The sequence below is a fragment of the Amphibalanus amphitrite genome, unplaced genomic scaffold (genome assembly GCF_019059575.1).
Source record: "Amphibalanus amphitrite isolate SeventyFive unplaced genomic scaffold, NRLGWU_Aamphi_draft 000183F_arrow, whole genome shotgun sequence".
NCBI lineage: Eukaryota > Metazoa > Arthropoda > Thecostraca > Balanomorpha > Balanidae > Amphibalanus > Amphibalanus amphitrite.
The window spans coordinates 1,604-120,479 of NW_024881678.1; the positions used below are offsets into that span (position 1 = coordinate 1,604).

Genomic DNA, 118,876 nt, shown 5'->3' on the forward strand with positions numbered 1-118,876 from the left:
GATGTCAGATGTCCCGTCCTCGGCACAGATGTCTGTAGACACGTGTTCGTCTCAGATGAGCGCCTCGGACAGGTCTGATTTCACTCATTTTAGGCGTGTAATGTGACGATGACGACCTCGCAGTAGATTGCCTTTGGAACAGGATCGGTTCGCGGTCGCCCCCGGGCCCAGGCTGCCCGTCAGCTGACTCAGTCGGCGCGCCGAGCCGTCGTTGATGACGTCACTGAGCGTGATATCCGGCCCGGCAGTGGCGGCTTCCGGACGGCGCCCGAGCCTCAGGACAGTAAGCTCGGGGCCGTGGGCCTGTGACTCCCCCGATGAAACGGGGGCTGTAGTAATCAGTGCTTTAGGTGACGTCACAAACGGGGAATTATTCACCCAAACTGGATTTCCCGAAACTTGGCGGTCTTTGTCATGAACGAACCGCCAGTGCAAACGGAATCAGAATGACTTTCGGTGCGACGCTTTTGGTCTGTGACCTTGGTTTATGATTTCCAACCATGCTATGTACCTACATCATGATTATGTAATAATTTCAACAACATTTCGGAAAATTTGTATCACACCGAAATGACCCTACTTGATAACAATGAGCACGATTCATTCACGGTTTACGAGAGGATTGCTGACTTGTTCATACGATCTTCTCATACAATGAACAGCACATTCAAAGACAGAAAACAAATGGGAATAGATTACATATACATCCAAGTGCACGTCTGACGAAATGGTCGTTTGGTCTGCAGCCAAGGCCTTCACGGGAGAGGGGGTAGCGACGAGCACCGCCATCCCCACCCCGCGCCCATCGACACCTGCTGGGTCGATAGAGCGCACCGCTTTCCACTCAACAGCTCTCAGAAATTCGACAAACACGCTCTTCTACTCACCAAGAATGTTACGAAGCACCTGAGTGTTAGGAATCCGACCTGTTGCACGGGACAATCACACTCCCCACAACGGGGCCACTCCCGCGTACTCCGGTCGGGAGGGCGAAAACGGCGCAGCGCACCAGACACGAGCGGCTCGGCGACTGGCCGGGTTTGTGCGCCGCCTAGCGGCCAGCTTTGAAAGCATAGGCTGGTTCGATAGTGGCCGCGGACCGGCGCGATGAGGGACGTTTGCTATGTACGGTACTACTCAAGGTCGCCTGGGCAGACAGTGAAACCGGTGAAACCTCGCACGCCGACCCAATATCACAAATCGAGCACCCCGGCCAGGACAAGGACTCCGCGACAGGGAGGGAGGGGATGGGAGGCCACGTTCAATGGGCTTTGAGAGTGGGTGGTAATTTCCCTTCTCGGTGAACTACCTCTGCTATCAACTGAATTTGCTTGTGGTGTTGTCATCTTGGCTCTTCTTTATTGAAATAATCATTGGATAAAGTTCAAATGTCAGTTGTGCACATCTATCTTGTCTCCTGATCCCACCATGGAGCAAGAAGGAACTGAGTGAGAAACTCGGGTCAGGTCATGCTTTAGGACGGCCATGAGACCGGCAGCGCAGAGCGGCTATCGAAGCAGTCAGAGGTCCCGTTCAGCACAGCATAGCAGAACTACGTGGGTTACGGGCACATAATCGCGTGGAATTTCCGACCTTGTCACGTTGTGCGCGGTTCAAAACTGACCTTCATAATTTCGATGAAAAAATAGCAAGACGCCTACTGCATCGAACTTCGGAGCATTTAAAACAGAACTGCTGGGATGACAATGTATTGCGACACGGTTCCGCTTTGCATCAGATGGGAGGCACTGGTACACACCATTCACTGAGGCAGGCCGGGCGGAAGACAATGTCAGCCAAATCACTAACGATGCGTAGGAAACTCAGCAAAAGTCACGCCGAGCACGATCGTTAGTTATCTCCCATAAAATTATCCTCAAGTAAAGGAATCCAAAGACACAGGCGAGCATGATGGAAGACGACATAGCATAGACGTTCAAGACACACGCACGAAATGTAAAACGTGAATCTCTTAGTATACCTCAGTAGGTTTCATTTAACGGTTCGCTGCTGTCATCGGCTGCAGCACGCAAATGAGATCAGCGTTTAACTTCTGAAGTAATCCGCGAGCCGGCTGTCATCTGATTCAATTATAAACGTCACATTTCTCCATCTCGCTCACGCGCTCATGTGCGCACGACTGGGCAACATACACATGTCAAACACCATTCAACATACGCGTGAGGTCACACAGTGGGGCAGTGCCTTTCCATGATGGTCCGCGCGGCTCTGTTTGCATTATACAACACAGACCATCATATTGGCCGAGAGCTCGGCACGAAACAAACCCTATAACGCACTTGGCACGATCGATGAGCTGTAGCCCGCTCCCGAGCAATGACACGATGACACATGCCTTTTTCAGAAAGGAAGCACGTTGTAAGAAATATATCGTCATTTAACCAACGTGCTTCCGTTAATCTCACCAGCCAGTCAAAGAGCAATCAATAGCGCTGCTCTCGGCTGGAAACCAACCACTGAGCGAATGTCTTTAAAAGGTCGCTCCGGTGAGCATCACTGCCATTCCGAAACGATGGTCCTGCGCCGAAAGGCCGCACTCAGCAATAAAAAACATTTCCAAAGTTTGCAGTCACCAGCATTGGTTCCGGGCTTGTAAAATTGATACAGTTCATATTACCGTAAATGCGTAAACGTGCACGAAAATAAAAAAAATGTCGTTGCTGTCTAGGAAAACGGCACATTTGGACACACAATCAAATGATATTCACACGAAACAATCAAAGGCACCGTAATTACTGCTATCATTCACAGAACAAGAATAAAGCAGGCAGATAATGATAAAGGACATTCTGAGGTGAAGAAAGCAATAAGGCACACGGGATGTCTAGTGATCTTCGTCATTAAAGTCAGGAAAGTCAAATTAAAGTTTGAACGCACTGTTATCTTGAACACATCAAATAGACTTAGACTCAACTACAGTGGTGAAATAACATTTATGTATGGTATTTGGGTGAAAGCCCAAAGAAGTTAAGATGAAAGAGGCTAAATGATCGCTTTCCAGTGATTTTACACAAATTGTAGCTTGGTTGTTTGAAATGTTTTCAGCTAAGATTCCAGGGCGCCTAGATTCATTGTCATTCAATCTTCTAACTCACACCGCTAAAAAAGACTGATAAAAGAAAGCGTTAAATTTTACCAAGAGGGCAACTTCCACGGGGGGAGGCCGCTGAGACAGCGGACCAATCCGTTTTCTGTTCATATTTTGACCTGTCGCCGCAAAGTCACATTCGGCTTTAAAATTTCGTAAAATGTTTCTCAACACAAATGCTAGCAATACGCTACAACATTTTTGTACTTTGTCCTTCCTATGACGTTGTTAAAAAGGATAAATGATAGAGGTAGCCGGCCGCAATGTTTACGGCCAAACTAAGCCGCCATTCCATGACGACTGATGCGGACGGGAAAAGGGGACACCAGTTTCATAATACTAATGCAATGGCCACATTGCATATGTTGCTGCATGTGCATCCGTAGCAACATCATCGACATACACAAAAATACGTTCAACAAACACTGCAATAAAGTAACGCACACAATGTTGTAGTCTCACTCGCGGGGCGACACATCAATACGGCATTGAGTTGCTTCGATTAAACGTCATCATGTTTTGCAACTCCTCCTGGCCGAATTTGAAGGAGTCTGTGTGCGCTGCCGAGCCGTCTCCTTCCGAGACGGTCGTGCCATACCCGGGGAAGCCAGCCGGCGCCATCTGCTGCTGCGGGTGCCGCTGCTGCTGCATGGCGGCCATCATGGCCTGCTGCTGCTGCTGCTGCTGCTGGACGGGCACCATGCCCGGCGTCCGCTGGTGCATCATCATCATCTGCTGGCCGCCCATCTGAGGCCGGAGGCCGGGCCGCATCGGTCGGACGGGCCCGCCGGGCATCATCATACCCGGCTGCATCCCGGCCGTCATGGGCGAGGCCGAGCCGGTCATGAACCTGACGGAACCGTCGACAGAACGTCAGCAACTGTTCGGGGCAGCGGGGATAGGGACATATCGTTAGCAAATCACTCTGAGCAGCGGGAACAGGAAAATGTCAGCAATCACTCCCGGCAGCAGTTCGTAGCATGAAAGAGCAGCTGCTCTCATAGCAAAACACCGTATCGTATAAAAGATCAAACACCGATTATTATTACTTCATTATGGAAATCAATAATTGCGGATCGTATGTACAGTTTATCAACCCGCGCCCCAGTGTCAGTCTGGATTTTCCACGACCTGGTGTGTGTGTGTGGGGGGGGGGGGGTGTTTGAACACCCCCCCCCTTCTAACTCGGCTCCTGGGCAACGTAGCGACACGCGGTAAGCGGCAATCGAAAGACCGTCAAAAATAAGGACGAAAACACTTCAGTCATTTTTTGGGTCAGGTCAAAGGTCAAGTCACCATGACCAGAGGTCACCAAAGGTAAAATGTTGACTATTTCAACATTTTGGAAACTGCCAACGGCTATCTCGGGAACCGATAGAGTTACAGCGCCGTGGAAAAGCGCATTCGATAGCCCTTTTACAGACCTTTCTGGGTAATGTTCTCAGATTTGATCTCAGGTCAACGGTTTAGCCTCCAGAGGGCAAAAACTCCAAAAATAGCCGTTTTTACGAAAATTGGTTTTTCGGCGATAACTTTTGACTCAAAAGAGCCATGGCATTGCTTTCGCCAGCATCGTGTTCCTCTCGTCGAGACGCGTCGAATGAACTATAAGTTGACATTGAAAGGTCAAATTGAAAATTTGACCTCAGGTCAAGGCCATGACCTGACCGGAAAAGGTCATGTTGCATATCAGTCGATCCGCAACGTCGAGACGAACACATCTAAGGCGTTTTCAGCGCTCTAGCACGCCTCTATCAGAAGTTATTAGCGAAAAACTGTTAGATTCTGTTCGTGACCTGAGATGACCTCGGGGACATAACGAGGGGTCACAATTGCCATTTTCCGGTTCAGTGTGTCAATTTTACCTACATCTCGATGTTTGAGAGTGTCTAGAATAGCGTTCGTGCAAAACAGACGCTTTTCAATTTTCTCCCATTGACTTATAATGGAGAGGCCGCAAAATTGACCTGACCTTAGGTCACCGATATCAAAATTCCGAGATATACATTTTATAGATACTGTTACCCTCATCAATCGCTGAAAGTTTCAAAGTGATCGGTCACTCGGTGTAGCTATGGCAGACATTGAAACTTTTTATGAGGTGAGGTCACTTCAAGTGACCTGGTGACCTGACCTTGAATGACCTTGGTCTGAAATTTTCACAACATATGTAGAATTGATGTATGATAAGGTGTACCAAAAACGGTGGCGCGCGTTTTTGAGATATCTGCGAAAAACCGGACGGGGGGGGGGGGTGTTCAAACACCCCCCACACTTGGGCGCGGGTTAATGAGTTAACGGAAAATCGCTGCAAGCCAATTGACAGGATAGTTGGGTTACTGACCTAATGGGTTTACTCCTCAGCCAGTCGAAACTCGAAAGTGTTTGATTCGTTAAAATTAAAGGGCACAAATAGTATGAGGGCCACGTAACCGCATTCAGTCCACCAAAACAACTGAGACTGACGCCTTCCCGCATTCCGCTTCGAGCTTGGTATTGCGAGTTTCAGAATCAAGGTCAGAGTTACAAAGGTCCAATGTTATTATTATTCAGAAAATAAAACATCTCCATGAAAACAGGTTTAAAAAATAAGCACAAACACGACCCCACAACTCTCTGATCTGATACGGCGATCGGTGAGGGATCGGGTACGAGAGGGGCGCCGGTTAATCACAAAGGCCGATAAAAACAAAGGTCCAGAGTGCAGGTGTTCGGTGGGCGAGCACCTGATGCCAGATATGATAAAAGATGCGGCCAGCCATGTTAATGTGGAGATGCAAGATTCGAAATGAAAGCGTTGAAGGGGAAAACTGTGCGGAGGGTAATAAAAGTCATCATCACTAAAAAAGCTACATTGGGCAGTTAATTTAAATGTGGTTTAAATGCTCCATATTAGGAACGGAAAACATCAAAGAACCAGAATTAGCATTACCATCTCTAAAGGATGTTCTATGCTTTAGCTCCGAAATATGCTATGTTGTCGATGCTGAAACTCACCTCGGCGGTACGGGGGCTCCCGGGTACATGTTGGCAGGCATGCCGGTCATGTGCTGCGCGCTCATGGGGACCGGCACCCGCTGCATGTGCGGCCCGCCGACAGCCGCTTGGTGCTGTTGCTGCTGCTGCTGCTGCATTTGCTGCATGGCCAGCTGCTGCTGCTGCTGTTGGTGATGGAGGTGATGCTGTTGCTGCTGTTGCTGCTCCTGTGGTTGAAGCATCATGCCAGGCTGCTGCTGCTGCTGCTGAGGCATCATGGGCGCCTGCTGCGGTCGCTGCATGGGCATGGTCTGCGGGCCGCGCGCCATGAGCTGCTGCTGCGCCGAGTAGCGCTGCTGCATCATCCTCTGGTGGTGTAGCTGCTGCATCTGCTGCATCTGTTGCTGCTGCTGCATTTGCTGTTGTTGCTGCATGTGCTGCAGCTGCTGTTGTTGCATTTGCTGCTGCTGCTGTTGCTGTTGCTGTTGCTGTTGCTGCTGCTGTCGGGACGCTGACATGGCCATGGGGTTCGCTGTGGGCTCCTCTTTGACGGCCAGCGGCGAGGCTGAGGCGGCCGGGTACTGGGGGCTGGGCGTGCTGGGAGTCACCAGCATACCCGGGCCCTGCTGGTGCTGGTGCTGCTGGATGAACTGAGCGCCCATTATCTGTCCGAATAGAAAATACAACTCAGATTAGGATTTGTAAAGGAAGGTAGGTACGTTTTTCGGCTACTAGTCGTTTATTGTTTTCGTTTCGAATTTTTGTCTAATCGTAAAAGCTTGAAATCATATGTTGTAAAGGAACTTTGACAGATCGGATTAACTGTGGTTGTATGACGTACATTATCAGCATTAAAAACTTCTCTCATTAGATTTAGAATGAAACAAACAAAGACAAAATAAGCGTACACATACATAATTTTCCCCTGTGGCACGTTTATTGACTCCCCGTCGATTGGAGCGGTTTTGGAAGATCGTTACGCTAGTAAGGGTTTTGCAATCACCAATGCTTCTGCTCAGAATTCGAGAAGACACGCTTGAGGGAAATTATTGCACTTTTTCTGCCTTACAGCATCAGAGAGCCAGCTATCACAACTGCAGAGGAAAGAGGGCCAAACTGTGAAGCCACCCACCTGTCGTTTCATCATGATTCGCTGCTTTAAGGTGAGTTCCGACTGCGACATCGGAGGCATGGGGCCCTGCTGACCGGCACCGGAGGCGGTCGGCCCCACAACAGCGGCGCCCGTCGGACTGGCGTTATCCGCTCCTCCGGCACCGGTGGCCCCGAACGGCGGCGGCGGCTGGCCCTCTCCTCCGTGCGACATCTGCCGCTGTGGCGCCTCCGGGTGGTCGAACGGTCGGCCCGCCGCTGACCGCGCCGGTCCCGCCGAACCCATCGCCGCGCCGGCACCTCCCGACGTGTCCACATTACCGTAGTGTCCGGGCGGCGGCGCTACAGAGCCCATGGCGGCAGAGCCGGCGGCCTCGCTCGAGCCGCTGTGCCGCTCCGCCATGCTGCGCAGGAACGTTGAGGCCGGCCCGCCGCTGTCACCACCAGAGGCGGGGACCGTGAGCGGTCGGTCCGGCGTCGCCGTCGCGGTCGCCGCAGCCGCCGCTGCCGCCGCCGAGTCCAGCTCTAACCCAGACTCCTCCTCCGTTCCCTCGATGAACCGGCTGAGGTCGCCGATATCCGGAATCTCGCCGTTCTCGTCCTCCTTGAACATGTCGTAGCCGTTCTTCAGCATGTTCTCGTAGTCGATGTCATTGGTCTCGCCGAATAAGTCGTCCATCAGCGCTGCAGTTTCGGCATTGAAGGGCGCCTTGGGAGCCGGGGCGGAGACGGCGCTGGAGGCGGTGCTGGCCATACAGGGCAGCTGCGACTTATCGGCGTCCGCGCCTGCCGGCCCCGCGCCCGAGGGACAGGCGGTGCTGGGTGGCTCCAGCTTCGGTCTTTTCGAGACCTCGGCATCTGGCTCTGCTGCCCGTTTTGCTGCCTGTGAAACACAGTTGCGGTAGGGCATTATTACGTTGGCATGCAGGCATATAGGTAAGATAGGAATATAATGATCAGACTCTGAAACAATCAATGTACACAGCATTGAAACAAATACAAAAACCTTGCCCTTAGTTTCTGACAAGCAGCCATTTTATACTTCCCAGAACAATGCTATATATCATTTTGTTCAGGCTTGCACTTTGACACAGACAGCGACTAAAGGCAGCCGTCCACTGTGCGGAACGCGTGCGGTCCGTACGGAATTTAACACAGAACCCTATGGACGCATCCGGTCCGTACGGAAATCGTGTGCGCTCCGTCCGGACCGCATCCGAACGGCAATCAGCTGTTGATTTTCCGTCAGCTCTCCGCATGCGTTTCGGATGCGGTTGCTACGGAGACGGAAGAGTGATGTCCGACGCGTTGAACTTTTCTGCGGAAAACGCATCCGGAACGTCCGGAACAGACGTGGTTTGGGGCCTATCGGAGGCAAACATTGTGAATTGTACGAAGAATTGGAACTCGATCATCATGAAGTAAGAAAAAATTATTTCCTTAGAATGGCAAGAGTATTCGCTGCTGGTTACTTGCAATATTTTATTTGGTAATAAGTGATAGGAAACATTTATTAGCTCTCCGCATCCGGACCGCATCCGGACCGCATCCGGACCGGATGCGGCCAGCGTGCGGCGACATTCCGGACGGACTCCGGACGGAATTCCGTCGCAGTGGACGGCGGCCTTAAGAGGGCAAGTTACAATACTGGGAAAGAGCATTCAGTACCAAAAAGTATTTACCTGCATTTGTAGGAAACCATTGTTTTCTTTCCTCTGTTCAGGGCGTTTCTTCTTGCCTTTAACATTAGTGAGCTTCTCCCTGAGTTTGTTGGTTTCCTGCTGTGACTGGTCGGTGAGTGACGTCTCAACATTGTCATAGTGCGACTGGTTGGTCTCATGGTGCCTCCTGAGAAACAAAGGCGCCACATGATCATTGGGAAATGTCAATACATTGAAAGGGCAATGTGTGACACAAATATGTGAGCTAAAGGGCTGCGCAGTTGGAGTCTTGGTCAGTAGGAGTCAAAAGTTCTGCCAGGGGTCAGGGTCTACATTGCATGGGTTTAACTAGGTTTAAGTTGTATTCAATGACTGTTTGCTGGAAAATGGTATGCTACTTTACTTCACTTCACTTTCATATTGTGTAATTAAAGAGAGTCAGAACTGGAGTTAGAACTGGAGTTCTAGTACTTTTTGAAGCAAGAATCAGAGCCACCCAAAATCTGTCAATTCCAAAGCCATAGAGATACTTTGTAGGGCAGAGTGAATTGGAAATTTGTATGCTCAAATGGCAACTGACATCTTCAGTCTGACTCTGACAAACCTAAGAAAGAACGGATTTTCAGAGCAACTGCAGTTGATGCATGTGCCTTCATATTGCCTCAAATATTTCAGAGAACAATTTGCTCTAACAGCTTTTCACAAAACTTTTCTCCAGTGATCAAAGCTTGTACAGAGTGATTCAAGCCTTTTAAATCCATCCTTTCTTAGGTTTGCTAGACTATAGGCACTGACTAGATGGACCCCGCACAGTTCAGTTCTATCCTACTGGACATTGTTGGAACCCAACCAGGTAAGTGAACCAGGTAAGTAAATTGGTGGGGAGGGGGCCTCCCAGACCCACTTGTGCACCCTTTTGTTCATCAACAAATGAATCTTCACTCACAATCATAAGCTAAGCAGGCAACCATATTTAGTGGTTCACCAAACAATGTTCTATCTGATAACGCAGGCCACTGACCTGAGGAGACCCATACGCCTCTGCAGCCGGGACAGCTGGCTGCTAGCTGGCGGCTGCTGAGACATAACCTCTGTGCCAGACATGGTCGCTGGGCTCATGGGCGTCTCGCCAGAACCATGCGGCAAGTCCTGCATTCACCAGTGAGACATCACTGAAAGAGGGAGGAAAAGTGGTGAAATTGTGGAAACCATGCTGGGTACTTGTTTTATTATTCTGTCTCTGGCAAAAAAAAAATTCAAGGGGTATCTACCTGATAGATCTAAGGATAATGATTTCCTAGGTGTTTGTTAACAAGTTTAAATTAGGGGTTTTTAACAATTTTACACTTGTAGCAACCTCTTGAGGAGGATAACCAGACAGTGTGATATAAATGAATTCTAGTATTCAGCTTCAATTCAATAAAAATTCATTCAGAAGACCTCACGAACTTGAAATTATTACAAATAACCACTTCGTAAAATACCCTTTGCCCAGGCTTGCCTGAAGATTATGAACAATACAAAGATAGCAAAACTGAACTCATGCTTTCTAATGGTGGCATCTAGTACCACTTGAGAAACTTTATTAATTTGGTGGTAGCTTTAAAAATCATTTACACAGCAATTTGTTTTTTAGCTATTATCCTTGCCTTTTATGTTCGATGCGCCACATTTGCCTACAAGCTTTTAACGTTTAATTACTCCCAGTCCCCTACAATAAAAGCTGATTTCTACTTTCTACACGAAAGGTTTGCGTAAAAACTGATATATAAACGCATGAGAACACCACAACACACGGCCAAGTAGCAAAACTCACCTTATAACCACAAACAAAAGCGCCAACTACTCAACTAACAAGATAACGGAAATCACGTCCGTCAAATTCGTAGGGGTTACGAGTTGATGAGACACACTGGTGTTGGACGCAAGAGCCAAGCTGCTACGCGCCCAAACCATTGACCTCTATAGTAACCTAGACGGGCGACTGCCGCGCCGCGGCCGGCACGGAATCGTTCCCGCATGGGGGCGCAGTGGCGCCACCTGCAAGTGGTCAGAAGTTCCCGGTCCCTGTAGACGGTCCATGTTAAGTGGGTAACTTTTGAAGTTGATTTTTATGAAAGATACAGCCTGCGGATGGCTGAAAAGGATTGATATGTAACTGAACATGCTTTCTCAAGATGTGATGTGTTCGATTGCCAACAGGATGGCTCGAGCCATGCAATAAAGTGCATTATTTCAAATGACCCGGACGCTGGCATGGTGCAAAGCATATCAAAACGTGGAGAGGCTCCCTGCCGTAGGTAAGGCCATGCGGGACGAGGAACGTACCCGCTTCCTACTCAGGTGGCAAAAGATGATCAATTAGCAACCGAAAGGGGGGGGGGTCGAACGGACCCCCCGGCCCCCTCCTCTGCAGTTTTTCGCAACTAACTCGCGTAAAAAGCGACCGATCGCGACGAAACTTTCAGTAACCTCGCGTAAATCAGTTTTACACCCACCCAAAAAAATTAATGACCCTGACCTAAATGACCTTTGACCTGTAATCTTCTTTTCGAGACCATATGTTTGGCCGGCAGATCGCGATTTGGCAATGTCGGCTCGCATTAGCCGCGCGTTTGCAGTCTTTTCGTAGTTTCAAGCGTTCAAACATGTGATAAAATGCTGCTCCCGTGCATTAGGGTGGGTGTCAAGGTCACCTGAAGGTCAGGTCAGGTCATTGACCTTTGATGACCTCGGTTCACTTTTTCGAGTTTTACATGTTTGTAGGCTAGTTTTGGAGCTGATTTTCGAATTTAGCAACCATTTTAACGTTAACGAAGTAGTTTTGGTGCCTTTGTAACATGTTACGAAGCTGTCAGAGGCGGTTGACACCTATAACGAATACCCGGCAGGATCCCTACTGGTTGACCTGACCTGACCCGACCTGGCCTAAATGCATCCAGACATCATCTGTGATCAAAACGAACATGATATTCGTGATCAGCACCCCGAAAACCTCATAGAAGCGACACTTAACGACGTTCTAACAGGTCCCGATTTTCCCGACTCTTGGGTCATTGGCCTGCCCTGGAAGGTCAACCAATGACCTAGGACCTTAAAATTGGGTATTATCGGTTTCTTCTCGTCTACTTGCAATTCCATCCCTGATAGTCTGCCAGTGCTTATATAGATCACCATCGATCTGGAATGATCATCTTATCGGCTTCCTCTCGTCTACTTGCAATTCCATCCCTGATAGTCTGCTAGTGCTTATATAAATCATCGTCGAATCTTTTCACTTTTGCCACCTAAGTAGAAAGAGCAAGTACGTTCCTGGTACTGCATGGCCTTACCTACGGCAGGGAGCCTCTCTACGCTTCGATATGCTATGCACTGCCAGCGTCCGGGTCATCTGAAATAATGCACTTGATTACATGGCTCGAGCCATCCTGTTGGCAATCGAAGACATCCACGCCTAAAGAAAGCATGTTCAGTTATATAACAATCCCTTTCAGCCATCCGCATGCTGTATCTGACATAAAAATCGACTTCAAAAGTTACCCACGTAACATGGACCGTCTACGGGGACCGGGAACTTCTGACCACTTGCAGGTGGCGCCACTGCGCCCCCATGCGGGAACAACTGCAGCGCGGCAGTCGCCCGTCTAGGTTACTATAGAGGTCAATGGCCCAAACCCAGAACAACGAGACACACTGGTTTGCATGTTCAATCTGAGAATCGATGCAATATAAAATTCAACCGTCTATTAAATGCCAAAGTATGAAAATCAATTGATAATATGCAATGAAAAGTGTTATAGAAACATAAATAGAATGAAAGATTCATGAAAAGCACAGTTTACACTTTCAAGGTCATATGACGTCATCAAAGGTCGTAGGCAGTTTTCCTAATTCCACGGTGACTTATCCTGGCTTTTCTGCAATTTTCTGCACAACCATGTAAACGAAACTACCATGTAAACGAAGCTACCTGTGAGAATCTTGCACGAAACCAGCCCGAATGCGTCCATCGTCGCAATGAAGATCTATTGTAAAGCCGTAGGGCCAAAGGGAAAATAGATAGACCACCACTTCGGCAATTCGTCCGATCACTCATTTTCTTTAGCATCCATCAACCGTTCTCGCGTATCCTATCACCTTCGCATCAGTCTCCGTACCCACACCAATGAGAATCGCCTTTATGCATTAACGGGGCATCAACCACTGAAAGAATTCACTGAATCCATGTATTGACAATTGTAATGTTCTAATCAAACATGTCTCAACGACATTATCAAATACACGCAGTGTTGGCCGGAAATGTCGGATACAGAGCGTAGTTCAGAATGCCAGTGCAGCTAAGAGATACAGAACATATCGCACGCTTACTTGCGCGGCAGGTTGTATTTCACGTACGGCACGTCCAGGTCCTCCCCGTCAGTGTCGTTACACACCATCTCCAAGACAAGCGCGCGCACGTGAGGCTCAATCTCCTTTTTGGACACGGAGCGAACCACGTCCGACAGTTTCATCGCCATGCGTTCGGTGCGCTTAGCAGCCGGCATGAAGAACGAGTACAGCATGGACACATTCTGGCTTAGCATGGAAATCTCCAGCTTGTGCTTCTCCTGGAAGTAGTCGATGAACTCCTTGAGAGTCATCTCGCCGTCCACGTCGAAGCGGTCCCAGAGGGTCCACTCGTTCTCGTAGTACTTGTTCTTGGGGCACGGGATGGGTTCGCTGAAGGCGATGAACGGCAGGGCCAGGTTGGCGAACGCGTTCTTGTAGAGCTCCAGCTTGCTGTGGCCCTGCGCCAGTTTAATCAGCTCCAGACAGACGAGGCCGGACACGAGCGCCGTGGTGGTGGCGATCGCCGGAATGATGCTGCCCGCCACGCGCTTCGTCTCCTGCCGGTCCGCCGGGCTGATGCCGTAGTTTTCGGCGCGAAGGTTTGAACACGCCACGACGAAGTCGATGTGGAAGTTAGTGTCGTCATCCTTCTCGAACTCGGCGGGGGTGACGGTGAGCGGTCGCAGCGCGTCGGCCGGCGGCAGTTCGGCGCGCAGCTTCTGCAGCAGGTCGCCGTCCAGCTGGCCCGTCATCGCCTCGGCCTCGGCCTCCGTGGTGGCGATACGGACGCCCGACTGCGGCGTGAACTCGGGCACCTTCACCTGGCGCACCAGCGAGACAATCGCCGAGCGGTCGCGGCACTGCGGCAGGCCGTACACGGCCGCCTTCAGGTTGGCCGCCGCCACGATGTAGTCTACGTGCAGTGCGTTCTCTGCGTCGAACTCGATCGGGTGCGGGCAGCGCTTGGGAGGCGACCAGAACGGCGTGCCGCTGCTGGTCACCTGGTCGGCGGGGAAGTTGAACAGCAGCTGACGAATCTGGTTGCTGAACTGCTCCTGGAAGTGGCGACGCGCCCAGGCCACACAGTCATCAAATGACTGCGGCCTGTCGTCCACCAGGCATCGTTTCACGGCGTCCAGGGTCTCCAGCGGCTGCGATCCGGGCAGCTTCAGCGCCTTCTCCACGAACTTGGGGTCGGTCAGGTAGAGTGCGGCACTCTCGGCGCTGCCGCGGAACGAGCCTTCGAACATGTCGCGAGCCCATTGAATGGTGTGCTCAATAGCGTTCGGGAAGTTCTTGAGCGTGCAGATGGGGATGCTCTTCTCCTGCGGGTCCTGGGAGGACGAGTAGGACTCGGTCAGGTGCGGCAGCACCACCTGCACGTTGCCCTTGGTGCCCAGCGTGCCCGACTCGAGCAGCGGCTTGCGGTAGTAGACACAGCGACGGTCCATGTATATACGAGCCTGGACGTTGTCCAGGGCGTTAGCGACGCCATCGAGCGACTCGAAGAAGTCGTCATCGAACACAGCCTCGGTCTCTGGTCCCACGCGGTCCAGCTTGTGTATCACGTTTATCTGCGGAAGAGAAAGATAGATAATTGTTAGAACACTGCCTATTCACAAAAGCGCGACAGCGTGACACTAAACTAGGACAGAGTGTACAGTGTGCAAAATTAAAGTCTGGCAAATTAAGTCAAGATCCGAATCTATTGCAACAGGTGCAGCCATGGCAAACGACAAATGGCAAAGGTGACATAGGCGAGAGTGGACCCAGTGACAAACATTGAAAGTACAGACGCATGCATTTAACATGACGGTGATCGATGCATAAGTAAGACGTCTGCACCAACGACCACGCCAACACGTCCTGCTGAGGCGCCCTGCCCTCATGACCTATCGATTCCGAGTGCTGGACACAATACAACCGACAATAGAGGACGTGCGCAGCGACAAGCAGTGGCGGCCCTGGGACCCGCCTTCATCACCCTCTAGAGGCGATTGGCTACACCGTAGGCCGGAGGTAGAAGACAACAATAACCACGAGTCACCTCCGACACAAGAGCGGCCGGTGACCCTTCAGCGGATCCACAAAAGGCAATGGTACTCAGTGTCACCACTGTCTATCAGAGAGCGACCTATTTCGTCAGGAGCTGTGAGAGGAGAGCGACTCAACTGCTTGGATCCATCCCACCCGCAGATCAGCCACGGGTTAGTAGCAGCTGTAATTATTGAGTGGTTTCACCTTATCATTCGTAACATCGATTGACGACGGCTGAAGTCTGCTTAATTAAGGCTGAAAGAAGAAACTGCTCGGCCCAGAGATCGAGCAAGACCCATATAGTTATGTCGTCGTCATCAGCGCTGACTCATTCTGCACAGCGACCCGCTGCGACGCCGACGCCCCCTGCACATATGGATGACGTGGAAACTGATGAGAAGCATGAGGGGAAATACCACTGTATCTTGAACTGTTCCAATGTGTAAACGACTGTGGGGAGAGGAACGAGGTCTGGTGCACCGATGAGCGTTCCTCTTGGTAGCCGCTTTCAGGGTCTGCCAAAACCGCTGAAACTGCCCTGTGGGGCTCAGTAATGGTCAAATGATCCAGCAGCAGCAGCCAGCAACAACAATTAAGTCAAAAATGGCATGTTTTATGCTGTACGAAATAATTCGCTAGGTCATCAAATGTCAATTGATTTAAGTATGACACACATTTATTGTACACGTAATTTACAGGCTAGATGCATATCGAAGCACAGGACATGAGTCAGATAAATAACACAATGATAGACATCAGCGATGCATCAGTGGGATGCCATCAGCAAATCAACAGACAATTTTACCTTCGGGTTCATGACTTTGACGGCCTCGGCGGCGCAGGCCGATTTGGCCTTCCCCACGTGCTCCTTGTGGAACAAAAATTGCCGGTTCAGGTTGGACTTCTCGATCAGGTCCATGTCTGTGAGGATGACGTGGCCCGACCCTGCGAACGGAGGACGAAACAGGTCAGAATATGACCAGCTAACGACAGCATGCACACTGCAAGTCAACACTTGGCACACGTCAAGACTGGTCCGCCACTAGTGCAATCGGACAGTCCGCTATATATGAGCGTGTGCGGACCGCGTGAAAACGGAACCTCCCAGCCATTGATTCATCCCAGCAGTCGCGAATTTTACTTTTCAAAAGTGGTAAGCCAACCTTCTGGATAACATTGCCCCGGTTACAGTGGTGTTGAAACACGAGCCAGCAGCGGTCATTTCACTGTTTTGAGAGCAAAATTAACTACTCGTCATTTTAACGTGCCAGGACTTAGCTCGTATCGTACTTTATTAATTGCGTCAAAAAGGTGGTCATAACGATAATTCATACTTTAAGTACTACCTTTACTAATCAAATCAACAACGGACGTTGACTGATTCACGACTGAAATTAGGACAAATAGAGTTGATGCTAATCGTTTTGGCTGAAGTTGTACTTAATGAAAGAATCCTGGATTCATCAGCATAAACGCACACGCTGAGATCTCTCACCTGTGCCCACGCCGAGCATGGCCATGTTCTTGAGCAGCTCGCAGCCGATGGCTCCGGCGCCGACCACGAAGTACTTGAGGTCGGCCAGCCTCTGCTGGAGCCGGCGACCAAACACGGCGATCTGCCGGTCGTACCGGGAACCGGACGGAGCGCACTCGGCCTCCGTGAGCACACTGCGGTCCTCGGGCAGACACTCGACGGCGTCAAAGTACAGCCACTGGCGGATCGGCATGAACTTGCCCGAGCAGGCCTTCATCACCTCCTGGGCCACGATGCTGCCGATGACGCCCTGCACGGGACACACGTCACCGGAGCTCACGGCCGCGAACGTCTTCAGCAGCGGCTCGTCGAGCTCCTCGAGCCGCGCGCTGAGCGTGCCGTTCAGCTCCCCGGCCAGCTCCAGGAAGGCCTGCTGGTCGGCGGGGGCCCACGGCGCCGGCGCGCGGCTGTGCCGCTTCTGGAACTCGTGCAGAGTCTGGAAGGCCAGGTGGTACTGACCGCTGAGGTGCAGCTTACCGAAGTCGGTGGGGATAACCTCCGGGTCCTTGATCGACTCGGAGAGTGGCTTGAACTGCACGGTGACGGGCTGCTTGACCTGGGTGACCAAACCTCCTGAGACGTACTCGGAGTAGGCCTCCGTGGAGCCGATACTGAACGTGTACGGACCTGCGGCACAACGAAACGGTAGTAAGAAAATGGGTGGGAACTCGACGCTGACGAAGATAACGCGGTACACTCCATGCGAGTAGTCGACTGCTGAGCCCCAAGGTCACGTTGAGCTGCTTTAGTTAGAAGCGGCAATTTAAGTGTACGATATTTGCACATCCGTTTGCAAAAACCAAAGCACCAGGACCACGAAAGCATTCCATAAAAAGCGTTTACACCGAAGTAAAGACAAAGAAGCAAGGTCATATTCAAAACCACAAAAAAAAACAAAGAAATATCAAATATGATTGGAAAAGTACGGCCGTAGGAGATCGGGAGTTTAGTGCTTGATTTGAGAAGCTTAAGATACAAGCGCTGCATTCGTCATCTTCCTCCTGCAACGATAAACACCTACCTGTGACCTTGATCTTGATGGGCTTGGCGTCGTTCAGCTCGGTCATGCCCTTGACCTCGGAGAAGGTGACGAGGTCGCCGTCCTCCAGGCCGTGGCGCGTCTCGTCCAGGCAGGTGACGGTGCCGTCGCGGGTGATGCCGGCCACCATGGCCGTCTGAGCACTCTCACCGGTGGCGTCTCGGACCGTGAACTCGGCGCCAAAGTCGCAGAACACCTGGCCAAAGAGGCCGCGCGTGTCGGCCACGATCAGCGCGGCGCCGTGCGCGCGGCACGCCTCGCCGATACGCAGCTGCTCGTCCAACGACGCTCCGGCCAGCACCACCACGCCGAACTGGCCTATGGTGGCCGCGTCCAGCTCTCCGGAGTGTACTGACGTGCTCACGTACGGGTTCAGCTTTGCCAGCTTCTCGAGGCAGGCGTCGGCGCGCGGGCGGCCGATGTCGGCCTCCGTGAGGAAAAACTGCGAGCTGAGATCGGCCATCTCCACGGCGCCTGGGTCGTGCAGTGTGACACTCTTCACGCCCGAGAGGATCACATTTTTGGCGATCTCCACCCCGAGGCCGCGCAGGCCCGAGATGAGGATGTTGGAGGCGGCCATCCGCTGCATGGCCTCGCGCCCGAGCACGTACAGCTGGCGCGAGTAGAGTCCCTCGTCCAGCTGGGCGGCGTCACCGGCCATGTCGGCGCCGGCGCCGCCGCTGGCCGCCACCCGGCCGTTCCCGGAGCCGTTCTGAGCAGTCATTCCCTGCCAACACAGAGGAGCGTGCGTCAGAACTCAGGGCACAAGCATACAGGCAGGATAACGCGCCTGTACAAGCAGCGTAGCGTACAGACAGGGTAACGAGCGTCAGGACATGCGTTACGCTACAGTACCGACCGCACGAACACAATACCCGTGTGCGTAGACATTTTACGTTGCAGACAATGTTAGTTATTTCACATACAATGCAACTTAAGCGGAACCGAGGCTGCAGACAGCAGAAGCATTAGACGCTAACTGTCCAACGAGGCCAAATCAATTAACAGCGCAGCAGGTCCTTCTGCACGCAGCCTTCGAGGTCGTATGGCGCAGTCGGGCGCAGTGTGTTTGATGCGAGTGCTGCACAGTGGACAGTGAATACACAAGGTGGCGTGGCCATCACACAGCATAGCAGTAGCAAAACAGGGCACTACCAGAACGAAAAAGGACAGTGTGATATTCAAATACAACTGTAAATATAGACGCTATGTAATTAATACACAAGTAAAAAGGCCTGCCAACTGAATTTCTTGGATTGTGACTTCGGTTACCGGTGTTTTTAATGATTTATAGACCGCAAAAAAAAAATTAACAAGCCCAAACAAAGAACACATAAAAATGTTTTGGTTAAAAAGTCATCACAACACTTCAAATTGAAGATCACACAAAGCACCAGACACAAAAAGTTGAGGAGCGCCAGGGCACAAAAGAACTGGCACCCAATATTTACAGCCGATATTCACACATACAAAAACAGCACATCACTGGTATATTTCCATTTGTTTCAGCTAGATTAGTGAATGTGGGGGATTATTATTGGTTTCGGTGGCCAGAACTACGCTGACAAGCAACCCACCTTGGAACAGGTAACGTTAAAATCAATAACCCTACTTCATGCCTCGGCAGCAGTCCCAGCAGTATTATCCCAGCACACCTACGTGCAAAGCCCGCGCCGGCAATACTGGTGCGATTGCAGGGAGCAGCGTGACAAGGCACAAGGTCGACCGCGGAAGATACGCAGGAGGGGAAGATAAAGTTCGTCACGGGTGTGTCACGAGTGATAGGCTGATAGCCGGGGAACTGATAGTCGGCCAGTCACCGCGATATGGAGGACCGACTGACCAGACTGCGTGCAGTGGCAGTGGCTGTTTGGGAGCGGGCGCAGCCGCCGGGACAAGGGTCAGACGCACAGAGTGGCAGACACAGCGGTATTCAGTAGAGATGGAGTTACAAACATACTTGTGATAGATTAGATTAGAACACAGCGGCGATTAATGCAGAGTCGTGGAATGTTTTGAGCAGAATCCACCCCTTGCTCGAGTCGAGGTGCTATGAAGGGAGAAGGAATAATCAAGTTATTCTAGGAAAGAGACAACACATATCTTTGGGGTTCTTGGTATTCTTATCGGTATTTCATAAGGGCGTAAGACTGCGCAAATATCAAATCGAGTATTTGACACCGTTGAGCAGACAGCGGTTCCTGATAACCCCACTAGAAATCTGTCTTTGCTGTGATTGTGATAAATGACGTCAGTTGTCAAAGAAAGTACTGAATTGTATCTCTAATAAACACTTATCTAACCATTGTAATTTCCCAAAACGACAGATTTCTCTACAAAAGCAGAACATTTGAACTGCCAGATGATGTTAGGTGACGTAAGCGCTAAATTAGATGGAGTGTAACCCCCCCCCCCCCCTCCCAGTGTAACTGGCAGATCGTTGATGCTGATTACCGGCACGGCGTAAGGAGCGTGGTCCACAGTGGCGTATCCAGGGGGGAGGCCAAGAGGCCATGGCCTCCCCCTTTGGCATCAAACATGCAAGTGGGCCCTTTGGGTTACTTGAGTGCAGTGGCGTACCCAAGGGGGGCCATGGGGGCCCTGGGGGGCGCGCTGGTTACCTGAGGGTCCCCTGGTCACCTGAGGGGTCCCTGGTTATCTGAGGGGCCCCTGGTTACCTGAGGGGCCATGGTTATCTGAGGGGCCCCTGTTATCTGAGGAGCCCCTGGTTATCTGAGGGGCCCTGGTTACCTGATTGGTCCCTGGTTATCTGAAGGACTCCTGGTTACCTGAGGGGCCCCTGGCTTCGGGGCCCTAATCACCTTAGGGCCCTGGTTATCTGAGGGGCCCCTGGATTCCTGAGGGGCCCCTGCTTACCTGAGGGCCAGGGGCCCCTGATTGCATAAGGGGCCGTGATTGCCTGAGAGCCCCTGATTATCTGAGAGGCCCCTGGTTACCAGTGGGGCCTCTTGGTATATCAGGACCCCTGGTTATCTGAGGGGCCCCTGGTTACCTGAGGGGCCTTAGTTATCTAAGAGGCCCCTAGCTACCTGAAGGGCCCCTGATCCCCTGGGTGACCCCTGGCCAGTGATCTGAAGAAACCCTGGTCACCTGAACGGCCCATGTTTACCCGGGGAGTACCTGATTATATGAAGGGCCCCTGCAATCACATAAAGGCCCTTAGTTACCCGTAGAGCCCCTGGTATAACCGTCCCCTGGTCACCTGGTGGGCCCCTGGTCAATTGAAAGACCCCTGGTCAATTGAAAGGCCCCTGGTCACCTGAGAGGCCCCTGATTACCTGAACGGCCCGTGATCACTCGGATTCAATGGTAACGCCTAAGTGATGGCCCCCACCAGTCTCTAAGCCCTAAGGCCCTCACAACGGCGCCTGCGAGGACCCCACACCAGCGCATCTGACGGCCTTTCACCGACACCTCTGCGGGACTAAAACAGGTGACTCTGAGGCGCTCGCTCGCTTCACTTCCTCATAAAATACCGTGCATTTTATGCATCTGCCAATTTTGCACATTTTCTCAGGGCTTAGACAGACAGACAGACGGACAGAGAGGCCCGTCTTCAAGGGGGGACCGGACTCACTGTGCCCAATCCCCTCATCGAAAGGCGAAAGGCCTGCTTGAGTGTCCCAAGAGAAACGACCTTCAGGGCCTCATCCAAAGTACTGGCCCAAGCATAAATAAAGTCAAACTGCGTCAAACTATCTTAACCCGCGCCCTGGTGGGGTCTGTTTATAACGCGACCTGGTGGGGGGGGGGGCTATTTTTTGCCCCCCCTCGTATCTCCGAAACTACTGGACGGATCCGCAAAATTCAAACGGCGTTCGAAAGGCCTGTCAAATTTGTCGAAGGAAACCAAATTTCATTGACCTCGGGGTCACCGATGACGTCACAGGTCAGGTCAAAGATGAAATGTTTCACCGTTCACGGGTCTTCTAGGGAATGCGCTATAACACCGAGGAAAACGCATTTTGTCGAGAATCAGCGGTAGGGCGTCAGTTGCCTAGTAGATATGTTGCTATTAGAGGTCACTAGCAATACCAGGTCAGGTCACAGGTCAGGTCACCAAGGGTCACAGGTCAGGTCACATGAGCCCAACTTTACTAAGGTTGTGTGATACATGTTTTATGGCCAATTTTTCATTTCCAACTCAATGGTGTTGGTTATAAGACTATCAGGTACGGCTTAGGTCACTTTCTGGTGAAGTTCAGGTCAAGGTCAGGTCAAGGTCAGGCCAAAAAAGGTCAAATTTTAAAGTTGATATTTTTGCATAAATTGGGTATTGATTCGATGCAGCTCGTCACGGGGAGTCTAATGGTGGTCTTTGTTTTGCGCTACGGGGTCTAGAATTGCTAAAAATTGAGTTTGAAAATTTGACGTCATCAATTTTGAACAGTTTTTTCGCTATAACTTCGCCAAAAAAGGAGGTATCAATCTCAAATTTGGTATGTGGATGGAAGGCGGTAAGGACTATCACATATATTCCGGTTTTTGCGAAATTCAAAAAACTTTTTGGATTTTTCGATTAGTATATCCAAAAAATCTATTTTTTGATTTTTGGGGGTCAAAATCCAAAAATTTCAAAAATCCGAGATAGCAGTTTTGTAGCCCTGTCCAATCTACAGCTTTTATGTCTTTATCATTTTTCTGTATTTGCAAAGCTATAGGCCTGACAGCTCTTCCCGCGTAACCCTTTTTTGGGTCGAAAACGGCAGAACATGACATCACTCTGACGTCATTTCCGGCCAACCTATCATAGCCTTTAGAAAAATTTTTGGTCACAATGTGTAAAATTGATGTCCGGGAGGGTACTGAAAGTTTGGTGACGATCGGCGCAGCCGTTCTGGAGATATATCGAAAAGTCTGGAGGGGGGGCAAAAAATAGCCCCCCCCCACCAGGGCGCGGGTTAAAATGCCATTTGATGGCCCTCATAGGCCCTCAGAGGCCAAGGCCGAGCCCCCAGAGGCTAGCGTGGGCCCTCAGAGGTCGCTTTGGCGGCCATAAAGAAGCTTAGACTCGAGCGTGGGATCCTTTGACGCTGGTGTAGAGCCCTAAGGAGCCAGCGCTCAGCCCTCTAAGGCCAGCGTGGAGCCCTCTAAGGCCATTGTGGGGTCTTCTAAGGCCAGTGTGGGGACTTGCAAGGCCAGTGTGGGACCCTCTATGTCCAGGGGCCGTCTATGTCCAGCGTGGGGTCTTTTAAGCCCAGCGACATGGGGCCTTCTTAGGTCAGATTGAGGCCATTGGCCACCGAGACTAGCTTGGGGCCCTCTGAAGACAATGTGGAGCCCTTTAAGGCCAGTATGGGACACTCTGTGACCAGCGTGAACCCTCTGAGGCCAGCGTGGGGCCATCTGTCATCTGACTTCAGACTTCAGAGGCTGGCGCTGGGTCCTCAGAAGCCAGTGCGGGCCTTCATAGGCTGACGTCGGGCCATTAGAGGCCACCTCGATGGCCTCGGCAGCTACTTTTCAGATCTTATGCATGTTTGGGTTGGGCCCCCTGAGGTATGAGTGGCCCTTAAAGGCCGGCGTGGGACCCTCAGGGGGCATCATGGGCTTCTAGAGACCGCCGTGGGTTCGAGAGCGGCATAAGGTCGTCAGACTGACTCAAAGACTCCCAAGAGCCAGCGGGGGGGGGGAGGAGGCTATGAGGTCAGCTATAGCATGGGTCTCCTGAGACCATTATGGGGCCCGGAGGCCAGCGTGGTTCACTCTGTTGCCGGTGTGGGGCTTTCAGGGGCCAGAATGAGCCTTCAGAGGTCGGAGTGAGGCCAATGCGGGCGACATAGAGCCATCAGAGTCTAGATCAGAGCTCAACCCGTGTCGGGCCCTTCTAAAGTTAAGGGTATCAGCCATCAACCAGTGCAAGTCACTAAGAGATTAACATGTCAGTTGCCAGGAAAAATATCGTAAAAATCGTAAATCGTAATCGTAAAAAAAATTGCAAAACATTTTGCTTTTGATAATCTTTAGTGGCCCCGGCGACGACCAAAGCAAAAAAAAAAATGTATGCCTACTGCTGAAATAAATTGTACACTACACACAGAGCTATCGATGGCTTTTTCACGTTTTTCTTTTCTTTTTTAGATTGCCGAGTGTGCCTAAAAAGGCTCCCCACATGGTGAAAGTGGCAAAGAACCGCACCTGGGCGTGGGTTAAGTACGCCACTACTGGGGCCCCTAAGGTAAGGGTGGGGCGCCTTGAGCAGGTTCGGCCTCCCCCTTTTCAAGATCCTGGATACGCCACTGAGCGTGGAAAAGTACTCGAGTACCAATTTATTGACCCGATTTCCCGACACAGTATTCCGCAAAGGCCGACTTCAGTATACTATTGGTTGAGTTTCTCGTTTCCCTCTCTATTAAATTGCAAAGTTCGCCGTTTCAGAAGGATGCTGGAGAGGAACAAGATTCGCTGACAAAAACGGCACGGTGCTGGTAAACGTTCCGTGCTCATACACATGTTGCCGTGTGCCACACCAAACCAGGCCAGTGATCCACATTCCACAGTGCCATTGTTCGCGCGTGCCCGTGAAAAGTGGAAGTGCCGATTCCGTGCGGGCGCATTGGTGTCACATTTGATCTGGTGAACTATCCGTGTCTCACAGAGAAGGACAAAGAGTCGGCGGTGGCTGGGACGCCCGGTAACCTTCTGATGGGGCTAAACGGCGCCGATAACCAGCGTGTCACGCTGGGTCGCGGCCGAAACACCTCGACTGGCGCCTGAAAACAAACGCTCCTTCAGCTGGAGACGAGCCACGCTGCTAGAAGCACACGGATAATACTCTAGCCTCAATATTTAACACTGGGTAGCTGTAGCTGACAGAGCACGATACATTCAAGATGAGACCGACTGCTAATATTGTGAGCGGTAGCCTAGTGACGTGGTGACCGACCGCGAACATATCCGCATTCCGCAGTGTTCGCTGACACATCAGCGCGGGACAAGTGACGAAGTGTGCTTCTTACACGTCTTGTTACGGAGCGAGCGAAGCGAGCGTAGTCTTTCCTTAGATTAACGGAAATTTCTGAGTATGAGCGGCCGGCCGGCCGGCCGTGGTCACGCTTTTGCGAGGCTTACCTATATCTTAGCAACCACTTGACCGATTTACGCGCGGTAATTTTTGTAGGGTAGCTTCATTCCTTCTACCAAGTATTGGACTATTCCCGATGCATGTGGGTGACCCCTTATGCACGTGCCACGTGCAAAACGAAGAGGTGTCAGTTTTGTAATTGTTGCAATATCTCGGTAACTACTTGGCCGATTGCGCTGAAAGTTGGCATGTAGGTAGGCACCCACTAGGCACTGCATATCCATGTGCCAGAGTTGGGGTGCTGCTGCACGTGCGCACGTGCAGGGGTCGTTTCCAGATCTCGGGGACGGCTGGACCGATTGCGCTCAAATTTGGTACACGGATAGGGACCGGTTAGTAGGGTGCCGTGCACAAGTCAGTTGGGACCCATTTTGCACGTGCGCACGTGCAGGGTGCCGCTTCCAGATCTCGAGAACGGCTGGGCCGATTGTGCCCAAATTTGGCACATCGCTAGAGACCAGTTAGTAGGGTGCCGTGCACAAGTCAGTTGGAGGTACCCCCTCGCAATTTCGCACGTGCAAGGCCCACCCTGTCGCTCGCTCCGTTAGTCGCCCCAAAAGGCGTTATACTGGTTTTAAAATGTCCGTGCTTGGTTCTCAGCCGACATATCCTGACCACCAAAAGCGTATCTTACAAGCGATGATGCAGGGAAAACTACTTAACAAGAAGCGACAATGACGTGACCAGTGGCGTAGCCAGAAATCAGCGAAAGGGGGGGCCATGGTGCTCGAGGGGGCGACTTTTTCCCTTGAGAGGGGCGCCATAGTGAGCTAGTGACAGGGGGTCAGTCTAAAATGTAACGTCATATATTCATGCATGATTTACTAGGTGTTACTACGGAACCGGCACGAGTATCAGAACGGTTTCGCTGATTTTTCATAAAATCCAATTAATGCAATTTGCCGCTCAGTGTTTTTTTATCAAAAGCGATAAAAAATCTTTATGCATATTTAGCACGATATAGGAAACGAGCTCAGGCTACGGACATGTTATTCTCAAAATACACACCCATTCGAATTCGAAACGGTAAAATATGCGTTGATCGATTGGCACAATCTTTATTCTTTGCAAAAAAAAGCATACAGGTTCACTCACTGAACCAAAGTGACCTGTGGACTGCAGCCTCTGGTCGACCGGGGTGGCCGTGCTTAGAATCTCAGACACTCATGACTGCATGAGTGCCAGATGGGTGAGGCGTGAGACTGTCCCATATAGTGGCACGAAGGTTAAGAATGTCTTGGGCCGGCGTAGTATAGAAGACGACTTTTGATGATGTGAGTGTGCATGGTCGACTTTGAATAAGTGCCATAGAAATCTGCTGATCTCACCGAACATTCGCCTTGCGTAATCCCCAGACCAAATATCTTCATTGAGGGCCAGGTCAATTTTGCGACCTCTCTATAAGTACCTATAAGTTACCGATTACCTATAAGTTAACCCGCGCCGTGCTGGTGGCCTGTGCTTTCCGTGTCGTGCTTGGGGGAGGGGTGTTTTCACGTCCCCCCTCTAACTCGGCTCCTGGGCCACGTAGCGACACGCGGTAAGGGGAAATCGAAAGAGCGTCAAAAATAATGACGGAAAGACTTCGTTTCAATTTTTAGGTCAGGTCAAAGGTCAGGTCACCAGAGGTCATCAAAGGTAAAATTTAGTCCATTTCAACAATTTTGGAAACTGCCAACGGCTAACTCGGGAACCAATAGAGCTACAGCGCCGCGGAAAAGCGCATTCGATAGCCCTTTTACAGGCTTTTCTGAATATTGCTCTCGGATTTGATCTCAGGTCAATGGTTTAGCCTCCAGAGGGCAAAAATTCCAAAAATAACAGTTTTTATGAAAGCGTTTTTCTGCAATAACATTTGGTTCAAGACAGTGACGATATTTATTTTGCCTGCCTCGTGTTCCTCTCGTCGAGACGCGTCGAATGAACTATACGTTGACCTTGAAAGGTTATTTTAAAAATTTGACCGCAGGTCAAGGTCATGACCTGACCGGAAAGGGTCATTCTGCAGATCAGTCGATCCGTATCGTCGAGCTGACTACATCTGACGTGTTTTCACCGCTCTAGCACGTCTCTATCAAAAGTTGAAGCCAAAAAACCGTTCATGGGGATAAAATAGGTGACCGTTTATGACCTGAGATGACCTCAAGGGCACATAAAAGGACACATGTGCATTTTTACGATAGAGTGCGCTATGTTTACCTATGAACCGATGTTCAAGGGGGTTTTAAACGACATTCGTCCAAAAGAGGCGCATTTCACTTTTCTCCCACTGACTTGAGGTCCCAAAATTGACCTGACCTTAGGTCACAGAAATAAAAAGTCCGAGATGAACATTTTATGCATATTGTTAGTCTTATCAATCTCTAAAAGTTTCAAAAGTGATCGTTCAGTCGGTGTAGCTATAGCGGGTCTTTTAACTTTTTTTTAGGTAAGGTCACTTGACGTGCCCTAGTGACCTGACCTTGAACGACCCTCATCTGAAATTTAACAAGCTGTGTAGAAAAGATGTATAAACAGGTGTACCAAAGACAGCGCAGGCGCTGCGCGAAGCCGTTTTTGAGATGTTCGCGAGAAAAAAACCTAAGGGGGGCGTACCCCCCTCCCTCCAGCACGGCGCGGATTAATGGGAGACAATTGAAATGCTCTTCTTCTGAACGAAAACAACCTCAACCATCGGGATGCAGGTAAATATGACACATTTAATCGGTAAATGTCACTCGTGATGTGACCACTTTTATGTTACTGAGGTCATCTCAGGTCATGAAAGGTCTCCAGTAGATTTTGGACAATAACTTTTGATAGAGATATGGTAGAGCAATGAAACACCCTATATAATTATTTTCCTTCTCGAAAATATGGATCGACTAATATGCAATATGACCTTTACCGGTTAGGTTATGACCTTTACCTTGGGTCAAATTCTCAAATGCCCTTTTAATGTCAAATTCTAGCTCATTTGACTCGTCTGTCTCGAAAAATGGAACACGATGCTGGTTGAACTAATCTCATGCAGGTCTGAGCCAAAAGGTATTACAGATAAACGTCCTCCGCGAAAACGTATATTTTGAGGCTAAAACGTTTACCTTAGGTCAAATCTGAGATAATTAATAAGAGAGAGCATAAAAAAGAGCTATCGAATATGCGCTTTGCTGCGGCGCTGTAGTTCAATCTCTTTTTGAATCCTGACTTATGCGCCGCTTTGTCGAAAAAATGTCAACATCGGCGAAATTTGATTTTCGGTTGTCGCTGGTGACCTTCGACCAGTTCGACCTAACCTTAAAATGTTCTAAGTAGTTTTGTAATAGTTTTTGACGCTCTTTCGAACGCCGCCTATTGCGTGTCTCGACGTGGCCCACAAGCTGAGTTAGAAGTGGGTGTTCAAACACCCCCAGCAGGTTCAATAAAAAAACGCTTACGCTGGGGGCGGCAGCCTACTGCTAGGCGCTGTCGGCATCGCAATAATGGGCGGCACAGCGCTGAGGGGCGCCACTTGCATTGAGGGGTGGCATTGTACGGTGAAGGGGCAGCGTCGCGTTGAGGGGCGGTATCGCAACGAGGGTGGCACTTACAAGGCTGCCTAATAAGGAACGCTTGGCACATCCAAGCCCAGCTCGGCGCCGCCTAGCTGCTGCATCTTGAAAAGGGCCCTTGGTGTCGATGAGAAAGCCCCATTGTCAAAAAATTGCCTAGCGTCAGTGGTTTCGGGGGGGGGGCGACCGAAGTATCCAATTCAGTTTCGCGTCAGTGACTACTGGAGGGCGTCAACGAACTCAGATAGGGCGAATGTGATCTTCAGAAGGGCACCGGGTGCTCTAGAGGGGTGCAATGCTTGGATGGGGTCACTGCTGCCTTCAGTAGGGCGTCGGACGCTCTGGAGGGGCGCCATTGATCTCGGATGGTCCGACTGGGATTTTCAGAGGAGCATCAGTGGTTTCAGAGGGGCGCCATTGATCAAGGATGGGCCGACTGAAGCCCCGGTTCAGGTGGGCGCCAGTGGCTCTTGAGGGGCGCCAGCGACCTCGGATTGATGGGGCGACTGTGATCTTTAGAACGGTGTTGAGGGGCGCCATTGGGCATGGATGGGGCCACTGTTGCCTTCAGCAGGGCGCCGCAGGGAGGCTCTGGAGGGGCTTGAGCTTGGGTGGGCCGACTGTAGTCTCCAGGGGCGTTGTCTCGGATGGGGCGAATGTGATTTTCAGAGGGGTGCCGGGTAGTCTAGAAGGGCGCCATTGGTTTCAGAGGGCTGCCATCGATCTTAAGATGGGGCAGCTGTAACCTTCGTTTAGATGGGCGTGATCTTCAGAAGCGCGCCGGACGTTCTGGAGGGGCGTCATTGGGCTTGAATGGGGCGACTTTAGTCTCAAGCGGGACGACTTCAGTCTCAAGGGGTGGGGCGCTAGTGGCTCTTGAGGGCGCTATTGATCTCGGATAGGGCGACTGTGATCTTGAGAAGAATGCGGGTGCTTTAGAGGGGCGCCAGTGGTTTCAGGGATCGATCTTGGATGGGTCGATTGGGGCAGCTGTGAACTTCAGAGGGGCGCCGGGTGCTCTAGAGGGGCGCCATCAAGCTTTAATGGGGCGACTGTTCCGTTTAGGTGGGTGCCAGCGACTCTTCAGGGGCGCCATCGACCCTGGGGGTTCGGAATATTCTGGTTTCCGGAGGGGCGCCCTTCAACATTTGGGGGCTCAGGTCGTATTTGGGGGTGCCCTGGAGATTATTTAGGTGTCCAGGCACCCCCAAAGAGATATTGAGTTCGATCCCTGCCTGCACATCACTTTTTAATTCATGTTCTCTCTGTAAAACGGCATCAGCCTAGTCGGCGCTAATTGGGGCGCCATTTGGGCGGCTGGGCGGAAAGGGGGGGCCATGGCCCCCATGGCCCCCCCCTGTCTACGCCACTGGACGTGACAAAATAGGCGGGAGGGAAACGGGAACGCAGAAACCGATAAACGTGACCAATATCTTATTATTATTGTTATAATATATCCAGGAAGAGCGAATACCTGAATTTGGGGAGATAATTTCTTGTAAGAGAGATAATCCTAATTTCTTGTTAGGCCAAAAGTTCATAATTTACACCACATAGGTCATAAAAGACTAGGCAGGTTTATAATAGAAAGTGTTCGCTGATGTTTGACTTGGTGAGGTAGGAAGCGTTATTTTCATACCCTGGAGACAAGACCGCGTTGTGAGCGTAAGGACAATGTTGAGGTTGTGCCGTTGTGCCTATCATCCAGCAGTGCTTTCCCTCCCAGTTTTCTGGGAGGGGAGGGGTGCCCAGCCCACCACCCAGTGCAGTGGTACGGGGTTGCTAACCGCCCAGCGGTGCGTTGTGCCACGTGACGGACACCCGGCAGTGTGGGGCACGTGGTCAGCGTGCGTAAACACTCCACAGCCAAACTAGCCACAGCAACCTAGCGTAAGCAAAGCGCACACTGGCGTACATAGCGGCGCGGCGCCGGGCGCGTACTGCTGCACTCTGGCCCCGGGGCTGGCGGACATGCTGGCAGCGACGTGGGTTTACCTCTCCGTACGTCTCGGAGCCGTCCCTGGACATCTTCTGTCCCCCCGAGCAGGCACCGCCCATCTACAGCAGTGACACGGCGTCAGGATCGGTCAGGTCAGGAACGGGGAGGTCGGGGCGGCAGGGTCGCGGACTGGCGGCCTACCTCACAATCACACTCACAGGCAGAGCTATTGATATTCTTCACATTGCATAATGTTGAGAATAAACATGAGCATCTGACTAATATAAAAAATAAATACAACGTTATTACTGAAAATAGGGGACTGAAAGCGAAAAAAACAAGAGAGAGACACTGTGAATTGACTTATTGCCAGCACCGGGATCGGGCCAGCCTAGGCCCTGGCGCTGGTAATGTAAACTCAAAGATAATGACTTTATTACCATCCGATCGATTGACAGGTATTCACTGGCAAGTAACCTCATCCAATGTACCACCTATGCAATTAAAGTCAGTCCTAATGGCGGGTGTATGGTGCACGTGGCGCGTGGCGTGAGAGACGTTCGAAGGTTGTGTTGCAATAGCGCCCGTACGCTGCCGTGCTGTGAGTCTACAGCGCGGCAACGCCCGGTGAAAGCACACGGCCGATGCGGGAACGTGTTCGATCGAGCCACCAAGACCGCATTGTCCGTGAGGACACTGAGCGCGGAACGATTGTTACCATGAGAACCGCCCAGCAATAATGTGGGCCATCACTACCACCTGAGCTCGACTCGGCCAGTCCGCGCGGGCTCCAACGGAGCAACACGGTGGTACAACAACAGTTTCGTAGCACTTCAGAGTCGAAAAACACATTGAAAAGATTTTAATGAGAAACGGGTAACAATTTGATCGTTCCATGACCTTTTCAGATAAAACTGCAGGCCTCCTGTCAAGTCTATTGACAGTCACAAAAGATTTATAAGACAGCCATATTTGGGGGTCGATCTATCTATTTGAGTTCCCGAGCTATATAATCCTTAGAAACATTCCTAATTTTTTCTTTTAATAATTGTGGCATCTAACTTCACCTCAGGAGAATCTCGCTGCGTAACCTTAGGGCGAAGATTGGAAGTGTTTTAAAAATATCTACCCTGTATCAGAATAACGTGCAAACCGATTTATCGAGCACACCTTGTCTCGATTTAGGTCAACTTGTCTCCGTCGCGACATCCACAACGTCAGAGCGTCGAAAGGGCCCCAGTCTTTCCCCGCGCGGTTCGAGCTATTCTAGCACACAAGCAATGACGTCAATTGACAATGACGTCATTCGTCAGTGACGTCTCTAAAGCCAATCATTGGCTTTTGGCCTCATTAGTGGCATTGAATTATTTCCGTAGCATTTGCTTAGGAGCTTCGGAAGCCGCATCGGCACGCCACAATTCCCGCCATGAGATCAAGAAAGTTGGAGTTGACTTATACCTAAGGGGGAGGGGTGCCATCCTCTCCGCTTTATAAACAAAGCGTGGAAAACCAGAAACCCAGCAAGGCGCGCACTAATATGAGTGATTGTTTCTTGGAAGCAAGTAGGTACCTAGGCACTGTTTTGGTCAATTTTTTATTTTAACTGACCTTTTTGACAATTCACTAGGCTGACGTCACAAGGTGATTAATCGAGGGTCAGTAAAAGACCGGTCACATTGCACACCTTATAATGACCGATGGATTGACAACGCGTTCGTTGCTGAGTTTTCTTTGCGAACTTTTCGGGGAAACCCACCTAGTCAAGAGGGTGGCGGCGGAAACCAACGATGCGGGCTGCGGCGGCCCCAACAAGGAGCGACTGTAAACCACCAGAGCGGGTCGCACCACTGTATAGTCTGTCTGCACTGTCTCCCCAGCACCGAGCGGCGGCAGCAGTGGATGCGCGCACTAATCACGGACGGCAGCCGGTCGTCACGTTACGTCATGCACCAGCGCGGCAGGCAGCGGCACCATGTCCCTGGGCGGCGGCGCGGCGCGGCGCCGGCAGCTCCTCACTCGGCTCGGCCACAACCATCGATCGACTGGCCGAGGCGCCCGCTCGGCCCACGGCCAGATCTGGCATCGCGCTGCCAGACACGGCCGCCGGTTCCGGCCGCGCTGACGTGGCAGCCTATGATACGTCGAGCGCCCAGGAGCGGATCGAGGCTAGCCGAGACGGTGGGCTTCTCAAGCGTCGCCCATCAGCTGCTGCTCGTGTATCTTGTAACTGTTGACTAATACGGACGTTTCGCAATCGGGGACCCGTATAACCCAGGAAATGTGTAAGCAGCGCGGGAGCTGCGGGGACGGGGCCGGCGAGGCTGGGTACGCTGGGGAGACGGGCCGCCGGCCGGCCGGGGCTGTAAATAGGTGCAGCTGGCGCGGCGCGCCGGCCGCCGTGGTCCCCGCGCACCCCGGTCACGGGGTGCAGTGGACGACCCCGACCGTCCCGACACCAGCGACTGAGCTCAGTGTGTGTCCCCCTCCCCTCCCCCACCCGCAGCCTCCCGCCCACGACCGGCCAACCGGCGCCACTACAGCCTCGTACACAAAGAAGTTCAACAGACGCCGGATGAGTCACGGTGATGGTTCAGCAGAACCATACCGCGAAGGTGACCCAGAATCGCATTTGTTTTTCTCTTGACAAATCAGTGGCCTGAGAGGCTCTGGCTGCGCGTAGGCCAGATGCGCCGGCCGCCCGGGGCGCCCTACATCGGCTCACTGTGTGTGACGAGCGCCGGGTGGCTGGTCGGACAGGAACTCCGTTCGGCCGAGTGTGACAATCCCATGGAGCGAGTGGCCGTCCGGCGGACTGCCGTCAGGTGGCCGACCGCTGACGACAGCTGCGCTCACCCGGCCCTGCCGCCTGGCGGAGCTCCGCGCACGTCAACTACTCGGCGCCGACTGGCCCCCGGGGGACGCGGTTCACCGGGCAGCCACCAATGGAACGGTGGGTCAGCTGATTGTGATCGGTCCCGCGGCCCGCTCGTGTGTTCTACATACTTAGCAGTCACATACAAATATTGGAATGCTTAGAATGCAATGTTTGGTGTTAAAAGGCAAAGTTGTTATTTTTGGGTTATCTCATACCTGGACCACTCTAGTCAACGCATACATATCAACTAAGTAGCATTCACCCTGCTAGGGAAGAGTTATTGCTATTCTCCCCATTGCGTGAAGAGAAAACGGCGGCGCGTAGTGCCGCGAAATTTATAAAAGCTTATATTGCCACAATTCTTCATCCCATTTTAAAATTCTGACCCCAAGTCCCCGAAGATCAGATCATCTGAGGTCGGGTCACCAGATCAAGTTGAGCAAGGTCGCCTCAAATTGTTGACATTGTGTTTATCACGCAAATCATTTACTAGCAAAAGAACCAGTGACACTAATCAAATAAGTCGATTTTTATATGTGACCTGACATTAGGTCAGATTCATGATCTCACAATCACCAAGCAACGGAAGAAAAAGCAAATGCGTCCTGCTGTAAACAAACGTTAAAACCGAGGTAATTTTAGGATCACGGTATCTACTAAATCAACAATGCGCAGAATGCGGCTGCCAGCTAACGGTCATCTGGAAGGTCATCAGATGTCACCAGCAATATTTCGACAATACTTTTGATAAAGACATACTGAAGCAAGAAAACGGCATGAACGTTTTCAGTTGAACGATACAGATGCCCTGTTGGGCAAATGACCTTTTCCGGTCATGTGATAACATCAGCTACCATACGTCGCATTATCAAGGTCAAACGTCCAAGGAATCTCAAGGACCGCCAGACAGTCGCAGTCCGGAGGACGCCGACTCCTCCTCTATAAAGACGTGGCAAATTAGGAATGACTTGAAAAGGCGTTGCTTTTATCATCGTTTAGTAGTATCCTCCATTTTGATGAGGATCTAGGCCAGGGGTCGGCTACCTTTTTGGGGGTGCGGGCCGCATATGAGATTTGGAAGCAGCCGGCGGGCCGGAGCATAGTGTGGTTACAATTTGCTATAATCACATGCAAGATTTGAAAAATATGGCAGCGATAAAAATGGAGTTTTAGTTGTGACAGGCGACAGCTCACATGCTTTGCCCTGTGTCATATGATGAATCGCATCTTTTTAAGACACTCTGACAGAGGAAGAAGCGGTTTTGAAAATAGAAGGAATGTTTATGTCAACTTTCTTATCGGATCAGATACCGGCTTGCTTTTAATATCATTCTTTTCGGGGCGGGTGAAATGTCATGTGTGGGGAGAACTATTGTGGTAACGCACACTTTAGTCACTTTTGTATCGAAAATGTCAAGTTCTGAAGGAGCCGCGGGCCGGAACACAATGTTAGTTGCTGATACTAGCCACAGGCCGGACGTCAGGATGGTCGTACGCCGGATCCGGGCCGCGGGCCGTTAGGTTGCTGACCCCTGGTCTAGCTATGTAATTATTTCCACTGTTTTACGTGAAAACCCTTTGGAGGCTGCCGATGACTTGTAAAATCCCCATCTGATATATTGTATCCAACCCACGTTTTGCGATCAGAGCCAACAATTGTATTCGTGTGGTGAGGTCGGACTATACGGCGGCTTCAGCCTTTCTTGTTTATTCCACTGGTAACTCCAATTCTAGACTTTGCCATAAGTTCGAATAGATAGGACATTTGCGCGTCAATCTGGCAGTTTGATTGTTATCTATTCGTCCTCCTTCCAAACTCGGGTTTATCGTAGTATTGACTACGATTTACATAATTCTTGGCCCGTGCCCCCCACCCCCCCCCCCCCGCACACATCTTAAGGACATTAATATTCACATCAAAGGCAAATATGTGTGCCACTCTTCCTACCCCCTAGCCTATCTAGGTAACAGATACTGGCGAGCCCCCACAGCTGCTGCAGCGACTGACCGTTGAGTTGGCGGCGTGTCCCGTGCCGGCGTCCGCAGCGGAGTGCAGGCGTCGCTTCTTGGCCGCCGGGGGCGAGACGCTCGAGCTCGGGACGCTGCGTGTGGCCGCCTCGGAGCCCGATGCTGACATCTATACTCGCTGATGCCACACAGAACGCAGAGACTGTCCGCCCGCGCCAGATGAAAACCTGATGTACAAAACAACATCTATGGGTTAGCAATAACAACAGCTGAGGCCTGAGGGAAGCAGTCCATGACTGTTGTCACAATGCGCCACCTTCATCAATAAGCACCATTTTTGTTTACAAAAAGGTTTAAGAACTGCAACCCCTACTTATAACATGTTCAATAACATGCATTTATTTGAGAGTTGCAATGGTTTCAGAAGTCACATCATAGGTTAAAGGGACCCTCCCACCATCAAAAAAGTTAATGAATTGGCATGAAAGTGATGTCGCTCGGTTCAGAAAGAGCAAAAACGAATATCTACCAAATTTCATCGAAAAATATTCACCGGTTTTCAAGATATAAGACTTTTACTTTTGTTTACTTTTTGGAATCTCCGCTGTTCCTAGCGACTTTATTTGAAAGTGCGGCATTTGTTGCGCGCAAAGCAGCATATACCACCGCGTGCTACAAAACGTTTTAGTCAAACATTTAACGGACGTTCGAAAGCCTGATGACGTCATCAGATTCCCGTAATGGTTAAGAGATAGGGACCACGCTGGTCCCACCCTGCGAGTAAAGGGAAGAAATTTCTTGAACACCATAAAGCTGCGGGGGTTGCGACCAGGATAAATGGTGGTTTCTGAGCCTGGCCGCAAACTTGGCTATCTCAACTCAAAACTAATGTTAAGGTGGGAGGGTCCCTTTAATATAATCGCAATGCACCAAATTCTATTTAAGTGTCATTTTCTATTAAAATGCTCCCTAATGAAAGCAATCAAGCTTTGGTCTTAAGTGCTCCTTGGCAATTGTTGCAACTTGTGTAGCTGATGCCACTGTCACATCAACATAATTGTTGACAAATGCTGGCAGTTTAATGCAAACCCTATAGTTGACTGTCTTGAAATGTAACTGTAAATGGTTGAGGGAAAATGCAATGTAAAGTTTATGATGATGTATATTTTGAACAGAAGGTGATTGCTTGAAAAAAAAGAAATGGAGGCATAAGAGAAGGCAGGAGTATTCAATAACAACTTGCATTTTGTAATAAATCATTTGTTCAAAATTGTGTTGAAATTGATGACCTTTTCAATAGCTTTATGTTAACATTTAAATGGTGCAATTTCACCTTGAACTATGAGCTTGACTCCCAGTAACCAACAAACCTGCTATTTCTTTTCAACAATCGAACAATTATTGATAAAAATTAAAATACTTTTCCAAACATTTATGTAGATTTCAAATCCAGACTGCAGAAGCCAGAACATGACAATGTCAACCAGAGCTTTCAGCTTGTTAATACAAGTGCACTCAGTTGGTGTGCAATGCAGTGCAGATCTACTGTGAACTGGATTTTGTATGAAGCAGTGCAGGCTCTAAATCAGCATCGTGCTAAGTTGCAGTATAAGGGCAGTACCTACTGTAAAAAAATAGGATATTCATATGAAAAGCAATGGGTAAGCCAGGTAATAATTGGCATTTTACTGAAGTTTTTCATCAAAACTTATGAGCCTTAATGTTATTCTGTGTGGACTGCAGGCCCATGCAGATTTCCAGTTTGGTTGGTATGGTGTGTGCTGATGCTGACTTGCCATATATGTAGCTTGGTGACTCTGGTGCCATGATTTGCAGTATGGATCAGGATATCACAGGCTGGGCTATTTTTAATAAGTTAAAGTTAAATAAATCACAAAACTCAAAAGCATTTTAACTATAGATAACCCTGTAGGTACATCATATCTAACTAATCACCAAATGCATGAGGCATTTCAACTTATTAATGATTATATATTTAAGTTATTTTCATGTAATAATTAATCATGACTACCTGATAGTTATAATATAAATTAGTCAGAACTTGAACTGCTGCGGAATCCAGCCATTAATACTAGTCCTGCATCATTCCATTTATCGAAGTATGCAAAAATCATTTACTACATCAATTTATAGAACTGAATCAGATCTAAAAACAAATGAAAGTTAGCAACAATTTGAATGAGAAATGGTCGAAATATGAATATCAATAACGAGAAATACCTACCGTCTCACCAACCACTAAAGGTTCAGTGGAGTCATTAATGCAAGTAAGTGTTTTCTTCGAAGTAATCCTTAATCATTGAGACATACAGTAACAGTGTTTGTAACTTCTTCAAAGTAGACCATACAATAAAACGGACGAAATTTTCCAAAAGCGAGATCAACTCACCGCACACGCCGCGCCGCCGAATACAAGGATCAAGGAAAGCAAATTAGCTTGTCTGCAAATCGGAGACAAATATTAAAGGGACCCTCCCACCTTCAAAAAAGTTAATGAATTGGCATAAAAGTGATGTAGCGTGAATCACAAAGAGCGAAAATGAACATCTACCAAATTTTACCGGAAAATATTCAACCGTTTTCGAGATATAAGACTTTTATTTTTGTTTACTTTTTGGGAACTCCGCTGTTTCTATGACGTCACATAAAGGTTTTCTTTACGTCGGCATTTGGAAGCAATAATTTGGTATCAAAGTGCGACAAATATTGCGCGAATGATGCGTTTATCTTATCAAGGTCAATATATGATGGCCAACAAAGGATTCCAGGACAATTCTTCTTATGGCATTTTTTCGTATCGCAATTCTTCGTCTGCAAATCTTCGTCAGGGCATTTATTCGTATCGCATTACTTTGTCTCGCATCAGGGTATATGAAAATCGGCTCGCATTTCTTCTTCAACGCAAATGTATGCAAGAGTAAGCATTGATGGACAAATAAATGCACCGACGAAGATTTGTAGACGAAGAAATGCGGACGAAGAAATGTCATGCGAGGATTCGTTCGGGTACCATGACATTTATGTGATTTCAAAGTCAAGGTTCACAGCTGATCTGCTAAATCAAGCCAAGAATCCAAACTATCAAAAAACTATAAATATTTGTTTGTCTGTCACAGAGGTCTCAAGCAATATAAGGTTGACATATGTTGAATCAAAAATCTACTGCCACAACTCACATCTCCTGCCTTAGTTTATCATTGTTGTTTTAACTTGCTTTCAAGAGAAACAGAAGCCAGTATCTGATATCACTTCAGATGATGATGATTGTTTCAAGATCTGAGTTCAAATGGAATTAAAAGCCAGATCAAGATGAAACAGGGATTATTGCTGTTAAAGTAGTTTGGCCATGATACAACAGGCACATAAATCATCAGCCAAATCAAATACTGGTTGGTTTGTCAAGATGTTTGTTGTCTGTCGTCTGTCGAGCTGCTATGAACACTGAACGCTCTCACTCTTACTTTAAAGAGAGTAGTTTAAGTTGAATGGTAGTGAGCTGTAATTAGACAAAGCAGCTATTCAGTGCTCACATCAAGCCAGGCTAGGAAATGGCATCAACTGTGGTGGGAGGAAGCAGGTTCGGCAGGCCTATGTTGTAAACTTCTGTTGTGTCTTGTGTTTGATCAACTGATGTTTTCTGCTCTGTTTTGTGCAGTGATAGTAGCAGGTAACTGCATGCTTGTCAAATTATGTGAATAAACGAATTCATAACATTGCATTTTTCTCTCCATGCAAGGAACAAGTAAGATGTTGTAGAAAATGTAATAGAGGGCTGCATTGCTGATTTCATGCACTTTATCAGAGCTTTATTTAGAATTGCTTTCCTGAAAGCTACACACAGGCCACAGCACTGAAATTCACAATGTCATAGCTTTTGGCAGAAAAAAAAGAAAAGACTTGCCTAGGTAAAATTGGCTGAAAGTATGGCAGAGCAGGTCTTGATGCGTATGCCCATCCGTGTGCTTGCCGAAGCCGAACTGACTGCAACACATTAACTCTGACCCACCATGGTGGCTGGCATATCCTGAACTTTCACCACTCTAAACAAGACAACTTTCAGCCCTCAGCATTGTATTAAAACACTGTACATGGCAGTTGACACTCAAAATTTGTTTCAGTGCCATCCACGGACAACATCAGTCGCCATTCACCAGGCCAGTAAAAACAGAATAGATAATAGCTTCAAACCCATGTAGTCAGAGTTACTAGGTCTGCACCTCAAAACAAAATCCAGGTGACATTCACCACGCCAGTAAAAAAAAAAAAAAACAGGTAGGTACTTAGGTAACGTAACAGCTTCAAATCTGGTAACATGTTGGTCGGACTTAACACTACCATATGTACGTACATGGAATAATATGATACCAAACAACAGTGCAACCATTCTGGACAACAAAAGTGTATGATAAAATTAATTTAGAATACTTTGGCAGCATGATTTACGAGCACAGGCAGGTGTTACCTACCAGCCTTCTCAATGCTCGTAAAACCAACATTGTAGTTTTGATTTTACCTTACATGATAACACACTTGGCTGCAATGGCACATTTAATTTAACACTGTGAAAAGACCAGTTATAACCACTTCACAAGCACAATTGCACCTCATGCCGACATCCTTTTCCAAAGACAGTCAGCAGCGTCTTTCGTCAAAACTGGAAGATCAATCCCCTTTCAACTGTTAACATCAAAAATATTTCTTCATGGTGTGATCTCCTATGGAAACCTTGCGGGAAAAGAATTAATGTCAATTATCAGCTCTTCAAATTTCTTTGGACTTAAACTTGCAGTACCATATCCAGTTTGCTTTGATATTTTGTTTTTCATTCCATGTTGAAGTTGAACACCAAGCTCCAGATATAGCAGGCAGCTTGATCATCTTCGGCCTTGGTATAATATCAGTCCAAGTTCCAGTGGTGGGTATCTTCTAATATTCAAATTAAAATGAAAAGCAATAGGCTTTCTCAGCGCCGACGACGGATTTCACGTTGATAAAAAAGGGAGCTCAAGGTCAGCAAAACTCGGGTTTAAGGAATGGCGGGCGTCGAAATGACTGCTGACGTCATCAACAAACCGCTAATGGTTAAGAGATAGGGACTAAGCTGGTCCCACCCTGCAAGTAAAGGGAAGAAATTTCTTGAACACCATAAAGCTGCGGGGGTTGCGACCAGGATAAATGGTGGTTTCTGAGCCTGGCCGCAAACTTGGCTATCTCAACTCAAAACTAATGTTAAGGTGGGATGGTCCCTTTAATGCCCTGTAAAAATTGCAAAATCATACTGCCTCGCGCACCTCGGTGGCATCATCATGAAAACTGCCATCTAAGCATGAAACTGTGAGTGCGAATTGCAAAAACTATTTAAGTTAAAACATGTCAATTATTTTATTTCTAGCGCTTTCAAAAGCAAGTGAGGCTGCTTCAAACGCCTAGATACCTGCTTGTTATTTAGCTTCAGGAATAAAAATTTAGTCAACAAAATTTCCTTCATATGGCAGTGTACCGAATAAGGCGCAGTACAGACGGTTATTTGCAACAAGTTTTAAATTGTATATCTCAAATTGTTTCATTGGAATTCTGAGCTTTTATGACTGGTTTTTCGTGTATTTTAAGTATACGCGCCCTAATCCAACAAGAACAAGAAGTGTATTATAAGTTTGATCGGACAGTTTTCCACGTAGGCATTTCCAAAATGCTTAGGTAAGATTTCAAGTTCTAATTTCTGCTTGTTTCAGCATCAACAGTCAGCAGAACAAGAACCTTCACTGATTTTGATTTGCACAGCATGACAGCATGTGTATTTTGACATTGACCTGGCGCTGATTACCAGGAGGTTAGTGCCGACTTGAACTGTCAACTTTAAAGGGACTATCCCACCTTTAACATGGGGTTTGAGTTGAGATAGCCAAGTTTGCGGCGAAGTTCAGAAACCACTGTCTATCTAGGTTGCAACCCCCGCGGCCTCTTGGTGTTGAAGAAATTTGTTCCCTTCATTTGAAAATGAACTTTGTTGTGGTGCCTACAGAGTAAAAAGAATCAGCTTTATGACAGTAATGCGTAACCGGACAAATCTTCGTATGGCATTTCTTCGTCGCGCAATATTTCGTCCGCATTTCTTCGTCCGCAAATCTTCGTCGGCGCATTTATTCGTGTCGCATTACTTCGTCTCGCATTTCTTCGTAGGTGCAAAAATTCGTAGCGCATTTCTTCGTATCCGCATTTCTTCGTCGGCGCATTTCTTCGTCAAGCATTTTTTCGTCCACGCATTTCTTCGTCTACGCAAATCTTCGTCCGCATTTCTTCGTCCACGCAAATCTTCGTCTGCGCATATCTTCGTCCGCAAATCTTCGTCCCCGCAAATCTTCGTCCGCAAATCTTCGTCCGCATTTTTTCGTCCATGCATTTCTTCGTCTACGCAAATCTTCGTCCGCATTTCTTCGTCCACGCAAATCTTCGTCCCCGCAAATCTTCGTCCGCAAATCTTCGTCCGCAAATCTTCGTCCGCAAATCTTCGTCCGCAAATTTTCGTCCGCATTTTTCGTCCACGCATTTCTTCGTCCAATCAAATCTTCGTCCGCAAATCTTTGTCTGCGCTGTCTTCGTCTCCGCAAACATTCGTCCACAAATGTGGTTCAATAAAACCATGAAGAAATATCAGACAGTCAAGTGAATGACGAATTTAATGCATGGAATGGATGATCGAAACTTTTGAAGCCAGGTAGATGAGGTCAGTCAGGTGAAGCTATTGTATTTGGGAGCCGATAATCGATATCATTTGTGTCCCGGACATTCTTTTTTTTGCGGTCGTTGAATGACAATATAATCTCTTGTACCCTCGCCGGCATAGGCGGCGGAACGGGGAGGGCACCGGGGCACCGTTCCCCTCTTTAATTTTGGCCTTTTAACAGTAGCCCTATGGGCGTTGCATTGAATGGAAAGCATATTGGACCAAAAGTCGGCAGTGCCGTGCCCCCCTTAATTGAAGATGTTCCGCCGCTACTGCCCGCCGGACCTATTTGTTTTCTACGGTACACGCCGGCCGAGGGGGCGGGTACGACCCCCCCCCCCCCCCATCGCCGTTTCGCCACTGGTGGAGCTAGCGCGTCGCGGAAAAAAACGAGCGTGTGCGCCGTTACGAGCCGCAGAGATTAATACCCGACCCCTTCTAGGTCAGGGGTCGGCATACGGCCCGCGGGCCGGATCCGGCCAGGTGGGTGACGGTTGGATCCGGCCCGCGACCATCTGACGTCCGGCCCGCGGCTGGTATCAGCGACTTACATCGTGTTCCGGCCCGCGGTTCCCTCATAAATCGACTCCGATATAAAAGTGACTCAAATGTGCTTTGGCACAACAGTTCTTCCTTCGCACACTTCATGAGTTTATAAACACCATTTGCGGGTGTTTTTGTTTAATTCTACTTCTAGACAAAACTTGCAACGGTAAGATTTGGTCAGCAGCTTTTGCGCGCAGCATCAACGACTGCTGGCTGCGGCACTTGGCGGCTTCACGTGGTTTACTCGCTTAACTTTCCAGGCGGTGTGTGTGTGTGTGGGGGGGGGGGGGCGGGCCGGAACACGATGTAAGTCGCTGATACCAGCCGCGGGCCGGACGTCAGATGGTCGCGGGCCGGATCCAACCGTCACCCACCTGGCCGGATCCGGCCCGCGGGCCGTATGCCGACCCCTGACCTAGAAGGGGTCGGGTATTAATCTCTGCGGCTCGTAACGGCGCACACGCTCGTTTTTTTCCGCGACGCGCTAGCTCCACCAGTGGCGAAACGGCGATGGGGGGGGGGGGTCGTACCCGCCCCCTCGGCCGGCGTGTACCGTAGAAAACAAATAGGTCCGGCGGGCAGTAGCGGCGGAACATCTTCAATTAAGGGGGCACGGCACTGCCGACTTTTGGTCCAATATGCTTTCCATGCAATGCAACGCCCATAGGGCTACTGTTAAAAGGCCAAAATTAAAGAGGGGAACGGTGCCCCGGTGCCCTCCCCGTTCCGCCGCCTATGCCGGCGAGGGTACAAGAGATTATATTGTCATTCAACGACCGCAAAAAAAAGAATATGTCCAGGGCCCTGTTCGGTCGCTGTTTTTATATCAGCGTGCTGTCGGTTTTCCCCATATAAGGAAGTTATTGCTGGCGCGGCTTGGCCTCTCATTGGTCTAACGAATAAACCACTTGAATTCGACCAATGAGGAGCCAAGAAGCAGCAACATGGTCGCAGCCTGCTGATAAATAAACGGGGTGCGAACAGAGCTCTGGGCACAAATGATATCGGCTCCCAAATACAATAGCTTCACCTGACTGACCTCATCCACCTGACTTCAAAAGTTTCGATCATCCATTCCATGCATTAAATTCGTCATTCACTTGACTGTCTGATATTTCTTCATGGTTTTATTGAACAACATTTGTGGACGAATGTTTGCGGAGACGAAGATAGCGCAGACAAAGATTTGCGGACGAAGATTTGCGGACGAAGATTTGATTGGACGAAGAAATGCGTGGACGAAAAATGCGGACGAAAATTTGCGGACGAAGATTTGCGGACGAAGATTAGCGGACGAAGATTTGCGGACGAAGATTTGCGGACGAAGATTTGCGGGGACGAAGATTTGCGTGGACGAAGAAATGCGGACGAAGATTTGCGTAGACGAAGAAATGCGTGGACGAAAAAATGCGGACGAAGATTTGCGGACGAAGGTTTGCGGGGACGAAGATTTGCGGACGAAGATATGCGCAGACGAAGATTTGCGTGGACGAAGAAATGCGGACGAAGATTTGCGTAGACGAAGAAATGCGTGGACGAAAAAATGCTTGACGAAGAAATGCGCCGACGAAGAAATGCGGATACGAAGAAATGCGCTACGAATTTTTGCACCTACGAAGAAATGCGAGACGAAGTAATGCGACACGAATAAATGCGCCGACGAAGATTTGCGGACGAAGAAATGCGGACGAAGAATTGCGCGACGAAGAAATGCCATACGAAGATTTGTCCTGGAATCCAGTAATGTGGCCTGGGGAAGGAGGTAATTTTGGGCTGTGATGTCACATATTTGAAAGTTTGTGTTTGGAATATGGGAAGCCTAAGATGTTTAATGAAAAATAAATGCCAGAACCGTGTTCCTGGTCATCCAATATATAAAGTCGGGTGCAATTTAACTGGTTTTAACAACATTTTAGAAGGTGGGATAGTTCCTTTAATTTAGAAAGTGCCTTACATCCAGACTGCAAAGCATTTTGCATGGCGATATTGACAAGAATTTGTTGGTATGGAGGCAAGTGACTGCCAGATTGCTGTGCAAAGGCATTGTGATGTGGTGCTGATGTGGATTGTGGAGTGGGTATTAATTAATTGGGCCTATTCATTGGTACCGGGAGTTCCTAAATAAACAGTCGTATTTAAAAGCTGTATATTATCAGTGTCGCTATTCGTTACTGCCCTGTGACCTTTTTTTCTCTTCATGTTACCGTACCGTATTTGTTTTCCATCATTACTGTGTTGTATCCTACCTTTCCTTTACGCCTCGTCATTTTATTTTACCTATGGCAGCCCATTTGGTAACCCCTGCATCCTTCACGAATATTTTTCCTAACCGCGCCGATTTCGCTTTGTTGTATTATTTCGTTCGGAGTTCTGTCGCCACCGCCGCCGTGTGAGGTGACGGTCGTCTGGTGCCAGTGTGATATCTGCTGCCACCGCCGCCACCAATATAATTAAAGTGTTCATATATTCAAGTTTTTTAAGTCAAACCAGAGAGCCGGCCCTATTTATTTCATTTTTGATTTTCAACATAGTCCTCCGGGCCGGATGACTTTTTGATTTCTGTTAAATTTGCTTCTTTGATGATTTGCTGATTGATTTTGACTGATCAAGACTGAGATTGACTTGTGAATTGTGTATATCAAGATGGAGAGTGAGGCACAGCTTAAACAGAAAAGGACTGTGGCTCGAGGTAAGGCAACCAGACTGATGAAAGAGCTTGCCGAATGTGATAATTCTCAAGAGGACGACCTTGCCTTGGCAATACACCACCTTGAGCAGCACGTTGATCTGATGACCGAGATCCAGGTGAGCCTGACAAAGCTGTCTGTGCCTGATGATACCTCGCATGTTCAGGATATGCAGGATCAGATTTTCAAAGCTAAGCGTGTGCTTGCTCGTCTGGAAAGGAGCTCTGAGGTCTCTGTTGGAAGGGCTCAGTGTGTGCCGCCTTACCTGGGGGGAAAGCTGGACCTGAAGCTGCCCAAGTTCTGTGGGGATGTGGAAAAGTGGTCAGAGTTCTGGAGCCTGTTCTGTGTATCTGTCCATGACAACCCTGCTTATGCACCTGTCGAAAAGCTGGTGCACTTGAAGGCGCACCTCGTCGATCAGGCAGAGGTGGCTGTGCAGGGTCTTCCCATCACTGACCAGGGCTACTTGAAGGCTGTGGAGACCCTGAAGGAAAGGTTTGATCGCCCAGATTTGTGCATTAAGGTGCTGATGCAGAGATTGTTGTCCACCACCCCTGTGCACAGTGACAATGACTTGGTCCGCTTGCGCCGCATGATTGATGGGCTGGTTTCTGAGGTTAGGGCACTGGAGACGATGAACGTGTTGCCTGACTCATATGCTGTTCTGCTGATGCCTGTGCTATTGTCGTGCATCCCTGAGTCATGGAAGATTGAGTGGCTGAGATGCAGTGCTGACTCATCTGATGAACTCACAGTCTTCCTGAAGTTCCTGCAGAAGGAGATGAGCATCAGGGAGGAGGCAGCTGCTCGGAGGAAGAGGACCACCAGTGAGCAGCCACCTACCGCAGTACCTGGGAAGCCGACAGTCAGCATGCTGAACGTGAGGCAGAAGAAGGGACCTGACTGGGTATGTCTGGCCTGCGGAACGGGTAAGCATGGCCTGGCTGCGTGTTCGGCCTACCGCACCATGACTGTGCCTGTTCGCTGGGATGTTGTGCGCCAGGCTAAGCTCTGCTACCAGTGTCTTGGTCCCCATCTGCTGCGTGCTTGCCACAGCACCCGATGCCCATGGTGTGGTGGCCCGCATCACTCGTCATTGCACCCACCGCCCGGAGAGCATGCAGCCCTCATGCCTACTGAGAGATGTGTACCTGATCGCGGACAACTGTCACCCCCTGCCGCTGCTGCTGTGTCTGAGAGTCGCATGCCTGATCGCAGACCAGTGCCGCCCCCCGCTGCTGCTGGTACTTTTTCTGCCAACCAGGGACGGATGTGCATGGGCGTGCGGAGCCAGCAGCACTGCTACGTGCAGACAGCGCTCGTGGAGGTGGCTGGTCCTCGGGGCGTGCGTCTAGTACGCGCGCTGATTGACGGCGGGGCAGACGCCTCCTTCATCCGGGCTTCACTGGCTGACCAGCTGGGACTCGAGAAGGTCGGCCAGGGGACCTTCGCGTGCGTCGGATTCAAGGAGAGAGTTGAGGAGGCTCACCAGTACGACCAAGTAAGCGCGCGGCTCACTGGATACCAGAAAGGTGAGGCCGAGCTTGTGTTCTGGAGAACTGATAAGCTGTGTGCGCCCGTGGGAGCTCCACCACCCATTCAGTCTCTGCCCCCAAGTGTAGAGCTTGCTGATGACTTCCGTGACGGACCTGTTGATGTTCTAATTGGGTGTGATCAGCTGTACAAGGTGGTGTTGTGGAACCAGGTGGAGGTGAATCCTGGCCTCCGTCTGGTGGAGACTGTGTTTGGGTATGTGCTCCACGGACAGTCCCCAGGCCAGCAGACGACCCGGCAGCGGCACGCCTACCGCTGTCAGCTGGTTGACGTCGAGCGAATGTGGACGCTGGACGCTGTGGGAGTCGCCGCAGAGGAGACCGCCGAGAGAGACCCACCTGTACCGACTTGGAACGCCACCGAGAACAGGTATGAGATGGGGCTAGTATGGAAGTCCGACCAGCGCCCAGTGTCTAACCTGATGTTATCGAAGACCCGGACTCACCGTATGACAGAGAAGTTGAATGTTGAACAGTTCCAGGAGTACGATGACCACTTGCATCAGCTGCTGGAAGACGCTGTCATCGAGCCCGCGCTGCCGAGTCCGCCATCAGAGTTCATCTTACCGCACCGAGGACTGCACCGCAACGGCAAACTGCGAGTGGTGTTCGATGGATCAGCGCCAGACGGTGCAGGTATGAGCCTGAACTCCTACCTTGAGCCGGGAGAGAGCCTGCTGCATCGTTTACCAGCTGTGCTACTTAACTTCCGTTCAGGAGCCGTGGGTTGTCAGACGGACATTCGTGCAGCTTTCCATCAGATTGTACTCACTGAGGAGGACCGTCAGTTCGTGCAGCTGCTGTGGGCGGGCCAGCGGCTGAGGTTTCGCAGGGTCCCGTTTGGACTCACCTGTTCGCCCTACATGCTGCTGTGCACTATCGCTGAGCACGTCCGCCGGTGTCTGCGCGATGAACCTGTTCTGTTGCAGAAGGTTCAGGATTCCGTCTACATGGACGACATGTGCCCGTCCTTCAGTACGAGGGCGGAGGCAGAGGCCGGACTGACGAAGATGGGTGACGTCTTCAGCGAGGCCTCCATGGATCTTCACAAGACCAGGATGTCTGGTGACGACACTGAGGACGAGAAGGTGCTCGGCCTACTGTGGAGCACAAGATCGGATCGTCTGGCCGTGACCGTGCCACAGGTGACCTGCCCTGGCACCCGGACTGAGCTGCTATCTGCTGTGAGTAGACCGTTTGATCCGCTCGGCGTGGTGACGCCGTGGCTGATCTGGGGGAAGGCCCTGTTTCAGCGTACCTGGCTTGACGCTCAATGCACATGGGATAGTCCCCTGAGTGGGGAGCTGCAGACCGAGGTCCGAGCCTGGTGGAGAGACTCGCCGGGGAGGGTGATCTGGTTCCCTCGCCTAGCCGGAGCGCGTGACGATCAGTCCGGAGCGACTTTTCACGTGTTTTGTGACGCGTCTCGGACCGCCTACTGCGCGGTGGTGTATGTGGTCCAGGGTGGGGAGCCTGCCCTGGTGATGTCGAAGAGTAGGCTGGCCCCCCTGTCTCCACATCTAACGATCCCCAGGCTGGAGCTGATGGCCGCTGTTGTTGGAGCCAGGTTGATGGACTTCATCAAGAACGCGCTGCATCTGGAGAGCGCAACAGTCACCTACTGGTCTGACTCGACCGACGTGCTTCACTGGCTCAACCGGAGGCGGCCTCTCAAGATGTTCGTGGAGAACCGGGTGAAGACTGTGCTTCAGTTGACGACCGCCGATCAGTGGAGGCAGTGAACCGCACCGCGTGGATTCTTCGGTTCGCGCACAACGCCAGGCACCAGCGCACGGAGAGGAGGAGTGGAGCGCTGTCGCCCGACGAGCGCCGGGAGGCGCTGCGGTTCTGGATCCGGGTCTCACAGAGTGCCGCCTACGCGCCGGAGCTGGAGGCGCTGACGGCTGGCGAGCCGCTGCCACCCAACTCGCGACTCGAGAAGGTCAGACCTCGTCTAAACGCAGATGGTGTCCTGGAAGCTGTCACGCGAACTCACGAACCTGCTCTGATCATTCTGCCTGAGTTTGCCCATCTGACCACCTTGATAGTGGATGATGCACACCGTAAATCGTTTCACCAGGGTACCCGCACCACACTGGCACTGCTGTCTGGTGAATACTGTGTGAGGAGACGAACTGTTCATCGTGTAGTCAGTACATGCTTCAGGTGCCGGAGGTACCGGGGTGCGCCGTATCGGTCAGCTGATGGCGCGCTGCCCCTGTTCAGGACGGAGCCCAGTCGTCCGTTCAGCCGGGTCGGTGTGGACTTTTTCGGTCCGATGTACGTCAAGGGCGGCGACAAGGTATGGGTACTGCTGCTGACCTGTGCCTCGTCGCGAGCTGTACATCTCGAACTGTGTAAGACTCAGAATGTCGCTGACGTCAAGCTGGCTTTGCGCCGCTTCTTTGCGCTACCTGGCACCCCATCGCTAGTTGTGAGTGACAATGCCAGAACGTTTCATGCCCTGCTCGGGCACCTACCTGCAGCTGTGACCTGGCGCTTTGTACCCGAGGCGGCGCCCTGGTGGGGCGGCTTCTGGGAACGTTTGGTCGGGATAACCAAGAAGTCCCTGCGCATTACCCTGCACCAGTGTTACCTTACCCATGAGGAGTTGGCAGTCACCCTGTATGAGTTGGCGTTACAACTGAACTTTCGACCTCTCACCCCAGGTGACGACGACGTGCTGACGCCCGCGCACCTGTTGTTCGGGGTCACGTCCATCCGTGGCGTGCTCTCTCCGTCTGGCCACGAGCTGGACAGCCTGAGTCGGCGCTGGCGGCACCAGCGGCTGGTCAGCGAGCACCTGGTTCAGCGATGGACCAAAGAGTACCTGCAGACTCTACGCACGTGGAGCTTCTCTCGGCGCGGCCGTCCGGTTCGGCTGCCCGAGGTCGGAGAGATTGTGCTGGTGCACGCGGAAGGTCCGCGTGGTCGCTGGCCTCTGGCGCGCGTGGTGTCCCTCCTGTCTGGAGCGGACGGCCGCGCTCGCGCGGCGAGTATCGTGCTAAGAGGGCGACTTACCCGCCGCCCGATCAACAAACTGTTGAGACTAGAGGCGTCGGAGTGAAGTGAGCGTCGGCGAGGCGAGTGCCGAAAAAGTGACTGTGTGCCGAGTGAGGAGAGACTTTTCGAAGTGACGGCTCACTTCGAAAGTGGGGAGTATGTCGCTATTCGTTACTGCCCTGTGACCTTTTTTTCTCTTCATGTTACCGTACCGTATTTGTTTTCCATCATTACTGTGTTGTATCCTACCTTTCCTTTACGCCTCGTCATTTTATTTTACCTATGGCAGCCCATTTGGTAACCCCTGCATCCTTCACGAATATTTTTCCTAACCGCGCCGATTTCGCTTTGTTGTATTATTTCGTTCGGAGTTCTGTCGCCACCGCCGCCGTGTGAGGTGACGGTCGTCTGGTGCCAGTGTGATATCTGCTGCCACCGCCGCCACCAATATAATTAAAGTGTTCATATATTCAAGTTTTTTAAGTCAAACCAGAGAGCCGGCCCTATTTATTTCATTTTTGATTTTCAACAATCAGCATGGAAGGCATGACAAAGACGAATCACTTTCTAACATACACGATAGTCGATGCCATTTCACGTGATACCATCTTCTTTTTGCTGTCTTTTCATTTGCGGCCACAGAGGACGTGTTCCAGATGAGCCCCCTCTCGCTCCACACACAGCTCTGCGCGTCGCCGAGCGGACTCCACCGCAGCCCGGCAGATCTCCGGCCGCACTCGGCGCACCGCGGACGACACGGCCCTTTTGAGGTCATCTGTGGTTCTGGGATTGCTTTTGTAGACCTGTGACTTCAGGTGACCCCAGAGAAAGAAGTCAAGTGGGGTCAGATCCGGAGAGTGCGGGGGCCAGGTCAGCACCTCTCTGCGGGAAATAACCCGCGAACCGAATCGGTTCCGCAGCCATTTTCGAGTCGCAACGGCCGTGTGCGCCGAGGCTCCGTCTTGTTGGAACCATTGTTGGTCCATCAGCTGCCTGTCTCCACCCAGCCGCCTGTTCAACGCAGTCCAGAACTTGGCTAGGACTTGCCGGTAGCGCTGAGCGTTGACGGTGACAGACTCCCCAGCGTCGTTCTCAAACCAGAAAGGTCCGATGATGCCACTGCTGCTCATTGCACACCAGGCTGTGCACTTCACACTGTGCAGAGGGGCTTCCGCGACCAAATCGGGTGGCTCCGTCGACCAGAATCGAAAATTCTGGGAGTTCACGCGGCCATCCATATGAAAATGGGCCTCGTCGCTGAACCAGATTCGGTGAAGGAACTCATTGTCCTGCTCGCAATTTCTCAAAAACCAGCCGCTGTAAAGAAGCCGTGACTGTTTGTCGACTTTCGACAGTGCTTGGTGAACGGAGACCTTATACGGGAACAGCTGAACGTCGTTTCTGGCCAAACGGTGAGCGGTGGTTTTGCTACAGCCCAGTTCCTGGCCCAGCCGTCTGAGCGACTTTTGTGGGCTCCTCTGGAGGGCTTCTCGTGCCTTTTGGGCGTTTAGAGGCGTCCTCTTGGTTCTTTTTCGGCCACATTTACCCTTTTTTACGTTCTCCATACTACCTCTTGCCAAAAACTTCTCAACTATACTTAAAATGACGGTTCTTGATGGCACTTGGGTCCTTTTTAAGTGTCGGCGTAGCTTACGTTGTGTTGCAACGATTGACTTTGTCTCAAAATAGAAATGCACTATTTTTGTTTTTATGTCTGTACTATACGGCTGCATGATAGAAAGTGATTGATTTTGGTATGAAATAAAATGGCATTGCACGTGCTATCATCACGTGCAATTTGATTGTTGTGATTTTGTTAGTTGACGCCACTAGAGGCAAAAATAATTCGACTGTTTATTTAGGGAACTCCCGGTACCTATTGAACATGTTACCTATTGCAGATGCAGATGCAGATGGTTTGTTCGGGGTTTTGCCTTTACAATGGCACCCCTTATGGTTTGGTACTGGGTACAAGTACAAATGGGTTGCGGTTCAGGGAAAGGATCGTGCGTTCCACCTTTTTAGTACCTATGCCATCATTGTTCCTCATGACCCTCTCTTATTTTCCTGTTTCTCATTTTCCACATTTGCTATAGTGCTGGTATAAGTTGGAGATATTAACAGTAGATTTAATTGGAGAAATTGGCATTTTGCAGTAGGTATCTACCTATTTAGCATCAAAAGTGTAGTTATCAATCATCATGGCAAAAGTTCTACTCTCTATTTTTTTTTTTTTTTTTTTTTTGCTGGCTGGCACCAAGCAAATGTGTAGTTTTTTTTTTTTGTGGGCCAGTGTAGATTTGCCACTGTAGCAGCTAGCTGATGTTGTACCTGGAGGCTGTGGAAACTGGAACCCCATTTCAGCTTGGAACAGGCCAGTGCACAGGGGTGGGGTGACTTCCTTAGCATGGTCTGAGACATTCAATGAGCAATGCCCCATTATGGCGAACTATGAATCAGCATAGAAAGCCTGGTTTTGACATGCTCTCAACCCCCCCCCCCCCCCAAAAAAAAAAAAAACAAGGGAAAACTATAAGCCAGCTCCTTATTCCAGTTTCAACATTGGATTGACAAGAGTTACCCATTCCTACTACCTATACTGATAAATGATCTGGGATGAATCATGTGCCATACTCTGTATGCTTAAAGTGAAACCAATTTTTACCTTTTCATTTTTACATTTTTAAATTAATACATTTTTCAGGTGAATAAACAAATATGCCAGAACTCCACCTCGAGCCAACATACGAGAAGCAGCTGGCCGCGGAGGTCAGCAACCTGGTATGGTCGCCGAAAATGGACCTGGTGGCGTTCTCGCTGGCCACAGGTGAGTAGCAGCTGTCCGAATGGAGGCACTGGCCGTCCCGTAGTTCAGTTGGTAGATTGATGAACTCTTTTTTTTATAAATTTAGCTTGAATGTTTGAATGGACGGATTGACAGAGCCGGGGCCCACGCTAAGCAGAGCTTGTTGCGTAGACCCCGACCCCTACCGTCCGATCGCGCAATTCCGGGTAACGGGAGAATTTTGATGCCAAAGTTTAACGTGCCCTTCAAAGCCGGACACGGCCTGTCCCACTCAACTGACTTCAACTGGCTGCGGCTGCTCCCACCAACCGCAGACCATCCCCGTCAGGAGTCTCAAATATCGAGCGCCGGAGCGACTCGAACCCGGGCTCTCACCACCGGGAGTCCGGTGCTCTACCAACTGAGCTACGGGACAGGCTCAGTTGGCTCTTGGCGTTGAGGGCCCGGGTTTGAGTCGCTCCGGCGCTCGATATGACACTCCTGACGGGGATCGTGTGCGGTTGGTGGGAGCAGTCGCGGCCAGTTGAGTGGGACGGACCGTGTCCGGCTTTGATCGATACCTGCGCGAAACTTGTGCACCCTGATTCTCCCGATACCCGGCATTGGTATTGCCCGATCAAACGATGGGATCGGGGCCTGTGCAACGAACTGATTCGCATGGGCTCCGGCTCAATCCATCCATTCAAACATTCGAGCTTAATCTAGTTCTCCATTGAACTTGTTGCTTGCTGTTCACCCACTCATACTTTTATTGCATAAAGGTCACACAAAAAAATAATCTGCTTTGCTCTTGTAGTTCTACTTGGAGCCTTCGACTGCAGTTCTAAACACAAATCCTAAATTCTGCGGGCCTCTGTGCTTTTTAATTTTTGATCGCATTGTTTGCACATAAATGCTAAATTAGTGACTGTAAGGGTGCCTCTGTGTAAGCCGTGGGACTACTACAGCTCGCCTCCAACAGCTTCGAAGATGGGCTTTTATGGATGAATTGTGTTATAACCGGACAGCCTAGATGGATGTGGTGGGGTGCACTTGCGCCACCGCCGCCCTCGCCGCACTTTGCACCTCCTGCTGCCGTCCACCGCTCGAGTCCCCGTGACACGCGGCGGCCGACCCGACATAGGGTCGGTTAGACCCCGAGGCAACCAATGATCAGTCTGGAAACTACTGCACGCATTTTCCAACGGTGCCGGATGACCATCGACACCAGCGGTGAATACCTACATGAGGACGGGAGAGAGGGGATAGGTACGCAGTTTTAGTGCATTTACGCAAAGGTAACGCCAATATGTAGAGTTGTGTGAGCATTTGTATCACTCCCACGAGCAGGGCTGCGGAGTCGATGGATTTTAGGGTGACTCCGACTCCGACTCCGACTCCGGCTTGAAAAATCGACTCCGACTCCGACTCCGGATGGTTCTATTAAAATCCATATCATGATATTGAAGTTCATAACGGAGACGTTTTTATCTTGCCTGAAACAATCCCTTGCGCCTTCCAAGGCTTTGCGTTGCAAATATGCGTTACAGATAACATGCAGAATTAAAAAGCAGGTTCTGAGGAATTCACAGTCTTCTGCTTCTTTCGCTGAAAACGTTCGTCCAAAACAGCAACATGGTCTTTTTTCGACAAAATCTCATTTCGAGCGCAGTATCGTCAATTAGACAGGTGCAGTGCATGACGTTGAGACATGCAGCGTCAACTCCGACTCCGGAGTCGGAGTCGGTAAGATTTTGGCGACTCCGACTCCGACTCCGAGCAGAACTGTCGACTCCGACCGACTCCAACTCCGACTCCGACTCCGACTCCGCAGCCCTGCCTCGAGACGGCTTGTGTCTGTGAGGAGCTTCGCCTGTCCTACTGCCCACAGTTCGGCCTTGGCTCATGGCATTCAGGTATTCCACGGCTGACGTTTTGCAGCTAGAGCGCACTATTGCTTGCTGATATACTGGTATTATTTCAATGACTCCAGCCACATGCCTCCTTATTAGCACTACCGATTTTCACGCTCGCCGCTCTCCGAGTCCTGTTTCGTTTGTAGAGAGGAATATTTTCTTTACCTTCCTCTTCCTTTGACTTGGTGGCGGGTTTTCGATGCCTGATTTTCGCGAATAGCTCAAGATCAAATGTGAGATGGGATGATAAGGTAAGTTAAAACGACGGTATAATGTCGAATAATGAATATTACATATGTCACCGTTTTGACAAATATCAATATATTTTCTACCAGGATGAGCAAAGGTCAGATGCTGTCAGTCTGTGCGTTAGTACACGTTTTACTATCAGTACACTAGATTAGGTTCCATCCGATGCCACAACTCCAAAAAGTTTTATCGAGCGGGTTGGGCTTTGAGGTGGTGCGGCTTCATATACTTGTGTCATATGCAGATTTTAGCTGTCTGTCTTCCTTTCCTGAACGATGCCTTTGCACATTTGTCTCATAAATTTTATCAGAGTGATTTAGTGGATTTGTGGGACCCGAAAGCCCACTAAGCGAAACTTATTGTGTAGCGTCACGTTTCACCGTCACGTCACCGGGGACCACTCCTTGACCCATTGTTGCTTTCCTCTTGTCCATGAATTACATATCTACGTGTATTACATATACCAGTAAAACGCCTTTTGGGCGAAGAACGAGCGAGCGAGATAGTGAGCCCTGCACGTGCGGAAGGGCGAGAGGGTACTTCCAACGCGCTTGTGCAAAGCACCCTTCTAACCGGTCGCTAGCGGTGTGCCAAATTTGAACGCAATCGGCCCAGCCGTTCCTGAGATCTGGGAGCGGCATTCTGCACGTGCGCACGTGCAAACGGGGTCCAAACTGACTTTGGCACGGCACCCTACTAACTGATCCCCAACCGTGTACCAAATTTGAGCGCAATCGGCCCAGCCGTTCTCGAGATCTGGGAGCGCCCCCTGCACGTGCGCACGTGCAGCAGCACCCTAACCGCAACACATGGGAATGCATTGCCTGGTGGGTGCCTAACTGTATGCCAAGTTTCAGCGAAATCGCCCTAGTAATTACCGAGTTATTGAAATGGGAACAAATTTGGCACCTCTTCTTTTTGCATTTTGCACGTGCATTGGGGGCCACTCACATAGATCAAGAGTATCCGACCTTTGGTAGAAGGGATGCAGCTACCCTACAAAAATTACCGCAAAACAATCGCCCAAGCAGCTGCTGAGATATGGGCCTCTCAAAATCACTACTTTTGCAAAACAGCTTGAACACCCTTGACTTTTCGCGTGGCACGTGCCACGACGGTCACTGACATGTATCAAAAGTAGTCAATTACGGGGTAGAAGGGATGGGGCTACCCAGCAAAAAAGACCGCAGGCCAATCGGTCCAGTGGTTGCTGAGATATAAGCCGCTCAAAAGCGTTACAGGCCGGGCCGGGCCGGGCCGGGCCGCGCCGCTCATACTGAGATTTTTCCGTTATATTGAAAAGACTCGCTTCGCTCGCTGCGCTCGCTCGCTCGTAATTAGCTAAATGGCATATCATTACATTAATTAAGTATACATTCAGGCAGGTAGATGCTCACCCGGTCTTTTAAATTTTGCAAGCAATGTGATTTATCCTGTCCTCGAGCCCACTGTCACAAAGTCCGGACAGCAAAGACTTTGACCACGGGAAGGACATCAGTAGGACGTTTTTAACGTGTTGACGAGGAAAAAGTTTGAGTTTAAGGGTGCGATGTTAATGTTAAGTCAATGGGAGGTGAAAAACCGCAATATCTTGAAAACCGATAGAGATATTAGCCTCAAATTTGGCATGTACCTGCTCCATAGGTATACGAAGCCTACTCTGGACAAGTTGTTTGATTCCGTGCAATATTCACGTTGATATTGCACGATAAAGGTGGAAAAACTGAAAAGTTTGGGCCGAAATTCATTAAACGTCATTCAAACTAGGCGCAAAAAATGAGTGGCAACCGCATATCCTCAAAGTGGACAACAATTCTATGTACTCCGATTTTTCATTTTCTTTTTGCAATGTTGCAAAAAATGAAAGTAAAACTTTGCTCATCTTTTATTTTTTGTGTGACGCATAAAATAAAAAAGTGGCTACATAGAAATGTGCACAGAACATTTCTTCACACGAAAATGAAGTTTACTTTTCAGAAATGTTGGAGCTGTGACAGGAATTAAGCCCGAATCATATCCACTTTTTGACTGTTTTGTTGGTTCAAGGGAGTGCCGCTAGATGTCGTATGGGTCTCCGCCTCGGTCCCTGCCGTTCCCCCATGTAATAAAACCCGCGAGTCGCGTCGACCGGCGGGGAGGGACTGTCAACACACGGTGATTTACGGTCTGGGGTTCCCGCGTGCGCTGGTGGCCATGAAACTCTGCCGGAACAGAAGCGAACACGGGGTTGTCGGAGGAAAATACGGATGGTGGGTGGATCGAATGAGATCAGTAGATTTTGTATGAATAGCACATCGATACACAGGTTACCAACTAACAACCTTGGCGCCTATAATTTACCTTCTCCCTTAAATAAACATGGGTATTACATGTGAAATGTGATGGCATGCTTGAATTTAATTGTGGCCAGTCTGTCTATACGTCAGTAATTTCACAATCGCATAGTACCTACTCTGAAGCTGCATTTGTATAGCGATTTAGTATAGCGATCATTTAGTAAATTCTACATTTTTCGGGGTAACACCGACTGTTGGGTAACACCGCCCGAGCTCAGCAGGCAACGAAATATGCAGATTGCTGGACTATTAAGTTGTTCTTCTTATCGTAAATTTCGAGGCTTTTTAGTACCTTTATTTATAAAATACAGTGGAAACGATTTTATTATATCTCTCGTACAATGTTGTACTCATTTATATAAGTAGATGACTTAACCCGCGACCGCCTGGGGGGGGGGGGGTCGGATCCGAGCCCCCCTCCGTTTTTCTTGAATAACTCATGAACCGCTTACGCTATCAACTTGAAACTTGGCATACCTTCTCCCCCATCAATTTGACGTCTCTTGTGTAATTTTTAAGATTTTTTGTTTCAAATTATGTTTTTTTAGATATATCGATTTTAGTGATGTAACTACATGGCGTATTCAGTTAGAAAGTGATAAATGTTTAAAAAAATCGCCAAAAATCAAGGTTTAAAGCAAATTGCAAATTAAGGACATGAATAGACGCAGCTCAACGAGTTCTTTAAAATAGCTATCTCAGATTTTCCATGAAATGCGTTTTTCACCCCTAAAAATTCAAAAAACTATATTTTTTGGAAAACAGCTAGTAAAATCCAAAATTCTGAGAATTTCCAAAAAACGGAATATATGTTATAAAGCTCTATTAGAACATTAGATGTCCCAAATTTCTACTTTCTATCTTGATTTTTGATCCCCAAATTGTAAAAATAGCTCCAACATGCATATTGCATATTGCATAGGGCATGGTGACGTCATAAGCATTTTCGTGATTTAGAAGCACTTCTGAACATCGCAGGTGAAAACAAATGGCACCACTAGATTCCTGGGACAAAGCTCGTCTAGAAAAGTGCATTTTTATGTCAAAAATAAAAAGTTGATAAATTGACCTTTTTTCTTAGCCCTCGTTTAGTTATGTATGGTATAAACGAATTTTTATGCTTTCAATGCACTTTTATCACCAGCACAGTGACTTGGGGTCACATATAACCATTACCATCGGATTCGGTGTGAAAAATAAGCCATAAAACATGTGTCGCACGCCCATGTAGTAAAAAGTGAAAACCGTGACCTTTCGTGACCTGACCTGACCTTGACCCGTGCTTAGCATGACCCCTACACGCACATGGTACCTTCACTAGGCCTTTGAGGTCATTTTTGGTGAGTTTTGAGCAGCAGCTATCGATTCCGCTGTCCGTAAGCCTAATCATGCAAAACCCCAGAATTTGACCTTTGACCTGACCTTGACCCGAAAGTTGACCTCAATCTTAAAATCTTAAGAGTGCTTTGGGAAGGTCTCGTAGAGACCTTTCGAACGCCGCCTCGCGGGGTTCGATACGACCATTGGTTCTCGAGATAACAGGGGGAGGGGGGGGGTCGGATCCGACCCTCCCCCCCCCCCCAGGCTGTCGTGGGTACGGAAATAGCCCAGGCGGTGCCGGGTTTAAGTCCCAAAAATTATTTTTCTCGAAAATTTTCATTATCCTCTAAAAAGAAAACATAGCGACAACGTTCTTTCTTTATTTGAAATGCACCACTCCAGGGTTAGGTGTCACAATGTGCTATTAAATACCAAATTTCTCAAGTGGGCGGTGTTACCCAAGATTCCTTTACTACTCAGGTTGGTTCACTAGGGAAATAAAGGCGCCGTGGTGACGTCATCAGAGGAAATTCTTCACGTTCAAATGAAGGGGTCATTTGAATTGCTGATTTTGGCTCGATATAGTCCTATTTTTCAGTTTCAGCCCCATTTATCGTAATGAGGCGAACTCATTGTTACATTGGTACAACTTTTGATGACACATAGTCCTTGGTTTTTTCTCCAGCTCGCTCGAAAGATGATTAAATTTGCATGCATGCCTATGGGTGAAGGGAGATTCTACCCCCGTGGTGACGTCACGGTAAAGGGATTCTGGAGCTCGTGAACGGGGGCTGGTGTTACCCAAGTGTCTACATTTTTCTAAATAATCCTTCAATATGGCAGCACGACAAAAATTTCGCTCGAGCAGGAGCATGTAATGCATGAAGGAGTCCTAATTATGGCGAAAAATACTACTTCAGGGCTAATGTTTGTCAAATAAGATCAGTTCTCTTCTGCTTATTATGCTACAAACAGTATAAAACGTATTCACGAAACGTAAAATTAGGAATTTCTCGCAAATCACCTAAACCAATGCGGTGCACTGCCCACACCTGCACTTCTGTTGTCGTCACGCTGCCAAAAGACAGTCAGCTGTCGCCCTAGACCTTTTTATATTTCTGATATCGGGGTGGGCGGTGTTCCCCAAAGGGCGGTGTTCCCCCATCTTCCCGTAGGTTAACTTGATGTTTTGTAATATTTGTAGTTTGTACCTACTTCCAGTCAAGAGTCTACTCCGATATAATAAAATTATGCGCATGGGGCTTAGCTTCAAACGACATGCTCTCAAATGAGAAATGGATGAGAAATGGAATACGAATCTTCCAGCTCATAGTCTGCTCCAATAAAATAAGATTGTGCGCATGGGGCTTAGCTTCAAATGAGAAAATAGATGCTGAACTTCCCGTTGTTGTTACGGAGCGAGCGAAGCAAGCTAAGTCTTTTCAATATAACGGACCAGTATGACGCCTTTTGGGGCGACTAACGGAGCGAGCGAGAGGGTGAGCCTTGCACGTGCGAAATTTCGAGGGGGTACCTCCAGCTGACTTGTGCACGGCACCCTACTAACCGGTCTCTAGTGATGTGCCAAATTTGAGCACAATCGGCCCAGCCGTTCTCGAGATCTGGAAACGACCCCTGCACGTGCGCATGTGCAGCAGCACCCCAACTTCGGCACATGGATATGCATTGCCTTAGGCCTAGTGGGTGCCTAGCTACATGCCAACTTTCAGCGCAATCGGCCAAGTAGTCACCGAGATATTACAACTATTACAAAACTGACACCTCTTCGTTTTGCACGTGGCACGTGCATAAGGGGTCACCCACATGCATCGGGAATAGTCCAATACTTGGTAGAAGGAATGAAGCTACCCTACAAAAATTACCGCATGTAAATCGGTCAAGTGGTGGCTGAGATATAAGCTGATGTTTGGCCAGCGTTGCCTTTCTTTCACGGATTTTGTTTTCTTGTTGGATTTTGCTGCTCACATATCGATTCACACATACATCACTCGCACTCAAGACCGAACAGTGAACATTCAACTCGACTAATGTGCCCCGCGCCCTTGCCGACGGCTCGCCGGCGGGCACCCGACTCCGTCTCCCGGCCGGCCCGGGCGCGGCGCCGCGGCGCGGCCGTCCCGGTTACCTGACCCGGCCGGCCAAAGGTCGGACCGGCTCCGGCCGCCGCTGCCAGCACGCGGCGGGCCCGGGGAGGGGTACTACACTACATTCTTCCATTGTCGTGGTAACATGCTTGGTGAGGGCAAACATTGGCATGATTTCTTTCCCATTAAAGGGACCCTCCCACCTTCAAAAAAGTTAATGAATTGGCATGAAAGTGATGTCCCTTGGTTCAGAAAGAGCGAAAACGAATATCTACGAAATTTCACCGAAAAATATTCACTGGTTTTCAAGATATTAGGCTTTTACTTTTGTTTACTTTTTGGGATCTCCCCTGTTACTAGCGACTTTATTTGGAAGCAATAATTTGGCAGCCTTAAAGTGCGGCAGACGTTGCGCGCAAAGCAGCGTATACCACCACGTGTTAACGATGGTTTTAGTCTAAGATTTAAAAATCGTTAGATCTCCGCTGACGTCACAAATTCTAAGGGGGCATTCCAATGCATTAGCCCCTTAGAATCCGAAAACTGCAAGTTTGAAATTCCATATCTTCGAATTAAAGCATTTTTCGATGTTGTGAGTGCCCAAACCGGTATTTGCAGGCCATGGCCACCAATTTGGCTATCTCAACTCAAAACTAATGTTAAGGTGGGAGTGTCCCTTTAATATTAAAGTATTGCCTGATTATCTCTTCTAGTGCTGCCATCTGTCGAATGTTGTTCTCCCTAGTTGTTCTTCCTAGGGGTCGCCGCAGTCTGCCCCGCCGCAGTCTGCCCCGACACTAATGTTCCGTGATTATCGCCGGCTCTAATACGGTCCCATTATTGCACCTCTTCGTGCACGTGCACGAAGAGGTGCACGTAAAAAAGTGCAGTGGACGGCGACCTTAGACTCCGCTCTCTTCGCTCGCTCCGTAATAAATCTCAGTAAGAGCGGCCCGGCCCGACTCGGCCCGGCCTGTAACGCCTTTGAAAGGCTTATAACTCAGCATCCGCTGGGCCGATTTACTTGCGGTAATTTTTGTAGGGTAGCTTGGCACGTGCCACGTGCAAAACGAAGAGGTGTCATTTTTGTAACAATTGCAATATCACGGTAGTTACTGGGCCGATTGCGCTGAAACTTTGCATCCACTAGGGCCTAGGCAATGCATTTTCATGTCCCATAGTTGGGGTGCTCTTGCACGTACGTGCAGGGGTCGACTCCAGATGTCGAGAACGGCTGGACCGATTGCGCTCAAATTTGGTTACCGGTTAGGGATCCGTTAGAAGCGTGCCGTGCAAAAGTCAGTTGGGACCCATTTTGCACGTGCGCACGTGCACGGTGCCGCTTCCAGATCTCGAGAACGGCTGGGACGATTGTGCTCAAATATGGCACATTGCTAGAGACCGGTTAGTAGGGTGCCGTGCACAAGTCAGTTGGAGGTACGTACCCCTCACAATTTCCCACGTGCACGGCCGATCCTCTCGTTCGCTCCGTTTATCGCCCTATAAGGCGTTTTACTGGTAGTATGTGTGCTGTGTAGCAATGCGAATCTAGCACTGCATTTCACTTTAACAATGCCGTCAGGTCAATCATGTGAGAATATCAGACACATTCTTGTGACTAGAGCTGCGACAGACTCAATATTCGATAACATGTATCTTTATCAATTAATCAGTTTCGTTCTAACTGGGTAAGTAAGTACCTACCTACCTACACCAGGCTAAGGACGGCGCCGGGAAGGCTCGTCGAGAGACGTGTTCCGTCCGCGCGGTGTTTACACACCATGATCTCCCTCAGTCGGCGCCGCCCGCCGCGCCGGCGCAGTAACCAAACGTCGTTATCGTAAGGGCCGTGAAATGAGGAGGGGGAGAAGGCCATTAACGTGGGAAAAAAGCGCTCTACCCTGGTGACATCTACTGGCTGAGAATCGGAGTAGTAGTGCTCGGACACCAACGCTGAGCGGAGCCACCTCCGAAGTTAACGCACCCTTAACCCGCGACCTGGTGGGGGGGGGCTATTTTTTGCCCCCCCTCCAGACTTTTCGATATATCTCCAGAACCGCTGCGCCGATCGTCACCAAACTTTCAGTACCCTCCCGGACATCAATTTTACACATTGTGACCAAAACTTTTTCCAAAGGCTATGATAGGTTGGCCGGAAATGACGTCAGAGTGACGTCATGTTCTGCCGTTTTCGACCCAAAAAAAGGTTTCACGGGAAGAGCTGTCAGGCCTACAGTTTTAGAGATACCGAAAAATGTTTTTGACGTAAAAGCTGTAGAATTGACAGGGCTACAAAACTGCTACCTCGGATTTTTGAAATTTTTGGGTTTTGACCCCCCAAAATCAAAAAATTAATTTGTTGGATATAATAATCGAAAAATCCAAAAAGTTTTTTGAATTTCGCAAAAACCGGAATATATGTGATAGTCCTTACCGCCTTCCATCCACATACCAAATTTCAGATTGATACCTCTTTTTTTGGCGAAGTTATAGCGAAAAAACTGTTCAAAATTGATGACGTCAATTTTTCAAACTCAATTTTTAGCCATTCTAGACCCCGTAGCGCAAAACAAAGACCACCATTAGACTCCCCGTGACGAGCTGCATCGAATCAATACCCATTTTATGCAAAACTATCAACTTAAAAATTTGACCTTTTTTGGCCCGACCTTGACCTGACCTTGACCTGAACTTCACCAGAAAGTGACCTAAGCCGTACCTGATAGTCTTATAACCAACACCATTGAGTTGGAAATGAAAAATTGGCCATAAAACATGCATCACACTACCTTAGTAAAGTTGGGCTCATGTGACCTGACCTGTGACCCTTGGTGACCTGGCCTGTGACCTGACCTGGTATTGTCAGTGACCTCTAATAGCAACATATCTACTAGGCAACTGACGCCCTATCGCTGATTCTCGACAAAATGCGTTTTCCTCGATGTTATAGCGCATTCCCTAGAAGACCCGTGAACGGTGAAACATTTCATCTTTGACCTGACCTGTGACGTCATCGGTGACCCCGAGGTCAATGAAATTTGGTTTTTCCCGACGAATTTGACAGACCTTTCGAACGCCGTTTGAATTTTGTGGATCCGTCCAGTAGTTTCGGAGATACGAGGGGGGGCAAAAAATAGCCCCCCCCCCACCAGCTCGCGTTATAAACAGACCCCACCAGGGCGCGGGTTAATTGTGCCTGGTGTTTCTGCTGTGCAGGTGGTGTGGCGCTCTACCGCATGACGCTGTACCGCGTGTGGTCCACCGAGCCGCCCGAGGAGGGGGTGTCCGTGTCGGCACTCTGCTGGCGGCCCGATGGCAGGCTGCTGGCGGTCGGATATACCTCAGGTAAGGGCACCGTCTCGACATTAATTGTAAATGGTATTGTTGTTTGTCGCGCTTGTTTTTTTTTTAACCGTGATGTCTCATTATGGGACACCCAAGCACCATTATTTACCGGAGACCAAAAAGTTTCACTTTGGCTCGTGTATTCTTATCCGCTGCTATTTTCGCAGGTCTCCTGTCGTTTTTGGACCTGGAAAGTGGGGAGGTCGTCCATTCTGAGACATTTTCGTCCGCTGTTACATCGTTGTGCTGGGCCGCCATGGAAGAACAACCTGCCGCCGATGAGACGGTAAGACAATGCTTAACAATGTAGTTTGAGTATTGGAAGAAAATATGCGGTCGTAATTATAGGGCGCAAGATGTAAGATGTTTTGTGTTTTTATGTGACGAGGTTTCTCTGATTTGTGTGATAATAACACCAGTAAAACGCCTTTTGGGCGAAGAACGAGCGAGCGAGATAGTGAGCCCTGCACGTGCGGAAGGGCGAGAGGGTACTTCCAACGGGCTTGCGCAAAGCACCCTTCTAACCGGTCGCTAGCAGTATACCAAATTTGAACGCAATCGGCCCAGCCGTTCCTGAGATCTGTAAGCGGCATTCTGCACGTGCGCACGTGCAAACGGGGTCCAAATTGACTTTTGCACGGCACCCTACTAACCGGTCCCCAACCGTGTACCAAATTTGAGCGCAATTGGCCCAGCCGTTCTCGAGATCTGGAAGCGCCCCCTGCACGTGCGCACGTGCAGTAGCACCCTAACCGCAACACATGGGAATGCATTGCCTGGTGGGTGCCTACCTTTATGCCAAGTTTCAGTGAAATCGCCCCAGTAATTACCGAGTTATTAAAATGGGAACAAATTTGACACCTCTTATTGTTGTATTTTGCACGTGCACTGGGGGTGACCCACATGCATCGAGAGCAGGGTTGTGCTTGACTCATGAGTCGAGTCAGAAATTTGACTCAACTCTGACTCAAATGAGTCAGGTTTGAGTCGAGTCTGATAAAATGTTGAGCTGTTGAGTTGAGTCAGAGTTGAGTCGGACAAAAATATCAAGGTGTTGAGTTGAGTCAGAGTTGAGTCAGTAACCTAACTTTTGACATTGAGTTGAGTCAAAAACATTTAGGAACATGAGTCAGCTGACTCATCTTTTTAGAAACAATATATATATATAATTATATATATATATATAATATATATATATATATATATATATATATATATAAGCTTTTCATTCTCCCCCGCTCATTCATTCAACTTAGGCCTGGCCCTACTGCCGGATTTTTTTTCACCCCCCCCCCCCTGCTCAACAACTTTTTATCTGAGTCAATTTTGAGTCAACACACTTGACTCAACAAAAAATTTGAGTCAAGTTTGAGTCAACTCATATTTTCATTGAGCCGCTTCAGTCATGAGTCGAGTCAAGGGAAAAAATCAGCTCCTTGTTTGAGTCAGAGTTAGTCAGGGCTTTCTGAAGTTGATTGATGAGTCGAGTCGGCAAATTTTTTTGAGTCGAGCACAACCCTGATCGAGAGTATCCTATTTTTGGTAGAAGGGGTGCTGCTACCCTACAAAATTATCGCAAGTCAATCGCCCAAGCGGCTGCTGAGATATGAGCCTGTCAAAATCACTACTTTTGCAAAACAGCTTGAACACCCTTGACTTTTCACGTGGCACGTACCACGACGGTCACTGAGATGTATCAAAAGTAGTCAATTACGGGGTAGAAGGGATGGGGCTACCCAGCAAAAAAGACCGCAGGCCAATCGGTCCAGCGGTTGCTGAGATATAAGCCTCTCAAAAGCGTTACAGGCCGGGCCGGGCCGGGCCGCTCATACTGAGATTTTCCCGTTATATTGAAAAGACTCGCTTCGCTCGCTGCGCTCGCTCGCTCGTAATTACATTGGAAGATGTGTTTTGTTCCCCTTGTTTAGAAGTTAATGGTGGTACGAGCATTCTTTTTGTTTCGTGTTTAGGCAGATGCAGACGTAGATGCGTTGGACGAGGACGACTTTCTACCACCACTATCTTCTCTCAGCAACAAGTACGGATCCGTGAACAAACACAGCGAGGAAGACCCGCAGGATGTGCAGGGCATCGCCGACCTCAAGACCCTCACCGTTTTGGCCGTTGGTAATGTTGCATATATTCTCTATCAGGGTATCCAGTCTCCATGGTTATTGCGTAGATTTGTCCCGTGTTAGCTTTGTGAAGAGGACGGCACTCTGCGCGATATACCCCTAATATTGTTGATTGGTTCTGTCAAGAATCGTGTACATGGTTTAGTCATTTCTAACCTCATAACCTGTATATGTGAAAGCTAGGAGTATATAAAGCAGAATGTTCGATGTTGCTCTTGCTTACCTGATATGTCCTGTGTGCGTCATCAGGCACGCGGCACGGCCAGGTATCGCTGCTACTTCACGGTCTGCTGGTGTTCTGTCGACACGACTGCGGAGCCGGCCTCGAGCCGCGGGTAATGACTTTCTCCAATGATCTATCCCGTCTTCTTGTGCTGTGTGGAGAGCAGACCGAGACAACGAAAGAAGACACCACTGCCCAAACATCGACAGGTAAGATACTGCTTCCTTTACTCTTAGCTGTTTTGACTTAGCCTTATGCCCTATGGATCAGAGTCGGTGCTTAAAAAGTGCTCCTGATGGACGCTCATATATTTATTTCCATTAGGTGTACTGCCCGGAAGTAACCAGTGGTGACTTATCCCCCGTCGACAGACGTTGGCTCTGCACGCCTTATGGAGCTGGACCTGTCAGTGATGAGCGGGTGCTCTGAGCAGCTCCGCCAACTGGCCACCCTCTACGGCCGCATCAGCAGCCACCTGGTGTACTTGGATCGCACCATTCAGGCCATATGCGAGGCCTGGGAGACGGTCCTCCTCGAGATGGACTCCAAGATGGAACGGTTTCAGGTACTGGCCCCTGGGTTCTGTCTTTGTTCCGTGATACTTTCTTACATCCATTCCCCTATGTCTAACATTCGATTATTTGATTCAAATATACCGCAAGTGAAGGTTACCTTAATTGTTCGGGGAAGCTCGGCGGTAAGGATGAAGTGCGCACGATGGATTGTTATGACCCGCTGTCTTTTTTCCAGGCCTCCCTTGGAGAGGACACCTCACTCTCTGTGGAGTTTCTGGAGTTGCTAATGTTTGGCGTTCCCTCGCCGGAGATGGAGCGTTTTCTGCTGACCGATCTGACCGACACGGGTCTGAAGAAGCTGCGCCACTCGATTGAGCTGAGTTACACGAACATCCAGAGTCTGGTGCTGCGCCACCTGCAGCCGGCCGCCTTCCGCATCGCCGACTACCTGCTGCAGGTAGCTACCGTCGCCGCTAACCTAGCGGGGTCACCATCGCCCAAAATAATGTCCAAAAACGGTGGCTATGAACCTTCTCCTTGCCACCATGGAGGTGTTCGCTACTTCCGTATGAAATGTCACACAAGTTTGGTGTGTGACATTTACTAGCAGGGATGGAGCTTCCTATACAGTTGGTGGGGCGACTGTCCCACCAACTTACCATTTTGCCCTACCAATGAGCGTTTTGCCCCACCAACTGAAGCTGATTTGTAAGATTTTTTTGCTTTGTAACTCAATCTTTTTCGCATTGAGGAGCTTTGGAATATCTGTGTAATGCAAAATATTATATCTATAATTATAGGAATTGATTCAGTATTACATTTTATTTAACTTGACAATCGGACATTATAGGTTTGACGACTTTTTGCCCCAGCAACTTCCCTGGAAAAGCTCCACCCATGTTTACTAGCGTCAGCACATCCGCTCGCATATCAATTTAGGCGAGTGATAGGGCTGCTCAAATCTCTTCACGTTAATCAGTTAAGCTCTGTTTTGGTAAGCCTTTGCCGTTTATTTACAGTCTTGTTGGTACATATAACATGTATGGTAATTATGTGAACTTGAATTATGCTGATTTCCCCTAGACCTAACCTCCATCGCACTTCTGTCGTAATGGACCTTAAATAGTTACAACCTCCAAGGATGTTCGCAGTATGTACTATAACAACTGCCATCGACCCTTGTTCTGCGACCCTTGAACTGCGTGAACCAGCAGGCCGCCGGGATGGTGCCCTATGATCACACGAACTACGTTACGTGTGCCAACAGGTCGCTGGGATGGTGCGCCACAAGGAACGGTTCGGCCACCTGGGTCTCAGCGAGGAGCGTGTCGTGCTGGCCCAGCAGGCCGTCACACTATTCCTCGTCAAGGCCACTGACATTCAACAAGTCATCGACAGCTCAACCAGGAATTTTGTGGCCTTCTTCCGCTGGCTGTATGCGGTTATTCTGCGCCTAGCGGAGACCAGCCTACCACCGGATGTGGGGAAGATATCTCAGCAAGAGCTTTCCTTCATCGCGGAGTTCGTCGACACTAACCTGGGTGACAGTGCGACAGCGCGTGGTGTGCACCTGGAGCGGGTGGGCATGTACCTCCGGAACGCTGACCTGGAGGCGCCGCCGACTCTGGGTGGCAGCCAGTGGCGCAGACTTCTGTCGGAGAGCGCCTCGCTGGCCGCGGCGCCGGGCATCGTGCCGCCTACCAACGGCTCCCGATCGCTGATCCAGGAGCATGACGCGCTGCGCCGAGCAGTGGCGCACCTGTTCGCGGACAATGCGGACGCCGGCGCGCGCACAGTGCGGGTGGTACCGGCGTCATCGCTCAGCGGGCAGGTCGGTCCGCTGGTCGCCGTCTCAGCGCTGCCTGAGGGCTCGCCGGGACGGTTCCTGGTGGTATTGGCCGACGAGCAGCCGGCACGACTGCACGTGGCGGCGCTGGGTAGTGGTACTGCCGTCCAGGTGGACCTGCACACGCTGCTGACCGAGCTGGGTCTGTCGCCGCCCGCCGGCGCAGCGCCGCGCCTCTGTCAGCTCTGCTTCTTCTCTAGCTCCGTGCTGTCTGCGCTGGTGACGGACGTCGGGGCGCCTGTGTACCTGCAGCTGGACGTGGCGGCGATAGCGGCCGGCTCGCCGGCGGTGAGCTGTTCGGCGGGCCGCGCCCTGGACAACATGGCGCCGGTGGCGATGGCGGTGAGCGGCGCTCGCAGCCTGGTGGCCGTGCTGTTCCAGGGCGGCCGGCGCGCGCGCGTTTACGACACTGCCGACGGCGAGCCTGAGGATAGTGTGCTGGAGATCACGCTCGGGTCGGCCGACCACACCATGGACGACAACAAGGAAAATCTGCTCTAATGATTCCAACCTCGGCATTTCACTCCTTACTGCAGATTTTCTTTGCTGTCTGCTTAAAGCACCAATAAACAAGCAAGCAGAAGTGAGTGAAGTGAGCTGTATTTGGGATCAGCGCAATGTCTGGTCGTGAAAACTGCAATATGTGTCATGCCTTGTCAGGCGCTGGAGAAACTGATGGTATTTGCGTTGGAAATGCGAAAAGTTCAGAGTGCTGTGCCTTAGCTGGCCAGCAATGATAATGGTTTCTCTATCACACTCATGCTGCTCATAGTGTTTCATCATATTCATCCAACATCGCCCATCGTCATGCTGCCACGTTCCCCTGATTTTGTCGTTATATGTAACTAGTAGTGCATCTTGACATTTTTATTGTATGTGTGATCTGTGTACTGTGCTTTGTAGCCAAATAAATGTCAAAAATATTGTAATTTTGAATTCATTGAGTTGAGTGAAAGGCAGAAAAGATGGTAATGACTTAGGTAATGATACTGGCAAACAAATGAGAAGTTAACTAAGAGCCCTTGATAAAGTTCATCTTTATTGATCACAGAGGAACATTGGCAGGACCCATGGCCAAGTCAACATGTTTGATATCCCGAATGAGCTGATATGTTTGATATGATGCAAAATTGCAAAAGACTTCTGCGTCATCTGACGTCAAAGATGAAGGGTATTTCACTTATACTATCGACTTATTCAAGCCTCTGAAATGAAACACAACTTCGGGATCAGTGTAATTTGTCCACATTCACATAAAGAGGCAGACAGGGCCACGGTCATCGGTTGGCGAGGATCCACTGGACGTAGGGCGCCACCCTGATGTTGATGCCCGGGTGGTCGGCGCCGCAGCCGATCCCCACCGATATCACTCCGACCAGGAGGTAGCGCCGCGGGCCGGGCATGAACCACACCACAGGGCCGCCCGAGTCGCCCTGCGATAGAGAACAGCGTCACTGGTCAGAGCAGGGTCACAGCTGAGACAGGTCGCTGCAGTCAGGCAGCTAGGGTGTCCACACTCCAAACTGACTGTTTACCAGGGTTCTGGCCCCAGCTCCTTCAGGGGACAGGGTGAATGAAGCAAGGGCTACGTCAGTCGGAGAAGCAACGGATGGGGACCATTGGAAAACATCCGTCGGTTCAGTTGGGAAGGCGGCAAATACGGTTGCAAGATTCCGGAGCAATTTATTGTGTGTCTGAGCTGGGACTGAAAGAATCGAAGCGAAATTATTGATTGTTGATGTTTGACTCTCACCTTGCAGATAGGTATGTTTTGTCCAGAGGCGACGCATATCTTATTCGTCCCGAGACCGCCTGGGTAGAAGGCGTTTAGAAGGTATGATGGGTAGGCGCTGGAGCAGCTGCTTAGTGGCAGAACCTCCCGAGAAGGGTTCTTCAGCTGTTTGGCCGTCTCATCTGCAAAAAGACACATCAGGCAAGGCACATTTGAGCGTGTACGGACATTTACAGATCAGATGGGTGGGTTAAATTATTATTATTATTTTTTTTTTTTTGAATAGGTAGTGGGCTTGGTCCAGCAGGCAGCGATATTTATTCAGCCGGTCTTCACGAAACCCGGGTCAATCTCCTCAATCCAACAATGTCTGGGCTTAGCTTGGCCTAAGCTCAGCTTACTTGCAATCGCACACAGCTGTCACTCTCCCTAAGCCCAGCTGGCAGCTACAGACCCAGACTTGGTCCGTTCATGATCTCGCTCTTGCCACTCGGGTGAACTAGCGACCAAGTGAATGCCACCAGGTGAAGTTCCTTACCGGGGTGAAGAGAGGCCACCAGACCCTAGTTCCCTTACCGCTGTTGAGTGCCACCAGGCCACGGTTCGTTACCGCTGGTGATGGCCACCAAGCCCCAGACCCTTGCCACTGATGAAGGCCACCAGGCCTCAGCTCCTTAGTTCTTACCTCAGTTGGAGGCCACCAGGCCTCAGTTCCTTACCGCTGTTGAACGCCACCAGGCTGCAGTTCCTTACAACTGTTGAAGGCCACCAGGCCCCAGTTCTTCACCACTATTTAAGACAGACCACCAGGCCACCGGACCCCAGCTCCTTACCGCTGTTGAAGGCCGCCAGGTCCCTTACCGCTGTTGAAGGCCACCAGGTCCCCTTACCGCTGTTGAAGGCCACCAGGCCCCAGCCGGCGAGTCGGACCTGCTGGCCGGGGGTCGGCTCGGCGCCCGGGGCCGGCAGGCAGATGGTCCCCACGCACGGCCCGAGCGTGGCCGACCGACGCAGGTGCAGCACGGCGATGTCGTCGTGGTGCGACTGGCTGTTGGTGCTGTAGCCGGGGTGCAGCACGATGTTGGAGACGTAGATGTCCTGCTCACAGCCGCTGCGCCGGATGGTGTCCATCTCTCCCAGACGAACCAACAGGTGGCGGCTGGGGACGGACATATAGGGTGTTCACTAAAAATTGACACAAACTTTGAATGGCTGCATATCAAAAGTGAAGCAAGCTATTACGATGCAATTTAGCATAGAGATAAAAGGGACGTTTTTATCATACCGAGCATAAAATTTCACGGATGTAATGAAAACAGTGGCGTTGGAGGTCGTTTTAAACAAGGACTACCAAAAGTCCATTGGCAGGTTTTCCCAAAATAGCACGTCAATGGGAGAGTTTGGCACGTACAAATACCTTATGAAAACTTAAAATGTCAAAATTAGTTACAGACAGTACAGTGGGACGAAAGTTCTAGAGGGTGTGGGAGTCCGAAAAGCTGAAGTGGTGTAATTGTGAAGATATTGACCTGAGAAAGTGTCGGGGCCCCGAAAATGCACGTGGAGGGGCTTTTTGACACCTCACGGCGCAATGCTGCTGATCAGTAAGGTATTACCTAACTGTGCCTAAGCGAAGAAGATATATCACACCTGAGACTAGGCTGAGTTACAACCGGCGCAAATGATTTCTCGAAGCGACTGGGAACAACATAAGGCCAGAGAAGTAAAAATGCTATGGTTAAAAAAGGGACAAAAATGCAGAAAAAAAGTTAAACTATTTAAGGTAGAAAAAATCATGTTTTTAGTCAAAGGGCAACAATTAACTAGACAATGGAGTGTTCTGTTGTGATGTAATCGATGATACAAGGGCTAACGTCCATTTAAGTGTCAGCATGCAAGCTAACGCTGGATGCCGTGGTGTATGTGTTATTTCAGAGAATATCATCAGGTCGACTTTATTCCTCCAGACTGGTCCTTTACAATATGATACTTTTTGAGCCAAGTGTATTATTAAGCACTAGAGGTTCATGCAGAACAACATATGTAACCAGAAGGTGATTTTCTGGTCCGACCTCGCGCCAGCACTCTAACCAAGGGGCGCCTTGAGGGCCCCGGCCGATGTAAAAATTCCCATTGGAACGAGACCCGATAAGCCATTTTCCACGACTGAAATTTAACAAATGAGTATCTAATGTGATTTGCCTAAGGCTATAATAACGTGTGTTGGTGTCTTTCGATTTCATACAAAATATCAACTGGTTGCTCATTACCACCAACAACTGGCCAACATCATGGTCCACTGGTGCCAGAGCTTGTGACAACACTTCCAAGGAAATGTCCAAAAAATGACCTATGGGGATCAGGCAAATCTGTTGACGCTCTACGGCTTGCTGCAGATACAATGTGCATTACAATAATGCCTCGTTTGTTTAAATTGGTACATTTTTACCAAAGATACAGCCTGCTAAACTTTGTCTCAATTTTTAGTGAACACATATTATTGGCTGAATGGTGAAGAAAACTTGTGGGGATATGGTAAGGGGCTCGGTAGGTACGGATGTTTCGAGTAGGTATGCGGGAGCTTAAGGTTTTGAACGCTAGTTATACATGTATGTATAACTAGAATAATTAACAATTAATTATTATTAATATATAAATAAATAAATTATAACTATAACTATAAATAATAATTAATAAATAAAATGTAACTTTATATAACTATAACACCTACAATTACATACTATATATTATGTAGGTGATATAATGTTTGTTAATGCAAAATCAACGGTCCTGACGTGACCTTGCGACTTTGCAAACAGAAAATACCCAAGAAACTGAGGGTCATAAACAGTTGAAGTTCAGGGGCCAGCACCCATATTAGCAGGAAAATCGTCGACTGTGGCTATTTTTAGGCTAAAGTAAAGAGTTTTCCCGAATTACGTCAGTCACACGAGAAAAAAAAACTCGCTGAGGTGAAGAATAATGCAGCCACCCTAACTAAGGCGTTTTCACATCTGCGGTCTTTTTTCGCACAGCTGATTAGGTAAAAACCCACTCGCACTTCAGTGAGACCTTGAGAAATGAAAATACCAGCAGCCAACGCTTTTTTATCTAGGTAAAAATGGCCTCGGAAAATGATAACTCATGGAAAATCCCTACCTACCAAAAATCAAACATATGTATCGAACGTCGTACGGTCGTAGCGTAGATACGTTGTGCGGGACACTCAATATACCCTGGTGCGGGAGCCCCCCCCCCCCCATCCCCCCAATGTGTGGGCAGAGGTGAAGCGTGATTGGTCGACTGGGGCAGCTCATGGCGCATCCGATGACGGACAGTGGGCGGAGTTAGACCCCTACTAAGACGCGATTGGTTTCTCAAAGCAACGCAGGCGCGGCTGGGTCGCGGCCAATGAGACGGAGTTCCTCATCTTGCGAAGATCCGATTGGCTGTCAAGAAACGCACGCCCGGATTGTGACGTGTGACGTAGCAACTAACAAAACAACATGGTGAAACGAATAACATGATTGGTTGACTCAGGTTCCCATGGACCAGGACTGCCTGGCCCAATAGCAATGACATCCGAAGGCGGGTGTTGGTGTTGGTTGAGTTATTTTGAGTACTCACCCTTCCCTGACTGCGCCTGCCACGCAGTGTGCTGCCGTCACCACCATCGTCCTGGTGACCAGACTGCCGCCACAGAGCCACTTCAGCGTGTACGTCGGCCGACCAGAGTTGTTGCTCGCTTCGAACTTCCAGTATCCCAAACGAGCCTATAACGCTGGTGCGTTGTCATTTGTTGGGAGCCGAGCTTTGACAGTTGGACGACTGTTTAGACGGCATGCCCACATGATAGAACATAACTATCCTTTCACAAGACACAACACAATTATTGATACAATTTTATCCATCGGCTTAAAAATGGTTTTATCCATCGACTGAAAGGATGAGGTGATTCATCAACTGAATGAACGGTTTTATTCGCTAACTGAATGGAGGGCTTTGCCCACCGACTCAATTAACGGTTTTATTTACCGACTGAATGGACGGTTTGGTTTATCAACTGAATGAATGATTTTATTCTCTTTCTGAATAGACGGTGTTATAAGTTATTCAGTGACTAGATGAACGATTTTATTCACCGTCGAAACGAATGGTTTTAACCACCGCTTGAATGAACGATTTTATCCGCCGACTGAAAGAACGGATTTATTCACCCACTGAATAGTCGTTTTTCATTGAATGAATGGACAATTCTATTCACCGACGCAATGGACAGTTTTATTCATGGAGTGAATGGACGGTTTTATCCACCTACTGAATGGACGATTTTATTCATGGAATGAATGAACGGCTTTGCATAGTTATCGACCGAGTGCACGGTTCATTCATCGAATGAAAGGACGATTCACCGACTGAATGGTTTTATCCACTGACTGAATATAGGTACGGTTTTGATTACTGCCTGAATGAACGTTTTTTGGCAGATGCTGATATACTGTTATTTATATAGGTACTTACTTTTATTTTTATTGTGAGTATTATTTTATCTTATTTCTTTTCTTTTCTTTTTTTTTTTGTTAGACGGTTGAGAGGTGGACGATTTCCATAGATAGCAAATGTTTATATTCAAGCCGGTTCATTTGCATACTGTTTGTTTACCTACTACCGCGCCTAGCAACATTCACCGCAGCTTAGTGCTCGCTATCCACGGGATAGTTAAGTGTTTGTGTTCAGTTCGGCCTGAGTCGCTAATCGCTGGTACTCACTCACTATTCAAAAGATTGTCGTTTGTGCTCATTGTTCGATCTGGCTCGCGGGTACTGACTGTCCAGGGGATTTGTTTATGTTTGCTGTTCGACCACTGGGTAGGTACTCACTGTCCACTGGGGTTGTTTTTGGTGGGGCCCTGGTAGCGGGTAGGTATTGTGACGATGACGATGACTTGTGACGACGTACTCACTATCCAGGGCTGCGGGCGGCTGTTTTTGGTGGGGCCCGGGTTGCGGGTAGGTACTCACTATCCAGGGGTGTGGCCGGCTGGCGTTGCTGACAATCCCGCATGGCCGACTGCCGTTCCGGCTGTTTGTCCCTGTCAGACACACAGACACACAGTAACAGCGCCCTGAGTCCCAGAAACGTCCCAGCCCCAGTCCACACCTAATAACCACAGCCACTCATGATGGCCCCCTACGTGTTTGCAGTAGTTGGCCATGGCGCCTGGCGGCCATTTTCGTAGGTGGGGCGTTCCACGACAAATCGACAAATGAAAAATTAAATTTGCACCCACATATTTTATTCTTCGTTGAAAACTGGTGTATGGGGTTGTGATGGGCGGGGAAGCCAGCTGTGGCAAGGATTTTTTTCTTCGAACAACGGTTTCCGAGATATAGCCTCGGGCAATTCCTGGAGGTCACGCTGCAACCCTATGTTTGGCGGCTTATAACTCAGAAACTATTGGTTTTTCTATGATAAAATAGGTACTTTACATGGTTCAACTCACAATCAACCAACAAACATTTTGGCTATCTCGGATTTTCAATTTTTGAAAATTTTGATCACGTGACCTTTTGACCTATTTTTCAGAGTGACCTTGATATTTTCCCCACTGAAAGTTGCAATTTTGTCTGATGACGATTAAAGCCTTAACAATTTTCATTCATATGCGATAATAAAAAAGTGGCTATCGCCCTGCGTTGACCTCAGGTCAGGTCATTTTTATATCCTGTTCATTATTACGAGCGGGAGCGACAGCGAGATCTCGAGAACAAAGCAAGATAGCGACAAGCGGTAAACGGTACAGGGTACACACGGATAAGGTCTACAATTTTTACTGAGGTCATTTTCAGGTCAGGTCAAAGATGACGTCACAGGGGCTGAAAGGAAGTCAAAATAGCGGCACCACATATATATGAAGTTTTTCTCGAATAACTTAAGGTATCCCAGCTAGGAGCAAACTAATAGCACCATCGTGATCCTCTCGTCGATCCGCATCGAAACATATGTATGTTGACCTCGAAAGGTCAAGGTCAAAAGTTGACCTTAGGTCACGTGACCTAAGGTCTTCATATATATCATTCGATGCGCCTTGACGAGCTGAGCACAATGAGTCCATCCGCGCATCTGTATCTCAAACCTGTAAGGAGTTAATAGCAAAAAAACCTTTGGTGACCTTTAATGATGTCACATGACCTTAAGAGCAAAAAAGGGTCTCAAGGTAGGCAAAGTTGATCCTATATGAAGTCACTCATGGTATATTAGGCGATTCCGACGTGTTTTAGTTTAAAAGTAAGCGAGCCGATTTTTCCCCAATTGACTTTAAATGGGATGGTCAAGAAATTGACCTGACCTTAGGTCATCAATATCGAAATTCAAAGCGAACTGGCGCTAGGCCAAAGCAAACACAATGGTGCCTGTTCCACGTCTCTTTCTTTATTAGATCAAAAGGTACAGCCAAAACTATTTTGACTTCCTTTTTGCCCCTGTGACGTCATCTTTGACCTGACTTGAAAATGACCTCAGTAAAAATTGTAGACCTTATTCGTGTGAATCCTGTACCGTTCACCGCTTGTCGCTATCTTGCTTTATTCTCGAGATCTCGCTGTCGCTCCCGCTCGTAATAATGGATAGGTAATAAAAATGACCTGACCTGAGGTCAACGCAGGGCGATAGCCACTTTTTTATTATCGCATATGAATGACAATTGATAAGGCTTTAATCGTCATCAGACAAAATTGCAACTTTCAGTGGGGAAAATATTAAGGTCTATATCTTGGAAACCGTTGTTCGAAGAAAAAAATGCTTGCCACAGCTGGCTTCCCCGCCCATCACAACCCATTAGACCAATTTTAAGCAAAAAATAAAATATGAGGGTGAGCCCTATCAGGTCTGCGGAGTCGATGGACTTTTGGTGACTCCAACTCCGACTCCGGCTCCGGTTTCCAAAATGGCGATTCCGACTCCGACTTCGGTCAGAACTGTCGACTCCGACCGACTCCGACTCCGACTCCGCAGCCCTGCTATGATGTCATGATACACGGTGCAATGTGGTAGCATCGAAACGGTGGCCGCCTGACTAAAATCGTTAGTTTGTTTAAAATTCAGTGTTTTCTGAACTGGACTGATCTGGCGACCCCGAACTAGGCCTGACGTCGCCCTTTCGACGGATAGACGCGCCAAGCAGTGTCCACTGTCCACCTTGTCTTAAACACCATTCTGAATTAACCCGTGTTATTATTCGATTGATGGCCCACTCATTGTTGTCAGTTTATTTACGGGAAAGGTCGAAAAAGCAATGGTACAGCAGTTCTTGAATGTACGAGTAGGAATAATTACGATTAAAAGCATATTCGATTGCATATAGGCAGACCATAGAAATTTTTCTTCCAAACCGCTAGTGAATAGGTAATTGACCTCGCTTGACCTTGACAGCAGCTAAAAATCGCAATGAATTCTCTCTCTCTCTCTCTCTCTCTCTCTCTCTCTCTCTCTCTCTCTCTCTCTCTCTCTCTCTCTCTCTCTCTCTCTCTCTCTCTCTCTCTCTCTCTCTCTCTCTTTCTCTTTCTCTTTCTCTTTCTCTTTCTCTTTCTCTTTCTCTTTCTCTTTCTCTTTCTCTTTCTCTTTCTCTTTCTCTTTCTCTTTCTCTTTCTCTTTCTCTTTCTCTTTCTCTTTCTCTTTCTCTTTCTCTTTCTCTTTCTCTTTCTCTTTCTCTTTCTCTTTCTCTTTCTCTTTCTCTTTCTCTTTCTCTTTCTCTTTCTCTTTCTCTCTCTCTCTCTCTCTCTCTCTCTCTCTCTCTCTCTCCCTCTCTCTCTCTCTCTCTCTCTCTCTCTCTCTCTCCCTCCCTCACTCACTCTCCCCCTCTCTCTCCTTCCCTCCTCTATCGTTCCTAAGTGCCCGTCTATTCCTCAGTGTTTTTAGCGCTGCTGAGACCATAGCGCGGAAAACACACCATTAAATTAAATCGTATATTTTTATCTTGGCAAGAGACGTAACCAAAAAGGTAGTTATCTGTCAAACAGTATTTATCGAATGGAGCATATTTAATCTTCTTTAATTTCTTCAACCAACCCTGCTTCCTCGTTTTCCAGTTTCTTTTTCTGGAGATAGTAGAGGCCACCTCCAACGCCGCCTAGCAGTAGCAAAGCCACCACGGAGCCGGCGATTGCACCACCGGCTACTCCACCAATAGAACGCATGGCTCCCGCCTCGTTGTTGTCAAACAAAGCCTCTTCTTTTGCTGAATGGTAAACGCGTAATATCTTTGAGGGCATTGGATGGTAGGTGATGCCCATCTTCATGTAGAAGACGCTGGGTGTCATGGTCTCCGGGCTGACTGTCCATGTCCAGGTGATGTCGATGCTTGAGTCAGAGCGGTTGGGCCGAATTTGCGGCGCATCCTGCACGTACAGGCTGCTAAAGCAAACCACCCTCCTTTTTAACGGATTGCTGTAAAGCACTTGGGCGGTAACCAGGCCGCTGCAATCCTGAAACCTATCTCTGAACGACGATGACTTTAGTACCATTGTTAAGGGAACGTCAGGTTTGAACAGATTGGCTATTGGTTCAATCACAGGCCGTTTATCACTAAACGGCTGAATAACTATTGTGCACCACTGACTATAGAAACCCATGCCGTTACCAATGCCAAAGGAATTGAGGTCATAGCCAGCACCGTCGTTCCCCTTTTTTATCGCCTTTTCTTCTACGTGAAAATTATTATGCTGCAGATCGAGGATTATTGGTGAGTTGACTGTTACAGAGCACTTGGCCTTCAGTGCTCTCGGATATGGATTACTGCGGAACTTGTTGCAGTACTCTCCTTCAAATCCAGGTGCACATGTGCACCTGCAGTCTTTATCAACATAGCCAAAGTTTCGGCACTTGGGTGATTTGTCGCATTTGAATGCTGTTTCTGAGCATCTATATTCGCGCATGATTTTATATATATCGAAGTGAGAGACCATCTGACAGGGACCCGTTAGTTGTGAATATCCGATCATCCATTGGTTGGCTCGATCTCTTGCAACATACGCAGCTGCAGGTTCATCAATGGCTAGAGTGTATCCAACATCTCCAAACGCGCTAAAAGTATTAGCAACTGAACGGAAATCAAATGGATGATCCGACTTGAAGACCGTCTTTGAGCAGTGTCTTCCATACACTGAATGTACCAAAGTTTCGAAATCCTTGACCGTCCATTTTTCCGGCAACAGCTTGAAAACTCCAAATGAATCTGACAGACTGGCCATACTCTGAATGAGAGCCTCATCATTGCGATTAATGTGTTTATCAAAATCTGGACGAACTTCCATTTGAGATCGGAGTCCCAATGCTCTGGCAATAACACTTCCCGCTAATGCATAGCTAAATTCGACATACTTGCTGTTGGTTGCGTAGGTAGGGAAAGCACTGCCCTTCTTCTCGGTCGGCTTAACGCCAGCCGTCATATTTGGGGCAATAAAACCACCCTTTTCCACACAAAGGTATGGTTTATCGAAGTGGTTACTGCATTTCAACTTTGCACACGATGAGCCGCCTGAGACGCATTTCGGTGTTTCTTCTTTGCCAAATGTAATGCATTTGTGCAACGATTCTGTGAACTGATCCTTGGCAACCTGAAGCCCAGTTTCATGATTGTTATCCGGTGCATACCCATCTGCGTAGATCGAATTGAAGATGTTTTCGTTGCCAATCACCCATGGCTGCCCATCCAGGTATTTACTTTGACACCAGTCCAAAGAAAAATTCAATAAAATGAAAAATAAATTAACATGTAATTTTTTCATATTGGGACATTCATGCTCGAATCAAGCGAAATAGGAGATTTTTTAATCAATTTGTCGTGTAAACATAATTTCCGTTCCAAACGATTTGGCTGTGTTACGGTGATAAAAATTAAAGTCTCATGATATTTCACACATTTCACCTTGCAGGAAGCTCGAGATTTGTCTTGCAAGGCTCTTGAGCAATAAGGAAAACAAAGAAAACAGTTTTTGCCTGTCGTTTTAATTTGTATGCATACCTACCTTCGAATCAATAAACGTTTATTTATATTGATATTTTGGTTTAAAATTTGCTTCATTGCACAGACATGCATCAATAAATAAAGTCCCAATAATTCGTTTATTGCTAAAGACCAAAATTCACCTGCAGGGAGAGATCGGCCAAGTCGATAATCATAAAAACTGTGACAGTATGAGGTAGGGGAAAGTGGGGTAAGACGGGCGGGGTAGGAAAGACGGGCACCGGCCCTCTAGCCCAAACCGTTGGCGCTAGCAACCTCTTGTTGTGGTTGGTAATCGGCCGTGTGGTTCTTTGCTGTGAGGTGAAGGCAGAGGTACGCATCTTAAATAGTTTTTGAAAAATTGTGGAAAAGCTAAAAACGTGCCTTGCACTCTAAGCAGAACTATCGTGTTTCGTAGTGTTTTCTGACCTCGCTGTTTCATATTTTGTTTTGGAAATTTGATGAGAGTTTCGTCTTAGGGTGTCATCCAAATGTGTATGCTGGCGAATGAATCCTTTAATTTGGTGCCCGGAGGCGGTGTGATATCCTTATTGGCAGCCGAATGGGGTAAGACGGGCAACAATGATGAAAGGAATGCAAACCATCTGATATTGTTATTTTAAGCTAACTTACGCTGTTCTACATCATTTGCAACGCATTTCCATCGAAATTATTTAAATAGACAGCTTTGAATTTGTTTAATTTTTTCATTACATCGATCAATACCATTACGCCTATAAGTAGCCGTGCGATGCTACGAACCTTACAATATTGACTGTAAGATCAAAAGCCAGATGTGTAAGATGTATTAGCATAATTATTCGGCAGTAAATATGTAAAGAAGTTCAAACTAACGTTGTGCCCGTCTTGCCCCAACATCAGTGCCCGTCTTACCCTCCCCGGTGGGGTAAGACGGGTTTTTGCAGGGTCTTGCTAAAAACACTCTCAATTGAAAAGTATTGGATTTAGACCTTAGGTGTCAAAGGGGCACTGAAAGAAAAATGCCTGAAGATGGTTGTGCTAAATTGGTGAAGCAATCGAAGAAAAGACTTCAGAGGTACAGACCCGCAAAACTAACATGCCCGTCATACCCCACTTTCCCCTACCTTGAGTTTCACATCACAGCATGCAGTTCCTTTTTTCTAAAGATTGAGAAAATAAAAATACCTTTGAGCTTTACACATAGTTAAAGCTTAAAACAGATGAGTGTAAAGGTGCAATTAAGGTGTGACTCAAAATATGAATGAAATATGTGGGTAAGATGCACACAACTTAAATTTAAAATAAGTTTGGCGAACAAGTAACTATCCATGCTTCAAGCGGTGGTACCAGATTTAGAAACATGTTATCACTGCTTTGCGTCTGAATTATTGGTCAAAAAGCGTTCATACCACCAAGGCTCATGCAGAACATCATGACTACATTGCATCACACGGGCACGAGACGCTGCTAAGAGTGTGGTCGATCAAGGGCCCAATCTTACCAAATGCCGTGAATGCGCATTCACGGCATTTGGTAACATTTAGAACTATTCTACATTCATGTATTCATTCGTTCAGGCAACATTCACAATTATTAACGCTACCAAAATCATTGGACAAGATTAGCTGGATGTAAATAAAAAGGATATCTTTGATATCAGTGCCGTTAACTCCGGCCAGTGCTGCCAAATCCTATTAACGGCATTGGTAAGATTGGGCCCAGGTGCCACGTGGAGAGAGAATGAGCTTAAGAGGATGGTAGAACTATTCTCCCATAATAGACGCTTCTCAGAAAAAGGGCATCGTACTGGATGGCTAGAGAAAGGCTTTCAACCCGCGCCCGAGTGGGCTTCTCTGCTAACTTCGCTATGGTGGTGGTGGTGGGTGTTTGCCCACGCCAGGTTATATCTCGGAAAGTAAGAAGGCTAGAAAGACGCAGTAAAGAGCTATTGATAACTTGCTATAAGATTTTTCAGAATCATGGAGCACACTTTTCGATCAGGTCAGCGTTCAGGTCACTGGATATCACCAAAAGCAAGATTATCTGAATTTTGGTTCCCGATTTTATTAAATTTTCACAACTCGGCGCATAAATCGGGAACCAATGGAGCTAAAGCGCCGCGAAAAAAGCGCATTCGATTATCGATAGCTTTTTCAGAGCTCACTTTCTGCGTATTGCTCTCAAATTTAACCTGAGGTCAACGGCTTAAGCCTCCAGCGGGCAAAACCTCTCAATGACACCTATGCGGAAAATATTTTTCTGTACTAATTTTGAACACCAAGCTTGCATTTCGTTAGTTTTTACCGGCATCGCGTTTCCCTTACCAAGACGCGTCAAATGATTAAAAAGCTAACCTCAGGTCAAGGTCACAAGCCAAAGGTCATGTTGCGTATAAGTCGGTTCGTATCGTTGTGTTGAACGCCTCCGTGGGGTTTCCAACGCTCTAGCTTGTTTCTATGTTAAGTTATTGTAAAAAAAGGAAACTGTTAGAGACGTTTGATGACCTGATATGACCTCAGGGCATAAAAGGTGTCACGGTGCAATTTTCCGATTCAGTGTGTCATTTGTACCTGTGTCCCGATATTTGAGGGTGCTTTCGCTCAAAGAAAACCTTTTCACTTTTCTCCCATTGAATTACCTATAATGGAGAGGTTGCAAAATTGGCCTAACCTCAGGTCACCAACGTCAAAATTACGAGATATACAAATTGTTGGCATTAATTGATTATCTCATGTAATAGCTCGAGTTTCAAATTTCTATGATGTTAACTGCAGGAATGACAGAATCACAAAGTTTTTAGAGGCATGGTCACCTGCCTTGACCTGGTGACTGATCTTATGTCACCTGGGATCAAAGATTTCACACACGATGCCAAATCGATGTAGCATAAAGCTATAACAAGCTTCGCGGTGCTGCGCGAGGCGGTTTTCTTTACACAAGCAAAAAAACTGGCATGTGTGGTCAAAAACGCTCCCCCCCCCCTCCTCCATCCCCACCCGGGCAAAGGTTAAAGTGGAGCAAGACTCGCTGGCCGCTGGCCGCCTCACCTGCTCCCTGTCTGGCTCGCTGGCAGCCTCACCTGTTCCTTGTCTGACTCGCTGGCCGCTGGCCGCCTCACCTGTTCCCTGTCTGGCTCGCTGGCCACTGATGAGCGTCAGTGAGCACAGCAGGGCCAACAGCGCCTGCCGCCTCATCGATATTATCCGTATGAGGTCAGCTTTACAGCTCGGCTGCCCACAGAGGCTTTCAAAGCGTGAGCCCCTAGATAGACTGAACGTGACCGGTGACAGCGTTACTGCCACAGTAAAAATCGATAGTCGGCGTCACCATTGAAGTTTGAGTGACACGGTTACCTGAAGCTGACATCCACAGCGTCGAAATGTTGACCTTTAAGTGAAATAGTTCACCTTCAGGCATAGGCGGTGGAACGGGGAGGGCACCGGGGCACCGTGCCTCCCTTTAATTTTGGCATTTTAACATTAGCCCTATGGACGTTGCATGGAAAGAATGGGACCAAAAGTCGGCGGTGCCCCCCCCCCCCCCCCCCCTTAATCGAAGGTATTCCGCCGCCACTGCCTTCAGGCTAAAACACCGGAATTCAACTGGTATTGCCGGTATCTACCTATTGTACTATTGAACGATATTGCCCAACCGTTTTGCGTTCGAATGGCATCAAAAGCTGAATTTGATGTTTTGGTAATTGTTTGATTCCTGTGCAAAGTGTGCATCAGCCTTGTCAATTGTCACGGAGTTGCAGGATGTAACGAAATTATCCGGACATCTTTCTTCGCGCTGTAATTAAGAAGCAAGACAATCTGTTATTTTCGCTTTTAAATTATTATATAGCCCATAGGCGTAGGAACGTTTTCGAAAGTGGGGGGGCCAGGGTCCCAGAGGTCCAAAACCTAACCTACCCCCAAAATCCAATTTCTCCTCGGATTTCGGCCACTTTGTTTTCGCAAACATGCTTAGAGATAAAAAAATCGAGGCAAAAACAAAAAAAAAATTGGTTAAAATTTCAGGGAGACTCCCGTCCATAAACTCACACTGATGGGCGCGTTCCCCTGTCCTCCGCAGCCGTTGGCACCCATGCAAATTCCAGAGGCATCCAGCAACTTTTTCATTACGAGCAAGCGTGAAACGTGCAAAGCGAGTCTTTTCAATATAGGTACCTATAAAAATCAGCATGAAAGGTCCAGCTAGGCTCAGCCAGACCGATAACTTTTAGAGGTTTTATATCAGCAACCACTGCAACTGGGCTGATTGACTATCAGAGGCCGGTGTGGGACTTTGAGGTCGGTCTGGGCCCTCAGAGGCCAGTTTAACCCTCGACGGCCCGGACCTATAGGTTTTCTACATACGCGCCGGCCGAGGGGGCGGGGGGCGGGTACGACCCCCCTCGCCGTTTCGCCCCAGGTGGAGCTAGCACGTCGCGGAAAAACGAGCGTGTGCGCCGTTACAAGACGCAGAGATCGATACCCGATTTTAAGGTCCTAGGTCAACCGGTGACCTCTGAGGTCAAGTCAAGTGCCTCAAGGCACTGTTCAGTTTTTGGTGAATAACTTCGCAAAAAACGGCCGCAGAGCCGCGATTTTGCCAGCATCGTGTTCGCCTCTCTCAGGCGCGTCGTATGATATACTTTTTGTTTGGGTGAAGTAAACTGAGGGTGTTGACCTCGGGTCACGGTCAGGTCAGCGCCCCCAGGTCACGAAATTGGTCGAAGGAGGTCATGTCGCATATCATTCGATTCGGCAGGTCTTTCTGAGTCCATTGATGGCTTTCCCGACTCGCTAGCTCAATTTGAGCGGTAGTTATTGACGACAAACTAATATGACCCTTATAACTTCATAAATGACGTCACGCAAGGTCAACATTACAAAAGTGACGCATCGAACCTTGCATGGAGTGCATGAAATCACAATTCGGTGTGCTTGAGATAGTTGGAGATCGTTTCCGGCGCCAGAAAAAAGTTTTCAGTTTATCCCCATTGACTTATACCTAATGGTGAGGTCGCGAAAATGACCTGATCTCATATGACCTTAAGGGAAAATCCGAGATGTACAAGTTGTGAGACTCCTAATGGATACTAGGTCCTCCAAGGCTCATTTCCCCGTGAAATATCCTCTGGCAGTGAGGCGTTGCGAAGTTGCGACATCTGAAGACCGTGCAGAGGTTCACTTATGACCTCATGGGTCAGTGACCTGAACTGACCCGAAAATGCGGTTGGTTTCAAACGATCCGCCTTGATTCTAATGTCAGGTATGCAAAGCTTCAGCTCTCTATCGCCGGCGTGCTCAGAGCTATCGCGAAAAAAAAAACTGGAGGGGCGGCACCCCCCCCCCCCCCATCGGCCGGCGAGGGTTAAGGCCCTCAGAGACCAGTACAGGGCTTGCAAAGGGCAGGATGATACCTTTAGATGCCGACTTGGGCCATCAGAGGCTAATGTGGGTCCTTACAGTCCAGCATGGGCCCTCAGAGGTCAGTGTGGGACCCTAAAATGCCAGCATGGGCCGGTGTTGGACCCCAGAGGCCAGCAGAAGGCCCTCAAAAACCAAGATGGGCCTCAGAGGCCAGCATCGGGTCTTCAGAATCCAGTGCAAGGTCCTCAGAGGCCAATGCGGGTCCTTACAGGCCAGCATGGGCCCTTAGAGGTCAGTGTGGGGCCGTAACAGACCGGCATGAGCGGGACCTGGAACCTAGAGACCAGCGGAGGGCCCTCATAGGCCAAGGTGGGCCCTCAGAGGCCGATGGGGACCCTTAGAGACCGGTATAGGATCTTCAGAATCCAGTGCGGGGCCCTCAGAGGCACCTAAAGGTTAGTCTTGGAACCCCAGAGACAGAAATGAGGACACCAGAGGCCGGTGTGAGGCCCTCAGACGTCGGCTGTGCCCTTGAGGCCGGTTTAAGGGCCCTCAAATGAGGTCAATGTGGGTTCTCAGCGGTCAATGTGGGCGCTTGACCGCCACTGAAGGGCCCTCCGAGATCAGTGTAGGACCCTCAAAGACTGGTTTGGGAGCTGTTCATAGCTAGCGTGGGATTCTTGAGCCTCGTGACAATCGAATAAGGGCCAGAGCCCCATACGCCCATGGGGGCCCATTGGTTGTTTGGGGGGGGGGGGGCAAATGATATGATGGCCCCCTGATTAGCCTTTGGAGGGGGAAGGGCATGGCCCTGATCCCTCCTCTGCGACCGCCACTGCACTGAAAGTGGAAGGGGGAGGGGCAGATACAGACATTGCTGGCCCCCAGCCTGTTTGAGCCGAGGCGGGGGCACGGTCACCCTGGCCCCCAGCTAGTACGCCTTTGACGAACTATGCCGACCCCAAGCAGATCCGGTCAAGCGTTGGTCGTTTGTATACGCATTCTCCTGCACCGTGCTAGTATTGTCTTATACCTTTTCAGTGCTCACTGTCCCGCGCCTCGTATTCAACAAAATGCTGTCACCAGGACAGGACCCACAGGCAGTCTTGTCTCTGATATGGTTTCCTTCATTGAGTGAAGGAAATTGCGGTCAATAACGCTGTAGAAACAAAAGGAAATCTTCAAGCTGAATAGTTGCAAGCTGAATAGTTGGCAAGTTACCGGGTGGTAGGTACCGACAGACACTTAAGTCAGCAAAAAGTGGGGGGGCCAGTTAACATTGCTGGCCCCCCCACCACCGAAAGTGGGGGGGCCATGGCCCCCCCCCCCGGCCCCCCCCTGTTCCTACGCCTATGATATAGCCACCTTCCATAATAGTTCTGGTACAAATTTTTGGAGCATTCCAGCCACTGGGTTTTCCAGCTGGAAAACCCAGTGGGTTTCATGTAGAGAAGCGCCTTACTAACCTGTGCCCACAGTTGGGCGGCGCTGGTGGCGGGTGTCCCCTCATTCATCTCCTGGTGGACAATATGTCCCTAAGATATCGATGGAATTGTGATGGGAGCTATTTCCAAGTCATAGCCCGTTAGCCCAGAAGAAAAATAGGTCCTCTCGGCATCACTTCTCGTTCTCATTCTGCTAGCCGCTAGGGACTTGAAGGTGGTGTACCGCCCCGCATGAAGACTGCGCGGCTTGAATTAGGCATCAGTACACGTTCAGCAACCGAGCCCTCCTGTGCAGTCTGGTTGAGTGACTCCAACCAATCGCTAACCAGGATGTTGCGCCGGTAATACTCGTCACTGATAGTGGTTTTATGTGGCGTCACGAACAGCTTGAATATTACACAGCAGCTGAACATGCTCCAGGTCTGGATTTGGGCCGGATGTTTGACGCCGACGACGGACGGCACGTTCGAGCTGCTGGCAGCCCACACATTGCCGATTTGACGGCTCAACGGATGTCGCAGCTCGAACAACTTCTCATCCGACCAGGCCACCTTATTCATGTCTTCCTTCGACCACTGGACACGCCCTGGCCTGAGGTCAAAGGTGGTGGACTGGTTGATATCCCGTCAATTTCATTGTCTTTTTCAGTTTGAAGGGCAGTAAAACCAAGCTAAAGGGCGGGTAACGGTGAATCATGACGTAAGGCCTCTTATTATCTGCATTGGTAAGAATTCAAGTCAGTCTGCGGATCGATTGGTGCCGTTTCCTTGTCGCTATCTTAACAACTCTCCTCACCACTTGGCAAAGGGCGCCATTTGCGATCGAGGCCGGGCTGAGTCTGCCACCAAGTCCCAGCCTATTACGCCTCAGGCAGATGTGCTACTGGCTGCTGCTGATGTCCAGCTGCTGACAGACCGGCTTCTGGCTCATGCCACCATACCACCAACACGTAGCCTTACTACATACGAAACGAGAGACTGTACTCCCTTCTCTCCACTGCCTTAAACGCAAACTATCAAATGAACCCGTCGGCGACTTGACTCTTATCTCAGAGCAAGAGCCGTCCACCAGCAGCTCTATGCGTATCTATCCGAAAACCACCTCCTTTCCCCAAACCAGCACGGTTTCCGTCCCCGTCACTCCACCGAAACCGCGCTAACATCCGTATCTGACCATATCCTCTCCTCGTTCGACCATGGAGAAGTGTCCCTTCTCTGCCTGCTGGACTTGACCAAGTGCTTTGATGTGATAGACCACTCAAGACTCCTTTCAAAATTACAGGCTCACGGCATTCATACGTCCTGGTTTTCAGCCTACCTTAGAGGTCATACTCAAAGCGTCAGCTTCACTGGCGCACGGGGGGAGGTTAAAACATCCCGTCCGCTGCCCAACAACATCGGCGTGTTTCAAGGTTCGGCCTTAGGGCCTCTTTTATACTGCGTGTTTGCCAACGATCTACCTCAATTTGCACAGGACGCATTTGTAGTTCAGTATGCGGACGACACTCAAATTTTAGTCAGTGGTAAAAAATCTCAACTTTACACAGTCGTCGCCCGTATGGAAAACGTTCTTAGCTCACTCGACATCTGGTTCCGCTCGAACGGGCTCAAAGTTAACGCCACTAAAACGCAGCTGATGTTGTTGGGCAGCCCCCAAAATTTGCGATCTTTGCCTGACATTAAAGTAGTATTTCGCGATCATCCTTTACTCCCCGTACCAGAAGCAAAAAATCTCGGCCTGGTATTTGATCGTTCGCTCAACTGGACAGCACACATTTCCGCCGTCACTAGACGCTGCTTCGGAGTCTTGAGTGGTCTGTCGCATCTGAGAGGACATCTACCACCCAACGTTATCCTGACGCTTGTGAACGCCCTGGTCATATCACAGGTCAGATACTGTTTATCGGTGTACGGCGGCACTAGTAAGGAGAACTTATGTCGTGTTCAAAAGGTGCTGAACTATGCTGCCAAGGTTGTATTCGGTCGCAGGAAGTATGACCACGCATCTGACCTGCTGCGGCGGCTGGAGTGGCTCAGCGCAGATCAGCTAGTGTCGTACCACACTCTCAGCCTGCTGCACAAGGTACGCCGCAGCGGGGAACCCGAGGAGCTGGCAGCCGGTCTCGCCACTGTGGCCGAGGCCCGCGGCCGCGACCGGGACGTGGTCACGCGACAGGACCACCTGCTCCACGTGCCGCGGTGCCGCACCGAGATGGGGAGGAGGCGGTTTCAGTGCCGCGGGCCGGCTGCTTATAACGCGCTGCCGCCCGACCTGCTGCGGCTACCTCCGCACCTGTTTGGCTGCCGCCTCAGGCGGCACCTCAGAGTTGGAACCGATTTAAGACGCGACTGAGTTTTTGTGTGTATGTGTGTGCGTGCGTTTGACAGTTGTATGTTTGATCGTTGTCATTTTGTGCCTACTCTCCCATTGCCGATTGACGTTCATTTGTTTTATCACGTGACGAAAGGCAGTAATAGCCGCAAGTATATTGCGGATGTCCTTAATACAGTATGAGATGAGATGAAGAGTCATTTCGCATGGTCAGGTCACTGCTGAGTTGAGAGCAGATACCACAGGTATGCATTCATCCAATTTTCCAGCTTCTAACATTAAAAAAGAAGCTGTGCGAGCAGATATAGCGAAAAAATATATGTCCGGATAATTTCGTTACACCCTGTAGGTAATGCATATCCGCACACAGTATACACTTGTGCAATGTTCAAACTCACCTACATTTGTCCGACTTTCGAATGATTTAATTTGTTGCACAGAAAGGCTCAAATTGATCGCAACATTTTACATTTGTTTAGCATTAACTCGCGCCGTGCTAGTGGCCTGTGTTTTCCGTGTCGTGCTGGCGGGGAGGGGGGCGTTTTCACGCTCCCCCTCTAACTCGGCTCCTGGGCCACTTAAAGGTAGTGTGCCACCTTTGAATGATTTCCCATTTTATTTTTCCTAGGAAAAGAAGCTTCTGTTTTTACCTAATATCGCAACAAAAAATCAAAAATGGGCCTAAAATAGTGCTTTTTTCGCCTAAAAGTTTATCGGTTTTTCGATATGCATAACAACTGTAGTGGGCTGAACTGCAAACAGGCGTCGGCAACAATCGCGAATGCGGCGCACATGTGACAATAAGCAAAGGTCATTATAGAGTTACGACGTACGGGAATGAGTTATCAGCTGTCTAATCGTAGACAACACAATGTCGAATTTAAACTGTAAGCCTGTATTGGTATTGTTTCTTTAATTGGCTGTCGAACATTATTTATGGTTTGAAAAATGATTTTATGTAAAATAATTGATATGAAAAAGCCGTCTCTAAAGTTATGACCCCATCTCACCACATGAAAGTGGCAGAAATGACAATGATCAGCTGACGCATTTTTCTTGGCCGAAGTCAGAGCGCGCGGCCCGACACACCACCACCGCGCCCAAAGCCAGGGCCCCGGTAACGTGAGGTAGCCGAGTCGGGGCAGCGTGCGCTGACCCAAGCCGGGGCCGCAGCTTTGGGCGCGGTCTACCGCATCCCCGCGGGCAGCCCCGGGCTATCACATGACACCGGGAGGACGCGCGGCCCCGGCTTGGGTCAGCGCACGCTGCCCCGACTCGGCTACCTCACGTTACCGGGGCCCTGGCTTTGGGCGCGGTCTACCGCACCACTAACAGGCGTGTTCGAAACCGCAGGAGATGATGATGAACGGGTTTATCGAAACTTGATTGGATGAGCCTATCGGTAATAGCGATTTCAGTGTGTGCATTTATTGTTCATAGTGGTGTGAAATGTGGTTGGGGTACGACCGACAACCCGTCGGGGCGAATTTCGCACTGGGGTACTCAAAATTTGAAGAATTTAAGACGTTTCCATGAGTTTTGAAGGTATGGATAAGTTCTAAAAATCCGGTTCTCCTTATCTGGGCCATTAACTCCATACGGTCCAGGAAAGCTGGCACACTACCTTTAACGACACGCGGTAAGCGGCAATCGAAAGAGCGTCAAAAATATTGACGATAACAATTTTTTAGGTCAGGTAAAAGGTTAGGTCACCAGAGATCATCAAAGGTCAAATTTCGTTCATTTCAATAATTTTGGAAACTGCCAATGGCTAACTCGGGAACCAATAAAGCTAGGTATAGCGCTGCGGAAAAGCGTATTCGATAGCCCTTTTACAGACCTTTCTGATCGTTCTTCTCAGATTTGACCTCAGGTCAACGGCTTAGCCTCCAGAGGGCAAAAACCGTATACCTAGCCGTTTTCACGAAAATGTTTTTCGGCAATAACTTTTGACTCAAGAGAGCCACGACAATTCTTTTGGCAGCATTGTGTTCCTCTCGTCGAGACGCGTCGAATGAACTATTTGATGACCTTGAAAGGTCATTTTGAAGATTTGACCTCAGGTCAAGGTCATGACCTGACCGGAAAGGGTCTTGCTGCATATCAATGATCCGTATCGTCGAGCTGAACACATCTGACGTGTTTTCGCCGCTCTAGCACCGAGCACGTCTCTAACAAAAGTTATAACAAAAAACTGCTGCTGATCGTTCATGGCCTGAGATGGCCCAGGGGCACACAAAGGGGTCACAACTCACAGGTGCATTTTTCCGATTCAGTGTTTGATTTTTACCAATGAACCGATGTTTAACCCGCGACCCGTTGGGTGGGAGGGGGGCAAAGGGTTCCCCCTGTGGTTTTTCGGAGATAACTCAGAAACGGCTGCGTATTTCGACTTGAAACTTTGAGTACCTCTTCGGACATCAATTTTACTAAACTCCTGAAAAAATTAGGTCCCAGGTAATCTCAGGTCACGAGCTATAGACTAGAGGTCAAACTGAGGTCATGTTCGGCGATTTTTCGTCGGAAAAGTTGTTCACGGAGAAAAATCGCAGAAAATCAGGGTTTCAATTTAGCAACTTAAAAATTGGAACGTAGATATAAAAAAGCATGGCAAACAAAATGGCTATCTCGAAATTTCCAGAAATATTAAAATCTCTAGATCTAGAGATTTACTAACTCAAAATTTAGATTTCTTGAGATATTTTTGAAATTTGGGGAAATTTTCAAAAAACCGGAATATGTTAGAGAACCCCTAACTGGCCTTACACATGCCAAAGATGAACAAAATATCTCTAAAACTGTCTGAGTTATAGCCATTTGAATGACTGAAAAAGTAGCGACTGTTCTTATGACGTCACAATATTTTCGGTATTTGTGCTTGAAATTGGTCTGGAGTAGTATTAAAGACTCGAAATATTCACAATTTAACATGCCTTTCCTTACGATTCACCAAAATGTTTTCTGACTGGTCGAGGCTGACCCCTGTTGTGACGTCACAGGTCATCATCCACCCAGGTGACTATCCACAAGCCACATCTATCATATACATCATATCCAGACTCATTTTGAAAACTTATGTTTCATTTTTATAACCGACCTCACGTCATTGCAAATTGGACTGATTTGACATTGGTCGGACCCGCCCCGTTGGCGGGGTGGGCGGGGGTGGGTGGCTGCGGGAGGTGACCAGCGACGTGGCAGCGGTTGAGCCCAGCTGAGGTTGAGCCCGTTGTGGGCCCTCAGAGACACTGGCGCGGAGCCGTCCCATGCGGGTATGGAATCTGGACCCTTGGATTCGCTTAGAGCTGCCGGCAAGATGTCCACCAAGACAGCCCATATTCACTATTCAGCCCGGATTCAGCCCAGATTCGGGACACCTCTGATCAAGCTGAAACTCGCACATAATGTAGGTCGTGACATGCCCCATCCACAGTCCGAGTCATTCGGTGGCACTCCCAGCCGTTTGACCTACATACAGAGGTCAGCAAAGGTCATGTGGCCCAAATTTGCACAGCAGATTGTGGCCAATAGATTTCAATGCCTGTAGGGGTTTCTTCAGCCAGATTGATCATCTCGGCCTGTAGTAGGGGAAAGTGGGGTAAGACGGGCGGGGTAGGAAAGACGGGCACCGGCCCTCTAGCCCAAACCGTTGGCGCTAGCAACCTCTTGTTGTGGTTGGTAATCGGCCGTGTGGTTCTTTGCTGTGAGGTGAAGGCAGAGGTACGCATCTTAAATAGTTTTTGAAAAATTGTGGAAAAGCTAAAAACGTGCCTTGCACTCTAAGCAGAACTATCGTGTTTCGTAGTGTTTTCTGACCTCGCTGTTTCATATTTTGTTTTGGAAATTTGATGAGAGTTTCGTCTTAGGGTGTCATCCAAATGTGTATGCTGGCGAATGAATCCTTTAATTTGGTGCCCGGAGGCGGTGTGATATCCTTATTGGCAGCCGAATGGGGTAAGACGGGCAACAATGATGAAAGGAATGCAAACCATCTGATATTGTTATTTTAAGCTAACTTACGCTGTTCTACATCATTTGCAACGCATTTCCATCGAAATTATTTAAATAGACAGCTTTGAATTTGTTTAATTTTTTCATTACATCGATCAATACCATTACGCCTATAAGTAGCCGTGCGATGCTACGAACCTTACAATATTGACTGTAAGATCAAAAGCCAGATGTGTAAGATGTATTAGCATAATTATTCGGCAGTAAATATGTAAAGAAGTTCAAACTAACGTTGTGCCCGTCTTGCCCCAACATCAGTGCCCGTCTTACCCTCCCCGGTGGGGTAAGACGGGTTTTTGCAGGGTCTTGCTAAAAACACTCTCAATTGAAAAGTATTGGATTTAGACCTTAGGTGTCAAAGGGGCACTGAAAGAAAAATGCCTGAAGATGGTTGTGCTAAATTGGTGAAGCAATCGAAGAAAAGACTTCAGAGGTACAGACCCGCAAAACTAACATGCCCGTCATACCCCACTTTCCCCTATCACCATGCCGATTTTGAAGAAAATCGTAGGGGCCGCCCCATTGACCAAAAATTTTCATCTTTGGTAAACTTTACCCTGGATGGGGTAATGGGTAAATCTTACCCCACCATTTTGTTTGGGTTTTCATGGGCTTTCATATGATACCCATATTGGGGGATGCGTGCAATACACTTGCCAGAAATGCGTGGGTAAAACATTCCAGGGGCGTTTTTACCCCATAGATTTCAATGCCCATATGGGTTTCTTCAGCCAGATTGATCATCTCGGCCTGTAATATCACCATGCCGATTTTGAAGAAAATCGTAGGGGCCGCCCCATTGACCGAAAAATTTCATCTTGGGTAAACTTTACCCTGGATGGGGTAATGGGTAAATTTTACCCCACCATTTTGTTTGGTTTTTCATGGGCTTTCATATGATACCCATATTGGGGGGATGCGTGCAATATACTTGCCAGAAATTCGTGGGTAAAACTTTCCAAGGGCGTTTTTACCCCATAGATTTCAATGCCCATAGGGGTTTCTTCAGCCAGATTGATCATCTTGGCTTGTAGTATCACCATGCCGATTTTGAAGAAAATCGTAGGGGCCGCCCCATTCATTGACCGAAAATTTTCATCTCGGGTAAACTTTACCCTGGATGGGGTAATGGGTAAATTTCACCCCACCATTTTGTTTGGGTTTTCATAAGCTTTCATATGATACACATATTGGGGGGATGCGTGCAATACACTTGCCAGAAATGCGTGGGTAAAACTTTCCAGGGGCGTTTTTACCCCATAGATTTCAATACCCATAGGGGTTTCTTCAGCCAGATTGATCATCTCGGCCTGTAGTATCACCATTCCGATTTTGAAGAAAATCGTAGGGGCCGCCCCATTGACCGAAAAATTTCATCTTGGGTAAACTTTACCCTGGATGGGGTAATGGGTAAATTTTATCCCACCATTTTGTTTGGGTTTTCATGGGCTTTCATATGATACCCATATTGGGGGGATGCGTGCAATACACTTGCCAGAAATGCGTGGATAAAACATTCCAAGGGCATTTTTACCCCATAGATTTCAATACCCATAGGGGTTTCTTCAGCCAGATTGATCATCTGGGCCTGTAGTATCACCATGCCGATTTTGAAGAAAATCGTAGGGGCCGCCCCATTGACCGAAAATTTTCATTTTGGGTAAACTTTACCCTGGATGGGGTAATGGGTAAATTTTACCCCACCATTTTGTTTGGGTTTTCATAAGCTTTCATATGATACCCATATTGGGGGGGATGCGTGCAATACACTTGCCAGAAATGCGTGGGTAAAACATTCCAGGGGCGTTTTTACCCCATAGATTTCAATGCCCATATGGGTTTCTTCAGCCAGATTGATCATCTCGGCCTGTAGTATCACCATGCCGATTTTGAAGAAAATCGTAGGGGCCGCCCCATTGACCGAAAATTTTCATCTTGGGTAAACTTTACCCTGGATGGGGTAATGGGTAAATCTTACTCCACCATTTTGTTTGGGTTTTCATGGGCTTTCATATGATACCCATATTGGGGGGATGCGTGCAATACACTTGCCAGAAATGCGTGGGTAAATCTTTCCAGGGGTGTTTTTACCCCATAGATTTCAATGCCCATAGGGGTTTCTTCAGCCAGATTGATCATCTCGGCCTGTAGTATCACCATGCCGATTTTGAAGAAAATCGTAGGGGGCCGCCCCATTGACCGAAAATTTTCAACTTGGGTAAACTTTACCCTGGATGGGGTAATGGGTAAATTTTACCCCACCATTTTGTTTGGGTTTTCATGGGCTTTCATATGATACCCATATTGGGGGCATGCGTGCAATACACTTGCCAGAAATTCGTGGGTAAAACTTTCCAAGGGCGTTTTCACCCCATAGATTTCAATGCCCATAGGGGTTTCTTCAGCCAGATTGATCATCTCGGCTTGTAGTATCACCATGCCGATTTTTAAGAAAATCGTAGGGGCCGCCCCATTGACCGAAAATTTTCATCTCGGGTAAACTTTACCCTGGATGGGGTAATGGGTAAATTTTACCCCACCATTTTGTTTGGGTTTTCATAAGCTTTCATATGATACCCATATTGGGGGATGCGTGCAATACACTTGCCAGAAATGCGTGGGTAAATCTTTCCAGGGGCGTTTTTACCCCATAGATTTCAATGCCCATAGGGGTTTCTTCAGCCAGATTGATCATCTCGGCCTGCAGTATCACCATGCCGATTTTGAAGAAAATCGTAGGGGCCGCCCCATTGACTGAAAAATTTCATCTTGGGTAAACTTTACCCTGGATGGGGTAATGGGTAAATTTTACCCCACCATTTTGTTTGGGTTTTCATGGGCTTTCATATGATACCCATATTGGGGGGATGCGTGCAATACACTTGCCAGAAATGCGTGGGTAAAACTTTCCAAGGGCGTTTTTACCCCATAGATTTCAATGCCCATAGGGGTTTCTTCAGCAAGATTGATCATCTCGGCCTGTAGTATCACCATGCCTGTCCCGTGGCACCTGGTGAACTTAGACCCATTAGTCTAACACCCACATTTAGCAAAGTGCTGGAAAAAAATAGTTGTACCGTTAATTGCGGCGGACATTAGACCTGCGATAGATCAGTATCAGTATGGTAACATCAAAGGAGCCTCAACCTCTCATTATCTCATTCGTTTGCTTCATAACCTACTCACTGAACTGGAAAAACAAGGTACGCTGTTTTCCATGGTTATGTTTGATTTCAAGAAGGGCTTTGACCTTGTCGACCACACTATACTGATGCAGAAACTGATTTCGATGGGACTCAGGGCTGAATACACCAAGTGGGTCTCCTCCTTTCTATCAGACCGGCAACAGCGCGTAAAGATGCCGGATGGTTCCTTGAGTGGGTGGAAGAAAATAACATGTGGTACGCCCCAAGGAACATTGCTCGGGCCTATCGCATTTTTAGCCATGATTAATGATGCTGCAAGAAACACGCAAAAGAGATTGAAGTACGTTGATGATTTGACCATCTTTCAGTCGTGCTCAATCGACAGTATAGATGAAACGAGCACCTTACAACTTGTGACAAACGACATACACCAATGGGCAAACAAAAACAAGATGGTTATCAACACCGATAAGTGTCATGTGATGCACTTCTGCACAGCAAAGAAACCCATGATCTTACCGGACATCACGATAAATGGTGACAGCATACCAATCTGCAGTACAGCCAAGCTTTTAGGTGTAAATATATCAAATAATTTGACGTGGGAAGAACACGTCAAAAATGTTGTGGCGCGCGCATCTAAGGCTTTATATATGCTCTACATCTTGAGACGATACAAACCACCTGAAGACCAATTGGTTAAAGTCTACACGACCTATATTAGACCGCTCTTAGAGTATTGTACACCAGTCTTCCATGCGGGTATTACTGCTTCTCAAGCTAAACAAATCGAGAGCGTGCAAAAACGGGCCCTAAAAATTATTGCAGGTTTTCAACATAGTTACCAGGATCTACTACAGAGGTTTGAAATGGATAGTCTTGCAGACAGGAGACAGAAGATGTCCCTCCGACAGGCGAGGCAATTGCTAAAAAATGCGGCTCACCGAGAAATGCTGCCACCTACGAGAGCAGATGTAAGCGGACGGAACACTCGCAACATGGATATGCTGCAGCCCTTCTGCTGCAGTGCTCGCTTAAGAAAATCAGCAATCCCGTACATGACCTCACTCCTCAATGAAGACATGTGTATGGAACTGTAGAACGTGTTTGGTGTGTGCGCGTTTTGTACTGCATGGAACATGTGCTGTATGAGAGAATCCTCAAAGCCATGTACTGAAAATATACCGTCTCTCTCTCTCTCTCTCTCTCTCTCTCTCATGCCGATTTTGAAGAAAATCGTAGGGGCCGCCCCATTGACTGAAAATTTTCATCTTGGGTAAACTTTACCCTGGATGGGGTAATGGGTAAATTTTACCCCACCATTTTGTTTGGGTTTTCATGGGCTTTCATATGATACCCATATTGGGGGGATGCGTGCAATACACTTGCCAGAAATGCGTGGGTAAAACATTCCAGGGGCGTTTTTACCCCATAGACTTCAATGCCCATATGGGTTTCTTCAGCCAGATTGATCATCTCGGCCTGTAGTATCACCATGCCGATTTTGAAGAAAATCGTAGGGGCCGCCCCATTGACCGAAAAATTTCATCTTGGGTAAACTTTACCCTGGATGGGGTAATGGGTAAATTTTACCCCACCATTTTGTTTGGGTTTTCATGGGCTTTCATATGATACCCATATTGGGGGATGCGTGCAATACACTTGCCAGAAATGCGTGGGTAAAACATTCCAGGGGCGTTTTTACCCCATAGATTTCAATGCCCATATGGGTTTCTTCAGCCAGATTGATCATCTCGGCCTGTAGTATCACCATGCCGATTTTGAAGAAAATCGTAGGGGCCGCCCCATTGACCGAAAAATTTCATCTTGGGTAAACTTTACCCTGGATGGGGTAATGGGTAAATTTTACCCCACCATTTTATTTGGGTTTTCATGGGCTTTCATATGATACCCATATTGGGGGGATGCGTGCAATATACTTGCCAGAAATTCGTGGGTAAAACTTTCCAAGGGCGTTTTTACCCCATAGATTTCAATGCCCATAGGGGTTTCTTCAGCCAGATTGATCATCTCGGCCTGTAGTATCACCATGCCGATTTTGAAGAAAATCGTAGGGGCCGCCCCATTGACCGAAAATTTTCATCTTGGGTAAACTTTACCCTGGATGGGGTAATGGGTAAATCTTACCCCACCATTTTGTTTGGGTTTTCATGGGCTTTCATATGATACCCATATTAGGGGGATGCGTGCAATACACTTGACAAAAATGCGTGGGTAAATCTTTCCAGGGGCGTTTTTACCCCATAGATTTCAATGCCCATATGGGTTTCTTCAGCCAGATTGATCATCTCGGCCTGTAATATCACCATGCCGATTTTGAAGAAAATCATAGGGGCCGCCCCATTGACCGAAAAATTTCATCTTGGGTAAACTTTACCCTGGATGGGGTAATGGGTAAATTTCACCCCACCATTTTGTTTGGTTTTTCATGGGCTTTCATATGATACCCATATTGGGGGGATGCGTGCAATATACTTGCGAGAAATTCGTGGGTAAAACTTTCCAAGGGTGTTTTTACCCCATAGATTTCAATGCCCATAGGGGTTTCTTCAGCCAGATTGATCATCTCGGCTTGTAGTATCACCATGCCGATTTTGAAGAAAATCGTAGGGGCCGCCCCATTGACCGAAAATTTTCATCTCGGGTAAACTTTACCCTGGATGGGATAATGGCTAAATTTTACCCCACCATTTTGTTTGGGTTTCATAAGCTTTAATATGATACCCATATTGGGGGATGCGTGCAATACACTTGCCAGAAATGCGTGGGTAAAACTTTCCAGGGGCGTTTTTACCCCATAGATTTCAATGCCCATAGGGGTTTCTTCAGCCAGATTGATCATCTCGGCCTGCAGTATCACCATGCCGATTTTGAAGAAAATCGTAGGGGCCGCCCCATTGACCGAAAATTTTCAACTTGGCTAAACTTTACCATGGATGGGGTAATGGGTAAATCTTACCCCACCATTTTGTTTGGGTTTTCATGGGCTTTCATATGATACCCATATTGGGGGGATGCGTGCAATACACTTGCCAGAAATGCGTGGGTAAATATTTCCAGGGGCGTTTTTACCCTATAGATTTCAATGCCGATAGGGGTTTCTTCAGCCAGATTGATCATCTCGGCCTGTAGTATCACCATGCCGATTTTGAAGAAAATCGTAGGGGCCACCCCATTGACCGAAAATTTTCAACTTGTGTTGAATAATATGAGAAAGCGCTTGTTTGAGGCTCATGATGATAAGTATAATGATGAAAGAAAACCGAAGCCTCATAATAATGAATGTATTCTAAATTATGACCGAGAAGAAAGAGATAACAGTTTCAGGCATAGCCCATCATCAGATCTCCTAAAAGATACATTTTGAAAATTGTGATCTCGCCTTTTAACACATCCTGACACATTTAGCGACCATCCTCTTCTTTGAGAGTGTGATACAAAGTTAAATGATTGTGAGTGTATGCAAGTAGCTTGTACCAATATTAACGATGCAAAAGAATAGAAATTATTAATAAGCATATTTGTGAGAGGAGTATGTGTGTGAGCTTGTAAAGAACGTTCCTAATGTTGTGTGTGTGTGGGGGGGGGGGGGGGTTGTGTTTGTGTGACTGACTATCGTGTGTATGATTGAGAAGTGTGATTGTAAGTGGAACTGAGTTATTAAATTTGAAGCATGAGCATATATATTACACATGGTACCTATTGCTTTGGACCTGAGTAGTAAGTAACTTAATGAATGAATGAATGAATGAATGAATGAATGAATGAATGAATGTACAGCTAAAGGAATGAGACAATGAATGGTGAGAATGTGTGTGAATGAATAAAGATGCATATTGAATACTTACAAGCGTGAACAGGCGGAGTGGGACGTCTTTGTACTCGTCTTTGGACGTCTTTGTACTTCGTGCTCGTATACTTACACCTCTGCTACTACCATGGTCCGTAGGGTGGTGGAGCTATCAGCTTCCAAGATGATGTTTGAGTGTTGAGTGTTGGGCGTAGGTCACGGATGTACTTTGATTCAGCGATCTTAAGTTCTGCTACATCTTTGCATCTACGCATGATCTGTAGCTGCATAGATGACGCTGATATGATGACGTCTGGATGTTGAGTACGTACGTGGTCACCGAAAGGAGTGTCTGCTGTCTTGTTTTTCGCATCCCGTAAGTGCTCATTGAATCTAAGTCGGATGGGTCTCTTTGTTTCTCCTATATAAGTAGCGTTTTGACATGTGGCACATGTAATTTTGTATACGACGTTTTTGGATGTGCATTTTCCTCGAATGCCTGCTTCACAGGCATTACACGTTTTGTTTCCTGACGGGCATTGAGGGGGATGAAGTGCCGATCGCGTAAGAATACTGGAGATCGTTTGTCCTTTTTGCCATGCAATTTTGATAGGGAGTCCGGAAGATTTCACCTTTGCGTTGATCTTACGTGAGAGGTCATCGTCTATGAAAGGAAGTGAGATGAAGGTAGTGTTTTGGTTTCTGTCTTTGGCGAGATCACAATTTTCAAAATGCATCTTTTAGGAGATCTGATGATGGGCTATGCCTGAAACTGTTATCTCTTTCTTCTCGGTCATAATTTAGAATACATTCATTATTATGAGGCTTCGGTTTTCTTTCATCATTATACTTATTTTCAACTTGGGTAAACTTTACCCTGGATGGGGTAATGGGTAAATTTTACCCCACCATTTTGTTTGGGTTTTCATGGGCTTTCATATGATACCCATATTGGGGGGATGCGTGCAATACACTTGCCAGAAATGCGTGGGTAAAACTTTCCAGGGGCGTTTTTACCCCATAGATTTCAATGCCCATATGGGTTTCTTCAGCCAGATTGATCATCTCGGCCTGTAGTATCACCATGCCGATTTTGAAGAAAATCGTAGGGGCCGCCCCATTGACCAAAAATCTCATCTTTGGTAAACTTTACCCTGGATGGGGTAATGGGTAAATTTTACCCCACCATTTTGTTTGGGTTTTCATGGGCTTTCATATGATACCCATATTGGGGGGATGCGTGCAATACACTTGCCAGAAATTCGTGGGTAAAACTTTCCAAGGGCGTTTTTATCCCATAGATTTCAATGCCCATAGAGGTTTCTTCAGCCAGATTGATCATCTCGGCATGTAGTATCACCATGCCGATTTTGAAGAAAATCGTAGGGGCCGCCCCATTTGCCGAAAATTTTCATCCTGGTTAAATCATGCTTTTGGTTAAATTGATCCGGTATTTAACCATATCATTAGGTCCGGGGTGAAGAGATCTTTCAAATGGTGGTCTTATTTTTCAGTTTCGCTCAGCCGTTTAGGCGTAAAACGGTTTTTAGATTTTTCCCTAGATTTTTAGATTTTTCCCTAGATTTGGCAGCCCCAATCTGGGCTGGGCCGAATGTGGGCTGAATGTGGGCTAACTTCCGTTACATGGGAAAGTGTGCGTCTGAGTGTGCGTGGCGTGCGGGAATGTGTGAATCAGTTGGTGACATACCGGGGAAATAAGCTAAAATTAGAGCGCTCTATTAATCGCTCCTGCCCCATGTTGAAGAGATACCCCTAAAAGCGTGATCTTTTATCGGCCCTTACGCAGCAAGGCAGTACTTCTCAGACCGGTGGATGGTACCAATAGAAAGAGAATGCGTCAAAGATTAACATGAATAAATTAAAATAACATTAAAATGTTAATTAAGCGTAGAAACAAGTCCCAAACATAAGCTAATTATTGCTCCTACCTCGGCGACGGCGCTCTCCGCAGTCAGCGGAGATGCTAAAATAAAAGCCACCATCCTCCTCCGTAAGTCAATTTTAGAGCGGCCGAGTGGACCGATGCGGGGCCACCAAACTGAGATAAGACGTGGCTAGCAATTGCAAACCGCCATAGAAATCAATATCTTAAGACGTACAATATGGGATGATTACTCTGAAGCTGGAGTGAAAGCATGAGTAGATTGCAAGAAACGAAATGCATAGATTAGTTGAATTATGTACGATAGGCACAGCTCAATAGATGAAGCCATTTCTATGATGTTGACATTTGACATAACCCTTCCTCTCCTCACCTATGACCTAAGTGCATTGGCAGTTGCCGGCATAGTTTTTGAGCACGAGTGTAATTCGCCATCGGACCGCAATGCATGTTGCTAGGCTGCTGCAATTGCAACGAACATACGAATACTGCCTTCTTTTGTAGACGTTTGTTTTTTAGGCGGTCTTTGACGTAGAAGGGGGCATACCTGTCGACAACTTGAGTTTCTCCGAATTTCAAAAACTCCCAGAATTTCAATTCCTTATGCACTGTTGTAGGTACAGCTATGTTCACAAGTTTTCGTTTCCTCCTGTTCTAAAAAGGATGATATTTGTCGATTTCGTGCGTCGCTGATAGGAGGGTGCGTTTTAGGCCCAACGCTTTCTGCATCCGCGAGTACCTTCAAAAGGGAACAACAGTTTCCATTTATTACACCATGGGACATGTGTCAAAATGACCACTGGAACACGCATGAAACGGAGCTCATATTCCTAAAAATGTCTACAAGCACTTCTTTTCTGACACTATTAGCAAATACCATCTCAAGTTAGGTGGTTGACAGACAGTCAATGGAGATCTGGGGAGACTGAGTGATGCCAATTCACCACTTAACTGATAATGAGGACCGAGGGGAGAGAAACATGCAACATGCACAACTGACAACTTGACAAGTGACAAAACACTACCACTATTGCGCAGTGCACAACAAATTACAGCAGCCAGCCCAAAAATACTTTTGGTGGCTACTGGCTAATTGCAAAACAAGTCACTAATAAATGTCTTAGTTGCAGCTGAACACTGCACAATGATCACACTGTTCACGCATTGAGTGAGATGCCACAGGTGGTTTGAATCACACTTTGGTACAACTGCAAATCTGAAGTGTTGTCATGAGGTTCATGCCTCCATGATCACAGCACTTTGGTTGTGGTTGGCATAACACTTGTAGTCTACAGAGTTCCACATGAACTGCAGACACCTCATCTGGTGGTCTTCATGTTGCTCAACTTCTTCAGGAGGCAAATGTCGACCACCCAGCGGAAGCATGGTCCTGCAGAAAAGAAAGGTAATGCATAAGGTACAAACATTATCTGCTGAAACAGCCCCTTCTGTTGGCTGTTATTAAACTTTTAACATAACCTAACAACATGTATTCCATGTATATTACATTTGTTGAAGTAAAATACTGCCGGCTATTTCAAAACCAGAAAATGAAATTATATTGAGGCATAATTCACATGCTCAGCTATCAGTATCAAATAATAAATTAATTTAAAATTTGGCATATTCTATAAAACACTCATAGAATATCCTACTTCACGTCACAAGGACTCACAATCTTTGTTAGGTGTTTGATTGACGCATTGACTAAGTTTGTCTTAGGTTTTATTATTGCAAAAAATTCATATTGCATTATTGTATCAAAATACTGCCAGCAATAACAAAACAAGAACATGAAATGTCAATGAGCAAGCCGCCTTTCCTAAAAATGGGTTACTTTGAAAAGAAATTTAGTTTCTTTTAAGGAAAAGGAGAAATGCTTATCAGGTAATTATCAGAAAACCACTCAACCAGCAAGTGGCTGGGTGGTTTCACAGCAAACATCAAGCCAAAACATATATTTACATTTATCTAACAATTGAGCCATTTGACTACTACCAGGATATGTGAGCAAAATAAGCATCCAATTATCCAATGTTGACTTACTTGCAAAGTTTATGCCTTATGTTATGAAAATATGTCACTAGAATATGATACTTATCATCGAATATTATTTAATTTACGATTTATTTCGATCGAAACGCACATGGAGTTCCGCGCCATTTTCGTCGACGATGAATATGATTGTGTTTCAAGAAGAGATAAGGGGTTTCAATGGTCTTTCAAAGCAATAATTTGATGCAAAATTTGGTAGGAAATAATATAAAGCTGGTTCAAATGGCCATCAACCATTTAAAACACCGAAAATACTCACAACTCCCTCCCAACGACCACGCAGCACCGCGCACGCCACACAACTGGCACAATGCCAAAACTGCTGTCACAGCAGAAATGTTTTTTTTTCTCGATTGCAATTGTGGAATTATTTATTAAACAGAAGATGATCTTTCCATATACGGCCTTGATCTTTCCGAAAAAGAGACTGATTTTATACACAGCTGCATGGAAAATAAAAAAATCCCGGTAAGTTTATTTGTATTGTTTTGTCGATTTTGACATGCTCCTAGTTTGCAGCCATATTTCGATAAGTTCTACAGGGAGTTCAAAATTATTTCAGGACCAATCTTTTCCTCGTTCATTTTCCCGTCGATCATGAAATTTTTAGATCGGAACAATTAGTTTCCAGGGGTGAGACTAAATGCTTACTTCGAAATCTAAGCTCCGTTGCGGCATTGGCGGTTATGTGCGGCGTGTATGCCGCATGATTAGTAAGCGGCGACCACTAAATTAAAAACTCCATAGCTTTGACCTGTTTTCAATGGATAACACTGCATACCAAAAATGGGGTGACATTCATAAGTACCAGAGTACAATTGTACCCAGGTTACATCGGGGCCAAGGTTACACAGGGGCCCAGGTTACGTTCGGCCCCAGGATTTGAAGGGACCATGAAGACGCAAGTACCATACTGTGATTGGTCGTTGGCAGACGGGAATGACGTAATGCATCCATGTGGCGGCCGTGACGTTGACCAATAGGAGGGGCGGATACAAATTTGGACCACCTTGGTACACTACTTGGCAGTGTGCTTGGGATATTTTCTCGAGATTGAATTGAGGTAGCGCCGTCCATCGCCCGCCGCGGCGGCGCCCAGGCCCGATGGTCATCCGGTGTGGCGGGAGGTAGCGTCCCTCGGCCCCCCGCGCGGCGGGAAGTAGCGTGCTGCGGCGTCCGAAGGAGAAGTGAAAATGACCCCTTGCACGAATTAGTGTTCGCAGCGGCTACTTAAATTGCAGGAGGGGGAGGAGGCAGGGGCGTCGCGACGGATTTTTAAGTGGGGGGGGGGGGGGGGTCGGGTTTCCGGTCTTCGTCTTGATGGGTAGAGGTGTTATTAGCCACACTCCCGGTTTTTTCATGTGTTGAGAAAAATCTCGGCGCGCAGCGCCACGAAAGCAGCGGTGTATCTTATTGTACAATTACATACTAGGTACATACATCACTTTTGCATCGTGCATAAAAATCGAATCCCTCTGCTTTGAACGAATATGCTAAAAACGCAATAAGATACTTTTGTAGCCATGGCACCTCTGCTCATTTTAGAGACAAGGTGCAGCTAATGACCAGTGGTGACTCGAATGGTCAGTCATTACTATTAGTTAGGTCATCAAAGGTCTCTAACACATTTTTGACAACAACTATTGATGGAGACGCTGTAGAGCGATGACAGCACCTGGAGTGTGTTCAGTGTGTGTTCAGTGTTCAGCACCAGTGTTCAGTGTTCAGTGCTGGGGTGTCAAGTGTGTTCAGCTCAGCAACACAGATCGATCGCACATTTTTGCAGCGGGTTCTTTTCCGGTCAGGACATGACCATTGATTAACCTTTACGTGATGTCAAGTTTTCTAGTTAAGTTCTTAAGTTCAAATTGTCAGCCATGCGACGTGTTTCGACGAAACAAACACGATGGTGATACCTAACATGAATATCATACACATTCACTGAATCATAGGTTGTTACAGAACAAATGTTTCGGCAAAATCCGTCCGTTTAACTGTTAGGCCTCTGTGGTACACAAGCCATAGACCCGAAGTCATACCTATCTGAGGCGAAGTTGGCGAAAGAGCTTTAAAAAAGCTATCGAGTACGCTTTCTGTGTCACTATAGCTCTTATTCGTGTTTTACGGGTCGCTAAGGTAAAATGTTTACCAACGCAACGCTAAAGGTATGCTTTCGGCCCCTGATCGAGGTAGAGCTTCGCGGAAAAGCGAGGATGCTGCCTGTGATGAGAGAAAGCCGATGATGCCCAATTTCAAGGTCTTGACCGGGTCATTTTAGGTCAACGCCCAAAAGTAGAAAAAGCTGGCCTGCTAGAACTTTGTGAGCCGTAGCTGTTATCGGGGTTGCGGGTACGAGTTCGATGTTTTGGACAAAGATGATGACTCCATGCATTTGGGGTAGATCGGGTCGGGTCAGGTCAGGTCGACCAGCAGGCTTCCTGCCGGCCATCTACATAGAGTGGTTGACAACCACCAACGATAGCTTCGTAACATATTACTACATACCTAACCACCATTTATCAAAACTACTTCATTAAGTTCAAACGGGCGCTAAACTCGAAATCAGTTCCAAAAACTTCACTTGTAAGTGGAAGCAAATAAAACTCAAAGAAGTGAACCAAGGTCATCCATATTCGAATCATGGCCAATAAATTTTTAGAGTAGGTGTAAAATTGATTAACTCGAGGTCACAGGAAGTTTCGTTGCAATAGGCTCCTTTTTGCGCGTCTTATTGGGAAAGCCCGAGAGGGATCCACCATCTGACCCCATTTCCCGGCTACCTCAGGCAGGTCCGAGGGTAGTCAGGGCTGAGGCTAGTTGGTACCTCGTAGTTACTGATATGTCATCCGACGAATCGACTGCAACCATTGTTTTGACAATCAGACGAACGCTTGGGTCAGTTTTGGCGCGCTCATTCGTTTGAGGGATAAAAAGGGACTAGAATAGTGGCTATAGTGGCATCAACCCCCCTCGCCCGGCGAGGGGTTGTTGATGCAACCCCCTAAGGTTTTTCGCAAATAACGTAAAGCGCCGCCAAATTTGGCATGCATTCTGGGCCGGGGCAACCTTTTCGCACCTATCCTGAAAATTTGAAGTCCCAGTCTTTTCAGGTCAGGTCACCAGGTCACAAAAGCCGGTACAAGGTCAGGGGAAAATTGGACTAGCTTAGCGGCAACTGAATTCCAGAGTTCACTTAAATTGGTAACAATCATTCGATGCGCACGGACGTCCTGAGTTCACTGGTGCTTTTATTTTTGCACTATCTTTACTAGGCAAAAAGTTATAACCGAAAAAACGTTTAACATGTTTAAGCAAAATTTTTGCACTCATACCCCCCAAAACCCCCTAAATATTGACTTAGAGTCACCAAACTTTTACAGGGGCGAGATCTCCTATGGACCCACCTACCCTGTAGATTTGGTGTTTCTAAGTGCCATAGAAGCCAATCGCGAGGGGGGGTCTTACCAACCCCCCCTCGCCGTCCGTGTTATGGAAAAGGCCCTCGCCTGGCGAGGGTTAAAATATTGTTATGCTGATGTTCCACGCCCACCGCTTATTGACCTATAAGCAATAGGGCTACGGAGCTCTTGAAGCGATTCTAAATCTGACGTTGTATTTGTTGATGTTGCTTACGCCAACTTCACTGACATGATAGCTCAAAAAACAAAACTCAGCACCGCCAAAAGTGGGGGATCGACACCCCGGTTCTCGCGAGTGGGGGGGGGGGGTCACGACCCCCGCGACCTCCCCCCCCCGTCGGCGACGCCCCTGGAAGGAGGGGTCAAAAGAACCAACCAGCGATTCGTCCCCTGATTGAGCTACAGGGAAAGCGGGCGTGGCGTGTGGAAGCCGATGGTATCCATTTTCATTGTCCTTGGAAGGACTTAAAACAGCCTTGACTTTTCACGTGGCACGCATCACGACGATCATTTTAGATGCATCAAGAGAAGTGTAAGGTGTGGTAGGTACTTGTAGCATATTTTTACGCTTACTCTGTCACAAAAAAAAATTCCAGTTCAACCCTGGAGAAAGAAAAACTGTTTCAGTAGCGCAAATATTACTTCCTTTCACCATGCAAGCCTTATTTTTGGACAAGCTTTGTTTTATATTATGACTTCATCCATCATTGGGTGTGTGCCTGTGGATGATTGATTGAATGAACTAAACTAAACTGAGCTGAGCATACCTGGAAAAGTATAGCCTCACTTCTCCAACAAGTCACGGTGTGTTACCCCCGACCGTGCGGTAATTAGAACAGTCTACATATCTTTGCACGCAATAAAACGATAACCTCGCTATCACTGATGTTGTTTGGTGCCTAAACAAATAGCCACAACAGCTCTAAACATACCTATATTAAAAAATCAAAACAACAAAAATAACCATTGCCGAGTATCAATACCTATCTGCTCGTTGCACACCGGTCAGTTGATAGCCAAATTCTAGCATAAATTATACGGGATAGTTTCGTTCTTGTCGATGAGACCAAGCCCAGTTACGGTATGTGCGATTTTGTCAAAAACGGTCGGAGGTTGTAACTATTATGACGTCGCAGCTCGGTGACCTGATATGACCCGATTTTTTTAACCAAAAGTTGCGCGAAGGATGCCCCAGAGGCCATTTAAAATTTAAGCACGATCCGACTAATAGTTCGGCTTGCATCGCAAAAAAGCTCGGGCGCCCTGCCAGGGCGAGGGTTAATTATAATTTTCGCCAGCCCATAGCTCATCAAAAATTATGACAAAATGCAAAAACGATATCAATGTTAATGCACAAGTCAGTTTGGAGGCCGCATGCAAAATTTTAATAAAATCCGTTCATACATTTTTCAGTCATGGACTGAAAACAAACGGGTAAATCTTTCTGCCTCACCCTGTACATAGGTCATTAGTCTGACCTGGAAGCCGAAGGTCAGGTCAATGACCAAATATCGGGAAAATCGAGATCTTGTAGAATGAAGAACTTCTAAAAGTGATGCTTTATGTTTCTGGAGTCCTGATTTCGAACTTAAGAATTATTACGATCAAAGATGATGTGTGTTCATCCATTTGAGTAGATCAAACGAGGTCAGGTCAGGTCAACCAGCGTCCCGACGGCTATCCATTAGGTATAAACTATAAACCATCGCTGTCAGTTTTGTAACATATTGCCAGAACTAGTTCCGGAATGTTTATATCTGTGCTTAATTTGTAATCAGCTCATAAAAACTACGCTGAGACGTTTTGAAACGCCAAACGCGGTCATCTAAGGAAAATAACTTTGACCTGAGTCCCAGGGCTGCGGAGTCGGAGTCGGAGTCGGTCGGAGTCGGAAGTTTTGCCCTGAGTCGGAGTTGGAGTCGCTAAAATCTTACCGACTCCGACTCCGAAGTTAACACTGCATTGCTCAAAGTCATGCCCGACACCTGGTTGCTTCATGATATTTTGCTTGTTGACCTTTCAAAATCTGATTTTGTTGAAGCTAAGGACATACCCCCGTTTTGGACCAGCGTTTTCATTGAAAAAAAAAACTGAAGAAGGCTGCTGCGTCAAAACCTGTTTTTATTTATGCATGCTATTTAAAAAGTAGGCACTTATTTGCAACATTGGCCTTGGAACGCGCAAAAGGTCGCTTCAGGCAAGATAAAATGATCTCCGACAATATATTTTATTTCATTATATGGACTTGCTGGGCAATGTCCGCAGTCGGAGTTGGAGTCGATTTTTGAAGCCGGATATTTTTTTTGCCGTAGTCGGAGTCTGAGCCTGAGTCGGAGTCACCTTAAAATCCATCGTCTCCGCAGCTTCATGTGACCTTGACACCCACCCTATCAACAAGTAAACACAGGTAGTTAGTTTATCCCAGAGAAGTGTGTAGATGACAAGATAATACCCATTTTTAGAACGGTTATCTGGAACACATTTTGTGACATTCGGTGCGATCTGGTTAAAATAGGTTTATAGCTGATTTTTAGTAGCTTTCATCTTGGGCTGCACCAGTTGCTCAATTCATGGATGACTGAGTGTCGCCACAGGAGGTCCCCCGGTGGGCCGGGGCAGCGCAGGGGACGGGCCCGCCACTGAGCCGACCATCGGATGTGCCCATTGTAAGAGCGTACCGGGCAGCGGAGCAAATCTCGGACCCCCCTCAAGGGTATCCTCATCAATCAGCTTCCCATCCCTGCTGTCTCATGACAGGGGGAGTATGTGAACGGTAGTGGCAGCGGTGACCGTTAGGCGAGCCGGGCCTGCGCTGTGAATAGGGGGTGGACGCCACCTCCCAGACGGTCTGGCGCTCCTGCACCCTGCCCTCCCGGCTGCGGCCGGGCTCCCGGTGCTGGACCGCAAAGCGCTGGCCGTACATGTGTCCACTGTTGACAAATAAGTAAAAAGTAGACCATCCAACCCATACCTTTGCATTAGTTTTAACCCCCTCACATTGCCCCACCAGACAGTAATACAGGGTGTCCCAGGATTACCCGAACATTGTTAATTAGCGTATAAAATAAGGCAAACATGATTGCGCTTTTTTCTTTTTACCGTCCTATATAGTCAACTAGGGTGGCTGCCAAATAGCACATGCAATAGATACGCTTGTTACAAGATCAGCCGACAATGATGGAAAATGCCAGCCATTGCTGGTCTCAGTTGTTTTACGGGTCTCCCGAAACTGGGTGTAGGCCTGTTTTCTTTGACCTCTTGCCGGAGGATAATACGATCATATAAAGATAAACTTGACATCAAAGTGTTCCCAGGCCATAAGGTATTATCCCCCAAAACAAAAATTTCTGCCTTCACCACTTTTACTGCGTTTTTTACATCTGGAGTGGAGAAGCTCCATGTCTGAACATGGCGCGACCTTTTGCTTCCAACAGATTTGGTTTCCAAAACAAACCCGTTCATGGCCACTTGGTTCACGGCATCCAGTTTTTGTACTGGTAGAGTATTACCGCAGTAGTACTCTGTGCTAACGGTTGTCTTTGGGCCATCATGTCAAGCCCAATGAGTGCACGGTGGCTCAAAATGTCTCACAATATGATTTTCGACGGGTGCCTGGCCGTCTCTGCTGTTGGGGCGTTGTAGTCATCTGACGTTCACACACGCCTTTTTCGGGCGGTTCGAATGACATAATACCTTCGTTAGACCACAAAGTGTGCTTCATTATACTGTTTTGTTGTATATGCTATGTTTTTGGGATGAATTATAGTGATTTGCGCTGCTTTTCCCGTAGTTTTCGCATATTTTTCTGGCGAAGGACCCCAACTTCCAAAATTTTGTCGAAGATAGTGGTGCAAGGTAGACTGATGTTTTGTAGATAATCCTGATCTATTGCTTAGCTAGTTTTTTAGCTAGATCGGTGACGTTTGTTGTCTTGTTGTCTATGACAAGCAACCACCTGTTTGACAACTGGTGCATGGCCCTTTTTGACCGAGCCCAAGCTTGTCAATCAGGTTTATCTCTTGCTCTCTCTGGCTTCGTTAGCTGATATAATTGCGCTTTGCTCAATCCTAACTGCTTGCAGATGAGCTGCTGAAGCTCTCCAGCAAAAACCATACCGAAAGTCCGTTTACAAAGTTGAGAACGGTAGTTGATTCACCATGGTTGCCTATTAGTAACTTAAGCTGAAAACGGAAAAGGACTACTCTTACTTGACTCTGGATAATAATTGATTCGAGTCGTTACCGGCCACCAAAAGCACACAGTCCCCAAGCTCGATAGCTAAGGGATATCTTATAAAAGTATGATGCTTGTATATCATTAGAAGCGAGCGCAGTCGTACTTTTAGTCAGAAAATAACTGTTCGGGTAATTCTGGGACACCCTGTAAGCATGCAAAGAATGAAACCGTAGTTTTGGACCCGCTACACCTTTTTTTAAGTCGGTCATTCGTAAACTATGTCAGCCTCTCATGGATACTTTACTGTTCGCCGGAGTTCAAATTTAACGACTTATTTCCGTTTATCTAAGAATCTTACTCCCGTTATGGCTATGGGAGCCATCACTTATTTGTATGCGCTTCTGCTCCTCTGTTTGTGCAAGGTAAAGTTAAAACGTTGAAATTAAATATTTGTTTTTAGAATAATCGAGCCAAATGGACAATGGATGCCCTCGAATGACCTGAGCATTGACCTTATCTTAGCACTTTATTACGAACGCATATATTTTATTGCGAACCAGATCGGTTCCTACATATATACATGGCCTTGATCGGTTCTAATGGGCCCCGCTGGCTTATGAGCGTCAGGTGCCGAGCTCTGATGGCCAATGCCAGCTTCTGGACCCACGTTGACCTCTGGTAGCCCACAATAGTCTTTCCTGTCCCCAGAGACAGACCACCAAGCTGAACTTACGATCACCCAGAATGGGAGCCTGCTTCATTACGATTAGGAGCTACTCTTGCCGCACACCGGTGACCGTTCAGCTAGAAGTTCGACGTCGCGTAGTGAGGCCGACGATGGGTAGAAGCAATAGATTGACGCCCCGAGGACAGAACCAACAGGAGAATACGTGAAAGATAATATGCGGGACACGGAGTTAGGTCGCCTGAAAACCCGAAATGTAACGTATTGCTGAGCAGTGAGCCAAGAAAAAAAAACAATGCTATCAGGTAAACAAGATACCTAAACACGTGAAAACAGTGAGAGGTACTAATCGGGTATATCAATATGCTCACATTGCATCCATGTTTCGTTTACGCATTTGTTTTTATGCGCATCGACGCCTTGGAGTAAAAATTCGTTTGCCTTTTCGCTTTTGCCGCCCCCCCCCCCCCAGTAGTGACATTTTTACCCTGACTGGGGGGGGGGGCAGGCCGGTGACTGCGGGGGTTTGCCCCCCCCCAGTTAACATGTTAGACGAGGCCCTGCTACGATGTAGGGGTTGACGGTAGGTAGCCGTACCAAGGTCAAACCAATTAAGGTCAAACCAACATGTCAAACCAACATGAATAGAATCAGTCTCTATTAATTTATGGTTTAATCAAAGCGTCAACGTGTAGTCATCATCATTGCCTCAATGCTTTAATGTATCACCGACCGACCGATCTCCCTGATGCCATTTTCCCCTCCAAGACTGAGTCCATACTGGAGGTTCGAGTTAAGCTGGAAAGTAGAGACTTCTCTTAGATCTCTATGATCTTCTGGTGAACCAGCCTTCGTAAAAAAAAACTGGTTTTGGGGTACCTCGTGCAACTTTAGTTAGCACCTGGGCGCCTATAACCCCACAATACCGTGGCCCTGGCCTTTTGAACAGGAACCAAGAGGGGCGAAAAGGAGGCACTGTCTTTCGCGCTTATGAGACCGTTTTGGGATTTGGGCGAGTGTTTCATCTCGATCATGAATTAGTCCACATGACCTTGCTGGTGTCCTCAGCGCTCCGTTTTTTGAGCCTCAAGCATAGAGTAAGTCATAAGCATGTGTTCTATCATATGTATTCCGTTTTTTTTCGAAAAGTCAAAAAGTTTTTGAAAAAAGATAAAAATACAAATTTTGAATTTAAATATAAACATTTTTCAAAATTTTCAAAATTTTGAAAATTCGAGATAGCAGTTTGATAGCGCAGTCCATTCGGAGTCCTCTCATGCAAAGAAATTGGATCTGGCTCAAAAACTGAGCTCTTGGGAGCGATTCCCGTGGTTCAATGTTTTGCGTCGGAATCGGCCGAACATGACGTCACTCTGACGTCATTTCCGGCCGACCTATGATGGATACGAAGTTCAAATCTTGACACAAGGTGTCAAATTGATGCAGCCGAAGGTACTGAAAGTGTGGCGGCGATACATCAAGCGGTTTAGAAGTTATTGCAGTAGAAAAACGGCAGGGGGCTATGAATATAGCCCCCCCCCCCCCCCCCCAGTGGGGCGCGGGTTAATTTGCGGGTTACGCTGAACGTGTTGTTAAACAAGAGTACGCCTAAAAGTAAAATTTAGGTGAGAACGATCTTATGGGACACCCTGTGCATGCCAACTTTCAGCGCAATCGGCCCGATATTGCAATTGTTACAAAACTGACACCTATTCGTTTTGCAAGTAGCACGTGCATAAGGGGTCACCCACATTCATCAGGAATAATCCAATACTTGATAGAAGGAATCAGAGCCTATTTTAAGGGAATTTGACTGGGGGGGCAACCTGGAAAATTGTCTCTAATAATCCATGAACCCTCGCCCGTATTGGTATTTTCCAGCTGCGAACGTATATGGGGGGGGGGGGGGGGGTCCGTTGGACCTTCCCCCTTGCCGTTTCGACCCTGATCGAGCTAGAGCTTCGTGGAAAAACGACCGTGTTGCCCGTGATGAAAGGAAGCCGATGATACCCAATGTTAACCCTCGCCGACACAGGGGGGGGGGGTTGATGCAACCCCCTTAAGGTTTTTCGCGAATAACTCGCGTAAAAAGCTGCCGATTGCAACGAAACTTTCAGTACCCTCGCATTTATCAATTTTACACATACCCTGAAAATTTCATGACCCTGACCCAAATGACCTTTGACCTGTGACCTACTTTCCGAGACCATGTTTGGCCGGAATCACGATTCGGCGTATGTCGACCCGCATTAGCCGCGCTTTTGCAAGCTTTTCGTGCTTTCAAACGTTCAAACATGTGATTTGATGTTGCTCCCATGCATTAGGGTGGATGTCAAGGTCACCTGAAGGTCAGGTCAGGTCATTGACCTTTGATGACCTCGGTTCACTTTTTCGAGTTTTACATGTTTCTAGGTCAGTTTTTGGAGCTGAATTCGAATTTAGCAACCCGATGAACATTTACGAAGTAGTTTTAGTGCCTTTGTAACATGTTACGAAGCTGTCAGAGGCGGTTGACACCTACTAGGAATACCCGGCAGGACCCCTACTGGTTGACCTGACCTGACCTGACCCGACCTGAACTAAATGCATGAAGACATCATCTGTGATCAAAGCTCACATGATACTCGTGATCAGCACCCCGAAAAACCCCATAGCAGCCACACTTTACGACGTTCTAACAGGTCCCGATTTTCCCGATTTTCGGGTCATTGACCTGACCTGGAAGGTCACCCGATGACCTAGGACATTAAAGTTGGATATCATCGGCTTCCTCTCGTGACGGGCAACACGCTCGTTTTTTTTCCGCGAAGCTCTAGCTCGATCAGGGGCTAAACGCGAGGGGGGTCGTACCAACCCCCCCCCCCTTGTGCCGTCGAAGGACGCAAAATGGCCTGTGCCGGCGAGGGTTAAGGTCCTAGGTCGTCATCACTTGACCTTCCAGGTCAGGTCAATGACCCAAAAGTCGGGAAATCGAGACCTGTTAGAGCATCGTAATAGGGTGGCTGCTATGTTTTTTCGGGGTGCTGATCACGAATATCATGTTAGTTATGATTAAGATGATGTCTTCATGCATTTAGGCCAGGTTGGGTCAGGTCAGGTCAGGTCAACCAGTAAGGGTTTTGCCGGGTATTCGTAGTAGGTGGCAACCGCCTCTGACAGCCTCGTAACATGTTACGAAGGCACCAAAACTACTTCGCAAACGGTCAAATGGTTGCTAAATTCGAATTCAGCTCCAAAAACTAGCCTAGAAACTTATAGAACTCGAAAATGTGAACCGAGGTCATCAAAGGTAAATGACCTGACCTGACCTTCCGGTGACCTTGACACCCACCCTAATGCATGGGAGCAGCATCATATCCCATGTTTGAACGTTTGAAACCACGAAAAGACTGCAAACGCGCGGCTAATGCGAGGCGACATGCGCCGAATCGCAATCCCGGCCAAACATGGTGCCATGGTGCTAGGCCGCCGGTGCATCTGAAAGAACTGTGGGTGCCCCTGACAAGCCTGAAGTTCCAACGACAGGCCCGTGGTGCCCCTGACAGGCCCATGATGCCCTTGCGAGGCCGTTGGTGTCCCTGCTAGGCCGGTGGTGCCTCTGCTAGGCCGCTGGTGCCCCTGGGCCCTGAGAGGACTGTGGTGCTCCTGACAAGCCTGGAGTGTCCCCGACAGGCACGTGGTGCCACTTACAGGCCCAAGATGTCCCTGCGAGGCCGGTGGTGCCCCTGCCAGGCATGTGGTGTCCCTGCTAGACCTCTGGTGCCCCCGACAGGCCCGTGGTGTCGCTGACAGGTCCGTGGTGCCCTTGCTAGGCCTGTGGTGCCTCTGGCAGGCCTGTGGCGCCCTTGGCGGGCCTGTGGTGGTATCCCTGACAGGCCTAAGGTGGCGCCCCTGCGAGGCCGGTGGGGCCCCTGGCAGGTCTGTGGTGCCCCTGGCAGACCTATGGTGCTCTTGCTAGGTCGATGGTGCTGGCAGGCCTGTGGTATCCCCGGGCCAAACGGGGCGGGGGTCATAACCCATATGACCCACCCTTGGATCCACCACTGGTCATTACTTGCAGACTGACTCATTTGACATCCATTGCAAAACAAGTCACAGTTGAATGTTTGTCACCGTGTTCCTTTATGCCCATTTTTATAGTGGGCACATCTCGACGACTGGGGGGGCAATTCTGTTGAGTGCGGGGGCATTTGCCCCCCCAGTTAACATGTTAAAATAGGCCCTGGAAGGAATGAAGCTTCTTTATAAAAATTGCCGCATGTAAATCGGTCAAGCGGTTGCTGAGATATAAGCCTCGCGAAAGCGTGACCACCGATCTTTCCCAGTTTAAAAATCAAGCGTTGGCATCGTGAGAAGCGTTAGGGTGGCCGCTTTGCCCCACTCTCTCCTACAACAACAAATCTTTTAAACGTCGAGCCGATAGGCGAGACGTTTAAAAGATTTTTCTACCTACGAGCGGTTTAATAATTTTATCCCGTGCCGCCGACATATTTCATGTAATGTCTACTAGACGCTTAACAGTTTGTTAATCGTCACAGTAGACGTTTAACAACTGTTACACGTCTAGAACCTGTTAAACCAAGGCCATATATAGTAGGTAGCGACACTGAGCGATTTGTTTACAGCCAGTTTCGATCCCGATGACGCAAATGTGTCGTCACGAGACAAAACAATATGGCCACCTCTAATGAGAACCAAGTGCGATAAGTTCCCGGATGTAGACAGCACTGACGTCACCGGGATCGAAACCGACGAAATCAGTACTGGACCTATGGCGAAGCAAAGTAGTGACCGTAGTGACATCCCCCTGTGTTAAACAAATCATTTACTCAACATATTCTGATAATTTTTTCTCTTAGCACGTGAAGCAATTGTAAATACTGACTACGATGCGGGATAAATAACAGATATAAGATATACCGCTACAAACAAGCATTGTAAAATTCACAAAACGCACCGGCATGGTTTCTAATAAGGCTGAAACAGACTCTTTCCGCAGTCAGGAAATCGCATGCGAGAGCCTATTCAAATTGATTAACTCACGCTCGCATCAATCGTACGCACCTCCCGCATGCGTTTGATGCGGGAAGGATTATACTCGTAATGTATTTGAATAGGCTCTCGCATGCGATTTCCTGACTGCAAAAAGTCTGTTTCAGCCTTGACCATTTTATTTGCTTAAATGCCACAATCCATAAATGGCTATATTGTGATGCATTGTTGCTGATTGGGGTAAATTGATGGCGAAGACATTGAAAACAGTAATTTTTTGCAATGGGTGAATTTATTGAGCTAGGTAGCTTTGCTTGCAAATGCTGAAGTATTGTTTTTTTAACGGTTCTCCATTCAATCATATTCTCCGAAAGCACGTTACTGACGTTAACCTTCGCCCCAGTGGGGGGGGGGGGGGGGGGGGGCATATGTTACCACCCTGTTGCGTTTTTTTCGTATAAATAAAAAACCGCGGGCCGCTTGGGGTAGCTTTTGGTACATCAATTTTGGACAATGTGTGAAATTTTTGACCCCAGGTCATGTCAGGTCAGGTCACTAGGTCAAGTTAACTGACCAAGCCTAAAAAAGTTTGCAATCATGTCCAGCCTGCAGTGTTTGTCAGAGAGGTTTCAAACTTGGTGGATTACATGATGTTATGGGTGCCTACAATTTGTACATCTCGGATTTTTTATATGCGTGACCTAAGGTCAGGTCAGTGGCATGACCTTTCCATTATAAGTCAATTGAAAAAAAAACGAAAATGCCTCTAGATCCGTGTGTATGCATAGGAACAGTCCAAATATTTCAGGATAACAATGATTTGGACCACCCGTGACGACCAAGGTGTCTTTTTTGCTGATAGCCTCTTGAAAGGTCATCCGAGGTCATTTGAGGCTACAAACAGTTTTTTGCCAATAACTCGCGATTGGAAAGAGATAGAACGCTGGGATTGGCCTCATTGTGTTTGTCTTGCCGAGACGCATCGACTGATATGCAACATGACCTTCCCGGTCAGGTCATGACCTTGACCTGAGGTCAAATTTTGAAGTTGACCTTTCAAGGTCAACTTATAATTCATTCGACGCGTCTCGGCGAGAGGAACACGATTCTGGCATTAGAAATGACCTAGCTTTTTTTTAGTAAAAAGTTATTGTCGAAAAACACTTTTCTTAAAAACAGCTATTTTTGGAGTTTTTGCCCTCTGGAGGCTGAACCGTTGACCTGAGGTCAATTTTGATATGAACCTTATCAAAAGAAGAGTTCAAAAGCTATCGATTGCTTTTCCCAGCGTTTTTCTAGCTATC

General features: G+C 48.2%; 6 protein-coding genes across 18 annotated transcripts; 3 read left to right on the forward strand and 3 right to left on the reverse strand.

The window, feature by feature from the left end:
* Positions 1-1,693: 1,693 nt before the first annotated feature.
* LOC122384182 (mediator of RNA polymerase II transcription subunit 15-like) lies at positions 1,694-12,592 on the reverse strand. 2 transcript variants are annotated; one of them, XM_043371271.1, is made up of 7 exons: positions 12,551-12,592; positions 10,673-10,767; positions 9,878-10,028; positions 8,878-9,043; positions 7,218-8,078; positions 6,107-6,750; positions 1,694-3,959 (listed from the first exon to the last, which is right to left on the reverse strand). In XM_043371271.1, the coding sequence occupies exons 3-7, from the start codon at positions 10,009-10,011 to the stop codon at positions 3,587-3,589; spliced, it is 2,178 nt and encodes a 725-aa protein (XP_043227206.1). In that variant the 5' UTR covers positions 10,012-10,028; positions 10,673-10,767; positions 12,551-12,592; the 3' UTR covers positions 1,694-3,586. The 2 variants fall into 2 exon arrangements, with proteins under 2 accessions (XP_043227206.1, XP_043227207.1); XM_043371272.1 differs by lacking the exons at positions 10,673-10,767; positions 12,551-12,592 and adding an exon at positions 10,506-10,670.
* A 476-nt stretch (positions 12,593-13,068) lies between these two features.
* On the reverse strand, positions 13,069-37,698 carry LOC122384180 (ubiquitin-like modifier-activating enzyme 1). 10 transcript variants are annotated; one of them, XM_043371261.1, is made up of 7 exons: positions 37,623-37,698; positions 35,253-35,439; positions 30,426-30,488; positions 17,778-18,522; positions 16,718-17,383; positions 16,028-16,167; positions 13,069-14,759 (listed from the first exon to the last, which is right to left on the reverse strand). In XM_043371261.1, exons 2-7 carry the CDS (start codon positions 35,379-35,381, stop codon positions 13,221-13,223), a joined length of 3,282 nt encoding a protein of 1,093 aa, XP_043227196.1. In that variant the 5' UTR covers positions 35,382-35,439; positions 37,623-37,698; the 3' UTR covers positions 13,069-13,220. The 10 variants fall into 10 exon arrangements, with proteins under 10 accessions (XP_043227196.1, XP_043227195.1, XP_043227197.1 ...); XM_043371260.1 differs by having other exon boundaries at positions 37,458-37,653; XM_043371262.1 differs by having other exon boundaries at positions 37,454-37,646.
* A 3,050-nt stretch (positions 37,699-40,748) lies between these two features.
* LOC122384183 (anaphase-promoting complex subunit 4-like) lies at positions 40,749-69,447 on the forward strand. The gene is made up of 9 exons (XM_043371273.1): positions 40,749-40,930; positions 52,451-52,573; positions 63,674-63,802; positions 63,970-64,088; positions 65,773-65,929; positions 66,187-66,369; positions 66,532-66,725; positions 66,911-67,132; positions 67,943-69,447. Exons 2-9 carry the CDS (start codon positions 52,465-52,467, stop codon positions 69,020-69,022), a joined length of 2,193 nt encoding a protein of 730 aa, XP_043227208.1. The 5' UTR covers positions 40,749-40,930; positions 52,451-52,464; the 3' UTR covers positions 69,023-69,447.
* On the forward strand, positions 44,915-50,133 carry LOC122384185. Of its 2 annotated transcripts, XM_043371276.1 has the most exons (3): positions 44,915-45,308; positions 45,957-46,097; positions 49,413-50,133. In XM_043371276.1, the coding sequence occupies exons 1-3, from the start codon at positions 45,147-45,149 to the stop codon at positions 49,428-49,430; spliced, it is 321 nt and encodes a 106-aa protein (XP_043227211.1). In that variant the 5' UTR covers positions 44,915-45,146; the 3' UTR covers positions 49,431-50,133. The 2 variants fall into 2 exon arrangements, with proteins under 2 accessions (XP_043227211.1, XP_043227210.1); XM_043371275.1 differs by having other exon boundaries at positions 44,917-46,097.
* On the forward strand, positions 46,622-48,589 carry LOC122384184. The gene is made up of 2 exons (XM_043371274.1): positions 46,622-46,691; positions 46,966-48,589. Exon 2 carries the CDS (start codon positions 47,025-47,027, stop codon positions 48,483-48,485), a length of 1,461 nt encoding a protein of 486 aa, XP_043227209.1. The 5' UTR covers positions 46,622-46,691; positions 46,966-47,024; the 3' UTR covers positions 48,486-48,589.
* Positions 69,448-69,535: 88 nt separating the features above from the next.
* LOC122384187 (CLIP domain-containing serine protease 14D-like) lies at positions 69,536-83,533 on the reverse strand. 2 transcript variants are annotated; one of them, XM_043371277.1, is made up of 6 exons: positions 83,357-83,533; positions 75,275-75,345; positions 73,881-74,026; positions 71,144-71,412; positions 70,275-70,435; positions 69,536-69,954 (listed from the first exon to the last, which is right to left on the reverse strand). In XM_043371277.1, exons 1-6 carry the CDS (start codon positions 83,430-83,432, stop codon positions 69,799-69,801), a joined length of 879 nt encoding a protein of 292 aa, XP_043227212.1. In that variant the 5' UTR covers positions 83,433-83,533; the 3' UTR covers positions 69,536-69,798. The 2 variants fall into 2 exon arrangements, with proteins under 2 accessions (XP_043227212.1, XP_043227213.1); XM_043371278.1 differs by lacking the exon at positions 83,357-83,533 and having other exon boundaries at positions 69,726-69,954; positions 73,881-74,034.
* Positions 83,534-118,876: the final 35,343 nt, after the last annotated feature.

Coding starts and splice junctions, on each gene's coding strand:
- LOC122384182 (XM_043371271.1), bottom strand. CDS start 10,011: ATGCAGGACTTGCCGCATGGTTCTGGCGAGACGCCCATGAGCCCAGCG. Junction 6,751..7,217: donor GAATCATGATGAAACGACAG/GTGGGTGGCTTC, acceptor CTATTCGGACAG/ATAATGGGCGCTCAGTTCAT. Junction 3,960..6,106: donor GGAGCCCCCGTACCGCCGAG/GTGAGTTTCAGC, acceptor CGGTTCCGTCAG/GTTCATGACCGGCTCGGCCT.
- LOC122384180 (XM_043371261.1), bottom strand. CDS start 35,381: ATGTCAGCATCGGGCTCCGAGGCGGCCACACGCAGCGTCCCGAGCTCG. Junction 30,489..35,252: donor GACACGCCGCCAACTCAACG/GTCAGTCGCTGC, acceptor TCACTGCTGTAG/ATGGGCGGTGCCTGCTCGGG. Junction 16,168..16,717: donor CATGCTCGGCGTGGGCACAG/GTGAGAGATCTC, acceptor CTCCGTTCGCAG/GGTCGGGCCACGTCATCCTC.
- LOC122384185 (XM_043371275.1), top strand. CDS start 45,147: ATGGAGAGTGAGGCACAGCTTAAACAGAAAAGGACTGTGGCTCGAGGT.
- LOC122384184 (XM_043371274.1), top strand. CDS start 47,025: ATGTGGACGCTGGACGCTGTGGGAGTCGCCGCAGAGGAGACCGCCGAG.
- LOC122384183 (XM_043371273.1), top strand. CDS start 52,465: ATGCCAGAACTCCACCTCGAGCCAACATACGAGAAGCAGCTGGCCGCG. Junction 63,803..63,969: donor GGCGGTCGGATATACCTCAG/GTAAGGGCACCG, acceptor CTATTTTCGCAG/GTCTCCTGTCGTTTTTGGAC. Junction 65,930..66,186: donor CCTCACCGTTTTGGCCGTTG/GTAATGTTGCAT, acceptor GTGCGTCATCAG/GCACGCGGCACGGCCAGGTA.
- LOC122384187 (XM_043371277.1), bottom strand. CDS start 83,432: ATGAGGCGGCAGGCGCTGTTGGCCCTGCTGTGCTCACTGACGCTCATC. Junction 75,346..83,356: donor GCGAGCCAGACAGGGAACAG/GTGAGGCGGCCA, acceptor TGTGTCTGACAG/GGACAAACAGCCGGAACGGC. Junction 70,436..71,143: donor CCTGGTGGCCTTCAACAGCG/GTAAGGGGACCT, acceptor GTCTTTTTGCAG/ATGAGACGGCCAAACAGCTG.